The sequence below is a fragment of the Carex rostrata genome, chromosome 33 (genome assembly GCF_964058835.1).
Source record: "Carex rostrata chromosome 33, lpCarRost1.2, whole genome shotgun sequence".
Classification (NCBI taxonomy): Eukaryota; Viridiplantae; Streptophyta; class Magnoliopsida; order Poales; family Cyperaceae; genus Carex; species Carex rostrata.
Genome location: NC_135950.1, coordinates 1,012,352 through 1,146,692, shown reverse-complemented (window position 1 = coordinate 1,146,692; position 134,341 = coordinate 1,012,352). Strand labels below are relative to the sequence as shown.

General features: G+C 33.6%; 10 protein-coding genes, 5 long non-coding RNA genes and 2 pseudogenes across 19 annotated transcripts; 12 read left to right on the top strand and 5 right to left on the bottom strand.

Moving 5' to 3' along the window:
- The first annotated feature begins 8,126 nt into the window (after window positions 1–8,126).
- Window positions 8,127–9,606, top strand: LOC144548265 (uncharacterized). Its single transcript, XR_013509318.1, has 3 exons — window positions 8,127–8,365; window positions 8,828–9,070; window positions 9,542–9,606. It is a non-coding gene; the product is annotated as an uncharacterized LOC144548265 (long non-coding RNA).
- Window positions 9,607–10,832: 1,226 nt separating this feature from the next.
- LOC144548323 (putative F-box protein At3g25750) lies at window positions 10,833–11,861 on the top strand. Its single transcript, XM_078296996.1, has one exon. The coding sequence runs from the start codon at window positions 10,833–10,835 to the stop codon at window positions 11,859–11,861; it is 1,029 nt and encodes a 342-aa protein (XP_078153122.1).
- Window positions 11,862–20,322: 8,461 nt separating this feature from the next.
- Window positions 20,323–23,560, top strand: LOC144548749 (glyoxylate/hydroxypyruvate reductase HPR3-like). The gene is made up of 2 exons (XM_078297466.1): window positions 20,323–20,790; window positions 22,930–23,560. Exons 1-2 carry the CDS (start codon window positions 20,341–20,343, stop codon window positions 23,452–23,454), a joined length of 975 nt encoding a protein of 324 aa, XP_078153592.1. The 5' UTR covers window positions 20,323–20,340; the 3' UTR covers window positions 23,455–23,560.
- Window positions 23,561–27,279: 3,719 nt separating this feature from the next.
- Window positions 27,280–29,367, top strand: LOC144548508 (glyoxylate/hydroxypyruvate reductase HPR3-like). Its single transcript, XM_078297198.1, has 2 exons — window positions 27,280–27,766; window positions 28,690–29,367. The coding sequence occupies exons 1-2, from the start codon at window positions 27,317–27,319 to the stop codon at window positions 29,212–29,214; spliced, it is 975 nt and encodes a 324-aa protein (XP_078153324.1). The 5' UTR covers window positions 27,280–27,316; the 3' UTR covers window positions 29,215–29,367.
- Window positions 29,368–51,407: 22,040 nt separating this feature from the next.
- On the bottom strand, window positions 51,408–54,660 carry LOC144548606 (uncharacterized). The gene is made up of 4 exons (XR_013509396.1): window positions 53,603–54,660; window positions 52,745–52,783; window positions 52,142–52,233; window positions 51,408–51,891 (listed from the first exon to the last, which is right to left on the bottom strand). It is a non-coding gene; the product is annotated as an uncharacterized LOC144548606 (long non-coding RNA).
- Window positions 54,661–55,043: 383 nt separating this feature from the next.
- On the top strand, window positions 55,044–56,378 carry LOC144548543 (leucine-rich repeat receptor-like serine/threonine/tyrosine-protein kinase SOBIR1 pseudogene; annotated as a pseudogene).
- A 9,121-nt stretch (window positions 56,379–65,499) lies between these two features.
- Window positions 65,500–67,170, top strand: LOC144548569 (leucine-rich repeat receptor-like serine/threonine/tyrosine-protein kinase SOBIR1 pseudogene; annotated as a pseudogene).
- An 11,389-nt stretch (window positions 67,171–78,559) lies between these two features.
- LOC144548515 (heavy metal-associated isoprenylated plant protein 22-like) lies at window positions 78,560–80,705 on the top strand. Its single transcript, XM_078297206.1, has 3 exons — window positions 78,560–78,734; window positions 78,840–78,915; window positions 80,262–80,705. The coding sequence occupies exons 1-3, from the start codon at window positions 78,648–78,650 to the stop codon at window positions 80,552–80,554; spliced, it is 456 nt and encodes a 151-aa protein (XP_078153332.1). The 5' UTR covers window positions 78,560–78,647; the 3' UTR covers window positions 80,555–80,705.
- Window positions 80,706–81,103: 398 nt separating this feature from the next.
- LOC144548514 (peroxisome biogenesis protein 3-1-like) lies at window positions 81,104–86,615 on the bottom strand. Its single transcript, XM_078297205.1, has 7 exons — window positions 86,437–86,615; window positions 85,990–86,151; window positions 85,433–85,632; window positions 83,982–84,103; window positions 82,936–83,063; window positions 82,118–82,354; window positions 81,104–81,781 (listed from the first exon to the last, which is right to left on the bottom strand). Exons 1-7 carry the CDS (start codon window positions 86,448–86,450, stop codon window positions 81,532–81,534), a joined length of 1,113 nt encoding a protein of 370 aa, XP_078153331.1. The 5' UTR covers window positions 86,451–86,615; the 3' UTR covers window positions 81,104–81,531.
- Window positions 86,616–93,146: 6,531 nt separating this feature from the next.
- Window positions 93,147–96,877, top strand: LOC144548748 (receptor-like protein 6). The gene has a single exon (XM_078297465.1). It carries the CDS (start codon window positions 93,405–93,407, stop codon window positions 96,537–96,539), a length of 3,135 nt encoding a protein of 1,044 aa, XP_078153591.1. The 5' UTR covers window positions 93,147–93,404; the 3' UTR covers window positions 96,540–96,877.
- A 2,810-nt stretch (window positions 96,878–99,687) lies between these two features.
- On the bottom strand, window positions 99,688–102,064 carry LOC144548754 (uncharacterized). Its single transcript, XM_078297471.1, has 4 exons — window positions 101,904–102,064; window positions 101,190–101,563; window positions 100,706–100,748; window positions 99,688–100,275 (listed from the first exon to the last, which is right to left on the bottom strand). Exons 1-4 carry the CDS (start codon window positions 102,043–102,045, stop codon window positions 100,019–100,021), a joined length of 816 nt encoding a protein of 271 aa, XP_078153597.1. The 5' UTR covers window positions 102,046–102,064; the 3' UTR covers window positions 99,688–100,018.
- Window positions 102,065–102,200: 136 nt separating this feature from the next.
- On the top strand, window positions 102,201–103,202 carry LOC144548755 (uncharacterized). Its single transcript, XR_013509456.1, has 2 exons — window positions 102,201–102,431; window positions 102,879–103,202. It is a non-coding gene; the product is annotated as an uncharacterized LOC144548755 (long non-coding RNA).
- A 360-nt stretch (window positions 103,203–103,562) lies between these two features.
- On the bottom strand, window positions 103,563–106,136 carry LOC144548753 (uncharacterized). Its single transcript, XM_078297470.1, has 4 exons — window positions 105,875–106,136; window positions 105,145–105,509; window positions 104,698–104,740; window positions 103,563–104,329 (listed from the first exon to the last, which is right to left on the bottom strand). The coding sequence occupies exons 1-4, from the start codon at window positions 105,990–105,992 to the stop codon at window positions 103,797–103,799; spliced, it is 1,059 nt and encodes a 352-aa protein (XP_078153596.1). The 5' UTR covers window positions 105,993–106,136; the 3' UTR covers window positions 103,563–103,796.
- Window positions 106,137–108,505: 2,369 nt separating this feature from the next.
- Window positions 108,506–109,545, top strand: LOC144548280 (uncharacterized). The gene is made up of 3 exons (XM_078296965.1): window positions 108,506–108,863; window positions 108,940–109,130; window positions 109,434–109,545. The coding sequence occupies exons 1-3, from the start codon at window positions 108,561–108,563 to the stop codon at window positions 109,543–109,545; spliced, it is 606 nt and encodes a 201-aa protein (XP_078153091.1). The 5' UTR covers window positions 108,506–108,560.
- A 1,025-nt stretch (window positions 109,546–110,570) lies between these two features.
- On the bottom strand, window positions 110,571–111,300 carry LOC144548274 (uncharacterized). Its single transcript, XR_013509331.1, has 3 exons — window positions 111,247–111,300; window positions 110,909–110,991; window positions 110,571–110,700 (listed from the first exon to the last, which is right to left on the bottom strand). It is a non-coding gene; the product is annotated as an uncharacterized LOC144548274 (long non-coding RNA).
- Window positions 111,301–113,548: 2,248 nt separating this feature from the next.
- Window positions 113,549–115,467, top strand: LOC144548550 (uncharacterized). 4 transcript variants are annotated; one of them, XM_078297245.1, is made up of 2 exons: window positions 113,549–113,987; window positions 115,148–115,467. In XM_078297245.1, the coding sequence occupies exon 1, from the start codon at window positions 113,624–113,626 to the stop codon at window positions 113,984–113,986; it is 363 nt and encodes a 120-aa protein (XP_078153371.1). In that variant the 5' UTR covers window positions 113,549–113,623; the 3' UTR covers window position 113,987; window positions 115,148–115,467. The 4 variants fall into 4 exon arrangements, with proteins under 4 accessions (XP_078153371.1, XP_078153372.1, XP_078153373.1 ...); XM_078297246.1 differs by having other exon boundaries at window positions 115,131–115,467; XM_078297247.1 differs by lacking the exon at window positions 115,148–115,467 and adding an exon at window positions 114,825–114,972.
- A 2,556-nt stretch (window positions 115,468–118,023) lies between these two features.
- LOC144548570 (uncharacterized) lies at window positions 118,024–121,961 on the top strand. Of its 2 annotated transcripts, XR_013509390.1 has the most exons (6): window positions 118,024–118,162; window positions 118,900–119,018; window positions 119,887–120,067; window positions 120,833–121,045; window positions 121,085–121,506; window positions 121,613–121,961. It is a non-coding gene; the product is annotated as an uncharacterized LOC144548570 (long non-coding RNA). The 2 variants fall into 2 exon arrangements; XR_013509389.1 differs by having other exon boundaries at window positions 120,833–121,506.
- The last annotated feature ends 12,380 nt before the right edge of the window (window positions 121,962–134,341 follow it).

Sequence of the window (134,341 nt, the reverse complement as noted above, 5' to 3'; positions counted from 1 at the left end):
TAAATACTAACTGTACAGTAATCAACGACTAATTAGAAAATAATTAGAAAATATTTAAAAAATAATTGACATAAATATTTTAAAAATAATTAAAAGAAATATTTAAAAAATAATTACAAAAAATATTTACAAAATAATTAAAAAAATATTTAAATTACCTGTAGCTGTAGTCGCCCAGAAAATCGCCCGAAATCGCCTTGAGCGCTTTCTCCCTTCTCTCTGCCTTTAAGGTGGGAGGTTGACTGATATTGGAGTGAGAAGAGAGAGAGAAAAAATGAATAAATAGACATCCCTAGTGGACTGCCCGTGGCCCAGGCGGTCAGGACCCTAGCAAACCGCCCCTGTCACAGGCGGTCTGCTAGGAGTGTGGGTCGCAAATAGTGAAGAAATTGTAATTACTTGAATATAATTTTTTAGTTTGAATGTAATTACTTGAAGTATACTGTTAAGCTTTTAATTATATTGTTGAACTTTAATTGTATTGTTGAACTTTAATTGTATTGTTAAACTGTGTTATAATAAAGAAATGTAAAGTGCAAACAACATAATACCAACATGAACATAAAGTAAAAAACCGTAATGTCAACATAATACAGCAGTCCCATAGTCAAAATACTACAGTCAGAAATATATCACAATAAACAAAAACTCTACAATGATCATCTTCGTCTCCTTCCGGATAGAGACAACCTAGGAGCCGCTATGCCCTTGCCATGCCTGTGCGGCTGCACGCGCCTCTGCGGACTCACATCTCGTAATACATCCTCTCCCAAATCCTCCTCATCGTCTCCCATATCCTCATCCTCGTCCCCCGTATACATGTGCTGCGTACCTGTCATGGCTGCCCATGGATCAAATCCAACAGCTGACTCTGCATTGGCGGGCTGTGTACGCAGCTCCCATTGATCTTGCTCCCAACTTGCAGGATACGTGGAAGGAGGCGGTGCGCCAAATAATGCAGAGACAAAGCCATCTGCAGTCTGAGATGAACTCCCACCAGCCTCAAAGTCATGCTCCATCTCCACTCCATATCGTGGTCTGTGGGAGCCATACGCCTCTGCATCTGTATCTGCCGGGTCCAGCTCATTTATGCTAAATATGGGATCGGCATTCCAACGAGGTGCTCCATCCTAGATTAAAATAATGTTAGTTTTGCTACATACAAAGAACTCTGCAACAAATAATGGTATAATTGGCGACTGACCGTGCCAAGCTCTACTGCAACTCCGTATTTATTTTTATAAGCATCCCATCCTTGGGTATTCAACACCCAGTCGTGGAACGCCCAACCTGAGTCATCACCTGCATAATTGGAAGTTAACTGAGTTAGAACGAACAATTCAACGAAAATAAGAATATTGTGTGTGTCGTACTTTTAATATTAACTTGTAATTACCTACAGGAGCTTGCGGCATCTCATCGCCGTAGACAGGGACTCGTTGATAATCTGGATTTCGCGGTGCAGACTTTATCTCCCGCCAATTGATGTTCTCCCCAGCATCGCGCAGCATGCCAACGAGGCGGCTGTTACGTTACGAAATTTTTACAATTAAATTCAAATGAATTAAAAGCAATAATCAAGTTAATTGTGCTAACAAAATGGAAGTTAAAACCTTAATTTAGGTTCCTCTAATTAAGTAAGTTAAGTGTGAATCGAAACCACGTCGAAATTTCGAGAATTTGAGACTTTACAGGCTCACTGCGTCAGCACTGGTGGTGACTGCGGGTGACTGACCCGCACTGACTTCTGTTTTCCTTAAATTGCTTTTGAAATTTCTGTGAGTGCGGGTGAGGCCACCCGCACTGCGGGTGGGTGCGGCCGCACTCATGATTTTCTGTGTTGAACTGAAATTGGCTAAGTATTGAGTGCGGGTGAGGCCACCCGCACTGCGCGTCAGTGCGTCCGCATTACGCTCGGACTTTTTCTGAAATTCTGCCAAAAATCTACTAAGTTCTGAGTGCGGGTGAAGTGACCCGCACTGCGGGTGATTTCTGTGTTAAAATTCATTCCAAAAATCTACTAAGTTCTGACTGCGAGTGAAGCCACCCGCACTGCGGGTGATTTCCGTGTTAAAATTCATTCCAAAAATCTACTAAGTTCTGACTGCGGGTTATTTCCGTGTTAAAATTCATTCCAAAAATCTACTAAGTTCTGACTGCGGGTGAAGCCACCCGCACTGTGGGTGATTTCTGTGTTAAAATTCATGCTGGAAACTGACTAAGTGCTGAGTGCGGGTGAAGTGACCCGCACTGCGGGTGGAGGACCCGCACCGACACCGATTTTTGCACTGGAAAGTGCTGGAAGGACCTACAAACTGCCGAGTGCGTCCGCACTGAAATCCAGTGCGGGTGAGTGATCCGCACTGGGTGATTCCAAGGGCATATTTGCATAATTCCTGCTCTCTCTCTCTCTCCCACTTCATTCCTTTATCATTTTAAGTGAAATTTCTGCCAAGAGAGAAGAAAAAGAGCGAGAGAGTTTCCCGTCTAGCTCAAACCCCCGATTGTTACGAGAAATCGAAACTGGAACCGAGTAAGCGCCCGTGAATCTCTCCCAACTCCCTGATTCGGTATTCTTTTCTCTCCTTTTCTCTTTCTAAACCTCGAATTTTCTCGATTTCTCATATTTTTGTTTTAAACTCGAGATTTGTGTTCGAATTGCTCGAGGACTAGTTCCTCTACACTCCTTGTTTGTTTATTTATCAATCTTTTTCCCGATTTCTTCCGATTTGTGAATTCTGATTTCTAGGGTTTCGTGCCAAAACTGAAAGTTGACATAATTGTGATTTGATTTGTTTAACCCAACCAATTAGACTTGTAATCGGTAGGGTTGCTTCCTGATCTTGAATTTTTAGAACGTTTAACGGTTAATTTGAGGTTTTGACCAAATTAGGGTTTAACCAATTGGTAAATTGAATTGATCCGAGAACCAAAGTAGTGAAACGGTGATTGATTGTTACCAAAGTGAAATGGTATATGGCTAGAGGGCCTAGATGCAATTGTGCACCGTTATATGAGATTTTTAATAAGAAAGAAGGAACCGAAAAGAATTGAATTAGGACTGTATGAACCATTGGTAAACTAAAGTAAACGTATAGACCACTGAACCCGAATTAAACCAAGTATACGTATAATATAGGTGTAGGCTCGGTCGAGCAAGAATTAGCGAGGCAATTCGAGACGCCTGATCCGTAACTAAGTGGTACGCTCGTCATAATAAGGTGCAGGATTCTTGGACTTGTTTGATACTTTATTTTCAGGAATTAAACTGTGTTTTCTTTTTGTCATGTTGAATATCATTGATTGCATTATTGAATTGTGTAAAGCATTTGCATAGCTAAAATCAAATTAAACTCGAATTGATGTGACTTGAGTGATTTGCATGCTGGTATGGTTGTAGGTTGTGTCGATCTATTATGATCTGATTTGATTGAAAGTCACCACGATTTGATTGAATATGTTTGTGAATGGATTTACGAAGTTAAGCACTTGGATCCAATGAATTTGCCAAGTCGGGCTGTATGCTGGCTTGGATTCCCAGGATCCTAAATGGCCTTAGGTGAACGACCCTCGATATTCCCAGTACCGGTTGGGACGAGGGAGGGTGATTATGTTATGAGATGTGTGTTTGGAAATCGTGGGTGACTAGTGTGTAACGTCTATGGCTCGGTGGCATTCTCCTACGTGTTAATGCATTTGGAAGGTCAATTGAATATTACGACTATTGGAATGATTCCAAAGAGGATTTTATTTATATGATTCGAACCAGACCTTAATAAACTGTTAAGCCAAGCGATTGCAGATGGGTGTCAGATAAAGGGTCCAGCGGTTGGCCATCTGTAGGTGTCAGTAACCCTACAGATGTGGGTTTGATAATGGTTCAGCTCGAAAGAACATCTGTAATTGCTACAAGCCCTATTGAATTGAGTTAAGCCAAAATATATGTTGTGTTTGAAATTCATCTTGGAAATTCCGTAAACTGTGTTTCAGGTTGATCAAATTGTTGTCGAGCATTGGCATTCTGTTATTTATGTTTGTATATATCTGTTTGAACTGTTATTGTTTGGGTTTCATTTTTGAATATAGAGTCTGATTGCAAGTCCAATAATCTGAACTGTGGCAAATTTCGCACTGAGAATTTATTCTCACCCCCACCCTCCCAGTTATTTTACAGGTACTGGTGCGACTGATTCCGGAGAGGCACGCGAGTAGTAGGCCATAGTAGCTTACCATCTCATGACCCTAGATATATTTTGAGTGTATAGTTTTAGGGTAGGCCTCATGGTTGGTATCCGGATGAGATACTTATGTTATATTATATTCTGACCAGACTGTGTACTCTGATTTGTGTATATATAAACTTAGTTTATATTATTATCTGTTGAATTGTTGAGTAAAATTTGAATACCCTTGTAAGTATACACGGCGTTGTATGCTTACGGCGGGGGACTGTCGCATCCCGTGGCCGCGGGGTGTGACAACGGCCTTCAAAACTGCCTGTCTCCACTATTGGTGCAGTGTGCTCGAGCATCTGGCATCCTATATATCTCCAAGCATCCTTCGCCATGCACGCCAAGCTGTGTCCAACTCCTCTCATAGCGGTAAGCATGACATCATCCTTCGCCATGCCTCACCGTAAGCATGACATCATCCTGTATTTATTATCAATTTGTCATACTCAAATCGTGCCATTTTTTTAGTAACTCAACAGAATGTCATTTTTTTTAAGTATAAAAATCACGTACCTCAAGAGATGCCAATGAGACGCGGTGCTTAACATGATGGGTCCATAGAAGAGGACTAAATGTGTCAGGATCATGCACACCATCTGGAAAATCGGCCTGAGATGACGGATCCGCTCCAGTCGGATCCTCAAAACCCCTGCCAGTCGTATCATCATACGACGATGGGCCCTCTCCAGTCGGATCCACCGAGGACGTGCCAGCTCCACTCGGATCTACCGAGGACGTGCCAGCTCCACTCGGATCCACAGCATCTGCACCCTCTCCAGGCTCAGCTCGTACTCCCCACCGTCTAACTCTAGGCATACTACATTTGCCAAAAAATATTAATCAAAACATACAATTTATATAAATTTTTTTTAATAAGAATTGAATGTATATAATCCCAAAATAAATGCATGTAAATAAATTGCATGTATATGATTTTCAATAAATCTAAAAAAAGTAAACCCATAATTGTAAGTAAATTGCATGTATATGCATTTTTTTTATTTACAAAAATTAATTTTGTTGAAAATAAATAAACTTTACAAAAAAAAAAACATATACAATTCTGGATTTACTTTTTGGGTGTATATACAATTTGTTTAAAAAATTAATTTTGCATGTACATGCATTTTTTTTGTAAACAAATAAACTTTACAAAAAAACAAAATTAATTTTTAAACAAAAAAATGCATATGCATGCAATTTACATACAATTCTGGATTTACTTTTTGTAGATTTATTGAAAATCATATACATGCAAACATACAATTTATATAATTTTTTTAATAAGAATTGCATGTTTTTAAACAAATATTGATATACTTCAAAATAATTAGTTTTACTTCAAATCTTTTGTATTCAATTAGAGGTTCTGCAAAAATCAAAAGCAATATAATAATACTTGACTTGGCTCTGGTCAATAAAGCTTGGCTGACAATGACATATTGTTTTAACTTGAGATTAAAAAGCGAGCTTAAGTTCATAATACAGTTATTCAATTTTATGCATATTAATTAATTCAATGTTTGAATTTGATCCACGTTACTAAATATAACAAAATGACTAATAGAAAATATTCGATATAATTAGTTCAAAATTAATTTTGGTAGCAGACAATTTTAAAATTCAGTTATGTTCATGCATGTGAAACCTTACTGCTTGTCGTATAGATATGCGGATTTTAAAATTAACTGTTGTTGGATCCCAAATAATTTGAGATCTAAGGAATTAACTAATACTAATTTCTTGAAAATTTGACGAGAATAATACCATAAAATTCATGAAAGTTTACTATATTAATTTCTTGAAAGTCTCTAATAATAGATAGTGGTGTATCATGAAATAAAATTCATGATAAAATTTACATAATAAATCATGAATTTTAATATAAGGAAACTCAAAAGGAGCGAATCTATATGAATTTTTGAATTTTACATAATAAAGAAATTGAGATGTAATTTTAAATGAATTCTTTCAATTTATATGAATTTTACATAATAAATCATGGATTGTCCACTATATATTAGTTTTATGAAATTCCAACCTACACTTCAATCATAATATAATAGCATAAAAATAAAAGTCTATGGGTCCAATCGGACTATAGCATTTGAATCAGATCAAACTTGCCAGAATGAAAGAGGTTTTTTTTTTTTTCCTAACTAGCAATTATTTTTAATAATTCTGTTAAATTCCGAACTTTTATATGATTTTTAACTATCTAGGAAACAATTTTTTTGACAAATTGATTTTTTTTTTATCTAAAGATAAATTAAGATGTAAATTTGAATTAAAACAACTCTCTTCTGAGACTAAAAACTTTAAAGACTCGCAACCATAAGTTCAATTGGAATTGAAACGTTTATTTATAAAGAAATGAAATTGTTAAAGAATAATATTATCTGACACACAAACGGCCACACAACCCCAGCCTTACCCTCTCCATCTCTCTCTTTCTATTTCTACGACAGATGAAAATATCAAATCCACCTCTCACTTGAACTCTCGACTACCCACTGATCAGCGGACCCCACCTAAATGAAGGAACCGCCCTCTCCATTCTCATTTCAAATCCCGCTCTCCTTTCCTTCTCTTCGTTAGATAAATTTACCATCTGTCCACCTCGGATTCCCAGTGACCAGCCCAAAGACATAAAAAATTAAAATCAGTTGTTTTTCTACTTCCAAAATCCCACGCAACGCAAGAACCTAAAAACCTCATTGCATACCATCTCCTATTCTCTTCTCTCCGATTCATTCTTGCTCAATAAACACCTATCCATTTGCACGCACATGGCGTTCGGCTTTCTCCGTCGCTTGTTCATACAATGCTTTCTCCGTTTGATACGGTTCGGCTTTCTCCGTCGCTTCAAGGTTTTCTCCATCGCTTCTTGAAACCGAACCTGGAGACGTCGATTGTAAGTTTTAATGGAACCGCTGACGAGCGTTATTACACTTGGCAGAAGGCGCTGGCCCGTCACATGTATGGCCAATTTTCAATGGCCGCAGTGCAAGGTAACGTACCCAACGGGGATCGCTGCCAGCTGGTGTCTGGGCTTCTGGCAAATTCGGTTAATGGGCCCCGCGGGGTGTTCATCGGCGTCTATGACGGCCATCGTGGAGACGCGTGCTCTCAGTTCGTCCTTGAGCATTTCTTTCACAATTTCAAGGGTGAGTAGCTAGCTAGCTTTTCAAGTAAAATTTGGTTCTGTTCTGCTTTAATTACAGTTTACTCCTCTGTTGGAAACTTGGAATCTTGTATTTAATTTGTCCAATTTAATTTGTTGTAACAAAATTCTTGGCAGCCATGTACGGTTCTTGGAATATCATTATCGATCATCTAATCTGTTTTCTTTAATGTTAAGTTGTCAGGTAATTAGCAAAAACACTTTCCCAAGAACTCCACATCTGATTTAATTTGTTCTACTTCTACTTAGTGAGACCTCAGTTACGTTCATTTTGACTTCTTGTGTTTCTTGAACAAACAAGTTGCCCATGTTGAAAAGATTGATTGGTTATTTTATCTTTGATCTGCTGTGCAATGGTGAATAATTAAACATGTGATAGAATTTAATTTTTATTTTGACAGTATACATCCTTAAAATATGACTTTGAACTCTGTTCTGTTTCTGTTTCTGTTTCTGTTTCTTTCTGGCAGCTTTAACACTTTTCTCAAAGGAAATGGAAAAAGAATAGTACAAAAAAACCTTGATCTTTCAATTTGCTAACATGCATGGGCTAATTTATCATTTCTTTTTAACTGCAGATGCTATTGCAAATCACTCTGACGATGGCGTGAATCAAACAGTAATTAAGGAGGCGTATCAGAAAACCGAGGAAACATTCCTGGATCATGTGAGATGTAATTGGCACCAAGAACCATGTCTGGCGGCAATGGGGTCGTGTTGTTTGGTTGGGGTCGTGCACAATAATGTTCTCTATGTTGCGAATGCTGGTGACTCTCGTGCAGTTCTGGCGAGATGGCCGACTGGGGGTAATATCGAGGTGATTCCGCTGTCAGTTGATCACAGTACTAGAGATAGAGAAAGAAGGAAGGAGGTTCATCTGGAGCATCCTCCCCATACTAGACTCTTCAAACGTGACAATGGATCTTTATGTCTCAGAGGGTTACTAAAGGTAATTAGTTTCTATATTTATATTCATTGAATTTTTTTTTTAGTTTCTCTTTTTCTAGTGTTAATTTTCTGTGACCAGTGACTGATGTGTAACTAAGTCAGTACTGACAGCCCGTTTCTCTTGACAGGCAATCAATTGTTCAGTACCAGTGATTCGCATAGCTTGTATTTGTACAGGATCCAACTAGTAGGTTACTGGACTGGTTTGTTTTGCACAATTGTGGTACTTGAATTGTGATTGTGGTTTAAAGTGGCACTGTTGATGGTTGTCAAACTATCTTCTATTTCAACATGACTGCGCTTTGTTTTGCACTCTTCCTAAAAAAGGCAAAAGCCTGTAATAAAAATTGTTACTCTTACCACTTTAGTCTAAACCCCAATTAAGCATGTTTTTACAAAAATACAGGCCAGCATCAACCATGATTTTATAAAAGTTCTCGTTTATCATTAAAAAAAAATTCAGGTGACTAGGGCAATTGGAGATGTGTATCTGAAACATAATGAATTCAACAAGGCGCCGCTACCTGATAAGTACAGACAATCCGACCTGATTGTCCAGCCTTTTTTGAAGGCTGAACCAACGATTGAAACATACCCACTTGGTCCTAACGACAGATTTGTCATTTTTGCCTCACACGGGTTCTGGGATCACATAAGCAATGAAGATGCTGCTAATATTGTGAATGACCTCTGGAACAATCGCAATGTAAGTGCCAGCAGTCCTTACTTCCTCGCTCTTAATTTTTTTTTTTTTTAATTTATTGTTTTTGGTTTTCTGTACTTTCGGGGTATATACCAGTAGAGAAAAGAACTACTTTTAATATATATGACTTGAGATTGGTAAGAAATGTTAAGCTTTAATGGGCTTTATAAGTTTATATACTAGAGTTAGAATTGAGTTGTCTATCCTGGTATGTTATGTATTGTGTTGGAATTTTCGTATTGCACCGGTAAAATTCTGGTCCAGTTATACTTATCACTGCTTGCCGCCATCTGGATATGAACCGAGCTAGGTTTCCAACTACAGCCTGCTTAATTTCATGAAAAGCGAAGTAATTATTTTATTTATTCTTTCAGATTATCAAAGTCCAATTTAAGCAAAGTAATTATTTTAATTATTTAACCATATTTAGCTCATTTATCACCTAACCTATTGATGAATATTTATTTTATAAAGTCTGCAGCTAAGAGGCTACTGTGTAGGGTGTTGGAACACAAATTACAGACACAATACGGAGAAACGAGGCATGTTGAACTTGTTCAGCTTTATGATACGGCACTCTATGTTGATGACACCAGTGTCGTCATTCTTTTCTTGGACAAGTTGCAGGAAAGCCGCATCATCAGTTAGAACCCAACCTGAGATGAATGAAGGCTAAATTCTGGAAATATATCCAATTTTGGAATTGAAATAAAGGCAGATTGAACAATTGTCAATAATTTCTTTCTTTAAACTTTAGCTTTAGATTTTTCTTTTAGCTCCTCAGTAAATATATCCAATTAATTTTGGAATTGCTAATGTAGAGACGTCAGTTGAATTGTTGAAATATATATAGTATATGCTCAAGTTTTATCCTTCATGCAATCGATTTTTCCTTGTTTATTTCAACAGTTCTCATTTGGTGACCAGGTAAGGGTTCGTAATGACAGCAATATACCCTTTTTTTTTTACCTTAATTATCTCTTTCTCCTTCACCCTTTCATTTCTTGCTTGTCAGACGTCTCAAATTTATCACAAAATTTCTTCAAGTATTTGTGTTTTGGATTAAGTGAATGATTTTCTGTTAATATTTATATTTCTACATGATATTAATTACATTACAGTGTCAGATTGAGATATAAGTGATAGTTCGTTTGCTTATGGCACTTTTTAGTTGATATTAGAGTAAATTAATTAAGAACTAGAATTTAAAATAAAATGTACATTTCTACAGGATTGACATTAAGAGTGTAATATTGAGAGGCAAGTAATAGTTTATCCCAAAATTTCATGAACTACAAGTTTTTTTTTTCTTGGATCAAGTGCATGATTTTGTGTTATTATTTATATTTGTACAGGATATTACAATAGGGTATATATATGATTGACACTTTTTGACTGACAATATATAGGAGCAAGTGAATTGAGAATAAGAATTTAAAATAGAAGTTTATATATGCGTTTTGTTTTGTTGGTACGTAGTTAAAGTTATTAAAATGCAATGTTAAATAAAGAGTATTGTTAGATTTCACATATAATTTTAGAACAAAAAATAAACAATTACTAAGAAAAATAAGCAGCTAATCCGAGATTTCCAACAAAAATAGCAGATTCACGTCGCTATCTTTAGTACATTTTTTTTCTTTAGCCATAAAAATAATTAATCCGGTATTATTAATAGCAAACATTATTTTCTTTAGTACCTTTAAGTGGAGAAAAAAGTAATAGAATTTTTGGTAAACCATTATTTACTTGGAGAGAAGAAATAATGTGTGACGAAAGAAATTGGTCCGATCTTCCTCAGGAACTCATCAATCTCGTCTCTAAGAAGTTTTACAAACTCTCTGATTTTGTTAAATTTCGTGTCGTTTGCAAACCATGGTTCTCATCTGCACCTCTCTCTGACCGTCCCCCGCAATTCCCCTGGCTCATCGAAGATGAAAGGGCCAATGGTCCCATACAAAAATCACTTCATAGGTCAAGTTTCTATTCTCTTTTTTCTGGCGAAATTGGTACTATATTCAGAAAACAAGCTTACCATAGAAAAAACATCATGGGAATAGGTCATGGTTGTATTTTTATAAGAGAGCACAACTCTTATTTACTATTCAATCCACTCACCAATGAAGAAATCCGCTTACCTTCCTCGTATTTTTTGTGGCCTTACCTAGTTTGGACCGGTACCAATCCAACTCGCAATCGAAATGTTATTGTTATTGATCAAAACATTAAAATGGAGAATGGTTCATGGGCATTCTATGATCGAGACAACAATGATTGGATTGTATCAAAGGAAGGACCTATCTATGATTCTGTCTGTTATTTTAAAGGGATGTTATTTTCATCCGATGGAGGTATTTCTACACATGTGTTTGATGCTTCCACAAAAAAGGAATTACATAAGATACCACCTCCTGAAGATGAGATACCACCATGTTTGCCCACTATCTACTTAGTTGAGTCCGCTGGAGAAATTTTGAGAGTGTCTTTATCATTTGAGTGGAATGATTTTGAGAAAACGATCTTTCGAATATACAAACTTGAATTTGATGGAATAAATTGTCCTATTTGTTGGGTCAAGATAAGTAATATTGGAGACCAAATGCTATTCTTGGATGACACAAATGGATTCTCCATCAGTTCTAAATCTTTTTCAGGACAAAGAGGCAATTGCATTTATTTCCTAGATCCAGAAGACAATATTCCTTATAGATATAACATTGAGGATGGCAAAACAGAAAAGTTATGGTGTCCTTTCATGCTTCCTTCTACTTGGTTTGTTCCTGATCTAGAATAGTGTTTTTCTTCTACCACAAGCAACTACTGCTTTTTCAATTAAAGGCTTCACGCGCTCAGGGTTACAAAAGCTAATAATGTCTGATGTACTATATTTTCAAAATATTTTATTTGTTGAAAGTTATTTTCTGAGAAATTTTATCTTGATGTTTTTAATAGTTTATCTTAATTAGGAGAGTTTTTTTTTCTCTTAAGTTGTCTTATTTAAGAAGTCCATATTTTATATAGAGTATGGCTAAATTGTTACCGGTAGCACTTTGACTTAAGTGGTTACGGGGTTAAATTTTAGTATTTGATGTTCAAACAACAAATCCAAATTGTTAGTTGTTCAATCTATATTAAAATGTGCTTGGAGACCAAATTTTACATTTTTTGGAATTTTTGTACTATTTATTAAGCTGGTTTGAAAACCGTTGTTTTTCAATGCTGCAGAAATTTAATAAAAACAGCGGTTTTCAAACCAACTTAATAAATAGTAAAAAAATTTCAAAAAATGTATAATTTGGTCTCCAAGCACATTTTAATATAGATTGAACATCTAATGGTTTGAATTTGTTGTTTGAACATCAAATACTAAAATTTGACTCCGTAAGTACTTAGGTCGAAGTGCTATCGATAGCAAATTAGCCAAACTTATATATATATAATTATATTGAATATTTTCTATTAGTCATTTTGTTATATTTAGTAACATCGATCAACCATTGAATAATGATATTATGAACTTAAAGCTCACTTTTTAATCTCAAGTTAAAGCAATTTGAGATGAAATAATGAATTTAAAAAATTGAGTCTAATCCATCTGTCAGCCAAGCTTTATTGACCAGAGTCAAGTCAAGTATTGCCGCTTCTTATTTTTGTATAGATCGTGGTTGCTATATTGACCAGAGTCAAATCCGCAACATCCATATATGATATATCAGACTAACTTTGGAAAATTGACATCTCTTCTGATTTCGGTTAGTACTAGAGTTATTAAAACGGACCGATAATTCTTATTAAAAGGTGTAAAAAGTTAATAAGGTGTAAAAAGTGAGACGGGAGTCCTAGGGCTGCAAACGAATCTAACCGAATCAAATTTTAGTTTGAGTTTGAGTTTGAATAAGATTCAAACCGAATTAATTTGATTTGTTTAAGGACAAACTAATTTCGAATCGAAGTCAATTGAATTACGAACTACAATTTTTTGGCAGCTTTAGTTACACCGGTAGTTTATGCATTAGTTTTATTCGCGCGGAATAAAATTCACACAGTTTCATTTTACCTTTCACGAATAATTCACACTGATGGATTATGAGTCGGCTCAAGATTCTCTTGCCTTGTACACTGCTGGATTGATTAAAATCACGGTATGGACCTAGTCACATAAAACTTATTTCATTGTTAATTTGTTGTGCTGCTGAAACATTTTTATATTATAAGTTATCATTATATTAACAATTTTAAGCTCTGATATAAGTTCGTTTCCTGCATTATTAAAGATTAATGATTGAATCTATTAGTTGCATTATTTGAAATTTGAACTTAAATAGTTTGCGAATCAATTTCAAACGAATTATATCCAGTTTGAATTTGATTTGAATAAGATTTTGAACTAATTTCGAATCAAATTAATTGCAAACTTTTTTCGAATCGAACTCAAATCGAATCACAAACCACAAATTTTTGTACAGCCCTAGACGGGACGATTAAGATGCTACAATCTAGATTTAATGTTTGTCGACTTTTTCCAGTGCACCGACTAACATAAGCTTACCATAAACTTATGTTAGTCGGTGCACTAGAAAAAGTCTACAAACCAGGCCAGGGGTTTAGCATGAGCATGATACCATGTCTTATCTTCAATTCTTCCAAGTACATTAGTTCTGTTACCGGCATTGAGTGATTCAATGTCGATATACATTTAAATTGCAACTGTGTATGAAACTTGAATTCTGAATTGTTGAGGACTGGTACCAGACCGATAACATAAAGATTGATATAATTGCTCCAGGCTGGTGCTCTTGTGCAAGTATATATATACTCATGGTGGAGTAGAGAGATGGGTCTAGGTCTCCACACAAAATTAGCTCAAATTGCAGCCTCTTGCTTCAACATCCCTCTTAACACTGTTTTTATATCGAAGACAAGTACCGATAAGGTAAATATAGATCTTATTTTTCAGAGATCCATACAATTATGGGCATTTCAGCTTATATTGGTTTTTGCTAGTCTGCTAGTGCTGCCTACCAGATCAGTACCAGTTTGTCTAAGTACCATTTTTGGCCATTTAGATACAATGCAAAATATAGTGTCCTCTATTTTTAATTTATTAAGAAAATAATTATATTAATGTAATATTTTAATTTGCTTTAGGTACCCGATTCATTCCCAACAGGAGCATCAGCAAGTTCAGAGACAGGTATGGGGCTGCCGTTTTAGATTCTTGTGAGCAAATAGTTGCACGAATGCATAACCTGTTGGTAGTAGAAACAAGCATGGTTCTTTTGTTGAGGTAATTTATTTTCATGTTTTATTCATTGTTCCAGCATTATGATTATGGGGGTGAGCAGTGCCACTTTGATATATACTCTCTTTATTTTGGTGATGGTAAAGGAAAACCTTGTTGGGTGAAAATCACTGATATCGATCGGTGACCAAATGTTGTTTCTACATTTTCTCTGATATGGGTGACCAAATTACTATTATGTTACTGTTTGTGTATATATTTGTACGCCAAGCACGAATGATTCGCGAATGTATACAAGGCAGGTTGTTCTTCCACTACTGGGAATTTGAACATCAAAAACTTGTGGTTGTAAAATTTAAGTTCTACATAATTTGGTAGCACCAAAATCTTAGTAAAACAAAAAAAAATTATGCTAAATATAATAATTGACTGAATATTCCAATAAGAAAATTATACGTTAAACTTGAATATCATGAATAGTTAAATGGGAGTTTCTTATCCACGCTGGATCTGCATGGGAGATCGAAAATTCAGATTGGAGGCCTCATGTTTATAAGAGGTTTAAGTTTTAGATAAAAATTCAAATGATATGGGCAAATAAAAGGTATATGATTGAAATTAATGTTATGAAAAGATTAAGTACATATTAGAGATGGTAACTGAAACAAGTACCAGGTCTGTACCAGATCTTTTAGGCTACTGGTACTGTATATCAGAGGGTCTCAGGATGAGAGCGGATGGAAGACTGGAGGCCTCATATATATGAAATGCAGATATTTATTGGCCTTTCATAGAAATTTTTGAGTTTTTGTGTTTTTCTTTTACTGTAGATTATGTCTTGACTTGATCAGTACCTGGAATGTTTGTGGGTCTCAAGGTCCAAGCATGCAGATTGTGGTAAAAAAACAAAGTGTAAGTTCTAAGATGTTGAGGTTTTAATAATCAAATACAGTACTTGCTGGTAGCAGTAAAATCTGATTCAAACCAGAAACCCACATATAATTGTCCAATTCTGAACCTGAACCCAACTGATCTAATCTAAAAACTGGATTTACCATCAATTATAGGTTGTGGTGCATCATGGTTAACTACAAGATCAAAAGTTTATATAATTAAATAACGAGCACCCGAAAATACATAGCCTTAACAGAGTGTTTCTAACAAGAAATGTTCTATGTAATTTAAAAAATTGCAGCGTTAACCTGGGTTGGTATAACAAGGATTTGCACGAAACATGAATTGGTCAATCTCTCAAGACTCAGAAATTACCAAAGGAGAAACAACGGTCGAAATAGAATTAAAAGATGATTCTTATAGCCACGCCATGTGGGACTTTAGCTTTCATGCTCTTTACAAGGTCAAATTTTACAACCTTAAATTTTTCCATTTCAATAACTTGTCTTCTCTCTTCTCTTTTGTTAGAAAAGAACGGAGGTTATCGAGTGTTCAGTGGGGCCGTATACTCTGAGATAACTAAAACTTTCAGTTTATCTAAAACCGGGCCATATTCAATTTGATGCCTAGAACTTTTGTCATTTATTTTCAGCAGCTCCTAATTTCTCTCCCAACCCCAGTATTACTAAATGAGTGATGCTTTTATGGACATAAGGATCTATTTGTAAAATGAACATATTTTTATTTTTATAGTTCAAACAGTCGATCCGAACCGTTCATCTTGTTCTCTATATTAATATGTGCTTGGATACCAAAGCTTACATTTTTCTGAATTGTTTTACTATTTATTAAGATGGGTACAAAATTCAATGGTCTGAATTTGATATTTTTTGTATCCATCTTAATAAATAGTAAAAAAAATTCAAAAAAATGTAAAATTTGGTCTCCAAGCACATATTAATATGGAAAACAAGATGAACGGTTCGGATTGACTGTTTGAAATAAAAATATATTCATTTTACAAATAAGTCCTTATGTCTGTAGAAGCCTTATTTCTACTCATCAACTTGGGAATCCCACAACCAAAGGGCATTGGGCATTTGGGCCTGTGAAAGCATCTCAAATGGAGAGTGGATTGAGTGATCTTGCTATTATACTCAGCGACTCACCTCAATTTACTTTTATAGAAATTCAGATCTAGTGACGAATTTGAATCGAAAGGTCCTGATCTAAAACTCAAAAATTAGATTACTTTATTCGGACCCCTTTTGTAGAGAAACTCAATATAAGTTTGGAATTAGTATAATGGCTTGATTTTAATATATAAAATAATTTTGAAATTTAATATACTTGGGTTAAATTGAAAAAATGTTTCACACGTGCTCATGTTATTAAATGATATGATTAATGCAATATGTGGATTTTTTTTTTCAATAAGTACTGTCATATATAAACGCACTGAATGCATGTATGATTCATACAAAACAAAAATGCTAAATTATTCATTCGATTCTTGTGAATGTCATGCCATGCACGTGATGTTAATATTTGATATTATAATATTATAATATGTTTCATAATTGTTGTTAAAACTTAACAGTCATCATGTTTTCTATGACTTTGTTCACATTTATTTTCTAAACTTTTAAACATGGTCAATAACAAGATTTGGTTGTTATGATATTTTTACAAAACTTTGGAACTTAGTTTTTACAAATTAAAAAAAATAAGATAGTGGTGGAAATTGATAAATGATATATGTAATAATCAAATAATTTCAACAAGAATTGCATATCTAGTTTAGGATTTGAGAAACACAGTATTATTTTTATTCTCTCAAATTACACCAGTTTCATTACTGATTTAGAATTTATGGTTGATGATTTAACGGTTTAAAATTTAGGAATATTAATTGAGTAGAGAAGGGTGCGTGACATGTTTATTTTGTGATTAATATAGTAGAGAATGAAACAAAGTCAATGGATTTTATTAAGGTACGTATAAACTTAAATCGGACCATTGAAATCGACTTTTAATAGCATGTCCTGATAGCCGTATTTTATTTTAGATGTCTTCTCCATTTTATAAAGAAGCACACAATTTCCACATTGCTATTGCAGAACATGTGTCTAGAGAAATAAATCTAAAAAAAATATGTTGATTGTAATGCATTATTAGAATCCTATTCTTTTTATATAATTAACGTGTCAAAATTCATGAATTTTCCTTTCAAAAAAAGATTTTTGAATTTGTATATAAAAGCATGATTAAGTAAAATTTTAGTTGTATACTATGTAGTGTAACATTTGAAATGTGAGGTTTTATTATTCTTAAAAAAAAAATTGAACATAAGCTCGTGTGAAAAACAATGAATACTGGTTGCAAAATAGCAATTGAAAATGCCTACTATTGACATTTTTAATTAAATTACAAATAAAGTTACAAATGCAGGAATTTAAAGGAATAAGAAAAAAGAACTTGACATAAAAATTCAAAAACTTGCAAGTTACTTGTACTTTTTGAGTATCTAATTTTTTTCTATTCTTTCTTCTCGTTTTTTATGATTGGATGACTCAATTTTTTTTTTCATTGTATCCTTGTTTATTTAAAAAAAAAATGTTATTCGGTAGAATTTTTCACGTAATTTTTATTATACAAACTTTAGAGTTTTGAAAAATTATTTATTTATGTCTTTATTTGACTTAATTGTAAGAAGTTTCCATATGTAAAATTTTAATTTATTTTAAATATATTTCTTGAAGCGAAATTCAACAAACAATTCTATTATTCTAATGCTTGTTAGTTAACAATCATAAATTCTTCATGTGATAGTATCACTTCTCTCTGTCTTTTTTTTTTTTTTTTTTTTGAAAAATAACTTAGTAATTCCTAGCCGATCACCTCTCTCTATCTCTCTCAGTTAATTACCGTACTGTTTGTTTTTCTAATTATTTTTGTAATTTTCTTAGACTTGAAATTGAGTAGAGTAAATTGATGAGAATACATTTTAGTTAGGGAAACAGAAATGAAACTTTTGGAAACAAAATAAAAAAAATCCATTTTCCTTTTTTTTTTTATAATAATTCATCTTCCTTCTGGAAAACAAAAATGAACAGAAACATAGAAATAGAACGCATATTTTCTGCATAAATCTTTTGAGTCTAATGCATGTTGATCGCTCTGATAAGGATTAGAGCCAATCCGGTCTCTGCCTATGACGGTGCTGTAATTTTTAAAAGTATCATTTTTTCAAAAATGATAAATCAAAAGATCACGATTCTGTGAAATTTCGAAAAATAGCATGGCCGCATCCCCTAGGTGCGGCCACCTTTTTTTTTCTTCTTCAAGTTGAACTGCCGTACGAGAAGGAAAGAAAAAAAAAAAAAAAAGTGGCCGCATCCCCTAGATGCGGCCATGCTATTTTTCGAAATTTCAGTGGTTTATTATTTTTGGAAAATAGTATTTTTAAAAATTTCGGCACACGGTGTGCTAATGCAAAGGATACAAATTCAAAAATTTATGTCGAATGCACCGCTTATTAGTTTTTATTTTGTTTTTTCTTTCTCCTTTTCTGATTCACCTTACACCTAACATGGGTCAGTGTTGTAACAAATGGCCGTTAAGGCCGTTTAATCGGCTATTTAATTGTTAACGGTAATCAAACCGTTACGAATACACTTAAAGGACAACTGTTTGGGGATGAAAATGATTAATTGACCGTTTTACTGTTTAATTGTTCGTTTATTCACGTTTATTCCAGTTTATTTCTGTTTATTTCAATTTATTTTAATAAATATTTTTTTCACATTAACTTTTTTTTATGTGATAGTGTGTGATAATAAGTTTTATAAATAATGTATTGCAGTTTTATTTGTGCTTGGAAATACATTCAATACTTTAAAATTGATTAATTCTTCTTCTATTTATTTATCATATATTTTTCTTATTAATTACTGAGATAATTTTTTCAATTAGTAAGACATATTAATTTATGAAACTAAGTTGTTATTATAAACTAAATTTAGTGATTTTATGTTATAATGTTTCATTTCTTTCACATAATATATTATTAGTATTTAAAAAAATTTAACTCTTAAATTTATTTTTTCATTAAATAAATGTGTTACTGACACATGGAAAGTGGTTATGTGTTAAGAAAAAATAAGTGTTGTGTCATGTTATAATAATGAAATTAAGTTAAATTAAGTTTATTTGATAAGTTTAATGAGTTAAATAAATTATTTTTAATAAATTTATGATATATATACATAAATTTAATAAAAACGTTAAATTGTCCACATAATTTCGATTAATTGGCCGCATACCGATTAATCGCTTGACGGTACTCCATCGGTCTGACAACCGCATACCGTTATTTACAACACTGACATAGATAGTAGTTGGGCACAAGTAGCAAAGTAACCATACTAATTTAGTAGAACAGTGCAATATACAACAAATCATGAAAGAAATTAAGGTGCCTTCATTCTGCAATTTCAACAACCGATCCGAACAATAGTCAAAATCTGGACCGGTCCGGACTAAGAATAAAGAGGATTTTAGCACTGATTTTAGCGGATTTTTTTTTCATTAGATTTGAATTAAACCGAGCGGTTCTAAACCAAACCGTGCCCAAGGCCGGACCACAATTGGACTAAATCTAGACTGTGCCCCAACCATGATAAACCAGACTAAACTCGTGACAACCTGTACATAAACCGTGATAACCTGAACCGGACCGTGATAACCTGTGCTTAAACCGTGATAACCCATGATAATCCTTAGTAACCTGAACCAGACCGTACCTAAATCATGATAACCTGTATCTAAACCGTAATAAACTGAAACAACACCGGATCAGACCGTTCCTAAACTGCTGGTCTTTTAAAATTTTTTTTAACAATTTAACCTTTTTTTTTTTAACAATACACTAGCTATGATAGTAAGATATCTGATATCTCCAATAATTTCTAAACTGGAGGGAGACATTTTGATGAACAAAAGCATATCCAGTTTGATTTGCACAGGAGACAGGACTCTAGTCGTGATGGGAAAAAAATCTGCTGAAATCCCCTGGGATTTCAGGAACCTGAATTTCTCATTTCAACGGTCTATATGTTTCAATATATATTCCGTCATGACGAACTCTTCTCCCTCTGTGACCGCCTCCGACGAAAGTCAACCGTTGGATCGCCCTCCCCTCCTTGTCCTCAGTTCGATCTCTGATGCCTGGTCATCGGCTCTCTCCGCCAAATTCAATATTATCCCATCTTCGTCCCCACTCTCCACCTCCACTTGCGCTGTGCTCGTCTCAGGCACTGTAAATCGGGTGAACTCGAATCTCCTTGACCAATACCCCTCCGTCAGGTGCGTTGTGACGTCGGATGCAGGGGTGAACCATATAGACTTGGAAGAGTGTCGGAGAAGAGGTGTGCTAGTGGCCAATGTGGGGGAGGCATTTTCCAAGGATGTGGCTGATTATGCGGTGGGTTTGTTGATTGATGCTTTGAGGAGGATAACCATGTCGGATCGCTACTTGCGAAACGGGTTGTGGGTTACACAGGGTGCCTACCCGCTTGGATCAAAGGTATATGGCTTAATTGAAGTCTTCTAACTTTTATTGTTCGTATTTAAAAAAAAAAAATTATTCGGGAACTAATTGAAATTTTTTTTACACAAAAAAAACGCAAGTATATATGGAATGAAACATTTGGTAACCAATTTTTAATTTTAGAAATTTAGATATATACCCATCATAACTTTGTTAATTAGATATTTTTCAATCAAAACTTAAAAATTAGTTATTTCCCCATCTCAACTTATATAATTTAGAAATATCCCCATTACTTGCCTTAATCAGCTAAAACACAAATTGATATATATATTTTTTGCTTTGAAATGCCCGTAGGCTTGATGTATTCCATACCAAATAAAAACAGTACATTGTTTGTAGCTTACAGCAAATTCTCAATGATCATACAAAATAGAAAAAAAATGGATAAGTAAACCCAACATGTCGGAATCTACTTGACCTAGCTAAATTTGTTATGTTGTGAGCCTGAGCTACCCCTTCTCTTTCTATAAACATGATCTGAAAACCCTATTCTTGTGTTAAAATCATGAACACATCCTGCAATTCCATAAATGCGTGCCAGTCTTCTCCTGCCAGTGTTGATATACCATGCTGCCCCCTTTTCTCATTTAGGAGGAATACCAGTTGTTGACAATCAGAAAGAAAAGTGCAATCCTTGATTCCTAGCTGTTGGACTGCCTTTAACCCGATTAGTAGTGCCCCCACTTCCGCATGGTACGCCCCAAATTAATATCAATAAAGAAAAGAAAATATCACTTTTATGCTGTGGTTCCTGTCCTGGTTGTGGCTTCTCCTCAAGTGCTGGTATTCAATTAATTTTGATGGCGTTGTGCGTTTTATTCAAGATTTTTCTTCAGGATTTGCAATTGGGTCATGATTTCCTCCACGAGTACTTGAGGTTCTTTCTTGGCATCTCTAAAAGACCTAGCATACCGCTCCCTCCATACCACAGACTGCATGAACATCATAATGGCCTTTTGTTGCTTAATTTGTCTGCACAACTGACCGGTCAGTAGCTGTGACATCCAGTACCGGTCTTACTGACCAGTTTTGATTATGCTCCGATGTCATTACAGTGGTTTGGCTGCATTTCTTATTTCTATGACCAAAAAAAGGGTAAAGTTCTTCACAGCAGGAGACATTCAATCGAATTGCTAATATCATGCATGTGCCGCCAAAACAAAACTGTTGACTATATATGCATGCTTCTATTTTATTCTTACCTTATCTCATGTTTTCCCATGCTCTTAAATTATTAGATGACTATTCCAAAATGGATATTTTCATGCAAAAGTTATGCACCAATGTAATGCATTGAATATTAGAATTTGGAAAACTACTGTTTGTATCTGTTTTTGTAAATAAATTAATGAAATACGCAGCAACAAAAACAATAGAGATGCAATAATAACCAAGATATTATGTATTATTTGATATATCGGACTAATATAGGGGGGACTGGGTGCGACGAGATGTGAAGGGAGAAGAGGATAAGGGAAGGGGAAAGCACACACAAGGCTAAAAGTGACATTTTAATTTTTTTATTAATATTAATTTGTGTTTTTAGTTGATTAAAACAAGTAATGGGGATATTTATAAATAATGTAAGTTTAGATGTGGAAATAACTAATTTTTAAGTTTTGATGGGGATATCTAATTAACAAAGTTATGATGGGTATGTGTCTAAATTTCTCTATTTATTTTAATATTTCCTGGTATAGTACAGAATTTTTTTTAAAAAAAGTGATGCATCGAAATTGAATCAAAGTTTGATACTCATACTTAAACTTTGCTTCAGTATATCATTTTTTTACTTTTTTTTTTTTCCAAACTGTGTAACCTTGTATGTAGAGGAGTGAAAGAAGATGTACTGAATGAAAGATTGGCTAGGGTATGATCATCAAGTACTAGATTATTTTTCTCTTCTACTAACATTTGATTCTTCTTTGAATAGCAATTTAATTCAAATTGTGTATTTGTTGAAATTGAGTTTTACCTCGTTTTTTCTTTTTTATTGAGAAATTCGGCTTGTTCTGATTGGATATTTTCCTGTCTATATATTTATATATAAAAGCTTGCCTAAATGGTTGAAATGCATGATTATATAATTAATTGTTGTTTTAAACTTTCCAGGTAGGAGGTAAACGGGTTGGAATTGTGGGGCTGGGCAGCATTGGGTCTGCGATTGCCAAGAGACTCGAGGCATTTGGTTGCAAAATATCCTATTTATCGAGAAAACCAAAACCAACTGCCAATTACAGGTATATATCCAATATCATTGACCTGGCCACTGAATCTGAAATCCTAGTTGTGTCGTGCTCGCTAACTAAAGAAACTCACCACATCATAAACAAACAAGTTCTTCAAGCCCTCGGCAAGGAGGGCATTATCGTAAATATCGGGCGTGGGGCCCATGTTGATGAACCTGAGTTGATTCGATCATTGGTACAGGGAGAGATTAAAGGGGTTGGGCTTGATGTGTATGAGAATGAACCGAATGTGCCGAAGGAGATGTTCGAAATGGAGAATGTTGTGCTATCGCCACACCGGGCTGTGTTTACTACTGAGGCCCTTTCAGATGCTCTCCAAATCTGTATTGCAAATTTTGAAGCATTTTTTGCTGGTAAGCCATTGCTTACACAAGTGCTGGCTGATTGATTTGATTTCAGTAATCTAGTTATGCATGAGATAATGTGATTTGTTATAAATTAAAGCCTCATAAAAGATGTTAGTTTTATATCCCATGAAATGATGTATACGGTTGTATATCAATTATGGTGGGTAATTTCACAGAAAACATAATTAGTTACCTTTATCACCTTTACATAAAATACCTGAAATATTTTATGAAACAAACAGTAATTTCATCAAAAATGCAAGAAAGAAAAAAAGAATTACCCAAGGATGATTTGATGGATCAATGGTAAACCTTGTCAAGTAAAAGCTACAACAACTGAAGGTAAAAATTAACCAGTGTTGTAAAAACGTCTATTTAAGCCAATTAATTAGCTGATTAGTCATTGGCGGTAATCAAACTGTCGCGGATTTTCCCGATTAATCAGCCGATTATTTATGATTATAAATGATTATTTCTAATTATTTCTAATTAATTGTTTAGTGATACCCTGTCTGTCTGATAACTGCATACCGTTATTTACAACATTGGTAAAAAAAAGTTGATACAACCATAATCAACAAGACTCAATTCAGCTAGGTAATATGTCAAGAACTTGAATATACCAAATCCAAGCTCTACAATATACTTCAGTTTATGGGAAACCAAATTGGACAAGACAAAACTACCTCGTCATCTCGGAAGGAAGGGACACGTCCAGACACATCACGTATATTGTGTTATGCCGTATCCTTAGCCGTGCATGCGTCATGTTTTTAGAATACGCTTTGAAATTTTTGGGTAGCAGAAGTTCTAAATTTGCCAATCAAATCTCTGGACCTTTCTAATATGCATGTATACTAGATATTAACGTACCAGTATTGTTCATATAAACAATTTATTTAACATGCCACAAAATAACAACATAAACCATAATATCGATTACTAGAATAATACAATATGGCCAACCATCTTGATCATTAATCAAAAGCGAAGGTTATCGAGAAACATTTAGGATATATTTTGTTTTTCTCTAATTAGGAGAAGATGGTCATGTGAAGGCTAGAAATTACGATACATGTATTTAGATTAAATTAAACCCCTCTTCACATCGCATCCAGGGGCGGAACCCTGCTTCTTTTTTGTTATATTAACTATCTGTCTTTTCACCTCATTTTTGCCATTTATCATATTTTGTGGGCCATTTGATAAAATTAATACATGGTACATAATCCGGTTTCAATTCCTCCCTTTGGATATCATTTTGGTCTTTTTATAAAATTGTCTCTTTGGCAGTATACCAAGTCAATGTATAATTATCAATGTGCTTTCAGTTTTTACCAGTGTAACAATGTGTTTTCTATGGAGTACACCCACTTTTATTAAAAATTATTAAATAAGAATACTTGGAGAGATGTAATTCATTACTTTTTAGTTTGTTTTACTAGTGTACCAATGTGTACCAGTGTATCTCTGTCCCAATGTAATTCTTGGATTACACACACTTTTTGCCAGTGTACCAATGTGTTTCAATTCCTCTCTTTGGCTGTGATGTAATTGATTACTTTTTTTTTTTTTTGAGTAAAGATGTAATTGATTACTTTCTAGTTTGTTTTCTTAATCTAGATATATATGGTTAGTGGGTTGGTAAACATGTATGAGGTTTGGTGACGTAAAAGTTATGAATATATCAATTATTGGTGTGAGTCCAACCGAATTGATTCCGAACTAAGTTAGGAGTAACTTGGATTCTACTCGTAAATCAACTGAGTCAGTAAACTCAAGTCAGTTTCAACTCGAGTTATTTGCAAATTGAATCTGAATTAATTCCTAACTAAGTTTCGAATCGTAAGCTTTTTGGACATCCCTAAAAGTAACCATACTATTTTAGTAGTACAGTACAATATACAACAAATCATGGGAGAAATTAAGGTGCCTTCATTGTGTTCAGTTGCTTAATCCATTTCATCCAATTAATTTTGCAACTTTAAAACAATTTCAACAACCGATCTGGTCTTCGGACCGAGGATAAAGAGGATCTTAGTATGGTTATTGGTAGATTGTTTCTGCTAGAACCGAATTAATCCGGGTGGTTCTAAACTCATGGACCGGACCATAACCGGACTAAACTTGGACTAGACCGTGCATAAACAGTGATAAACTAAACTAAACCCGTGATAACCCGTGTCTAAACCGTGATAAGTCGTGCCCAAATCGTGATAACTCGTGATAATCCTTGATAACTCGGACCGTACCTAAACCGCTGGTTTTCTTATTTTTTTTTTAACAATTTAACCTGTTTTTTTAACATTACACTAGCTAAGATAGTAAGATGGGAAATTTTATAAATTGGCCTACCTACCAAAATTTTTAAACAAAATACTCCTTTAAGATTATTAACAAAATGTCCTTATAAGTTCCAATATTCTCCTCTCTCCTATTTACCCTCTTCTCCTCCTCTCCCCTACTCCTTCCTCTATCATTTTTTTTTTAATGAAAATCGATCTCCTCTATACAAAGTATTATGAATTATATTTTAAGCACATTTGCAAAATATATATTGAAGTACATTAATGTACGTATGTAGTTAATACAATTCAAGTACATTAATTTACGAACGTCTCGTTAGTGTACATATATATTGAGACAAAATATAATTAAAAATCATACAACAATGTACATATATAGTGGTCAGCGCAAAATATTCAGTGAAGTTCCTTCACTAAGTTTGATTGAATCAATTTTAATTAACACGAATTAGATTTTCGGCACATCATCAATTGTATGTATTAGATATCTACATAAATAAGAACTAAATAAAAGCTTCTATATACTTCGATTGCTGTGAATTCAGTTCATCAATCATTTTGCACATAATCCAACCAAGTATATATTCATCAAGTTAATCAACACATAGACAACGTGATGATATTAATTTTTCTCAATTTTGAAATTATCAACAAATTAACGTCAATGTACGATCAATTTGTATACGAATAACCTGGCAGTCACTGCCCGGTATTTCAAAAAAAAAAAACTTCACAACGAAAACATATTGCTTGAATATTTTGAAGATTTAAATTAAGAACAAAAGTGGCACTTTAAGGGCTATTTGCTAAATTATTTTTATGTCAAAATGACACGACATTTTGTAATAGTATATCGTTAGTTTTACTCCTTACAACAAAAAATATTTGTTGCTTTATTTATTATGCTACACTGTTGTGTTTGTCCTGTTTTACTTTACTTAATTACACGCTTCAAGTCTTCAATCAGCTCGAAATTGTTTTGAGACAACATACCTTTTTCTGTGAGAATTGACATTATTTTATTTAGATTTTTACCAATTGGAAAAAACATTTAAGTTCTTTTTGTTCTCTCTTTTGACCCATGTTAACAATGTAGATTACGACTATGACTGAGTTACCAGTGTGAGCTGGAACTGAGCTTGGTAATGCATCATTGCATTCTTCAAAATTGACTTTTGAGGCTTGCAGGCTTTCATTTTATTAGCTAAGTTATGTGGATTTATTAATTATATACACAATTTGTTACTTAGGTTAATTTGGTGAAAAAACATTACTCAGCTAAATTTGTAGCATGTCACAATTTCACAAATGTGCTCGAAACATAATTCATAATAATTTCTATAGAGGAGATTTTTTTTAGCAAAAATATGGTTAAGGAGAAGAAGAAAGGAGGGGAAGAGAGTAAATTGGAGGGCACCAAGGGTATTTTATTAATAATTTTAGAAGAGAGGTATTTTGTTGGAAAATTTTGAAAGCCAGGGCAATTTATAAAATTTCCCAGCTAAGATAGTAAGATATCTCCAATAATTTCTAAACTGGAGGGAGACATTTTCCATAAGGACGGTTTGCTTGCACAGGAGATTCTCCTTCTCGAGTCATGATGAACGCTTCTCCCTCTGTGACCGCCTCCGACGAAATTCAACCGTTGGATCGGCCTCCAGTCCTTGTCCTCCGTTCGCTCTCTGACGCCTGGTCGTCGGCTCTCTCCGCCAAATTCACTATTATCCCATCTTCGTCCCCACTCTCCACCTCCACTCGCGCCGTGCTCGTCTCAGGCGCTGTAAATCGGGTGAACTCGGTTCTCCTGGACCAATACCCCTCCGTGAGGTGCGTTGTGACGACGGGTGCAGGGGTGAACCATATAGACTTGGAAGAGTGCCGGAGAAGAGGTGTGCTAGTGGCAAATGTGGGGGAGACATTTTCCAAGGATGTGGCTGATTATGCTGTGGGTTTGTTGATTGATGTTTTGAGGAGGATCACCATGTCGGATCGCTACTTGCGAAACGGGTTGTGGGTTACACGGGGTGCCTACCCGCTTGGATCAAAGGTAAATTTATTTTACAAACTGTGTAACTTTGTATCTAGAGGAGTGAAAGACGATGTACTGAATGAAAGATTCGGTATTGCAAGAAAAAAATAATCAACCTCTTTTTCTATAATTAACTTTTTAAATACGAAAATAAAAGAAAATCAATTATTCTAGTCCTGAGTCCTGACAGAATACTCCATAAAAACCACCTAATTTTATAATAATAGAATAATCTAAACACATTCACTCAAACAAGATTTTTACATCAGCAGTGCCCCAACAAAACTTTGAATTTAATTCTCACCCTCCCAAAAATCGTGAATTCTCCTCTCCCCTAATTAGTCTCCACCGTTTGATTAGTCACTTGTCCTTATGCTACTGCCGTGCTTCTTTAGCTCAGTGCCCCAGTAACCCAGTTCAATTGCGTGGACGCTCGTCAGAAACCTGTCACAGAGGTAATATATATGCACATCAGCACATGCTTCAGTAAATCAGAATTGCATCAACCCTGTTAGGTGTGTGGTGTGTGGTGCGTGGTCTTTGCAAATGCTGGGCCGGGTGAATCATATATATATATAGATTGACTTGGAGGATTGTAGGAGAAGAGGAGTACAAGTGGCCAATGCAGGACCGATCTACTGATCTACTGATATTACTGATCATGTGGTCGGATTGTTCATTGACGTTTGGTGAAAAAAAAAATACTATATCTATCCGATCGGTATATGAGAAAGGGGCTGTAGCCACTTGGATCTATGGTATAAAGATCAAGTAGTAGATTCTTTTTCTCTTCTACTAACAATCAATTTTTCTTTTTATTGAGAAAGCCGGCTTGTTCTGATTGGATATTTCCATGTCTCTATATATATAAAAGCTTGCATAAATGGTTGAAATGCATTATGCATGATTATTTATGTAAATTGTTGTTTTAAACTTTCCAGGTTGGAGGTAAACGTGTTGGAATTGTAGGACTGGGCAGCATTGGGTCTGCGATTGCCAAGAGACTCGAGGCATTTGGTTGCAAAATATCCTATTTATCGAGAAAACCAAAACCAACTGCCAATTACAGGTATATATCCAATATCATTGACCTGGCCACTGAATCTGAAATCCTAGTTGTGTCATGCTCGCTAACTAAAGAAACTCACCACATCATAAACAAGCAAGTTCTTCAATCCCTCGGCAAGGAGGGCATTATCGTAAATATCGGGCGTGGGGCCCATATTGATGAACCTGAGTTGATCCGGTCATTGGTACAGGGAGAGATTAAAGGGGTTGGGCTTGATGTGTATGAGAATGAACCGAATGTGCCGAAGGAGATGTTCGAAATGGAGAATGTTGTGCTAACGCCACACCGGGCTGTGTTTACTACTGAGTCCATTTCAGATGCTATGCAAATCTGTATTGCAAATTTTGAAGCATTTTTTGCTGGTAAGCCATTGCTTACACAAGTGCTGGCTGATTGATTTGATTTCAGTAATCTAGTTATGCATGAGATAATGTGATTTGTTATAAATTAAAGCATCATAAAAGATGTTATTTTTATATCCCTAGAAATGATGTATAAGGTTGTATAACAATTATGGTGGGTAATTTCACAGAAAACATAATTAGTTACCTTTATCATCTTTACATAAAATACTTGAAATATTTTCTGAAACAAACAGTAATTTCATCAAAAATGCAAGAATACAAAAATTACCCAAGGATGATTTTATGGATCAATGGTAAACCTTGTTTCAGAAAAAGCTACAACAACTAAAGGTAAAAACCATTGTTGTAAAAAATGTCTATTTAAGCCGATTAATCAGCCGATTAGTCGTTGACTGTAATCGTGGCGGATTTTCCCGATTAATCAACCGATTGTTTCCGATTATGGCTGATTATTCCTAATTAATGGTTTAGTGGTACCCTGCCCGTCCAATATCTGCATACCGTTATTTACAACACGGGGAAAAACTTGATACAACCATAATCCTCAATTCAGCTAGGTAATATGCCAATCAATATACCAAATCCAAGCTCTACAATATGCTTTAGTTTATGAGAAACCAAATTAGACAAGACAAAACTACCTTGTCATCTCCGAAGGAAAATCTAGATTGTAGAATACGGAACGGACACGTCCAGACACATCACGTATATTATGTTATGCCGTATCCTTGGCCGTGCGTGCGTCATGTTTTTAGAATACGCTAATTAAGTTTTTTTCCGTACAGAAGACAAAAAAAAAACTTAATTAGTGTTTCTCATTTTATAAAATTTTATAACTCGAGGTAAAAGAAGTTTTATAGATTGTTTTAAAGTATGTGAAAAGTTGTTCATACTCATATTGCTCATTTAAATATTTATTATGCGTTAGAGGATTTTTTTTTTTTTTTGCATTTTCTATTACTATGGGGAACGTGCATAATCTAACCAAAAAAATGTTACAAATTAAATATATTTAACAGTTGTATGACATTAATTACTAATCTGTCCGGTTCGAATTCAGATTGGAGTATAATTGTTTGGAAATTCCGGAGGAACATATTTATAATTCATATTAAATTAAATTTTCTTGTGTGTATCAGCAACAGAAATAAGTGATTTTACACGGAAACAGACTTGCATTATTACTACCTCAACATATATTAAGCACCTGACATTGATCCGACTCTTCCCGGTTAAAATTGTCAAGCTGGCACATATATCTGAATCCGTATCACCCAGATAACTGAGGTGCAAGTGGTGAATCTGGACTGTTCATTTCACTTGGCAAGAATCTCAAAGCAGACCCCTACAACCTCAATAGCTACCGATTGAGTTTGACCTGGATGGGATTAATCTGGGCTGTCTATTTTTCTCAATTGCACCTCAGGTACCTGGGGGACACGGACTCCATATATCTACCATGCACACTACGTCACTACGGCATCCAGAGGTCAGGGGGTGTGAATGGCATGATTATAGTGAGAGTATCAGAAGGATTCAAAGAACTGTTCACATACGACAGTGCGAATTCAATACTGTTAAACGACTGGTGACACAGTAGCACATACGAACAAGCTGCCGGTTTGGCTCTGCCAGGAAAACAATTCACCTGGGTTGAACAACCTCATCCATATATATGTATGTTTCAAAATTTTAAGTTTTGATGTTCATTTTTAAAATTAATTACTTGCAATTACTCTACGAGTTTTTAGATTGTTAACTGATTGATTTTATCTATGTAGTCTCTCTTGATTAAGTCCCCTGACCGGACCACTTTGTGACGATACATAGCCCACACTTGCACACCCATTAGAGACAAAAGGAGCGGATGTGCATTTCATATCCGTGAAAATTACTGTTAACAACTTGCTTAATTTAGCAAATCCGTATCACCCCAGGTACCTGAGGTGCAACCGAAAAATCCAGACCATTCTTGGCACAAATTTTAAAGCAGACCCTTCTAAATTAGAAACTGTCGCAACGGCTATAAAATGTAAAAAGTATAATTTGCACTATAGCAATGGAATAAATTATTCAGTTTATTCCTCAGAATTGTTCATGCTTTCAGAGCTATAGGTACTTAATTACGGTACCAGGGTCATACCAGACCAACCAATGTGCGACCATATGGTCATGTCTTGGCTTTTAAATTTCATGGAACCCAGATTGGCTGAATTAAAGTTTCATGTTATCTAACTCTGCCCTTCAGTCGAGTGAGGAGTAAAAGAACATATGGGCAAGAAATGAGTTGTGCCCATATATTCAAATTAAATACGGAAAAGGAGCAAGACAAGATTCATCAGTTTCTTTATGGTCTTGCTTCCTCCTTTGAAACCGTGAACTTGATACCTAGCTAAAATTATAGAGAAAAGATTTCTGTCCACTGAGTTTTGTCCACCATCTGTCCACAGCTTATCCGTTTCGTCTTCTAACTCAGTTTCTAACGAATTCTCAACCGTACACTTTATTCCCTTTATAAACTTCCGATCTTATTTCTTTCCATTTAACATAAGATCCAATCTCTTTTCTCTCTACGAAAACCACATCTCTCTCTCTCCACATCCTCAATCTGTCACTCAATTAAGAATCCATGGCCATGATGCTCCGATCTCTCTCTTCCTCCGTACGGAGACTCCCTCTCTGACAGCAATCGTTTTGTCGGATGCGATGCACAGCGACGGCCGCGACAGCAGAGACGACAACATGACACAGCGACGGCTGCAACGGCAGTGTCACCGTCGACGGCAGCAACGGCCGCGACAGGTGACAGATCTGTTTCCCAACGTGACAGATCTAATTCTCATTGCTCTTTTTTGACATGGATTGACGGATCGGACCTATTATTCGAGGTTCAATTTTGTGTTCCAAGCAGCGCAACCTGCTTCATGTTTTCCCTATTTTATTTTTCCGTTCATAATGCATCAAGCTTTTGTGAATTAGGAGATATATGTCACATTTTACATGATATCGCAAGTTTGTTCGACATTTACCTTTTCTCATTCAATTTTCTTTTGCAATGTCGAATTTATTTAAGATTACTGTCTCGATCTCGTTTTTTATACATGATCGCAATGGAACGTTCAGAATTCTAGATGTTTGAAAATTTGAATTACGTTTTTTATAAGATTTATTATTTAAGTTGCAGCATTGAATGATGAATTTCACAAGATTAATGGTAGTCAAATGACACTTTTTATTTATGTTTGAAAATTGTAATTATTTTTTATTAGATTTTGTACATAAGTTACAGCTTTGATTATGAATTTTACAGTATTGGCACAAGTCAGTTTTACATTATTGTTGATGTACTTTTTCAAATGTTATGTTGTAATTTCATCTGATTTTGTATTATCCGTATTTTACAGTATATATATATATATATGTGAATTAGGTGATATATGTCACATTTAACAGGATATCGCACGTTTGTTCGACATTTACCTTCACTCATTCAGTTTTCTTTTGCAATGTGGAATTTATTTGAGATTACTGACTCGATCTCGTTTTTTATACATGATGGCAATGGAACGTTCAGCCTTCTGGATGTTTGAAAATTTGAATTACGTTTTTTATAAGTTTTCTTATTCAAGTGACAGTATTAAATGATGAATTTTACATAATTGGAGCAAGTCAAATGACACTTTATTTTTGTTTGAAAACTGTAATTAGTTTTTATTAGGTTTTGTACATAATTTACAGCTTTGAATCATGAATTTTACAGTATCGGCGCAAATCAATTTTACAATATATGACAGATTGAAATATTTTCATATTGTACTGTTAGTTTTGTGATGTTATGCATGTTGCAAACTGTTTTGAAAGTTTCTGGTTGTTTGAAAATTTAAATTACGTTTTTTATAAGATTTGTTACGTAAGTTATAGCATTAAATGATGAATTTCACAGGATTGGTGCTAGTCAAATGACACTTATGAACAATTATATGGTTTTGAATAGATAAGATTATTCTTTTATTTGTTGGTGAACAAATGTTGTTGCTTGTGAATAGTTAATCTGGTTGGTGAACAAGATTGTTTGTTTATGTTTTGGTGAACAGTGTGGTTGTGAATGTTTTATATATGGTGATGTTTAATGATGTATGTTGAATATTGCTATGTTTTATGTGTGTTTTATTGGTTTCATATTATAATTTTGCAGTATTGAAATTTGTAGTGACATATGTTTATTTGACTGTTTAAAACTTTTAATTTTGCAGTATTGAAATTTGTAGTGACATATGTTTATTTCACTGTTTGAAACTTTTAATTTTGCAGTATTCAATTTTGCAGTGGACATATGATTTGACTTTTTACATCTTCTAATTTTGCAGTGTTGAAATTTATAGTGACATATGTTTATTTAACTGTTTACAACTTCTAATTTTACAGTATTGGAATTACAGTGCACATTTGAAGCAAAAAATTATAAAATATAAAAAAAAAATTATAATTTTGCAGGAAAAAAATATTTTTGAATATTTTCAAGGTTTATTTTGAAAAAAAATGCCAGTTGTAGATGCTGTTCCGGTTTTGAATGTTCTAGAAGTTTTTCTAAAATTGACATTAACCGCAAATAACTGCCATTAACTGTTAGTAAGTAAAGTAATTGTCAAGTGGTCCCACATGAAGTACAGTTAGTTTGCCAAGTTGGCCAAATTGTAAACGGTTCATCAAAACTACAGTTAGTTTTTTATAAGATGTGTTGTACAAGTTACAGCATTGAATTAGTAATTTTACAGGATTGGCGCAGGTCAAATGACAGTTTTTCTGTGGACAAATGGTGGACAAATGGCTGTGGACAATTAGACACTTCCAAAATTATATATGTCATCCATCTTGTGCTGGCGTCTATAGACGACTATTAGGCCCAAATATAATATTGTGCTAAAAGTTCAGCACAATATACGCAAATAATTAGTCCGAGTTAAGGGCAATTGTCTAATCCCGTTGTAAAACAGGAAATAAATCAGCTGTTAAGTCCATTAAAATGATCACTTCTGTAGATATCTAAGATAGTTAATTAAGCCCATTTAAGGAGAGGTGTTTGTCATTTTCACAACCAAAACTTTTGGGCCCAAAAGTATTTTCAGGTGCGCGTTGTGACCCAAAAGACTATAATAATGTTAGTACCACTTTTAGATATCCCAAGTTATTTAAGAGATTCCTCGATTCTATTTTGTAACATCCAATTATTTTGAAATTAAAAAATCGGAGACGATAAAGGAACTTGAACGAGTTGTCCTCCTCGCCGGTGCACAAAAATAATTGAATGATCTAAAAAATAGATTTTATCTTTTTTTCAATTTTTTGTATTTATGTATGATTTTAATATAATTTAGAGGAACATTTTATGGTACTGTAAGAGTTTCATTCTCCGCGAGAATATTTTTTATTATTAATTTTCATGTGTTTAACTTTCATAGTTCGAAAATTCAACTCTACTCTTTCATTATTAATTTTCATGTATTTAACTTTTATAGTTCGAAAGTTCAACTCTACTCTTTTATTATTAATTCTCATGTATTTAACTTTCATAGTTCGAAAATTCAGCTCTACTCTTTTATTATTAATTTTTATGTGTTTAATTTTCATAGTTCAAAAAGTTCATGTGTTTAACTTTTTCATATGATGTGAGAAAATTATTTGTTTTCGTGCAACAAGAATGAGAAGAAACTATTTATTTTTATTTCTATTTTTGTTTGAGTCTTCATGGCTGGGAAAAAGCAATAAATATATAAAACATAACACTATTTCTCACATATACAACATGAAGAAGCATTTGAACCCTCATGCAACATAGCACTGCTTTCACACATAGACTCACAAAAAAAATGACACATAGTAAAGTAGAAATTGGAGATACGTGCAGTAATCTGACCTGAGGTTCGCCAGGTGTGACAGTCACACAATCGGTGCACCCATCGAGAAGCTATGATGGGATCAGCGGTTGAACATTTACAGCAACTTTCATGGAATCATCTGAGCCATCCATAGCACCAATGTCTTATTTTAACTCCTTGAATCTACCAAAACGAATCCAGATCAAAGTAGTTTGAGGCGGAGCCGAGAGGGGGAATTTCATGTATACCCCTCAAAAACATAGATTACGTATTTCCCCTCTAAAATTCATAATATCATGAAATACAGGTACTGCTTTTTTTCTTACTACTTAGCACTCAGTTTCCCATATAATTAGGAGTGCAAACGAATCGAGTGTTAGCTAGATTGAAGAAGTAGAACCTTGATTTGAGGATTGAACTAGAGGAGTATTTCTATTATAAAGAAACATTATTTCTCTAATTGAATCTTAGGTGGATACTAGTGGAGGCATCATCGTCCTTTGATGCTTTGGAGGCTTGGAGCTCAAGAAGTAAAAAAAAAGCTAGAAGCTAAGACCTAGGGGTGCAAACGGATCGGATACGGATCGGATAGTGCTCAACCCATATCCGTATCCGTATTTTTTTTCGGATACGGATCGGATATTAATCGGATACGGATACGGATCGGATATTAATCGGATACGGATACGGATCGGATATTTTCGAATACAAATACGGATACGGATATAATTCGGATTTCTAATTTAAAATATATGTCTAATTAACTTGTTACGCTATTACAAAATATATATCTAGTTAACTAATTGAAAATATATGTCTAATTGAAAATATCTGCTTTTGGTAACAGAACATTGACGATCATTGACAGCAAAATTCACATCGCTTATTAAAGAGAACCATAGTTCTAGGCTTCTGGCACAATCGCATTATTAAAATGCATGGAATTTCATACCTGTTTGTTGCTTGAGACTTCTCCGTGAGAGAAATGAAGAAATCGCTGCTTGACAGCTTGAGATAAGTCAAAGAATTAGGGTTTGGGAAACACGAAATTAGGTGAACTCCGTGAGTTGTGTGAGAGAAGTCAGAAGTCAGAAGTCGAACGGGTGCGACGTGCGAAACAGGAAATGAAATTAGAAGAGAAAGATGTCAGATCCGAGAGGTGGGATTATTATCGGATATCCGAAAAATTTAAATATCCGGATACGGATAATTATCCGTATCCGTATCCGTATCCGATTCCGAAACTCAACCCGTATCCGTATCCGTATCCGTATCCGAATCTGCATAAAAAAATCCATATCCGTATCCGAATCCGCATAAAAAAATCCATATCCGTATCCGAATCCGCAACTATCCGTATCCGAATATCCGAATCTGCAAAAATTCGAATACGGATCCGGATTCGGACGGGTAATATCCGACCCATTTGCACCACTACTAAGACCCCTTCATCTTTGAATTGTCAAGAGAGGTAAAATCTATTTACTAGATTAAAGGTCAAATTTTGCAGCAGATCACTAAACTTTGTTCCTTGTTACAAATTGATCACTTAAGTTTGATTTGTCCTTTTATTGTCATTGAACTTTTTATTTGTTTTATTCAAGTTACTCTATAACTTTTTCATTTGAAAATACTAACATAATATGCTCATCCATCTCATGTCACTTTACATTTATTAGTTTTTTGGACGGAAAAAATAACAGATGAGCATATTTCGTTAGTGTTTCACTGTTTTTGATGAAAAAGTTATAGAGTGACTTGATTGAAACAAATAAAAAATTCAATAACTATAGAGGGACAAATAAAAATTGAGCAATCAATTTGTGACAATGGACAAAGTTTAGTGACTTTGACAAAATTGACCCTAGATCTAAATTATAAATTACAATAATCAGCTTGATAGATCCTCCATGATTTTTGTAGCAAAATTTTAAAATTATATCTACCAACCATACCCTGAACTCTTTCAATTGAATGGTCTGCTTTATTTGGGTCAGGTTCTTCAACAACTCGAGACTCATTTTCCCACCAAACAGAGCTTCCTTCATTTTTCAGATGCACAACTGGCGATGTCGGTTTGTTCTTGAAGCTGTCGGTCCTGTTTTAATGATACATCAGCATCACGTACTCTAAAAATACTTGAACAATTTTAGATTTATCTAGATGGTGTATAGTTATTTCAGCTTCCAAGATTAAGGTCTGGAGCTATGTTTTACTGTATGTTGTTTTATGATATTGTGTTAACATTTTTTACATTTATGTAATCAAACATGACCCATTGGTTTCTCTATTTTATGTTCCAATTCAACTCTTGCTGAACACAACCATCAAAAATATTACTCATTAGGATGCAAAAATGACATTGACAATGGCCCAGAAAAATAATAAGACATAAAATGTTATAACAAATTAAGGACAATACCATTATTTGTTTCCAGCCTTTATGATTGCCATTGTCAATAATTGATTTTGTCTTCCCACTCTTGTGCTACCTAAGTAGATAATGAAATTTGCCTTTCAAAAATACAATGCAAATAAATTTAAACATCTAAGTTTTTTTTTTTTTTTTTCCTATGAGTGCAAGTGTTAAGAGAATTTGACAGATAATAACATTAAATTGGAGAAGGAGAACCTGGTTCAGATAGAAATATATTATATTAAGAACACCATATTAAAACCAGCTTTCATATATTAGCTTAAGCTTTTAGAGAAACTATTGTGCAACTCACATAACATTCTCAATAGAGATGTTCCTGCTGTTCTCAGTGTTGATCTTTCGGCACTTGTGGGGTCCACTGGCATACGCATTAATGATCTTATGAAAAAAATTAGTACAGTTTCCATCCTTCTTGATGCCTCGTAACAAAAGAAAAAGAGTCAAATGCAGATTTTATTAAGTTAACAAAGGCACAAAACAAGCATATTATGGATCATTACCTGGGAGATTTTTGGGGTGCGTGTAGCAAATACCTTGCTCTTCCTCAAGGGTATGAATGAACTGATCGATGAACATATGGGGCTTCTGCACTCAGTTCAATTATTTGTTTGCTTGAAAATTGAGTTTCATTCTAACATTGGAAACTCAATTTTCAAGCAAACAAATAATTGAACTGTCAGCCCCTGACAGGAGTTTCAAGTCTCTCTGTAACAAGCACCTCAGACAAGCCTCCTTCATTGCATTAGTGGAGAATCAACAATCAGTATCAGTCATAAAACAGACATCAATATCGGACCTGCGTGCGATTCTGACCCAGACATTACTAATAGTATCACTAATCAGTATCGGACGAACAGCCGATTGTGATTCTATAATCAAGATCGGACTTCAATATGTAGCCGATCTGAGAATAACAGCACCTATTCCTTTGGGTGATGTTTGGTTGTGGACTAAAACTAAAGAGGCTAAAGTTGGTTATTCTAACTTAGACCGGACTAAATTATTCGTGTTTGGTTCAAATTTACAGTTATACCATGACTTAAGTTATTATATCTTTGGTAGAATTTGATGACTTAAGGCATGTATAACCTAATTTATATTTGTTTCCTTTTACCATTAATTCACTGGAACACACTGTACCAATTGGCACTGCACCAGAGGAGATGATTCACATTTTTTCTCAAACTAATATGTAAATATTATTAACAATGAACAAAATCTGATTAAAATAAGCGAAAAAAGACACAATAACCAGCTGAATCTAAAAAGTCTTACAAGACTAAGCATGAATATATAAGGTTATACATTAGCATCTTACAAAAGTCTTACAGTAGAATAATTTCATACATAATGAGGAACATATGATCATACATAATTAAAGTAACAAACAAAATATTAAGGAAAATAACTAAATAAGCTCATAGGTGATAACATATAAAAAAAACACCACATTCACATTGCAAGAAATATAATTTCTAATTTCTAATTTCCAGATTTCCAGATTTTTCTTTGACGTGATCAGAAATAAAAAAAAATGAAAGTAAAATAAATAGGCATGAAAAAGACAAAAAAAATGGAACATATTATGAAAGCAGGGAAGATTTTTTTTTTTTTTATTTGTACAAGAAAGGTAATTACTGAAGAGAGAAGAGGCAAAGTTGGGTTTAGATTGCGCCACAAAGTTAAGGAAGCTGTAGAGATGGGTTAATTTAGGCTCGTTTAGGCCGGACTAAATATCGACGTATTCCAATATCTTAGTCCACCTCAATTAAATTACGTTTGACAGAATAATTGAAGACTTAATTAAGCCCTTATTCTACTCTCTAATCCACCACCAAACATGACCTTTTCTCTCTATCGAATTATTTCTTCAAATAGGAGTGAGAGACAGAGTTAGGAGAGATAGATATATCGGATAGGGTTTGGAGCGGCGGAAAAGAATATAGGGTTGTAAGCTGTCATCGTCTCCATTTATATCTTAATTCCTTAAAACTATTATGTCTCCTTACCCTAAATGGAGATAACATTTGGTAAGCGGTGGCCCCTTGTGGGGAAACGTGACGGCCAATTTCACACTATTGGTAAATTTTTCCAAGCACTCATACTATTAACGGTTAACGGCTAGATATTAAAACATTCATATAGATACTGTAAAATGAGTATGGCGAGGCTTCTTCCTGAGTAGATTTCTTCAGCCGTCCAAATGATTTAAGATTCGTGCTACCGTAAGATGATTAAGTGCGCTGAGCGATTGGGAAAAAAAAAAAATAGTGCCGTCCCTCTCTAGTCTCTATTTGGCTGTCCGGTGCCTATTCGGATGTGATGTAGGGGTCAGTATTATATGTGCTTTGAGATTTGTGCAGAGCGTATTTAAACGGTTGGGATTTTCCATAAAGTCACGCAAAGTTTGAGATATCTCAGAGGAAACGAATTCTCCCGACTTTGCCCCTTCCCCGCTAGGGTTTATGCCCCTCGCCTCCCCGCGTTTCACCCCTGTGAGCTCCAGGTTCAGAACCCGATCACCTTAACACCTCTTTGAATCTAGGTTTGTCGGATCCCTGTTCATTTCGCCCCCGTCGCTCGTCGCTCCACTACTTGAGACTCCGGTCTGGCCCATCCCCAACCCCTGTCGTTAAGCGTGATTTTCTAGAAGAAATAACTTCTAATACTCTTTTCTAGAACCATTTGAGGTTTTTGCTGTGTTCTGAGTAGAACTAGGGTGTTCTTAAGCTCACCAAAGTGTTTGGTGAGCTTGACTCTAAAACCCATCAAATCGATTTCAAATGACGAATCCGAACCGTTAGAATCCGCCTACCTTACATGTGATGCGTCTACATGTAAAATTTTTAAACATTTGAATTAGTTTAGTATAAAGTCAATCGGTCAAAATTAGAAGGTTAATAAATTAATTTTAGTGCATTCATTTTTTGAACGTTTTTTGACCGCTTGACTTTATACTAAATTAATTCAAATGTTTAAAAATTTCACATGTAGACGCATCACACATAAGGTAGGCGGGTTTCAACGGTTCGGATTCATCATTTGAAATTGATTTGATGGGTTTTAGAGTCAAGCTCACCAAACACTTTGGTGAGCTTAAGAGCACCCTAGTTCTACTCCTGTGTTCTTTCTTCTTCAGATTTTTAAATGTTTGATAAAAATATTTCTGATTTTCTTTTTAACTCTAGCAACACTAATTTGATCTCTTATTACATATTGAACAGGTAGCAGAAGTCAAGTTTTCTGGTACGCTTGATTATTTGAAAATAGGATTATATTGTAAGTACATAATAATTAGTGAAGATGAGCCAAGTTTAATTTCAGTACATAATAATTAAACAGAGGTTTCGACCCTCTGGGTTCTGCATTTAGAGAGAAGGGAGCATGGAATATTAGGTTGCATATACCATTCAGTTATTATATGGTTCATAGCAGGTACTAGGATCCTAGTTTTATTAAATTGTCAGTATAATATCTCTTATCTCGTTTTTCTTTTTCGGTGAAAATTAATGTAGGTTAACAGATTTCATTTATATTTTTGGAGGGGATGTGTTAGTTTAGAATTGAATAGTTGTATGGACCCAAAAGACAGTTATTATATCCATCAGCAAAATAAGGTTTCCACCTAATTGAATTTTGAGATGGATGTCCACCTTATTTTGAATCTGTTGAATTTTGCATGTGTGCTAATCTGACAATTAATACTGTACCAGCAGACTATCCACATTTAGCGTACTATCCTCTATTAATTGTCAGATTAGCACACATGCAAAATTCAACATATGCAAAATAAGGTGGACATCCATCTCAAAATTCAACAGATACAAAACAGACACAAAAAATGGACACCACAGCTCAAGTGTCATCATCTTCATTTAAAAAAAGTCAATTTCAGCATACTGGTATACACTGAAAGCTTACATGCCTCAATTGGCAATATCATAAAATTAGGAGAAGATAAATAAATATCAGTTAATTGTGGCTTAATTAGATGCTTCAGCAAATCCAGTGAGCAATTAAAAAACGAAAATAAATAATACATAAATGAGAAAATTAATTTTAATTGTAAACAAGAAAAAAAATCAACTTCCTAAAAAGTGCTTCAAGTATCATAACCGATTTCTAAAACAACATTTCACATATATCAAAATATTGTTTTTAAAACCTCTATACATGGTGCTTCCCGGAGATTGCGAGTACTTTTAAGCAGCGAAAATTAGACTGCAATTTAATCTGATACATTGATTTAAGTTCATTTAGCAGTCTCAACTAGAAAAGAAATATAAAACAACAATTTAGTCTACAAGAGAAAAACAAAACAATAAGATTAATTATTTAAACAACTATTTAATTACTTTCCCCTGATTCTTCAAATTATTTACAATCACTTGAAGCAAATCTTTGAAGATTGTGACTTGATAAAATATTACTTTAAACTTTAAATATTCAAACATTCATATTGTATTTAAATATTGCTTAAAACCTTTACAAAATATAACCCTACAATTTTCCTAAATATGACTACACATATATTTCACTTCTACCAAGTATTATCAAAGATGTGTTTTTCTGATTATTATAAAACAATATTTGTTTAAAACAACTTCATGCATTTAATTACTGTTAAAGATTTTTTTTTTGATAAAATCTGTTAAAGGAAATAAATCATAGTAATTTATAATAATAGCTGTAATTAGTTAATAGTTGTTCTTTTCTATTTTAGATTTTCCTTTTGTTAGAGGTAAGTTCACCCCTTAGCAGAGCACTTACCTAGGGATAGTTTTGGATGGACCATAACTCATATTTATAGTAAACACTCCTACACTGAGCCTATAGGGAGTTCATAGCATTCTGAAAAATAGTACTTCATATCCAAAGTGACTTTCAGGTTTTCTCCACAATACTTCCTCATAAATCTTATACCAGTGGAAAGACATCACAGGGTAAGCTCTCAATCAGTATTAAATAAAATTAGCGGAAAGACACCACATGGTAAGCTCTTAATGCCAGCGGAAAGACTTTCAGATTTTTCTCCACAATACTTCCTCAAACTTACTAAATAAAATTAGTCTATGACCTTCTCTCTCACTCTGTTTTTTTTTTACTAGTAAAGAGTATGCACATCATAAGCACAAATGTATAACTGAAAAAAAAAAAAAGGAATTCTAATTACTAGCATGTTTGTACTATCATCTCCTTGTTATTTTTTGGTACTTGAGACCATATTTCAACTCCTATAAGTGATTCATGGTGCCACATTTGAACTACAATGTCATCAATGAAAGATGGCCTATTAGCACTAATGGCGCCACCAAGTGTTGTAGAGAACTGAATTGAGAGTTTATTTTAGTTATTTGCATGCCATTTTTTTTGTTTCCTTGTATCCCTTAACTGTTCCTCATTCATTTCTACCTATAAAAGAAAATACCTGGGAGTTCACTTCTACCTCATATATATGATGCCTTGTAACAAAAGAAAAGGAGTCAATTAATGCAGATTTTATATATTTAAGTTAACAAAGGCACAAAACCAACATTATGCATCATTACCTCGGAGATTTTCGGGGTGCGTGTAGCAAATACCTTTCTCTTCCTCAAGAGTATGAATGAACTGATCGATGAACATATGGGGTTTCTGCATTCAGTTCAATTATCTGTTTGCTTGAAAATTGAGTTATATACTAACAATGAAAACTCAATTTTCAAGCAAACAAATAATTGAACTGTCAGCCCCGGAGTTTCTAAAATTTAAAAAAAAAAAGATTCATCATCTTTGCATTAAGCCAAATTCTGCAATAGAAGGGGAAAAAAGTATCAAGTCCCTCTGTAACAAACCTCAGGTATATATTATTAGTAATAGATAATTAATAAACCATATATATAGGTCATAATGCAAATATTTGAGGTACGATATTCAAAACATAACAAGTTTTGGGCCGTAATGAAAATATTTGCAATAAAATTGTTACATTAAAAAGGTATGTCTGGTGATACAATTGATAAATTCCAATTCCATAAGAGTTCAGTTAAAATCATAAACCCATAAACTGGTACATAATAAACATCTTCTAGCAGAATTAACTTTGTTTAAACCCTACTAGCTAGTAAACAGGAATAGTTGATCAAAACACAAAGTATTAAATTTCCTTAAGTAGGGTTAAAATGACACATTATTTTTGTGTCCGAATTATATCTCACATCTTTCGATTAATTGCTCCCGAGCCTCTTTAGAATATATATTTGATTGAAACTTGAGAATATATATTTATTTGGCATCTGTATCGCCCTGATCAGGATTGGTTGTATTCCGATACTAATATGCGTATATAATTGATCATGATTCTATTTTTTCCACTGGTGACACAAGTATTTTTATGATTCATTTATAATTCATGAAATAAGAATTTTTTATTTTTTTTCTTCGACTGGTTCAACCGCTGAATTTTTTTTAAATCATTATAATATATAATCCGAAAGTCTCACTTATTATTTATTTTTGTGTCTAAGTTTAAACAAAGTCAAAGTAGTATTAAAAAATAACCTGTGCACAAGCCACAAACATATTATTATTTTATCTAACATGTATCGACTTGCATTTGTGTCAATAATAATACATGCATTTCATTTACAATTTTCAACTATATGTAACAAAGAAGATCATGCTTATTCATGGCAAGCATTATCCTAATTTGCGCAAATGATTTATTTAATTTATTCGGTGGAATCAATCAGAATATGGTACTCAATATAATCAAGAGCTTTAACTATTGTAGCTCATATGACCTTCAAAAAAAACTATTGTAGCTCATATGTAATTAAGAAATTTACTAATACTTTTAATGTCACTGGACACTGGTACTGTGGTACATTAAGGATGAAAGAAAAGAAATGAAACACACACGCTCCCTGATTCTTATCACTATTCTCTGCGTATCAGTAAAACTAATTACTAGATTTCAATATTTTTTGTAAGAAAAACTATCTTTAATTCTCTTTGATTCTCAAATCTCATCTAATCAAACTGCCATTGACCATAAAATTCTCCAAACTCACCACAATTCTTACCTTGAAAGCCCATCAAACCCTCTTTTCTCCTCCTCCTTTATCTCTTCACAAAAGAAGCACTGTATCCAATCAAAACATCACCACAATCTCTCCGATCGGACATTTTACAACCATTGATACCTGGAGCAGGGGCATTAGCGTCCTTTTGCCCGGAAGGTTGAGGTAGGTGGTAGGATAGGAGCAGTAGCAGAGGTCGGGAAGAAGAGGGTTGAGGTGGGTGACAGTTGAGACGGTGGCGATAGAACCAGACAAGCAGTAGGAGAGGTCGATCGATCGGGAAGGGTTTGTTCGGAGCAGCGTATGAAAGAGAAGGATACAAAAATCTTTGGTGATTAATTATTATTGAACCGGTTTTCTGTTGGTCTTGTTGTTGGTTTTATAATGAAACCGACCGGTTAATCGAATTTGACCGGTCCAACAACAGTCGATACTTTAAGAAAATCAAACCGGACAGTTGACCGGTTCGGTCCGGTTCTGATAACTGGGCGATAATCGGAGGATAGCTTCTCAGACAAGTCTCTTTCATTTTCTCCATACTAAAATAATTTATAGGCGGGAAAGAGTATAGGGTTCAGAGCCGTCATCGTCTCCATTTTTCACTGTTATAGTATCTTAATTCCTTAAAACTAAATGGAGAAAACATTTGGTAAGCGGTGTCTTGAATTTGTCCTTTCTGGGCCCCTTATGGGGAAACGTCACGTTCTACGGTACTATTGCTAAAATATTCAATATTAATTTGATGCAAAAAAAAAAAAAAATACTATTAACGGCTAGACAGCTAGGTCAAAATGTTCGTTTTATTTTTACAAATAAAATTAGTTTAATATTGAATATATTTTTTTTTTGACATAGGCCATATTTTCCAATTTTGGTTTTTAGAATCACTCAGATGATTTGTATCTGTCATAATTTGATTCATGTAAAAAATAATAATAATTAAATTAGATAAAATATTCTTCTAAACATAAAACAGATGATGTAATTTTCCTCTGTGATTTTTTTTTTCTTCAGGAAATAGTTTTATCCATTTGACTCAAACCAATGCAATTTAACCATTTTTTAAAAATCTGCTATCAAACATGTGACTCAAATTAATGCAAGCTTATAACACTAAAAATGCACTTGTTGATTTTAACCCATATATGTAACCTGCTCCTAGGTAGGTTAGGCTCTTAATTAAATCAACGATATATTATCAGTCCATACAATTAACAATTAATCGGATTATTTTATTAGTAAATAGGAAAAAATAGTTTTGATTTGTTGTAAAATAAAGATAAAGAAAAGAAACAAGATATAGAGAACATATAAAGGATAATAATTTCTTTATTTATATATTTCTCATATGTACAATACAAGATTACAAGTTTCTATTTATAGATCACAAATTGTAAATGAATAGTTATCTAATGAATTTCAATATAAATGAAAAAAAAATTCCAATTATAAATGAGAAAATGAATAGAGGTGATCAATATTAAAAATTACTAATGAACATCTATAATTTTAATTTCATAACGTGTGTTTCTTTTCTGGTATTATTAATTAATAATAAAAGTTCGAACTGACCCGTTCAATCCAAACTATTCCAATTTGGGCCAAGCTGGGCTCAGATATTGCCTGTGTGTGTATAAAATAAGTTAGAAATTAAATATACCTGGTTGATTTTTATATATTAAATAATTTTGAAATATAATTTGAACGTGCTTGTGTCATTCCGATGAAAATATTTCTGTTGATTCAATTTAATGTATATTGTTTGATTTCTACAAAAAAAAAATGCTAGATTAATCATTTGGTTTATGTGAATGTAATGTAATTAATTAGTATTTCCTATTATAATATGTTTGGTGGCTTTTTGTGTGATGTTTCCTATAATTTTCTTCGCATCTATTATTTGGACTTAATTATAAAACGAGCGACAAATAACAAGATTTTATTGTTATGAAAAAATTATGGAAGTTTGTTTTTACGGAATATAAGATAGTGGTGGAAATTGATGAGCAACGCATTCTTTCTTTTGAAGAAGCGAATTTGTACTATATTTACTTACATCTCTTATATATGAAATTAAGAGTAATATATTTGTTTGTTAAATGCATAACATAAAACCTAATTTTGTTGTTGTTAATTTTGAACTTGGAATAAACATAAATCTGGACCATAAAAAATAGCGATATTCAATAAATTTAAAAAAATAGTAAATTTTTTTCAAAAAATATAAAATTTGGTCTCCAAACACATATTAATATGGAGAACAAGATGAACGGTTCGGATCGACCATTAGGATTTTAAAAAGTTGAATATTGAGCCGTAGCACGGGAGACCTCTATGCAACCCATAGCATATTAGCCAAATCCTATATATATATATATATATATATATATATATATATATATATATATATATATATATATAATTCCCATTTATCTTGGTTTTAGAGAAAATTCGGCTTGTTTTTTTTTTGTATTGTGGTGTGAAATTTGATGCCTTAAAATAAGTTAGTCTTGTATAAATTTTTAATGCGTTCAAAAAATCAAAAAATTGAACTCCGTACAAATTTAAAAAAATGATTAATAAAAAAATCTGTACGCACCGCGCACGAATTCTCAATTTTCATGTGATTGCTCAGATGGGACCTTTTCGAATTTAGTATGGCCAGATCTAAAAAATGTGTAAATTGTAAAAGTATGTTAGAAATGTACTAACTTGATATTTTTCAAATGTAGTATGATCAGATATAGACGAAGACATTCAGGTGATACGATAGAGACATAAGAGAGTTCACATGCTTCAGATGTTGAAGCTCTGGAGCAGAGGCCTCTGCTGCAGTTGCTCATGCTACAGACACATTTAGGTTTTTTATTATTGGATTGTTATATTTTATGTAGTATTTTATATTTGAATTGTTTATTTCATATTTAGATTGTTAAATTTTATGTTCTAGACTTAACATTTTATCCTTCTTGTCTTGTCATTTTTCTATTTGAAAAAAAAAACAATTTATAACATTACAACAAATAAAATTATAGCCCTAAATTATAAAATATTATAGTAAAACATTACACAACAAATTTATAACAAGAATTTACAAAACAACATAACATATAGAGTAAGGCTTGGGTGCTATGGATAGCAAAAATTAGCAAAAATTAGTATTCCACAAGTTTATTATATAACCAATTTATTGAGCTACTTAATTAAATCGAAATTTGAAATTTATACGATAGATTTTTGAGACTGTAGCACGGATGATCTTATGCTATTCATAGCTTCCAAGCCTTACTCAAAAGATATTACAGTAGAAATTTATAAAAGCAAATTTTTTAAAAACACAAAAAGACATGATTTATTAACCACCTTAATTAGCCCGTCTTTTTTATTTTCTCCAACATCGATCATATACCAATAACAACAAAATATAAGAATTTTTCTATTAATAAACAGAACCTAGATATCATATTCAACCAAATGAAAAACCCAAACAGATTCGAAGGTCCACGTCAACAAAAGAGCAACATTTAATTCATTTAAAACACAAGTTCTTCGCCTATATATTCTCCAAATTAAAAAGCCTGAACAGTGTAGAGGGTCTCATCAACTCAATACTGGTTCTTACCCTATCAAAATAGTAATCATACGGGGTAGTGCTATAGCTAATATAATAATTATTTTTATTATTTACTAAATACAAAATATTATACACATTCATTTCACAAATAGCAATCATACAGGTAGTGCTAATATAATTTAAGCTTCATTGAAATTTGCTAAAATTTATTTACGTATTTTAATGATTAATTAAGTGTGACACAAATACAAATAATAGTTTGGAAAATAGATATTTATTACTCATTAATATATATATTTATAATTACTCAATTGAATAAAATAGATTTTATTCCGTATCTTTACTCGTTAAATAAGGAAAATAATATTTACCGGGTAAACGAATAAAATGGTACCATTAACACCCCCAGAGTACAGTTTAGTGACGCTGACTGATTCGACTACAACAGTGTATTAGTAGAATCTATAATTACAATTTTACAGTTAAGCCCAACTTCAGAGATATAATATTTTTATTTTCTTTGGTCCCGCTGATTGATTTTGAAGGGCATTTTCGGTACCAGTGGGTGTCCCCAGATTTGGAAGCAGCTAACAGTCCTCCAACTCCAGTCCTCCAAAAATCCCCGTATATTATCAACTAATTTTGTAAACATAAATACTAAATCCTGTAAACTAATTCAATAAATCATGTTAACATAAAACTTTTAATTTGTGTGGTCCCCAATAACTTCCACTTTAACTACCACTTTAACCACCACTTTAACCATTTTAACTACTTTGACTGGGACCACTTTTAAACCTTTGACCAGGACCACATTTAGAAGATCTCTAACAGCTTTTCAAAACTAAAAACTAACCATGACTACATTAAAACTTTGTAAACAAAAATATGTAAAAAATATTCAAGTTTTTTTTTCAAATTTTTTTTTTCAAAACTTTATTTTCGAACTTTTTATTCGGAAATTTTTATTTTCCAAAATTTATTTTCGAAATTTTTATTCGGATTTTTTTGTCTCCTTCTAGATACTACTTTTAATTATTTTGAATTCTGTAAACCTTACTACATAACTCTGTAAATAGTTTCGTTTAATCCTATAAACCGGTAAAAAAAAAATTCAATTTTTAAATTTTTTCAATATTTTATTTTATTTTTCAAATTTTATTTTTTAAAAATGTAAAAAAGAATTCGAATTTTTTTTCAAATTTTTTTTTTCAAATCTCCTTCTAGATACACATATTATCCTATAAACATACACATAGTATCCTGTGAACATACACATATTATCCTGTGAACATACGCATATTACCCTGTAAACATACACATATTATCCTGTAAACATACACATATTATCCTGTGAACATACATATTGTACTTGAAATTATGACAGTTGAAAGCGCGTCAGAACTAAGCTAAAAAGGGAAAACTTTTATACACAGGGATTTTCGGAGGACTGTAGCCCGAGGGACGTTACCTTTCAAAGATCCTGTAAACTAATGGAGCAAATTCGGTAAACTTCAATACTAAATCCTGTAAACTAATTCAAATAATTGAAAACTAAATCCTATAATGATTTGACTGAGACCACTTTTAGACCTTTAACCAAGACCACATCTAGAAGATCTCTAACAACTTTTCAAAACTAAAAACTAACCATGACTACTTTGAAATTTTGTAAACAGAAATATGTAAAAAAATTCGAGTTTACAGGATAATATGTGTATGCTTACAGGATAATATGTGTATGTTTACATGATACTATGTGTATGTTTACAGTAAAGAAAATTCAATTATATATTTTTTGAATTCTACAAACCTTATCACATGACTCTGTAGACAGTTTCATTGAATACTATAAACTGGTAAAAAAAAAATTCAATTTTTTTTACAACTTTTTTATTTTACATCTAGATGCTACTTCCTATTGTTTTGAATTCTTTAAATCTTATTACATAACACTGTAAACTGTTTATTTAAACACTGTAAATCTAATACATGAATTCAAGTACAAGCATGAAATGTATACAAACTATAAATCATTCACTCAGCCTATACATCGATTCTGGCATCAACCATGATTAAGCATCTCCTTGTAATTTAAAATTGTGTAAATAGATATATGTAAAAAAAAATTCAAAATTTTTTTTTCAAATATTATTCTATATGTTACTTTCAATTATTTTAAATTCTGTAAACCTTATCATATAACTCTGTAAATAGATTTGTTGAATCATGTAAACGGTAAAAAAAATTCAAATTTTAATTTTTTTTTAAAATCTGCATCTAGATGCTACTTCCAAATGTTTTGAATTCTGTAAAACTTATCACATGAGTCTGTAGACAGTTTCGTTGAATACTGTAAACCAGTAAAAAAAATTCAAATTTTAATTTTTCCAATTTTTTTTATTAAATTTGCATCTAGATACTACTTCTAATTGTTTTGAAGTATGCACACCTTATCATATCACTATGTAGAAAGTGTTGTTAAATACTGGAAACATAATAACTAATCTCAAAACACACATACTATTACGTCTACCAATGAGACATAATTTTTATCATTAAACAAAATAAATTGTTTTGAATTTTGTAAATCTAATCACATAACTATGTATATAATTTCGTTGAATATTGTAAATCAGTAAACAAATTTCAAATTTTATTTTTTTTTCAAACTTTTATTTTTAAAAATTTTCAAATTTTGTAAACATATATATGTAAAAATAAATTCGAATTTTTTTTTCAAATTTTTTTTCAAAGTTTTTTTCCAATTTTTTTTTCAAATCTTCTTCTAGATGCGAGTTTCAATTATTTTGAATTCTGTAAACCTTATCACATAACTCTATAAATAGTTTCATTGAATCCTGTAAACTTGTAAAAAAAAATTCAAATTTCAATTTTTTTTCAAAATTTTATTTTATTTTTCAAATTTTATTTTTTTAAATTTGCATCTAAATGCTACTTTCAATTGTTTTGAATTCTGTAAATCTGATCACAGTACTCTGTAGACAATTTCGTTGTATACTGTAAAAAAAAAGTTTCAATTTTTTTTAAAAATTGCATCTAGATGCTACTTTCAATTATTTTGAATAATGTAAACCTTATCACATGACTCTGTAGACAGTTTTGTTGAATACTATAAACCGGTAAAAAAAAATTCAAATTTTAATTTTTTTTCAATTTTTTATTTTTATTTTGCATCTAGATACTACTTTACTAATTGTTTTGAATTCTATAATGTGATACTCTATATACGGTAAACATAACAACTAACCTCATAACAACATAAAAAAAATGAATTGCAAATAAAAAATATACATATTTTCCACCAAACATAACATTTATTACAAATCAAAGCAAACATAAAAAAGTCTAACATAACACTACTTATCATTTAGCATTGCTTCCACTAACAACCGGCAATCCGAAAACACCGTATACTTTTTCTCTTTCCCCATTGATTTTATAAAATCCCATGGTTCCCATAATGCATCTCATTTCAGCGCTCTAAAAACGGAGAAGAGAAAAATATAGTACATGAAAACTTGAATCTCTAAACCTCAACTAAAAAGGTTTGAAATACCAAAAAAAAAAAAAATCAGCATTTATAGCATCTCAACTAAGCCTCAATAAAATTTGACATTTTTTTTCCTTTCCCTTATTTTCTTGAGAGAAATGTGTATATATGGCCTTGTTAAAAGCACACCATTGTACTTCACGTGCAGAAGATAAAGCAGGAGGTAGAGTTCATTCTCGTCTAGGACCTGAGTCACAGAAACAAAAAATAAAATAAAGATGTGGATGTGTGTATATAGTTCATCTAAGACATGATATTTTTCCAATAAATAAGTTAGCACACCTTCTAAAGTTCAATTATTTTTTTGTCCTTTTCTATCTGGTTGTTGAAAGTTCTCAAGTGCTCTCATGGTAAACAAAAAAAAAATGATAAGACTTGTACCCTTATTCCTTTACTTTTATCTCTACCAAAAAAATCCCTAATGAATACATACATACCTTTGGGACAGGTAGGAAGAGAACATTTGTGAATAGTTCCAAATGTTATTAGTTCTTGAAAATTTTGTATCTTTTAGTCCCTCTCTAAGTTGCTTCAATGGCAAGCATAGGAAAAAATAAATATCAGTCAAGATATATAAGCATAATCAAATAAGAGGAGGGTTCAAATGCCTCCATGTTTTTGTGCCTCCATCATGCCTCCATCTCCCTCCATCATTTTCAAAGTTCAAACAGTCGATCCGAACCGCTCAATCTAAACTACATACTAAAATATGTTTGGAGACCAAATTTTATATTTTTAGGAATTTTTTTACTATTTTTTTAGATAGGTAGAAAAATACTGTTTTTAGATGGTTCAGATTTACTGATTTTGTACCTATCTAAAAAAATAGTAAAAAAATTTTTAAAAATATAAAATTTGGTCTCCAAACATATTTTAGTATGGAGGTTAAGTTGAGCGGTTCGGATCGACTGTTTGAACTTTGAAAATAATAGAGAGAGATGGAGGCATGATGGAGACACAAAAACATGGAGGCATTTGAACCCTCCTCATCAAATAATATGTTATTTTATTTTACTCTTTTAAGAAGCAAAAGGGAATACCAGAGGAGAAATCCGGCCAAGTTGAGGAAGCACCATTGTCTAAAAAGTCAAAATCACACAAGTAAAAAACAAAATATTTTTAGAAATTTTACAGAGTTGGTAAAACAATGCAATCCCTGAGATACTGAGAAGCAAAAATACCACCGTATACCCATACAGTGTCTTACATTAAACCAACTGTATTAGCACTCAGTTCTTTTGATGCCCTTTACAATTTACATCTCTACCCTGGAGTTCAGCACAGCCTTGAAATTCAAACTATGATAACTCCCTCTAACATAAAAAATAAGCTTACACTTACAGTACATCATCTTGAAGCTACCTTAAACATGATACATACATATAAATACCACAAGAGACACATCCTACATACAGGACCCAAAGAAAAAGCAACAACTGTAGCACTACCAGTATATTAAGAAATTACAAATATGCCCAGCATACTTACATATTAACTACCACCCATAAAACCCCAAGGAAAAATGAAAAAAGTGAAAAACAGAATAGCCAAAATAGAATGAGACAATATCAGTTTCAGTAGCAGTAGATAATACACATACAATACCAAGCGCAATTCAGCTTCAGTCAGAGGAAAAACCACTACCCATACCGGTTATTGTAAAAAACATTATCCAGTAGCCGTACCAGAGACATTGTGAACAAAAACAGTACCAGTGGATGTATGATAGCTGTACCAGAGACCCACTGAACACAGTACCAGTTTTGAAAAGGGGCAAAATGGGAAAAACCCAACCATAAATCAACTGAAACCAGTACCAGTTTTGAAAGGGCAAAACTGGAAATTGTGTAGGCTATATAAAAAGGGAAATTGAAACAGTTTATTTAAATGGTAGTTACCTTGGCAAACAAACCCATGTATTCGTGCAGCCTTTGCCAATTCATCTGCCTTCACATTCAGATCCCGGGGTGTATAGAATATAGACGCATCTGAAATTGGGATTGAGTGCCAAACGAGCCCAAATATGCATTATTTCGGTGTAACCATATCCATATTTTTGTTTCTGCTTAGATTCAACAAATTTGGAAACAGGTCAAATTGAAAGATTTATTAGTTCAAATAATAGGGCTGCCCCGCCTGCTCCAGTGGATCAAATTAAGGAAACGGGTCAAATTGATTCAGTAATGTTACGATACTTCCTTTTAGTTTTCTTGATGAAAAGAACCAAGGATTTTTGTTGCCGTTAAACTACAGCCAGGCTTGTACCTGCTAAAAAATAATTCAACGTGGAGGAAAGAAAGGTGATCCACTGATGCTTCGACCGGATTTGGTACTCAGCTGCTCAGACAAGTTCGATCGCATTCATCACGTGCCTTAGAGCGTTGGTCCTGCTGGTATGAGGCAGCGTCCTCCATTGAGAAGGGTTTCCAGAGAAGAATAGAGAGGAGAGGTGAGAGAGAGAGAGAGGAGGGGTAAGGAGCTGGGGTTTAGGCTTGACTGGAGGGGTTATACTCTCACCGGTGCAAGTCTAATCGGAGAATCAAAGGTGAAACTGTTGGCACAGCAGAGAGAAGAAGCGGAGGAGGAGAAGAGCGGAGAAGAGGGTGAAACTGTTAGCACAGTACCAAATTTAATTTTATAATTTTTGTCGAATTGAATAAGAGAGTCGGATTTCCATTAGAAGCAGTTAAAACCGCGTAAAAAAAAGTCGGCGGGGATTTTCCGGGGACTAGACTCAGGGGGATGATACCTTTTCTCCCCAGATTTTACGCTCCACTAATGAACAGCGTCGGCGTAGGTTCAGTGCTTGACTTCATATTCAAAGTCTTCCCCTCCAATAATTACATTATTAACCATTCTTAACCGATCGTTATCAACACCGGATCTTCTTCTTCGTACGTACCAGCCCGACTGACACAAACGATTACCCAACATATAATAAGGAGCATTTGCATTAGTCTCTCTATCCCATTTAGCATTCTTATACTATTCATCTGCCGCATAATTCAATTCCATGTCACATCAGTCTCCTTTCCTAGCTTGTCAGTCTTCGCTCCACCGGAGACCAATAATCTCCCTCCAATGAAAATAACAGAAACCTGTTGCTCCGATCCCAGCCATTGATTTTTGTTAATTTTTGTTAAGATTCATGCGTGGAAAACTTCATTAAATTAAATTTGCACATGAAAAAAAAGCTTGAACGGTTGAGATAGGAAATAATAACAGCAGATTTATTCTCCCCTCCGTCATTTCCCCAAAACATCCAAACCGTCATCTCCCAACTTCTATTTTCTCCAAACACCGTCTTATTTGCGGCACCTTCGAAGTTTAAAATTCCACACCGGTGAGCCTTCTTCACACTTCCCCTCACCTAACCAATCCATGGCGCTTTCTTCTATCTCAATTCCTTTTTCTATCCTCCTGCTGTTTGCTTGCTCTCTCCTCTTTGCTCAATTATCTATCTTGGATGCCTTCCACCCGGTCCGCAATAATCGGGAAGATCCATACCGCAGAGACCAAATCACGTTGCGGCGTCCGACCAGTCATGTTGCCCGAAGACCCACTTCGGCTGGATATTACTCCTTCATAGCCGGTTGTTTGGGTGGCTTCATCTCAGTCTTGATTTTACTTGTGTTTTTCAGATTTTTGTGGAATTGTTTCCGTCGACGGTATAGAAGTTCATTGAGGCCAACCATTTTCATGCCAAAAGTAATACTTGTCGGAGACCTCGCTTTCTTGGAAAAAGAAGATGGGCTTGCTTCCCTTGAGGTAATTGGCCAAGGTGGCAGTGGCAAGGTGTATAAATTCCAATTTCCAGGAAACCCTTCAAACACAGTTGCTATAAAGCAAATCATGAAACAGGCGGGTGGTGGTGGTGACCCAACCAAAGAGGAGACAAACCGCCTTGACAAGTGGATGCGACAGATTAAATCAGAGATCAAGACAGTTGGCTACATCCAGCACAAGAACCTGTTACCATTGGTTGCCCATGTTTCGCGTCCAGATAGTCATTTCTTGATCTATCAGTTCATGAAAAACGGTAGCCTGCTTGATGTCTTGATGCAAGTAAAGACGGGGCAGCGAGAGCTTGGCTGGCCTGCTAGGCTCAGAATAGCTGAAGGCATCGCAGCCGGGTTAGAGTACTTACACATGCACCACAGGCCTCAAATAATCCATCGCGATTTGAAACCCGCAAACATATTACTTGACGACAACATGGAAGCACGGATCGCCGACTTTGGCCTGGCAAAAGAAATGCTTGATGCGCACTCACACATGACATCATCCCATGTGGTCGGTACTATCGGATACATAGCACCGGAGTATTACCAAACATTAAAATTCACAGCAAAGAGCGACATTTATAGCTTCGGAGTAATCCTTGCGGTGCTGGTGATGGGGAAGCAGCCAACAGACGAGTTCTTTCAAAGCACAGAAGAGATGAGTCTGGTGAAGTGGTTGCGTAACACGATGCATGCAGACAATGCAGCAGCCGCGATCGACCCTGTTTTGGCTGGGGGAGATTTCGACGAGCAGATAAAGCAAGTGCTGAGGATCGCGTGCTTTTGCACGGTTGACAATCCCAAGGAGCGGCCGACCAGCCAGGATGTGAAGCGCATCCTAACCCTCATATCCAATTACATATTTCTAAGATCTTAATTTTGACCGGCAAGGAATAGTCAATGCCTGTTTTTTATTTAAATTCTAATATTTATGTTCTGATAGGACTCGGAGCTACTTCAATTTGGGCCTCATTTTCCCCTTTGTTACGAACTATTCGGTTATGGATGGATAAATCCCAAATGAATTTAAACATTGTCGTTAATATTGATATATTCAAAAATAATAATTTTTATGGGTGTATCTTTAGAAATAAGATGTAATTTTTTGTGTCCTTTGACTCTTTCTTATTTTTTTGCTTATCAAAACTTCAATATAGGTCTGCTAATGGGCTGACCGTTTGTTCAAACCATGACCTGTCCGAACTAAATGGGAGGAGGAGATGTCCAGGTCCGGACCAAACCAAATTAATTTTAATAAGTCCGGACCTTGTCCGTTTCTTCAAAAGCTTGTCCGTTTCAACAAATAGCCCGGGCCCTGTTCAATTATGTCCGAACAAAATGTTCAGTCAGTGTCAAAGACCAATGAAACGGTTGAGAAATTACCAAAGCAATATTCCTTGACTTTGACCCTTTCCCCCTTCATTCACACCTTTTACCTTTGACTTTATAAGTATTATTATATTAAAAAATCAAACATGCGAACTTGTATTAAAAATCAAGCATGGGCAACTTCTATTAAAAATTACCAATTTAACAATCAAATTTACCAATTTTATAATTTAACAACTAAATTTAACAGCCAAATTTATAAAATTCAAGCATGAGCAACTCGTTATAAATCAAGCAGTAAGCAACTTGTTCAAAAATTACCAATTTAACAACCAAATTTATATTAAAAATCAAGCATGAGCAACTTGTTATAAAGCATCTAAAATGCTATGTTTAACAGCATAGTTTACAAAATTCAATAGTCAGATATAACAAATCATCAAAATGCAATTGTGCATTTCCCCAAATTTCAAAACCTTGAGAATTGAGTACAAGCTCCATCTAAACATCTTCATACCAGTCCCAGCTCCAGCTCCAGCCCAGTATGTAGCTCCAACTCCAGCTTCAATAAATTTTAGAATTAAACTCTATTTAATTAACAAAAGACCATCCATCTAATAACACTCAGATTCCCATGGTCCAAAAAAATATATATATATATAAAACAAAAATCCTCATTTGAGAAAATTAATTCAATGATGTCTTTCCTTAAATCAAGGACTATTGAGAATATTGTAGCTAGTGTTATAGCTTAGTGCCTTTCATATATATGTGCATAATGTTGTACCTAATTTGCCTTATTTAATGTTGCCAAAAGTTGCTAATAATAAATATTTTTATATACATGCATTGTTATTCCAAATGTAAAACTTTGCCCCAGTAAAAAATGAAAGGGAAAAAAAAAACAAAAATAGGTGAGCAACTTCGGTCAAAGCAAAATGCAAGGATAAAAATGGAAAATTTATAGTTTCATTTTGTTAAAATGCATAACTCGTGAGATAAAAAGTGTGCACCATGTCTATGTGGTAATATTAATCTTATGTATTAACCTTTTAAGCTAAAGCTCCAAAATTGCTAATTTAATATTAAAATACATGCAAATTAAGAAGGCAAGAGTATAGAAGAAACTAACTTCTTTCAAGATTTAAACTGCTCTCAAGCTGAAGAGACAGAGCTTGATAAAGTTTCTCTGCAAAATTCAAGACAGAAAATAAGTTGTACAGTACACCAGTAAGAAAAGGCCCTCAATTATTGCACAATATATATCTTGAATTTGTCTTACTCAATCAATAATATTTACCTCTAAAATCAAGGACGTCGCATGAATGGGCGAAAATCATCCAAGTTGAAGCTATCATCAAAAGAGGCAAATCAATCCTTTGTGCAAACGAGAGCTTCAAATGTATCCGAATTCATCGAACTCCGCAGATTATCCGCCAATCGACCCGCTGCACTAAAAGTGGATTCTGATGCAACGGTTGATACCGGAACGGCCAAAAAGTCTCTTGCCATTCTTGCTAAAGTCGTCCACTTCTCCGAGTTTCTTTTCCAATATTGCAAAACATCGAAATCTTCTTCATCGGACACCACCAAGACGGGTTCTTCAAGATAAGTATCCAACTCGATTTTGTTTCGTTGCACGGCACGGTTTTTATTATAAAATCGAGAGAATTTCTCATCTAACTTCCATTTGACAAGTATTCTACTTTTCACTTGTGGAGACCCACTAATTGACACCCGTTCCATATTTCCATTTATTCTTTTATACTCGTCATAAAATTTTCTAAGTAAAGATTCCACATCTCTCATTCTTTCATTGTACTCGACGAAATTTTCTCCATAAGCATCTTCGAAACAAAACTCCACAAAACATAACTTTCTCCGAGGATCAAAAACACATGCTAGTGTTAGAATTGGATTTGGATTTTTTCAATATTTGTCAAATTTCTTTTGCATTTCCTTCGATAAGTTTTGCATAGTCGTATTGGAACTCGCAAGTTCGTCCAACAATGCACTCCGAATAGAAAACACCTGCTTCATATATTGATTTGACGATGGTCGCCCCATGATTGAGAAAAGTTTTGTTGTGTCTAAAAATAACTCCAAAAACCTCGCCATCTCTTCTGTCTCCTCCCACTTTTCCGGAGTACGAACAACCTCTCTGTAATCATTGCCAAACCTTGATAAATCCTCTTTACAGTTCAACGCTTGATTAACCATCTCATAAGTTGAGTTCCACCTTGTTGGACAATCTAGAATCATACTCCTTTTGGATGACAAGTTAAGATCTTCTAGGATTTCATTAAACATTTGGAGTTTTCTACCACTCGCACAAATATTTCGTATTAAACCTCTAATTGTAACCAAATACGACTCAATAATCTTCATCCCATCTTGCACCATGATATTTAAGATATGTGCCGCACATCTCATATGCATGTGCTTCTCTTCAACAATGCTCATATCCATAAATTTCCTCTCTATATCTCCAATTGCATTATCGTTCACCCTATAATTGTCTAGTGTAATCGTGAAGATTTTACCGTCCAATTTTCACTCCATTAAAATATCCTTCATTAAACTCGCAACATTTGCACCCGAATGCGGATACGAAATTTGCTTGAAGGAGATAATCTTCTTTCGAAAATTAAAATCCTTATCTTTGTAATGCGTCATTAGGCACAAATAACCCAGATGCACGCTCGACGTTCATATGTCACTCGTGAAACACACACGGGAATTCAATCCTTCAAACTCCTGCAATGCTAACTCCATTCCCATCTAAAATACTCTCACGCAATCGTTTCTCAACGTTTGTCGCCCAATAGATCTATATTCCAGTCTCAAAGACCTCATAGACGGTTCCCAAAACCAACTTTCAATAACATTAAATGGAATCTCTACGTCGATGAAAAGTAAAGTCATCAAATTTCGGATTAATTCGGAATTAAAACTATAACTAGGTCCAAATAAATGACCGTCTTTGCCCAATTACCTCTCCCTTTCTTCTTCATCAATTTTGAACATCCACCCTTGATATGTTGATGCAAGTGAGTTGTTCCATTATTGCCACCAGTAGCAAACTTCTTGGAACAGTGCCTACACACAGCCGATTTAACTCCTTCTTCTTCATCATCTACTATCTCAAAATCTAACCACACTAGTGATTTTTTTCATGAAGCGGTCGATTCGGTCTCGGACTCGCCACCAATACTTGTCTGAAATTGTGACATACCTATACAAGTATTTAATTAGTCAGAATAAAATTTACAAATTAACATTAATAAATTACAAATCAACGAAAACCAGAAAGGTCTTATATAATGCCCATGCTAGCTGCCACTAAATAAGTAAAGAGTGCAGCTACCAAATAAGTGTATAAAAGCTTAAATCTTTTCTATACAAGATTTGAAATTTAGGAAATATAAAATAATCTTTTTCTAGTAATAGAAACAGAGCCAGTAAAAACTAAAAAAACCAATAAAAAATTTGTGTCTTTAATATACATAGCATTGAAAAAATAACCAATGACCAAAACACCCATCATTATTCCAAATCTGTAGCTAAACTTGTGTTTTAGTTTGAGTTTAGTCAAGGATAAAATGCCAACTGACATACCTACCTTAAAATATGATTTGCAAAAGAAATTTTTTGTTCCTTAAACCATCATACTGAACAGTAGAACTTATAAAACTGACCTAGGGGCAAAATGGACCAAAACACTAAAAAAATTACTAAATAAAAATGACTCGGAATCTGGACTTGAAACTTATACAGCAGGTAAAGGACATCTCAAACACTTAATTATGAATTTGACGCAATTTTAGAACTAAAAGATTAATTAGAAATTGCAAAACAAATCAAGGTCTGTAAAATAAAATAAAACAGTAAAAAAATCAAATCATCTTAAGAGCTTACAAATAGCATTGATATATGCTTCTGGTACAAGCAGGCATGATACATTCCAATTGATGTGACTATATGCTATAAATCAGAAATTATAAAGGCTTACTTCATGTGTGCTTTGACAATAAACTCAGCAATTTTGAAAGGTACCTTGCAAGGATCCGATCAAGCAGTTGACCTCCTTTGCACAACCTGTATTAACAGAAAGTCATTAATCACCTCCAAATATCCACACTGAAATTTGGAAATGACTAAGCATTTCACGCAATATACAGCCCACTGGTTATTGATTCATCATTATTATAATGAAATAAGGCCTACTATTGGTTTACCTCTAATATATAATCACTTAATTTCGCAAAAAACGAATACGATTCAACATCTATCAGTTGCTTCGGCTGCTCCTCCCCGTCACCTCTTGTTTCGCATTGGTCAGGATCGACTACTAAAATAGAAGAATACAAGTCATTAGTATCAGGCACAATATGTACTAGATAACTTTGACATGATAATTATAACCCAACAAAAATACCAACCTAGAGATTTAAGCATAAATATGTCAATTCCATGCAAACATGCAAAATTAAAAGTATTTATGCCTATATTATATAAGAAACCATTCACATTCGTCATGCATATGCAATTTGAAATTCACATTTGTGGTCAAGCAAACCCAGTAAGACTTCAATCGGAGTATTAGTAGCAACTAGATTTACGGTCAAATGAATTAGCAAATTAAGACAGGAAAGATAAAGTACCTAAAATTGAGGAAAGGAAACGAGCGCCTTTTCTCTATCTCTCAGTTCTAAACAAGGACGAAGTGGAGATGAAGGGAGATGAAGAGGAGAGAGGCGGAGAGGGAAGAGATCGCGGGCTAGGCGACGCGACGGAGAGGGAGAGAGGCGGGTCCGTGAGGCTGTGCGGCGTGAGGCGTGAGAGAGGGGAAGAGACTAAGAGTCAGTCTTAGGTCGAATGACTTGTTCAATTGTTCGTGTTCGAACAGGAACCGAGTGAATCTGAGTTCGAACGACTAAATGGGTTACCAAAGGCCTATCAAGCTCGGCCCGGTTCAACTAATCCGAACTGAACTTCGGGCCTTATTGATTTCATCCGATTAGCAGGCGATTATACTATTCAAATAATATACTGTTCAACTATTTTTCAATTTTGTTCGGCCCGTTTGTCTATGGACAAATCTGTCTAATTAGAAGGCCTACTTCAATATATTCTATTTACCTCTCAACTTTTCTCATTATTTCTTATTTACCCTTACAATTAGTTCACAAACTTTAGGTTTAATATTTTCTATTATACCCCTCCTTTATTTCATCTCCGTCAATTCAAACAAAAACTTACCACTATGTTGTGCCAGATACCGGCACAGTATATATTTAATGAATTCGGCCATACTTTTGCTGCTGCAAGGTCTCTTTCTCTCTCTCTCTCACTAGTGCTCACAAATGCACTGACATGCTTTTATGTAATTACGTATATACAATTGTTGCCATAAACTGGCATTTTGGTACAGTTTAACAGCCATGGTCAATTTCTTTTTGTGTTTACTCAGTCTATACCAAAATCCATAATAACAACCAGATGTAGTAAATCAAATTTTTTTTTTTGATCAAGTAGAGGTTTATAATTTATATGTCACAGTGATTTCCTACTAATTAATTATTAAATTTTTAACCGCAGTGAAGGCCTGCAAATATAGTACATTGCAAGCTACTAAAATATGTTCAAACCTCAAATTAGATCTCTGTCCATGCACAAAGCACCCTAGACTGACCTCTAATATGGTACCAAGTCCAAACTCAGCAGCCAAGTACTAAGCAAATACCACTGGTATAGTGCAATGCACTAAAAAATATCAAATTTGACCTCTGCTGGTAAATCAACAAGTCTGGACTGATACAAGGACCAAACTGCAAAAGTGATTACACCAACATGTAGAGCATTCAAAAATACATAGAATTGACATAAATTTCAATTTATTTGAATTTTTCTACAATTAGTTATAAATTTCCAAAATTCAGCTTTTGAAAAAACTTTAAACAGCCATAACTTTGGCTAGGAAAATCGGATTTGCATGTATGACCACTTTTCAGAAAGGGGGGATAAGACGTATCCGGATTTTGCCCGTAATCAAATAATTAGTTAAAAACCTAAGAGATTATTCAAGAATTATCTGGAGCGGAGGCCCCCGCTGCAGAGGCTCATGCTACAAACACATTTAGGTTTTTTATTATTGGATTGTTATATTTTATGTTGTATTTTATGTTTGGATTGTTATTTGTTATGTTTAGTTTGTTAGATTTTATGTTTGAATTGTTTATTTCATGTTTCGATTGTTAAATTTTATGTTCTAGACTTAACATTTTGTCTTTCTTGTTTTGTTATTTATCTATTGAAATAAAAAAACAATTTATCACATTACAACAAATAAAATTATAATAAAATTATAACCCTAAATTATAAAATATTATAGTAAAACATTACACAACAAATTTATAACAAAAATTTACGAAACAATAACATATAGAGTAAGGCTGGGATGCTATGGATAGCATAAGGTCATCCGTACTACAGTCTCAAAAATCTATCGTATAAACTTCAAACTTCGATTTAAGTAGCTCAATAAATTAGTTATATAATAAACTTGTAGTATACTAATTTTTGCTATTTTTAGATTTTTTTTTACTATTTTTTATGATTTATAAAAGATGGACAAAAATGACTAAATAATAAAAGAAAATTGTCAATATTTTAAACTAGTTTTTGTCATCTTTCAGGAATGCAAAAAAATTTCAAAAATAGTAAAAATTAGTATTCCACAAGTTTATTATATAACCAATTTATTGAGCTACTTAAAACGAAATTTGTTACAGTAGAAATTTATAAAGCAAAGTTTTTTTAAAACACAAAAAGACGTGATTTATTAACCACCTTAATTAGCCCGTCTTTTTAATTTTCTCCAACATCGATCATATACCAATAACAACAAAATATAAGAATGTTTCTATTAATAATGTGTAATGTCTAAACAGAACCTAGATATCATATTCAACCAAATGAAAAACCCAAACAGATTCGAAGGTCCTCGTCAACAAAAGAGCAACATTTAATTCATTTAAAACACAAGTTCTTCCCCTGTTCTCCAAATTAAAAAGCCTGAACAGTGTAGAGGGTCTCATCAACTCAATACTGGTTCTTACCCTATCAAAATAGTAATCATACGGGGGTAGTGCTATAGCTAATATAATAATTATTTTTATTATTTACTAAATACAAAATATTATACACATTCATTTCACAAATAACAATCATACAGGTAGTGCTAATATAATTTAAGCTTCATTGGAATTTATTTACCTATTTTAATGATTAATTAAGTGTGACATAACTACAAATAATAGTTTGGAGAATGGATATTCATTAGAGATGAACTAGGGTGTTCTTAAGTACATCAAGCCCTTTGGTGAACTCAAGTCTAAAACCTGTCAAATCGATTTCAAATTATGAATCCGAACCGTTGAGACCCGCCTATTTTACGAGCGATGCGTCTACATGTGAAAAATTTAAACATTCGAATTAATTTAGTATAAAGTCAAGCTGTCAAAATTAGAAGCTTAATAAATTAATTTTGATACATTCGTTTTTTGAACTCTTTTGACAGCTTGACTTTATACTAAATTAATTCAAATGTTTAAAATTTTCACATGCAGACACATTACTCGAAGTGATACATTCGTTTTTTAAACTCTTTTGACAGCTTGACTTTATACTAAATTAATTCAAATGTTTAAAATTTTCACATGCAGACACATTACTCGAAAGATAGACATGTTTCAACTGTTCGAATTCATCATTTGAATCCGATTTGATAGGTTTTAGACTTTTGAGAAACTTAATGAACTTAAGAACACCCTAGTTCTACTCTATTCATTACTCATTAATATATATATTTATAATTACTCAATTGAATAAAATAGATTTTATTCCGTATCTTTACTCGTTAAATAAGGAAAATAATATTTACCGGGTAAACAAATAAAATGGTACCATTAACACCCCAGAGTACAGTTTAGTGACGCTGACTGATTCGACTACAACAGTGTATTATTAGAATCTATAATTACAAATTTACAGTTAAGCCCAACTTCAGAGATATAATATTTTTATTTTCTTTGGTCCCGCTGATTGATTCTGAAGGGCATTTTCGGTACCAGTGGGTGTCCCCAGATTTTACGCTCCACTAATGAACAGCGTCGGCGTAGGTTCAGTGCTTGACTTCATATTCAAAGTCTTCCCCTCCAATAATTACATTATTAACCATTCTTAACCGATCGTTATCAACACCGGATCTTCTTCTTCGTACGTACCAGACCGACTGACACAAACGATTACCCAACATATAATAAGGAGCATTTGCATTAGTCTCTCCTATTTAGCATTCTCTATACTATTCATCTGCCGCATAAATTCCATGTCACATCAGTCTCCTTTCCTAGCTTGTCAGTCTTCGCTCCACCGGAGACCAATAATCTCCCTCCATTGAAAATAACAGAAACCTGTTGTTCCGATCCCAACCATTGATTTTTGTTATTTTTTGTTAAGATTCACGCATGAAAAACTTCATTAAAATAAATTTGCACATGAAAAAGTTTGAACGGTTGAGATAGGAGGAATAACAGCAGATTTATTTGCCCCTCCGTCATTTCCCCAAAACATCCAAACCGTCATCTCCCAACTTCTATTTTTCTCCAAACAGCGTCTTATACTCTTATCTGCGGCACCTTCGAAGTTTTAAATTCCACAGCGGTGAGCCTTCTTCCCCTCACCTAACCAATCCATGGCGCTTTCTTCTATCTCAATTCCTTTTTCTATCCTCCTGCTGTTTGCTTGCTCTCTCCTCTTTGCTCAATTATCTATTTTGGATGCCTTCCACCCGGTCCGCAATGATCAGGAAGATCCATACCGCAGAGACCAAATCACGTTGCGGCGTCCGACCCGTCATGTTGCCCGAAGACCCACTTCGGTTGGATATTACTCCCATAAGAGAACATCCTCCTTGCCTCACCAGTGGATCCTAGCCGAGAAGAGTAACAGCACGGCCAATTTGACCTCCAATTTCACTTCTCAAACCAACAGGAGATACAAACACAAGGTCCGCAACAGGATACTCGGCTTCATAGCCGGTTGTTTGGGTGGCCTCATCTCAGCCTTGATTTTACCTGTGTTTTTCAGATTTTTGTGGAATTGTTTCCGTGGACGGTATAGAAGTTCATTGAGGCCAACCATTTTCATGCCAAAAGTAATACACGTCGGAGACCTCGCTTTCTTGGAAAAAGAAGATGAGCTTGCTTCCCTTGAGGTAATTGGCCAAGGTGGCAGTGGCAAGGTGTATAAATCCCAATTACCAGGAAACCCTTCAAACACAGTTGCTATAAAGCAAATCATGAAACGGGCGGGTGGTGGTGACCCAACCAAAGAGGAGACAAACCGCCTTGACAAGTGGATGCGACAGATTAAATCAGAGATCACGACAGTTGGCTACATCCAGCACAAGAACCTGTTACCATTGGTTGCCCATGTTTCGCGTCCAGATAGTCATTTCTTGATCTATGAGTTCATGAAAAACGGTAGCCTGCTTGATGTCTTGATGCAAGTAAAGACGGGGCAGCGACAGCTTCACTGGCTTGCTAGGCTCAGAATAGCTGAAGGCATCGCAGCTGGGTTAGAGTACTTACACATGCACCACAAGCCTCAAATAATCCATCGCGATTTGAAACCCGCAAACATATTACTTGACGACAACATGGAAGCACGGATCGCCGACTTCGGCCTGGCAAAAGAAATGCTTGATGCACACACACACATCACGTCATCCCATGTGGCCGGTACTGTCGGATACATAGCACCGGAGTATTACCAAACATTAAAATTCACAGAAAAGTCCGACATTTATAGCTTCGGAGTAATCATTGCGGTGCTGGCGATGGGGAAGCAGCCAACAGACGAGTTCTTTCAAAACACAGAAGAGATGAGTCTGGTGATGTGGTTGCGTAACACGATGCATGCAGACAATGCAGCAGCCGCGATCGACCCTGTTTTGGCTAGTGGAGATTTCGACGAGCAGATAAAGCAAGTGCTGAGGATCGCGTGCTTTTGCACGGTTGACAATCCCAAGGAGCGGCCGACCAGCCAGGATGTGAAGCGCATCCTAACCCTCATATCCAATTACATATTTCTAAGATCTTAATTTTGACACTTAGGCAGATTCTCCCCGCCCAGATTATATTATTATTATAAATCTCATAAGGTGTAAGTGGTGTCGATTTAGATTTATCTTTGTCCATCGAAGTTGGATGAACAGAGTTTGAATAGTAGGGTTGTAAAAAACAACATATATATATACAGGGATTCCCATATATTGTACCATACATATATCAATCATAGATTCATAGTTATCATTTTACTAGATAACAACTTATAACAAAGGTGTTATATAAAATTGACTGGCAAGGAACAGTCAATGCCTGTTTTTTATTTAAATTCTAATATTTATGTTCTGATAGAAAAGTAAAAAAATGTACAAATTTAATGTACATATAGGAGTATATGTCGCCGAGGGTGAAGGTAATTCCACAAGAGATCTGAAAATGTCCAATTTGGTACAAGGCAGAGATTGTTTCCAGGGTGGAACTATCTCTTCATATTTCCTATATAAATTAAATATGCTAAAAGAAAGCCTCATCAGTAAGACAAGTCACACAAAAATAACATAGGCTTAATTTCAAACAATTGATCCCATATGCATGATTTCAAAGAAATTCTGAAAAATTACATTTTGCTCAACAGTGGACAAATAGTTCTCCGGCCAGTTGCATCCTCTCTGATCTTCTCGCACACATTTTCATGAGCAATAAACTTTCATGTTTGTAAAAATGCATTACATATTATGTTGACAATTTAAAGAATCAAATTTTAACTAAAAAACAAATAGAATGTATAATTTAGGTACTTACATATAATTCTCTGGACGCAAAATCCAACCATTTTCCGTTCCTGTTATGGGTCAGCAACCATAAATCTAAGTCATCGATCTCCTCATTTGTTTCCTGTCACGCTGTCATTAAGAGATTTATTTAAGTTCAAACACAATTAATGGCTATAAACCAAAAGAAGAATAAAAATAGTACATACATTTTCATAACTTATTAAATTTGTGAAAAGGACTTGCTCCCACATCATGATTATTGAACTTCGTTTTTCCTTGATTTGCTGAATTTGTGTCACTCCTCTTCTATAATAGATAAATATGAACATATTAATTAGTTTGTTACGATTAGTTAAAAGTTAAAAATTAATATTATCAAAGACGTGTTTTTCTGATTATTCTAAAACAATGTTTAAAACAACTTCAAGCATTTAATTACTGTTAAAGAGAATTCTTTTTTTTTTATAAAATCTGTTAAAGGAAATAAATCATAGTAATTATAATAATAACTGTAATTAGGTAATAATTGTTCTTTTCTATTTTATATTTTCTTTTTGTCTATATATTTGTACAGTATTAATAACATTTATATCAAACCCTAATAACAGAGGCAAGTTCACCCTGTGGCAGAGCACTATACCCAGGGATAGTTTTGGATGGATCATAACTCATATTTATAGTAAACACTCCTACAGTACACAGAGCCTATAGGGAGTTCATCGCATTCCGAAAAGAGTAGTACTTCATAACCAGAGTGACTTTCAAGTTTTATCCACAATACTTCCTCATAAATCTTATGCCAGTGGAAAGACATCACATGGTAAGCTATCAATCAGGTGGTACCGACAACTCCTTGGCTACTCTAGCAAGTGCGTTGGCTACAACAAAGTAGACACTTTTTGCGAGAAAAAAAACGTATTTATGACGGTACTCCCTCGCAAAAAGAAAAAATTGAACAATGAAAGTAGTCTGTTGCAAAAAGTCATTTTTTTATCCTCGCAAAAAGTGTCTCATTCTTGTTGTGGCGCTTTTCTAGTAAGTTTGCGCTTTCAACCTTTTCGAACATTTCCTTCTTCTTTAGATAGAAGATGAAACATGAAAAAAATAGAGTATCCAAGTCCCCTTCTAGAAAATATTTCAACCTAGCCCTTTGTTGCCAATAAGACTCATCTTCACAAAATATCTTTTGTAAATAAGTTTGACACGTACTCATGCCACCTACTAAAATAAGACTCCTCTAAATTGTCTGACTCATTCCTAATTAAGTTCAAAATCTTCAATTTCATGCAACAACTGTTTTTTTTAATCCTCTTTTGTTCATCCCTTAACTTACAACTCCATCCCCTCAACTTCTGTCTTAAGTACTGTAGCTTAGCCCCTATATTATCCAAAATAATAAAACCAGACCACCAAACTTCAAACAACTCCTTAAAATCCGGACAGCCATGTTTTTTCAAACTTATAATTATAAGTTTTAGGACTCAAAGAATTATCTACCTTAAGAATTGAAGGGGAATGATCTGAAAATACCCTAGGTAAAGAATAAATATAATCCTTTGTTGCTCAAATTGGTAGAAATGCTGCTCTTCGCAATACCGAACATATAGAGGTTTGAGTCCCTCCTCCCCCAAAGCCTAAAATGGAATGCCCTTGACTTTTCCTATGGGGGTAAAAAAGTCATGATCAGGATATATATCGAACACGGAGTAAAAATTTCCACTTTTAATTACTACTACATTAGTGCTTTATAATTATCAATCGTACCTAAAATTTATTTGTATCCAAAAGAGGTAAATGAGGTGCTTCCACACATCCATATTGAGCTCTTCAGGCTTGTTTTTAAGATGCTTCTCATCAGTTGCATATCCTCTTTGATGTTTTCATCATCTTTCAATTCTCAATAATCATGTAAAACAATATATTATACAAACAACTTGCACAAACTTACCTTGTACTAAATAAAATTAGTCTATGACCTTCTCTTTCTTTTTCTTTTTTACTAGTAAAGAGTATGCACATCATAAGCACAAATGTATAACTGTAAAAAAAAAAAAGGGAATTCTAATTACTAGCATGTACTATTATCTGATTCATCTCCTTGTTATTTTTTGGTACTTGAGACCATATTTCAGCTCCTATATGTGGAGCATAGTGCCACATTTGAACTACAATGTCGTCAATGAAAGATGGCCTATTAGCAGTTTAGCACCAATGGCGCCACCAAGTGTTGTAGAGAACTGAATTTGAAGTTTATTTTGATTATTTGCATGCCATTTTTTTTTGTTTCCTTGTATCCCTTAACTGTTCCTCATTCATTTCTACCTATAAAAGAAAATACCTAGTAAGTTCATTTCTATCTCATATGATGCCTTGTAACAAAAGAAAAAGAGCCAAATCAATGCAGATTTTATATATTAAGTTAATTAACAAAGGCACAAAACAAACATTATGCATCATTACCTGGGAGATTTTCGGGTTGCGTATAGCAAATACCTTGCTCTTCTTCAAGAGAATGAATGAACTGATGGATGAACATATGGGGCTTCTGCACTCAGTTCAATTAATTGTTTGCTTGAAAATTGAGTTATATACTAACAATGAAAACTCAATTTTCAAGCAAACAAATAAGTGAACTGTCAGCCCCTGACAGGAGTTTCAAAAAAATTTAAAAAATAAGTTTCATCATCTTTGCATTAAGTGAAATCCTGCAATAGAAGGGATAAAAAAATCAATGAGTTATTGTTTATTATAATCAAAATCAACTTGGAGGTACCACTGTACTTTGAGCCCTAAAGAAAATTACTCCTTCGGTTTTACATTGCACCAGTCTGATCAAGTCCCTCTGTAGTAATCATATGAAAATATACTTGAAGACCAAATTATATATTTCCGTATATATGGGTCATAATGCAAATAAATAATGACCATATTCATATCCGAAATTATAACGTGCAAGCTATGGTACTTTGCAATTCGCGGATTGTTTCGTGCATTGAATTCATATCTCTGTCTTCAAAATTCAAATAGCCAATAGGAACTGCTCAACATTATTATCATATGAAAATATACTTGAAAACAAAATTTATATTTTTTTGGAAACTTTTTACTATATTTTTTTGATAGGTAGAAATCACTAGTTTCGGCTCGTCCAGAGTTTTTAGATCAAGTGATTTTCTAATTGTCTCAAAAAATATAAAATTTGGTCTATCATCGATCTGGCATCCAGCAATGTCAATCCATCTCTGAACAAACAGACTACCCTCAACACACTTGTAGCATTAATTCAGTAACTAATTATACAGTCCGGCAGTAAATTAGTCTCATATAGTTACTAGTTAGAAATTGATTTTAAAAAAAAAAAAATACTACCTGAGATGGATCCACATTCCAATCGAAAAGAATGTGGGCCCTCTTCTCCCTCACCACTCTGCCACTCACCGATCGACCCTTCTTTCTCATCTCCACACAAACGCAAACCCTAGAGGTTCCTACTTAAGCTTTCTCCCCGAAATCCTCAAATTTCAGATCCTTCACCAGTTTACCTAGCTTGAAACAGTCATGGCGAAGAGGGGGAAAGTGCAGCTGAGGCGGATCGAGGATAGGATGAGTCGATCGGCAGCTGAGGATAGGATAAGTAATTTATAGGCAGGAAGAGTATAGGGTTCGGAGCCGTCATCTCCATTTTCAACCTCTCCATTTTTACTGTTAGAGTGTCTTAAAAGTTAAAACTATTATGACTCCTTGACCTAAATGGAGAAAACATTTGGTAAGCGGTGTCTTCAATTTGTCCTTTCTAGGCCCCTTGTGTGGAAACGTGACCGCCAATTTATATAACGGCTACTGCGTTCAGATACTTGAAACAACAATAATATTACTCAACACCTTAAGTAATATCATAATTTGATTCAGATCATGTCAAAAATAATATTAATTGAATTAGATAAAATATTCTTCTAAACATAAAACATAAAACAGATTATGTAATTTGTCTCTGTGATTTTCTTTTTCTCGGAAATATATAGTTTTAATCCATGTGACTCAAACCAATGCAATCTATCCATTTTTTAAAATCTGCTATCAAACATGTGACTCAAATTAATGCAAGCTTAAAACACAGAAAATGCACTTGTTAATTTTAACTCAACGATATATTATCAGTCCATACAATTAATTAATCGGATTGTTTATTTAGTAATAGGAAAAATTGGTTTTGGTTTGTTGTAAAATCAAGATAAAGAAAAGAAACAAGATATAGAGTATATAAAAAATGACAATTACTTTATTTATATATTTTTCATATATACAATACAAGATTATAATATAAGATTACAAGCTTCTATTTATAGATCACAAATTGTAATGAATAATTATCTCAGTGTTGTCTAAATAAATTTACAACACCGAGTTATCTAAATAAATTTCAATATAAATGGGAAAATAAATTTCAATTATTAATGAGAAAACAAATAGAGGTGATCAATATTAAGAATTCTTTTCTGGTATTATTTATTAATAATAGAAGTTCGAACTGACCCATTCAATCCAAACTTCCAATTTGGGCCAAGCTGGGCTCAGATATTGTCTGTGTGTGTATAAAATAAGTTCGGAATTAAATATACCTGGTTTATATTTATATATGAAATAAGATTAAAATTTAATTTGAAAAAATGTTTCATCACACGAGCTTTTGTTATTCCGATGAATTTGATTCATTTCAATGTATATTGTAATAAAACGCACAGCTGAATGGATTAATCATTCGGTTTATGTGAGATCAATTAATCATTTGGTTTATGTGAATGTCATGCAATTAGTATTTGGTATGATAATGCGTTTAATTAGGTGGTTATTGTTCAAAGTGTGATGTTTCCTCTAGTTTTCTTCGCATCTATTTTTTGGACTTAATTATAAAACGAGGCAGAAATAACAAGATTCTATTGTTATGATATTTTTATGAAATTTTGGAACTTTGTTTTTATAAAATATAAGATAGTGGTGGAAATTGATAAGCCATGCATTCTTTCTTTTGAAGAAGCGAATTTGTACTATATTTAACATCTCTTATATATGAAATTAGGACTAACGTATATTTGTTAATTTCTTATATATAAAACATCGATCTCATCTAGTTCTTCGTATTGACTGAACCGAATTTTGAACTTGGAATAAACAACAGAAATTGCTTTGCTTAGGGACTCATTTGTGTTTCTTTTCTTTTTTTCAAATCAAACTAGCATCTAATTTTTGTAGTTAGAGAGGGAGAATTTTTTGTGCAGTTGTCTCTGTATATAAACTCTTTTTTTTTAATTAATATATCTGTCAGTGGTATTTCGCCACCGACCATCAATAAAAAAAAACTAGTATCTAATTAACACAGTGTGCATTTTTCACTATAGGAATCTATCTATTGCCTATTGAGGTGTGAGATGTAAAGATGAGAAATGTTGTTCCTATATTTTAAAGTTTTTGAAAGAACCACAAATGATTACTAATTTAGTTTTTTGTTTAGGGAACACCACAAGATAAGATGACTGGTGGTAAAGAAGAACATAATGCATTTTTCTATTCTCTCGTATCCACTGACACTCAGGTGTGACCCCCTTTTATTTTAATATCTTTCATATTTTGGTTGTTTTGCGAGTAACACTGGTTCATGGTTCTGGTATCTGTTAGGTGCAAAGTAGCACATACTGGCGTACCAGTTTGCACAACATTGACAGAACTGTTTATTTACTATATAAATTTTTAAAGCTGGTTTTCTATTATTAGCAGGAAATGTACAATTCTGCTAAAAAATGGCAATTTCTTATTGACTAATTATGTTTCTCAAGTTGGAATTGGAATTGATTAATCATGTTTCTTAAGTTTTAAGTTTTGCTTATATTTTAAGGTTTTGGGTTATTTCGGAAATATGTTCTTCATCTTGAGGGTTGTTGGAAACATCAAATGATGCTAGGTATTAATTTCAAAGAAGTATCAGTTTTATATTTTTGTACTTGATTAATTTAAGTATAGATTGACAGTGATATATGTTTAAAGTCTAATCTCTATTTAATTAAGTTGCCCTGTTTGAAGGTCATGCTAGACTTTTCTCTATTATCTATCCAGGTTTTATAAATACTAATAACAACAGATTTTTGTTAATTATCATTTGAAAGGGTGAACTGTGTATAAAATTGCATATGATTTATCATTTTGGATGCATTAAAATTTTATATATGATTAACAGTACTTATCTTAATTTTTTTTTTAAAAACGTTAAACAATTAGGCGTGCTTTTTGCACTACAACAATGTAGATACTTTTTGCGAGAGAAAAAACAAATTTATGACGGTACTCCCTCGCGAAAAGTACCGTCGCAAAAAGAAAAAGCTGAAGAATGAGAGTAGTTCGTCGCAAAAAGTCACTTTTTTATCCTCGCGAAAGGTGTCTCATTCTTGTTGTGTTGATATTGTGCGTATGAATTTTGATGCATTAATTTAGAAAGGTTAATCTTGTATAAATTTTTAATGCGTTTGAAAAAAGTAAAAAAAAAAAAATGTACAAATTTAATGTACATATAGGAGGGTTTATTCTTTTTATTAATAATTTTTTTTGTACGCATAAATTCTCAATTTTCATGTGATAATTAATTGACGGGACTGGGATGATAATTGCTGGGCAGCGAAATCTTTTTTCCTAGCAATATTGTTTTTTTTTTTTCTGGAATTCTTGAGAATCGGATAGACATACAAAATTAATATTGGAAATTTTTATTTATAGAAATTATTATTAAATAATAAATGAAAGCATAAAGAGTGCCTTTATATTTTGATGCTATAGATAGATCCGGAAAAAAAAATTAAGATATTGCAGTACTCTTTTCTATTTCATAAATTATTTCAGCCACTCTTTCTATTTCAAATAATCTCTTCTATTATTTCAGAAGAAATCTCAGCACTCTTTCTGTTCAAAAAAATACTCAGCTACTATTTCAGAAAAAAAATACTTCTATAACATTAAAAAATAAAGGTACTCTTTATGTTTCTATATATTATTTTATAATAATAATTTCTATAAATAAAAAATTCCCAAAAATATTTGTGAGGCTGAGGGTTTGAAAGATCAGAGATATGTCGCCGAGTGTGAAGGTAATCTCAATTATTGTAGCCCTTGATTAGACTGAAATTAATGCGTTGCTAATTGAAAAGTAAAGGGATATCTTTGCATCAAGCCACATTGAATAATATTCTATCTACAATTAATAATAGTTGCTGTTCCGTCTCCCTGAAAATGAAGAAATATCAAATTTGACCCTGAATTATGAAAATATATAAATTTTTCAACAAAAGACCTTATAGTTAGTTTATTAACAACATAGATAAGATCGTTTCATTTCATCTGGGCCAATACATGATTCTCACTACATTTTGACAGCATATATGTTACTGAGTGTGGCTAGTATGATATAGGTGTCAGTATGATATAGGTGTCATATGACACCAACTATAAAACTTATTGGATATATTTCAAATGACTAATCAAAACTGTTCAAACCGGTTTACTTTATGAGTGATACATTTACATTTTTTTTCTAGTTATTTTAGTATCAAATCAAGTGGTCAAAAATGTTAAAAATGAATACATTAGAATTAACTTAAAAACTCCCACATTTGACCGCTTTACTTGATACTAAATAAATTCAGAAAAATATAAATTTTGCATGTAAACGTACAATTAATGAAGTAGATCGGTTTGGACGGTTTGAATTCACTGTTCGCAGTCGATTCAATAGATTTTGGAGTAGGTGTTATATAGGGTAAAATGACACTGATGTCATACTAGTCAGACTCTATGTTACTAGCTAATTATACAGAGGTTGATACTTCATGTTTATGGTGCCTTCATTTAAACCTGATTAATATTGTTTTACAGAATTCTATTTTTTTTCTTTTACTCAAGTTGTTAAATTTTAGGACAAACAAAGAAAATATATACTATGATAGCGAAATACTTTTTTTTTTTAAATAAAGAAGTTAAATCTCTAAGTGCATGAACATAGTAATACACACTCTGTATGCAACTTTTAAGCATAAATTGGACCTAATAATTAATAGAGCTCTATCTCAAATTCAACCATGATTCCAAAGGCATCAATCTCCACCAGTTGTAATATATCTGGTATTAGTAGTGCCATGTCATGCAACCCTAATTAATATCAGATCTCATATGGCATTGATACACAGTGACAATGTTCGTGAATTATTTGTGAATTATTCGCGAATAATTCGGATTTGAACCGGTCCCAAGCAATCTCTATATTATTCAGTTTCCCGAATTATTCACGAATTTTATGATTTTTTCCCGAATTTTCCAAAATGTTTGCGAACTTTTTAATTATTTTATTTTATTTTATTTTATTTGGCTCTCTAGACTACAAATAAGTATACAAATCTATCTGAATTTTTTCAGAACTTTTTTAAATTATATCTGAATTATTTTTGGATCATGAATTTTTGACCCCGCCAAATCTTTCCCAAATTATTATATTGTCACTGTGCATTGATATAATGTTTTGGACTATGGTACTGTTCAAGTCAATGCCACAAAAGATCCGAAAATATCAAATTTGGTATAAGGCAGAGATTGTTTCCAAGCCAACTGCCTTTTATGATTGGTCATAGCATTTAATTTTTGAAAGCTCCTTGATTTGAGAGTTTATATTGATTGGAAACATATTTATTAGTTGTCTTTCAAGTTTGAACTTCAACCCCATATTTTAGTTGTTTGTATGTACTATGTTCTTCTAGATTAATTGCCAATTAATAGTGGGATATATTATATTAATTAACAACAAATTTAGTTGACAATTAATCATATTGGCATATGATTGAAGTATTAACAAAATTTTAAATAATAAAATTAGACATCTTCTCTATAATTTATAATTTGGATGGATTTTGTATTAAATTTGGTATAATTTAAAATTTATGTGGTTAATAATCATGTGTTGATAAAATTCGATATAAAATAAATAGATTGTGTATTAAAGTTGATATAATTTTAAATATTGAATGACTCAGAAATTGATACTAATAATGAATTGTAAGGATGAAAATTGCTTGATATTATTTGAATAACAATTGCTCAAATTGCTGACATAGCACACACAACAATATATTGGAATTCATATTGTAAGTGGTCATGCACACTGATCAGGGACGGACTAACATGGTGCAGGAGCAGTTGTTTTTTCTTCTGAATTTTGAGTTTTAGTGGAGATCGGGATGTTTCAATCGACTTTGCTTCTATTTACAAAAAAAAATGTCCTCCTCTAAATGTTTAATTTGTAATTGGGGTTAAATTTAGAGTTAAAATTAAAATAAATTTCTTAAATTATGATTGGTAATTATAATTATAAGTTAAAGAATAAAAAATAACAAGTTAGGGTGTTATAAAGTATAAGTTAAAGCATTGTTTTTTATCGAGTACCTAATTAGTTAATGAGTTTAAATTCAATTAGCTATTTAAACCTTATTTGATATTTTTTTTGCCCTTTCCCCTTGACAAAAGTTCTGGATCCGTCGCTGTACACGCTCTTGATTTAATGCACAAACAAGGATAATTTTTTTTACGAATTATTCATAAATTTTATATTTTATTTTATTTGGCTCCCTAGACTACAGATAAGTATACAAATTTATTTGAATTATGTCTGAATTATTTCTGAATTATGAATTTTTGATCCCATCAAACCTTTCCCAAATTATTAAATTGTCACTGTGAATCAATATAATGTTTTGGAGTATGGTACTGTTCAAGTCAAGAGATCTGAAAATGTCCAATTTAGTATGAGGCAGAGAATGTTTCCAGGCCAACTGGCTTTTTATGATTGGTCTTAGCATTTAATTGTTGAAAGCTCCTTGATTTGAGAGTTTATATTGATTGGAAACATATTTATTAGTTGTCTTTCAAGTTTGAACTTCAACCCCATGTTTTAATTGTTTTGTATGTTCTTCTTGACTAATTACAAATATTGAGATGGATTATATTAACAACAAAGTTATTTCACTATTAAACATATTGACATATGATTGAAGTATTAACAAATTTTAAAATAATAAAATTAGCCATCTTCTCTATAATTTATAATTTAGATAGATTTTGTATTAAATTTGGTATAATTTAAAAATTATGTGGCCACTAATCACATGTTGATAAATTTGATGTAATTAAATTTGGTATTACAAATATTTTCAAATTCCAAATGATATTGAGCCTGTATGAATGGGAAAAAAAATTGTAGCGGATTATTCATTACTTTGAAGCTTATTGTTTAAAATGAATAGTTGGAATTTGGAAGGACTAAGCATATAAAAAATAATTTTTGCATTGAAATAGGCTCATTAAACTGTCTATAGACACAAGTTTATAACAAATATATTCTTATAATGTTAATTCTATTTTAGTTTTTACTTCTTATGGTTGGTTGATGAAGACAAAATAAAAATCTTTAGAGAATGCACATCTCAATAACAAGTTAATTGTAAATATTTGTGTGACAACTGTAAAATTGGTTGTAAAAATGTAGAATAATTGTTAATTGTCATATCAACATTTATAATTGTCAATTGCATGAATGTAAAATAAAAAATATTAAAATATTGAAGGACTCACAAATTGTTATCAACAATGAATTGTTGGGGTGAAAATTGCTTGATAATAACAATTGCTAAAATCTTCATTAATTTCAAGCAACCCCTCCTATTAATAAAGAACAAGTTCAAGGACCTAATTAGAAAGTTCCATAAAATGTTCATAAATTATTTCCAATCAACCTCCCTATAAATACATTTCCTAGGAGCTATTTGCCATCATATCTCTGAACTCTGATCTCTCTCTGCCTTTCCAAACCAAAACCAAGCTCAGAGGCAATTAATTACAACAATGGGTGCACTGGACCATCTCTCTGACATGTGTAGTACAACCGAAACAAGAAGAGCTCTTCAGATTAAGAAAAGAAAACCCTTGCAGGTGAGATTTTTTTTGTTTTTTCCTGGATTTCATGAGACATATCTTTTATCATTTTTTTTTAATTGGTCTATGTTAAACAAACATGTTCTGTTATTCTTTTGCTAGACCGTGGATGTAAAGGTGAAAATGGATTGTGATGGATGTGAAAGAAGAGTAAAACATGCTGTGAGCAATATAAGAGGTACTTATTTGACGGATTTGGCTAATATGCTATGGGTTGCATAGAGGCCTCCCGTGCTACAGCTCAATATTTGAGTTTTCAAAATTCTAACGGTCGATCCGAACCGTTTATCTTGTTCTTCATATTAATATGTGCTTGGAGACCAAATTTTACATTTTTTGGAAATTTGTTACTATTTTTTTAGAATTATTGAATATCGCTATTTTTTATGGTCCAGATTTGTCTGAAAATCAACGATTTTCAATAAATCTAAAAAAATAGTAAAAAATTTCCAAAAATGTAAAATTTGGTCTCCAAACACATATTAATATGGAGAACAAGATGAACGGTTCGGATCGACCGTTAGAATTTTGAAAACTCAAATATTGAGCCATAGCACGGGAGGCCTCTATGCAACCCATAGCACCGTAGCCAAGTCCCTTATTTGACATCATTTATCTCTCTTGTTTAGGTGCTTTCCATTCAATGCATTAGGAAATTAGCCATATATATTTTGCTTAATTAGACCCAATCTAACATACTTTTAGTACATCCAGAGCAATTATTACATTGTTTACCTCAAAACAAATAAGAAAATAAGAACTTATTTTATAATAAAGTTAAGTTAGCATGAACTTAATTAAACTAATTACTATATATGGTGGTAAAACATATTAAATCGGCTTCAAACAACATATCTAAATTGTTGAAACTAATCTACTTTATGGGTGATTCCTCAATTTATTTTTTAAATTCATTATTCGTCATTTTTTTTTATTGTTTGACTTTATACTAAATATAACTAAAAATTAACAAATTTGGCACAAAAACACATCTCTTATGAATAGATCAATCCGAACGATTTAGATTCGTTGTTTGAAGCTAATTCAATAAATTTTAAAATTATGCTACCTTAGTTAGTTTATACTAGCCTTAATTTACTCTGTATAATAATATTATATGGTACCAGATATTTAATATGGTAAATAATTTTTTTCCCTTGGCCTGTCTAAAAATTTAATTTGTTTTGGTTTGTTCTTTTTTAATTCCCTAATCAAATTCAGCACCTCAAAATTTTGCCGTCTTAAGGTCTTGGCATAATTAAGCATCTTTCTCTAATTTCCAATACAATTGAAACAAAAATATGAAAATTGTAAAATAAAAATAAAAAAGGAAATGGTTGACAACTAAAAAAAAAATTTACTTGTCACATTCCATTACTCTCTATGGGAGTAATACATCCTAACTACCTTGACAGTTATTAATTTTAAGTGAAACCAACTCATCAGATATTACAAAGTATATAATGCATATAAGCCCACAATTTCTTCTATATTTACTAAATGCATGTTTCTTTTCTTTGATAGGGGTTACATCAGTTAATCTAAATCGGAAAATAAGCCGGGTGACGGTGACCGGCCATATAGACCCGAAACGGGTCTTCGAGAGAATTGCTAGCATCGGCAAGAAAGCAGAGCCCTGGCCCTACGTGTCATACAGCTTGGTGGCATATCCTTATGTCGGCGGGGTCTACGACAAGAAGGCCCCGGCAAATTTCGTCCGGAGTGCACCACAGGCGATGCCGAGCCCGAATGCAATAGATATCAAGTACATGGCAATGTTTAGTGATGAAAACCCTAATGCTTGCTCTGTTATGTAAATAAATATAGCGTGTTAAATGTAAGGTGTCGAGTGTAGATGCATTTTTGTAGTGTGCTTCTACTTCTGGTGACTTGTAGCTTTCTTCTTTTTTTTGCTTGTTTTGTATGTATTAGTATCTATCAAATATATAGTCAGTATTAATTAGTTTGGTCATTTACATTTTTGCAAAGTGGGTGCTGAATTATTACTATTTTTTTCTTTTGAGGTCGCTACAGATGGTCAAAAGATATTTCAGAGCTAAATGAAATGCAGAGGCTATTTACATCTATATATATTAGACAAGGAGTTCAATTATATCAAATTTATACTTCAATACACTTTCTCGACTGAGTGCACAATTGATTCTCTTTATCTTGTCTTATTTATTTATTTATTTTTCTTCTTTCTTTTTTCCTCTTTTCTTTTATTTTGGCTTTGAGAGAAAGAGAGATCCATTAGACCACTACCTTTTTCTTTAAACACAAAAAAAAAAAAAAATAGTAGAGAGAGAGAGAGAGAGTATATTTGATTTCTCACTAGTTAAGTCCAATATAAATTGTAAAAATGGTTCTTCAATAAACTAATAATAAATTATTAATGCTGTAAATAACCAACCCAATCAAAATTGGAACAATGTTTACAAACAAATACAAACATATACTGCGTATTCTAAGGACAAAATTGATATCCCAAAAACAAAAATGTGCACATATATTGAAAGTTTATAGCACATATCTTCAACTCATCATCTCTCTTTCTTTCAGACCTCTCTCTCTCCTTTAACATTTTCCTTGTAAATTCTACGCATGTAGTGTCAAACCTTTCAAAACAATACCATGTCATGGGCACCCCTTGGCAAGTTAATTTCCATTTTACAATGAAAAAGGCATTAATTTTTACATGCTAACAACTTCTTGATGATACATCAATTTCACCTTGAACATTGGTGTTGGTAACCAAAAAAAAATCAAGCTGAATTTTTAATTTCCCTAATTTTCAAGATTCTAGGGTCAAATCAGCATAAACAAGTGTGTAAAAAACTTCAATCTCAGGTACACGAAGTAGAGTGGATATAAGTTTATTGTTTTCGGGCTCTGCTAGAAGGGGTATACTCATCTGAGATACACGTGGCAAGAGTTTCGCTAGGGCTAGGGGGGCGGTCCCGCTAATTTCTTCCCCCATTTCATCAATCAGCAATTCTACTGCTTTTTTCATTGCTATATCCATGATCCTACCAAAATCAGGTCTGAAAAATAAAATAAAAGGAAAATTTATCAAAAAGAAAGGACTAAACTGGGAATTCTATTGATTTTTATAATAAGATCCATGGTAGCAGTATTGGACTTTTCAATGGTTTTACCTGTTTTAGCAATTGCATTTATATTTATATATTTATCAATTCTACAGCTTTGTTTAAATGATGTAAGACAACCTAGTGATAACTATTGCAAATTTTGTGTTGATTCTACATTTATAACTCTATTGTTCATTGAAAAAATAAAAGATAAGCCCAAAAAAATAAAAATAAAAATGACTAAAAAATGTAGATTTTTCTAAAGCATGATAATAAAAAACAAAATACCTTAATAATATGGTACGGGTCTCAGACATGAGTTGTTCGAGCTTGCTCATGTCTATAAGGTGGGTCAACTCGTCAGAGCCATTTGAGGAACCCATTAGCTTTCTGTAAGTGGAGACATCTTCAGGTACTAAATAGCTGACCCAGAATGTGGGCCCCTCAATTTTCACAAATAAATCCAATATTTGTGTGATTGTCTCTTGCAGCTGGTCAATGCTGAATGTGTCCTTTAGCTGTTTCCTGCATTTCAAATTGGATTATAAATTCCATCCTATTTGTAGATTTGTAGAGGATGGTGTTTCTCGAAATTTCAAGATAATAAGAGGCACTATTTGCAAAATTCTTACAGTATTCTGAATATAATCATATGTGTGAAGTAGATAGTCAATGTTAATAAGATACTTATAAATTAAACCAAATACTTCATTATATAAGCAAAAATCGTCCACATTAAATATTTGGAGATGCAACTAACTGTCATGTAAGTACAAGGGAAAAGTGTGTGTCATTATAATTGCCAAGTTTCTGATTCTATGCATATAGTCATGTATCGAGTTAATATTGGGGGGTGGGGGGTGGGGGGTGTGTGTGGTTAAGAGCAAAGGGTAGTTCAGTACTATTCACTTGATTTCCCTGATTTCAATTGTTCTATCCTCTGTTTTTAGAAGATGGGGGTAATTTGTGAAAATTCTAGTACAGTTGTAACACCAATTTTGTTATGTATTTCACCAGTAGTTTAATTTTTCACTTTTATCAAAACAAAATTCTCACCTCAAAATTGAAATTTCAAAAAGAGTTAAATTCAGAAAAGAAAATCATACTCTTTAAGCACCTCCATGACAGCGCTTTGCATGTTAACTAATAATGTATTAATCCCATGTGTGCATAGATAATCAGCTGTTGCAAGGAACTCTTCCCGACCATGACTTCTCAATGAATCAGAATCACCCTATAAACAAATTATCAATGATTCTGTTATAATGGGGCAAAATTTTAGATTTAGATCAATGCTGGTAATTTAGCAGTTATAGTGGGGCAAAATTTTAGTGTAAACATAAATTACAATTACCTTGAATCGCAAGCTTATTTTTCTAATTTTTTTTTTTGAAAAATAAATAAATAAGGATACTGCACCACACCATTGCTAATTTTTGGTGGTAACAAGTAGCACCAGCTTATCACATAATATACTCCATTAACATGACGATTTCAGACTGTTCTGTTAATATCAGTTCAAGACATTAAATACTCCTATGTAAAAATCTCATTTATTTATTTTTTTTAATCCTTCAAAAGAAGTGGCATCTAGTGCCACTGACTACAGCTGAAATAATTAAGGCATTACTGGGTTCAAGATAAAAATAGTAAAAGAAACAGCGATGCCAGTCGGTACCAAGTATTTTCATGACATCAGCCTCTTGTACCGACCCCAAAGCTAATCTAGATCACAGTACTTCTATTCACAGCCCACCTAAAGTGCCAACAACACCTCTTCTATTCTCTCCTCTACTGATGTGCCATATTTGCAAATAACACCAAACATTTATCACTTTCGCAACTAACATTAAACAACTTTAGGGGTTTTAACATATAGCAGCCAGCCACTAGATTAGGTAGATGGAAATGTTATTATGTTCCTAGTTGATGCATTATTCAATGTAAAGAACAAACTAAAATGAATCCAAACAAACTTAAGTCTCAGTTCCAAAGTTTGTGTAATTAATTTAACTAGTGTGAAAAGGTCATTGCCTCGATGAAAAATATTTACATACTGTTACTTGTAAAGGTCAAATGCACCTTGCATATATTATTACTTGGTTGCATTTCCAAACATATTATTACTAATTAAAGAAACATAATTTTGTACCTGTTCTTCAGCAGTTCTTGCAATATCAAGGTAGAGATGTCTCCCTAAAACATTTACTTGAATTCTAACATAAAGGCTTAATATTGTTACGGCCCACAGAGCAGCAACAGTTCGTGTAAAACCTATATAAAAACAAAAAAAGTCAAATGGAAATTAAAATGAGGTCCAATAAATAATTATCTAGCACTCCACAGCTGTGTGGCGTATTTATTTTGCATATAGGTCCAATATTACCATATTTGCAAATATACAATCAAGGTAAATTCAAAGCAAAAGGCTATGGCATTCATACACAAAGGAAATAACTTGACAATCCTGACAAATAATAAATAATTTAGAAATCTGGCAGTTGGAATGTAATATACACGTTATGCACATCATACACATAAAAAATGATGAGATTTTTATGTAAGTTCCAAGTTGATCAAATGACTAGAATTTTTGCAACAATCCATATTTAACAACATTCGATAAACTATCAAATGACATTTAAATTGCATAAAGATTAATCCAACTAATAAGATTAACAACCTGTTTATAAATTTATTTTAATTTTATAAACTTTTCTGACTTAATTTAAGAAATGTTGCAAATGTGGTCAAGTTAAGCTGATTCGCATCCTCTGAGATATCTCATATTTTGCTTGACTTTTTGGAAAATCTCAACCGTTCAAATATGTTCTGCACGAATCTCAAAGCTCAAATAATACTGCCCCCCTGCGCTATCCCTGAATAGGCACCGGACAAGTCAGTCACGCAAAATATGAGATATCTCAGAGGATACGCACTCATCGATGGATCCCAACCCAACCAAAAAGTTATTTTTATTTTAATTTATAAACTCAACTAGAACTGTATTGGAAGCAAGGGTAAAGGTGTCAACATTTAACAAAATGTAATATTTTCAAAATGTTAGTTTGCAATATGCCCATTTTCAAAATGTTAGTTTGCAATATGCCCATTTTCAAAATGTTAGTTTGAAAAATACTAATATCTGCTTGCAAATGCCTCAAATAATGTTGCATCTAGGTGCAAACAGAAAAAATTAGTTTGCAATATGCAATTATGTCAAAACACTTGCATATTTTTTGCAATAAAGAAAAATAAATTAAATTTATGAACACATCAGATATTAGTATTTTACCCTGAAATCATGCATAAACGAAATTCATGCAATTAAAATCTAGAAATCAATTTACTATTAAAATGACAGTCTGAATATTGGTTTGCTTTGTAAGACTATGAATGAATTATGACACATTAGGGGTGATTTGTTAATCTTCCATGACTCAGCATTTCTGAAACTAACTACAAAAATAGGCAAAATGGAATGCAAATATCAAGAGTACTTTATTCTTACTTGCAGTCATAGTATTATAGTAGAAGTTTGGTCATAAACTCATGATCACAATTTGCAAATAACAACAAAACAAAAAAAAGTCAAGGGCTTACTCAAAATCTTGAGACGGCCCCACAGCTCGATCCTATCCTGAGGGCTGAGCACGCCAGGCTGTCCCTTCCCTTGCATAAGCCGGTCCCGCAACTCTGAAAGATCCAGCTGCTCCAAAATCCGTGCACGCAACTCATGCATAGCATATGGCAATGTAGTTGTGTCTGATATCTTTTGTATGCTCTCGAAGTGGTTCTTTAATCTGATTATTCACAAAATCAAATTTCCATAATTCACATTTAAAAAAAAAAAAAACTTTTTACACCACCACATAAACTACACTTGCAAATGATAGTCTACATTTAAGGGAAGGTCAAGTCAAACAGTTACTCATTACAAATCTATCTTACATTCGAACACACCAATCTAAATTTGTTTGGTCAGTTGTTATTCAATATAAGCTTAGAAAAAGTATATAGCCAAAGTGCTTCATTCATAGAACTAATCTTAAGTCTTAACTAATGGCTGTTGTATGCAAATTCAGAAAAATCCTACTATTAATTTGGATACAAATTCAGTAACAATGGCAAGAATGGAAACATTTAATTGTTGTGCTTACTGAATTTTCATGAGCTCCTCATCCTGTCTCTCCCTCTCTTTCTGACGATTTAACTCGAGCATCCTTCTCTGGTGAGAATCCCATAGCCTATAAATCACATAACCTCCTCCGGCTGCCCCCAATCCGATCAATATCTTTCTCTTATGCCGACCCCAGAATCCCCTAATTTCAATATTTAACAATAAACAACTTCATTAGAAAATAGAATCCAACCAATTAACTTTGCATAAGCTCTAATTATGGCTAATAGTGGCCTTAAGTATATTATCACTTCTAATCCAACTATTTCTATAGTACCAACAATTTCATTTAGTAGCTCAAATTGGGTCAATTTCTGTAAGAAAAGTGGAAATTCCATAATTAATAGTAACAATTTCAGAGGAATAAGTATTCCCGACCAAAGAGAGATAGAGAGAGAGAGAGAGAGAGAGAGAGAGAGAGAGAGACCTTGAATAGAACATGACTGCGCCAACTCCTTAACGGACCCAAAACCCAAAACGCAAGTCCAATAATGGAGCCCTAGTCAAAAACAAAAAGGGTGAGTTGCGGCACAGAGAAGTTCCAGTCTTTTGCTCGCTGGGGAGGGAGAGGAGAGAGATCGTTTAGAGTTGGAATTGGGGAAGCGTGCATAGAGGTGGGCTAAAGAGAAGGGATATGATATGGACCTGTTCTACCCGTATAACCTTCAATGACAGTGGGTCCCATTTTATTCTCGCTGTTTCCTTGAGATTTTTGCTACCGTCAGATGGAAATAGCCGCTAGGTTATTACAACCGTTTTTTTTTTTTTTCATACCACTCTCAAAAATCAGAATTAAATGAATACCACCTGAATAATCAGATTTCAAATTTCGCCACGTTCACAGTGTGAATCTGCGGACAGATTGCCAACCCGTTCGCGAAATGGATCTACGGACTGACCCGCTCGCGCCCTGACCCGCTCGCGTGACCCGTTCGCACCCGTGGATCTGCGCACCAACCCGTGGATCTGTGCACTGACACGCTCGCGTCATGACCCGCTCGAGTGACCCGTTCGCACTGTGGATCTGCGCACCGACCCGTTCGCACCGTGAATCTGCAGACGGGTCAACCCGTTCGCAGATCCACGGTGCGAACGTGGCGGAATCTGAATTTCAATTTTTCGGATGGTATTCATTTAATTCTGATTTTTGAGGGTGGTAGAAAAAAAACAAACGGTTATTACAAACACACAAAGTTTGGGGTAAATATTTTAGCAGAGTACTTTTTACTTCATCCAGCTCACTGACTATAAAATTAAAAAAGGACTATACATGGTTTGTATGCTGCATGAAGCCAAAACTACTCTGTTAAAATCTTTACCCAAGTTGTTGAGTACTTTATTTGTGTGAGGAAAGTGGTTTTAATTGCTTGATTTTTCTAATTTTAAAGTTCTCAAAAAGTATATCTAATATTAAACTCATTTTTGAAAGTAAAAAAAAAAACTCAAAGTGATATGTGCATAATGCATTGAGGGAGAGATTTATAAAGGGCGGTGCTATTTAAAAACAAATAATAAATTATTGAGCGTTCTATCTTCGTACTTATTTTATACTTATAAAAAAAATCTCCCCATAAAGTAGTATTTAATAAGAACTTGTATCAAATATGTAAAAAGAAACTATTAAATGCTATTGAAAAAGAATACAATAATGGCTTTAATGATACTGCTATTTTGAGAGGTAAATCCTCAACTCAATTTTTTTTCTATTTTGACATCAAATTTAGTAGTCACCACATGCACATTTTTAACATTTATTTTTCATAAAAATATAGAAAAAATATTTCTACATATTCAAATCTCTCCATTAATGTCGCAATGAAGAGAATATATTATTTCATAAACCATATTTTATCTCTTTTTTTTTTTACAATGCATTGAGACACAAACTTATATAAATAGAAAAATGTCTAACTAGTATTAAAACACAAGTTCTTTTTGGAGGAGGGTTCAAATGTCTCTATTTTTTGTGCCTCCACTATGTCTCTATTTTTAAAACGTTAATAACTCAAAATTTAAATTATGAATGTCAAAATAAAACCATTAGATGTGATCTATGTTATTCTCTCTATGTGCTCATGAAAAATTATCATATTTCGGTTTTGTTTATATGTGAATCAATAAGTTGAAAAATCAACGTCTAGAAATTATCCACATTAGTACGTTTTTACAAGTTCTTGATGAAAATCAAAACAAAGTTGAAATGTCATAATTTTTTACACATGGATAAATAAAATGACATAGATCATATCCAACTGTTTTATTTTGACTTTTAAGTTTTAAGTTTTGAGTTATTAAAGTTTTTAAAAATGAAGGTACGATGGAGACAAAAAATTTGAACCCTCCTCATTTATAATATAAGATACCGATAAAATTTATTATGTGAGGCTAAACTTTGACGTCTAAATTTCATATATAAAGTCATAAAAATTGACAATTTTTTTACTACTGCACCAAAATTTATTTAATTTATTTTTGCCTTAAAGTTACTTATTAATTTGTTTTCCAATTCATTTATGATTTTTCCTTTGCATAATTTTAAAATTCATTCAGCAAAATACATTAGGTTAATTTTTTTAATTGATTCATATGCTCAAAATAAAAGGCTAAGGAAACAGAATGAAAAATTTCTCTGTTAATATAAAAAAAAGATTATAATACTGCTTTATTTCATATACTATATTGTATCTTCTTCTTCTTTTTTGCTAACAATGTACTAACGCAAAAAAAAAAAAAAATTTGTCCTTATAGAAAAATATAAACTAAGGATAATTTTGATATAAAAATATAAAGAAATGTGGAGTATTCAGCTCTGAAAATACTAGTGTCACTATAAAAAATAGAGAAAAGGTTTTTGTCCACAGCCTTCTGTCCACCATTTGTCCACAGCGCTATCTATCTCGTGTTTAACTAAATTTAACGGACACCGGTCCCCACTTCTAACCACTTACTCCGCCTATTTAACCTTCCTTCCGTGCCTCTATTCTCATTTTCAAAATATTTCTTCTCCGATCAACTTGTTTCCTTTCTGAGGCGATTTCTTCCCGATTTCTGAAGCGATTTCTTTCCTACGGAGATAAAATTTTCTGAATCTAAAAATCGATCGATATCTGAAAAAGGATTTCTTCTCCGATATCTTAAATTTCTGAGGCGATTTCTTCTCCGTAAAGCGGCTAAAAATTTCTGAGGCGATTTCCTTGTTTTCGTTGTTTCTCCGATTTCCTTGTTTTCATTTGAAAATTTCTGAGGATTGGACCGATTGATATCTTCCGATATCTTAAATCGATCGAAAAAGGATTGGACCGATTTCCTTGTTTTCATTTGAAAATTTCTTCCGATATCTTCCGATTTCCTTGTTTTCATTTGAAAATTTCTGAGGCGATTTCCTTGTTTTCGTTGTTTCTCTGATTTCCTTATTCTTCCGATATCTTAAATCTTTCTGAAAGTCAGTAAGTTATATCTGAAAAAGGATTGGACCGATTGATCGTGGAGCGCGATCGAATAGAAGTTGTTTTTGTTGAAGAGCACGGCAAAATTCAAATCTAGTAAGTTATTTCTGTTGAATTTGTTGTTTTCGTTATATGCAGTAACAGATCTAGCATTTCAAATAAAATCTGGAGGAAAGAGATGATAGAGATGAGATATGGAGTATTGATCTGTTAATTTTACTGTATTGCCCCGTTAATTTTACAGTATTCATCTGTCATTTTACAGTATTCATCTTGTGGAAATCTGGAGGAAATAGATGATAGAGAGGCAATATGGAGTATTAATCTGTTAATTTTACAGTATTTCCTTGTTAATTTTACAGTATTCATCTTGTCATTTTACAGTATTCATCTTGTGGAAATCTGGAAGAAAGAGATGATAGAGAGGCGATATGGAGTATTGATCTGTTAATTTTATAGTATTGCCCCGTTAATTTTACAGTATTCATCTTGTCATTTTATAGTATTCATCTTGTGAAAATCTGGAGGAAAGAGATGATAGAAAGGCGATATGGAGTATTGATTTGTTAATTTTACAGTATTTATCTTGTAATTTTACAGTATTCATCTTGTAATTTTACAGTATTCATCTTGTGAAAATCTGGGAAGAAAAAGATGATAGAAAGGCTTCTTACTCATCCGAACAATATTCAATTGAAAATTCTACTGTATACAAGGTTCAATTTTACAGTATACAAGATTCAATTGTAAATTTTACTGTGTAGAAGATTCAATTTTACAGTATACAAGATTCAATTGAAAATTTTACAGTATACAAGATTCAATTTTACAGTATACAATATTCAATTTTACAGTATAGAATATTCAATTTTACAGTATACAAGATTCAACCCAGTGTTAATAACCGCTAATAACTAACTCTAACTGCCTATAACTTCCTATAACTGTAATTTCCGAAAGTACAGTTTGAAAGTACATTTATTTTGTCATGTTGTGCAAGTTGCAATCTTTTTCTAACTATCATGGGACCACTTCACATAGTTGCTGGATGTTTTGTGATTAAGTGATATATTTTATGTGATATATTATATAATTATACAGCATGTAGAAGTAATTTTACAGTATTCGCGTAAGTCAAAGCTGTGGACAAATGGTGAACAAAAAGCTGTGGACAATTAGACACCTCCTAAAAAATATTAAACAATACAATAACTTAAGCTAGTCTTGTATTCTCTTTCAATAACATTTAATAGTTTCCACTTATATGTTATGAAATAACTTTTTATCAAAATTAGAAGACTTTTACAGAAAGAGTAAATTAATTTCTCCATACGCTCAATATTATAATTATTATTCTAAAAATAGCGCCGTCGATGTATAAGTAAATATTAATTTTGACATAAAATTTGCAATCTATATAGTTTCGGAGCCTCAACGACAAATTCGGTTACCTTTATCTTTCTTAGACAATGCATATGTATATGCAACGCACTCTTTTTTCTGTATTGCAAATGAAAAATAAACTAATATTGAGCTTTAACACGGAATAACACACGAACTTGGACACATTTGATCAGAGAGAACAAACAAAACTGGTTATTACATATTTGTATTCTGCTACAGAGATGCCGTTGTCTACAATGTGAAGTTGTGAACTAAAAAGGGTAAATATTTTAACAGAGTAGTTTCAGCTTCATGCAGCGCACGGACTTTATAACCAAAAAAGCGCTGATATGATTTGTTCACTGCAGGAATCCAAAACAGCTCTGTTAAAATCTTTACCCTAAAAAAAGAAAAAGAAAGTTCGCCTCTTGAGTCTTGAGTCTTGACATTATAATAAGTTCGCCTACTTGCTCTTTTTTAACCGCCTCAATCTACCTATGAGGATCATTTAATGCTTGCATTTTTTTTAAGTATGATCAAATTTGTTGCTAACGGACTTATATATTATCAAGCATCTTTTTAGCACTACCTAACAACTCGGCGAACAATTGAATAATAATGCATGGGATAGTTGGTGGAAACCGGAATTATATTCCTTATACTTGTTTTATATTGCACATCAGTGACATCACAGAACCAACAGTTTCCATGTTAAGTTAACTTTTTCATAAATTATTTTACTGGAAATAAGATATAATGTATTACGTTCTTCTACAGTGTATTCAGAGCCCATTGTATATCTAGCATTATATTTATACATCAACATTATGAATTTTTTTTTTTTAATAACAATGGAAAAATCTACCGACTTTTATTACAAGCCAGTATTACTAAATGTCGGTACAAGTGACATCTGCATCTAGCACAATACATAATAGTAGCAGCAACATAAGCTGCAATATTACATCAATATATATATATATACGCAAACAGACTTAAAGCTAATTAATAACAGATGTCAAACTAAGCAACAACGTAACTATCAAAATAAAAAACATAACATCACATAGTACTTATCAATTTAACCCTAACAACAAAACAACTAGGTACAACATAAGCACAAGTAATTAAGCTCAAAACAGTCAAAACACAACCAGAAAAGTAGCACTATCATAATAAACAGGACGTACTGATATGGTCACTCAGAATCATTAATTCTCATTGGGTGGGGCTCTTTTTGTAGACATTAATTAGACTAAGATTATTGCTCCCATCCTCCAGTCCCATAATGATTTCCATAAAATCTCCAATGAAATCGTCCGACTATGCCATATATAGCTAAGAGGAGACCTAGCATTATGAAATTTTGTTATAATTAATTTAAAGTCTATTTGTGCATATTTGTTGAGTGAGGCTATGGCTTATGGTACTGTGCATAGCACAAATTGGTCCGTACTATGAATCAATAGTTTGATTTTCAAAGTCTAAACTGTCGAACAAATCAATATGATTTTCATATAAAAATGTATTTGTAGACTACATTTTATATTTTACAGAATTTTTTTAACTATTTTTTAAGATAAATAAAAAATCATTATTTTTAAATAATCTAGAATCTTTAGATCAAATAATTTTTTACCTATCTAAAAAAGTATTAAAGAGGTCTTAAAATATAAAATTTTAATTTACAAAACCATTTTCATACGAAAGTTGTATTAAAAGATTCAAATCCATCGTTTACACTTTAAAAATATAATATTAATTCGTAAATCGGACTGTCATGCGTTATGTATGGTAATGGTATCATAGCATTACTCATTTTGTTTAAATACGTTATGTATAGTATTATGATCCAAAAATAATAAAATATATTATTTGTAATCAGTATATATGAACTACGAGTCACAGCCCGGGCTTATCTCGAAAACATGCTAGCGATGCGGTTGTCATCAAAGCTCCCCCAATCCTTACGAATTCAGTCTGAGTTCCGCATCGAATGCGTCTCAGCCTCAGCCGTCTGATCAGGATCAGAGCCAATTCAGCCTATGCCTATAATGTCCGGATCCCTTTAATGTAGTGCGGATCTCAATCGGACGGTCTAGATTTATTAACGCACGGTTCTTTAATGCAAGAGTATACGAATTCAGTCCATAGGATAATAAACCTGTTCATTAAAATTTTAAATTAATGCCATACCAAATCTTTCTCCAAAAAAGTCGTTAATTATTACATAGGGCCACAAGCCCACACGGGCATGTGGCCTAAAGTCTCGAATTCGCATTCTCTAAGTTAACTCAAATTTTGAGTTGAGATCCGTACCGTCCGATTTAATTCCACACTAATATTAAAGGGCCTCTCATGGGCCGGATTGGCCTGATTTCTGATCACACGGCCGAAAAAGTTAACCCAAATGGTACGTTAATGCAGAGCTTATGGATTCAAAAGTCTCCCCATGGTCTACGTTCCCAAAGTCTTTTTCTATACACTTCCAAAGTCTTTTCCTATTCTTTTTATCTCACTCTTCAGTCTTTTACTGGCTATTCTTTCTCCTCTCTATTAGCCCATAATGATGGCTCTCCATCTCTCTCTTCCCTTAACCCTTCTTATCTTCTTCTCCTTCTCCAGTGAATTTGCCTCTTTAGCACAAAGGCATTGCCTTCCTGCCCAGAGACAAGCATTACTCCGGCTCAAGAATGGATTCAGTACATCAGAACTCCAGTCTTGGAATTCAACCGCGGATTGTTGCACATGGGAAGGCGTCACATGTGATCCAGCCTCTGGCCATGTCACTGCACTGGAGCTGAGCAACCGGTCCATTTCAGGTCTGATCGACCCAGCCTTATTCAATCTCAGTTCGCTTCAGAATCTTAGCCTCGCCTACAACCTGTTCAACAATGTTACTCTACCGGAAACCGGGTTCGAGCGGCTCTCTAATCTGATTCATCTCAATTTATCCAATGCTGGTTTTGTTGGTCAAATCCCAACTGGTATATCTCAGCTTACAAATCTTGCACTGCTCGACCTTTCTACTTTTTACCTTAATGTAGGACGCAGTTCTCTGTATCTCAGAGAGCCAAGCATCAAAACCTTACTAAGCAATCTTACAAAACTCCAAATTCTTTACCTGGATGGGGTTGACATTTCATGGAATGGATCAGAGTGGGGCCTGGCAGTCTCTCAGTTAGGCCCCACACTTCGAAGCCTGAGCATGTCAGGTTGTTCTCTGATGGGTCCTTTTGACCAGTCTCTCAGTCAGTTGAGTCAAATTTCATACCTGAGACTAGATCATAATAAATTGAGTTCTCCCGTGCCAGAATTCTTTGCAAATTTCTCATATTTATCAGTTCTTCAGTTGAGTTCATGTTTGATTAATGGAAAATTCCCAGAGAGAATATTCCAGCTGAAATATCTAAAAGAGATTGATTTGTCAAATAATCCAGTGCTGTCAGGTCAATTGCCAGAGTTTGAAAAGGATAGCTCTTTGCAAACGTTGATCCTTTCAGAAACAAACTTCTCTGGTCAAATACCAGATTCGATCGGCAACCTTCAAAATCTGTCAACCTTCCTGATTTATGACTGCAACTTCCATGGAGAAATCACCACTAATTTGCAAAAGCTTATGAGGCTCTCTTATTTAGACATTTCATCGAACAGGTTCACTGGCGAGATACCTAAATTTCACAATTGGCTAAGAATTTCAGAATATGTGCTGAATAATAATAATTTTTCTGGATCAATACCAGATAGCAGTAGTTACGCTGGTCTATATTATCTTTCAAAAATTGATTTGAGGAACAACTCCCTCTCTGGTACAATACCGGTATCTCTGTTCTCTCTCCCTTCTCTTCAAATCTTGCTTCTCTCACAAAATCAATTATCGGGGAATCTCCCAGAGTTCTCTAAAGGGTTACCTGTTTTACAAACTATTGATATAAGTTCAAACAACCTTCAAGGACCATTACCAAGTTCCATTTTCAAGCTTTCTCAGCTAAATGTGTTAAACCTTGCATCAAACAACTTCACCGGTATGCTAGATTTAGGTTCTCTCTGGTACCTAAAGAATCTGGCTTCTATTGATCTGTCCCACAACATGCTCTCAGTGACTGACGGTATCATTGGCAACAAATCTTGGTATACCTCATTTCCCGTCATCAGGACAGTAAAGCTAGTATCCTGCAATCTGACAAAGTTTCCTTCTTTTATGAGGTACCAGTCTGGGATAGGCAATTTAGACCTTTCAATTAACAAAATTGGTGGTACTATACCCAACTGGGTACAGAAAACTGGCAAGGGAACTTATCTCTTTTTCAATCTCTCTCATAATCTCTTTACTGGGTTAGAAGCCGATACTCTTTTTCTCCCTCTAGATACTTTAACAATTATTGATCTCCATTCTAACATGCTTAACGGGACAGTACCACTTCCTCCTCCGGCCATCACAGTATTTGATTTGTCTCACAACCTTTTCTCTCTTCTTCCTCCTAATCTGACCTCTTTCCTGGGGAACCTATTGTACCTTTCTCTCTCCAACAATAAGCTAGCAGGGTTCATACCTAATTCAATCTGCAATGCAAGCTATCTGCAAGTTCTGGATCATTCTTATAACAATTTCATGGGTGAGTTACCACATTGCCTTCTGGAAAATACCAGTACTCTAGCTGTACTTAACGTGAAAAATAACAAATTGACTGGTTTGTTTCCTCAAGCTATAAGTGAAGATTGCGGATTTAGAACTATAAATCTAAATGGGAATAATATAAATGGAACATTGCCTCGGTCTCTGATGAATTGCGCTTCTCTGGAGGTTTTAGACCTTGGAAATAATGAAATAGATTGTGTATTTCCCTACTGGCTTGGGGAGATGAAAGACTTGAAAATTCTTGTCTTGAGATCAAATAAATTTTACGGGCCAGTTTCAAAACCAATATCACAATCAGGAATAAATGATTCTGCTGCCTTTCCAATGCTGCAAATTCTCGACCTCTCTTCGAATTCTTTCAATGGGACTTTGCCAAAGGAATTCTTCAGAACCTTGAATTCAATGATGGTTAATTCAAAAATCAGTACCAGTCTGACAGTTGGTTTCAAATTCTTGGAATTCGGAAGCTATTACCAAAACTCGGTGACAGTGACTTACAAGGGCTTGGAGGTAACTCTTGTTAGCTCACTCGCGATATTCACCTCCCTCGATTTTTCAGGAAATTGTTTTGGAGGCAAAATAACACAAGAAATTGGAGAACTCAAGATGCTTGATTTGCTTAACATGTCTCATAACACACTTACAGGGACAATCCCTCCTCAAATAGGTGACTTGAAGCAGCTTGAGTCACTTGATCTAAGTTCCAATGAACTCACTGGTAACATACCTGAAGAGCTTACCTTGCTCACCTTCCTCTCTTCACTAAATCTCTCTCACAACAATTTGGTGGGGAAAATACCGCAAGATAATCAGTTTTTAACATTTTCAAACAATTCTTACCTGTACAATCCCAGTCTGTGCGGTTACCCTTTGACAGCACAGTGTGGGGCCCCTCTGTCAGAGATTCCAGTTTGGGGTACCAAATTTTCAATCAATCTCAACTGGCAGTTCATTTTTAGCAGATTAGGGTTTGTTGTGGGTTTTGTTGGTGTTATTGGGCCTTTAATGGTATGGAATGAATGGAGAGAGCAGTTCAACAAGTGTGTGGATTGTTTGCTTTAAACTGTTTTGCCATTGTGGATTTGCAGTAGTTGTATTTATATACAGGTTGGATCAGAGGATGAAGAGAATAGACCTGTTAAATTGGATGAAGTGTACCAAATTAGAGATTATAGGAGAAAATGTAATTTATAGACTTTGTTTAGTCTTGAGATTTTGTCTGTAATAGTATATAGTGGGGAATAATATAATGTTTTGTCAATTTGTAAGTAAAATGTCCTCTAGGTTGATTTCTTGAATAGTACCTTAAAATTTACTTTGCACAGAATTTCTTATACCAAAGTTCACGGACTGAGAGTTCAAGTTTTATCTGTTGTCTTTCTGGCTCACTTGACTTTACAAGTTTTTTTATGCGCAGGTAAACTTTGTTTATTTTGTTAAACCTTTTATAAACTTTTTCATTTTATTTTATCAAACGTCACCTTTGAAATGTTAATTGCAGGGACAATTGCTACTACAAATCACAGTGCAAATGCCACAATTACAATTGCAGATCCTGTACCAAACAATTCTTACACGTACCACTTTGATGGGTCCTGGAAAGAACAATGGAAGGACGGTATCAGGTTCATTCTGACAAAAGGATCCGTTCTGGTAGCATACCACTTTGCTGGTACAGAGGCAAGCAGTCTAATTCAAGCTGAGGCTGAGGTGGTCAGGACCGCGATAGACTATGTACTCAGGCACAACCTCTCCCCATGCAAATTTCTTACAGATTCTAAGATTATTGCTCACCACTGGACAGAGCTATAGCCACCGGTACAGGCAGACTGGAAATCCTATGAGGAAAATTTTCAAATCTTGTAGCTGCTCAAGGAAAATTCAATGTTGGAATGTTGTGGTTATGATAGGACTCAAGAATGTTGTGCTGATATTCTGGCAAAAAAAGGGAGATCAGGGGGTTTTTGCTGGAATTGCACAGGCTTCACATATCCAATCTTTAGAGAGGGTTTTTGAATTTTTGGTTGGTTTTGAGATTTTCTAAGAAATCAATTGTAAGGGAGATTCTGAGTAATATACTGGCATATGGGCGTTATTCATGCAAAAAAAAGAAAAATAAGGAAACCAACCTGATATTATTTTTCGGGAGCAAAAAATTCCTGAGCACCTTGTTTCTTTCCTTCAATGAGTAGGAGGCTGATATGATCAGCATGCTTTGTGCATCAATTCTATGAAGGCAAAGGTTTCGTTATTTTTTTCTTATTTCAACAATTGAGCCTTTTTCTTATTTTCGTATTCAATGCAGCATGATATATATATATAGAGAGAGAAGTAGAACTAGGGTGTTTTTAAATTCACTAAGTCTCTTTGTAAACTCAACTCTAAAATCTATCAAATTATTTTAAACGACGAATTCAAACCGTTGAAATTAATCTACTTATAAGTGATGTGTTTACATACAAAAAATTTAAACTTCCAAATTGTAAAATCAAGCGGTTAAAATTAAAAAAGTTTATAAATTAATTTTAATGCATTCATTTCTTGATTCTCTACAAAATCAATTCAAAATTTAAAATTTCTACACATAGACACATCACTTGTTTATAATAAGTTCGCATATGTTGCTAACGGACTTAATTATCAAGTATCTTTTTTAGCACAACCTAACAACTAGGTGAACACCAGTCAAAATCTAAGATATTAACTGGTGCAATCTTATCTGAAACCTGGCATTGTCATAAATAGCAATAAAATAAACACTTTTACCTTCGCAAATGAAATAAATTCTTGTTGTACAAGTCATGGGTCTTATCTAGTAAACAACAGCAATAAATGAAGTATTTAGGTAGAACTCTTAAAATCCAATTTATCAATGATTGGGACATAGTTAAATTGATACAAAATTAGATTGGAAAAGCTTGGCGTTCAGGTAGTAATGAACACATTTTAGTTCCGAAATTTTTATTAATAGGAAATATATTAAATAAATATCGAGATTAGAGAACGCTTTTGCATTTTATCCAGATATAGGAAAACCGTTATGGTTTATCACGGCCTCTGGCCGTTATGGCTTATCACGGCCAGAGTTAGCACCTAATTAACAAGCTTAACCATTCTAATTGAACCATAAAAAAAATGGAAAAAAAAAAAACCTGTCCGTGATAGATTGGAACGGCCAGAGAAAAAAATCTCTGTCCATGATGAACAGTAACGGCCGGGTCCGAAAAAAAAAAAAAATTGTTTAACCTATGGCTGTGATGGGTTATCACGGCCATCCCTTTTTCTTTTTCTTTTTTTCTTTCTTTCTTCCTCTGGCCGTGATAGATAGTAACGGCCATGGTTTTTTTTCCGGTTTTTTTCTTGTGCGGTTCAATTAGAATGGGTAATGATTAATTAAGTGTTAATGCTGGCCGTGATAAGCCATAACGGCCAGAGGCCGTAATAAACCATAACGGTTTCCCTATATTTCGATAAAACACAAAAGCGTTATCTAATCTCGATATTTATTCAATATATTTCCTATTAATAAAAATTTCGGCATTTTAGTTAGTGAGGTGTTCAGGTAGTACAGCTAGTATTTATTATTATTATTTTTAGTAAAGATCGGATGTCAAGTCACTATTGTTCACTATTGTCCAATTGCACATGAAATTTCCTAAAAATTATAAATAGAAGTCACCAGCGGTACTGGTGAGCAATCTTGGTTGCTATGGGATAACTTAGTATTCATAGATCACCATTGTTCACTATTGTCCAATTGTGCATGAAATTTGGTGCAGAATTTCTAATTATAACAATTTCAGTATTTCTGGCATTACAGTAGAGGATATATGGGATTTAAATTAATAGGTGTATTTTATTACAAAACATTTGGATTTAATGGAGTTATGGAAATCATTAGAGGTGCAGGTTTGAGGGAATTTGAGGACGTAATAGGATTTGTTTCTAGGAACCAAATAGGAAAAGTTGCAAATTTATAAGTGCTTTAGTTATATCTCCAACTGTCCAACCTAATACTGGTAGCAATACTACTTTTGGAAAGGTACTGGTACCAAAGTATGGTACAGTTGGCTGTGGTGTAGGTTTTAGTTATTACACTTTCTTGTAATAGGCATTTGATTTGTTTAATCAAATTGGTGGCCTTTCCACTTTTCTCCAATAAAATAAATTAAGAAAACCATTGTTTATGAAATATGAATACATTTCATTAAACTCCAACACAAATCAGACATATAAAGTTGATGCACTTGTTCAACATTTCAATCACATAATTGTCACCAAAACATTATATACAGATAATAAACTATTTCAATTTCTCAATAGAAATCAAATAATAATGTTAAATCTAAACAACTTTAAAAAAATGGTACCAAGTATGAAAACCATAGTTTTTTATCCCACAGCTAATCCCAAAGCACACCCAGTAGGCATCATATATCAATATAATTAGCAAAAGTGTTGCATTTGCATCCAAGCCATAATCATTAAGCAGTCAAACAGTAATAAGAATGCACTAGGAACTGATGCCTTAATTTCAAAAGTCAAAAGATATAAATATCACCAGGGGAACATGCTGAGTCAGCACTGCCACCATCAGCATCACTCCCTTCGCTTTCGCTACTACTGCTACTTCCGCTCCCACTCCCACTAGCACTGCTACTGCCGCTTGAACTACTCTCCCCACCAGAACTGGACGTCTCCTGTCCTTGAGCCCCCTGCTGGAATTGGACATCTCCAATTCCAGATCCATTCACCTGGGCCCGAAGTGTTTCGGCTGCACTCAGCCCGTCATTCTCAGCTGGCATGTCATAAAAAAAAAAGGTCAGGTGTCTTTTATTTTTAAAGAATGTCAGGTGATATTAATAGTAGTTACAGAAGTAGTTATTAAACAAAGATGGTGTGAATATTTTCTTTTTTGCCACTAAAAAACATTGCTAAGGACATATGCTTACAATTTACTATATACTTATAGAATAAACTCTCATGCCTCTTAAGGGTTGAGTGCACCTTTTGTGAACTGTTCAGAGATTCAGTGATGACTATGCAAATTATCTTAACCCATTATAGGTTATAGGGCCCAGCAAGAGTTATTTACCAACTCACACAATACTAAGCCTGACCAAAAATGCAAATGTTATTTGATTTCTGTAAATTTCTTTTATCGTTCTTTTGCAACTTCTTTTTATTGTGTGCTTGTGTATGGGTGCCTATGTGAGAGAGAAAATTACCATTATTTTCAGGTTCAACGATATCAATCTTCTCAACCTCAACCTGCATTGTGATACACAAAAAAATTACTATAAATAGATGAAATGGAGGTACCCAAAAGGAATCAACATCTTACTGGCTTATAGTAGGCTTTTCCTTTTTAACAAAACATTAACTACTGACATATGTTCATACTGGTATCAGTCTGTTCATAGAAGTACTGGTTAGTATGTTCATACTGGTATCAGCCTGTTCATAGAAGTACGGGACCTAACCAGTATGTGTGTTATCACGCTAATCCAGTACAAAAAATAAAGAAAACATCTTATAGTTGCTCATCCAGAAAAAAAACCTTAGTACATACTCATACCTAACTCAACCAATTCAAAACTTTGTCAAGTACAAGTAAATAGCACCAAACTTTATACCTAATCACATGCTAAGCTGACCAGCAATTTACAAATTTACTCTATAATTTTAAACAGATTAGAATCAAATACTTACTGGGATGGCATGAGTAGAAGGCCTGTTCACAGCCTGAGTACGTGCCACTTTTGGTAGCGGAGGATAATGGGCCTCCGCACTGGACCAACCTCCATTTGCACATGCACTGCTCAACCCGGTTAAACCATTTGATTCTCCCGAGACCCGCTTGTGCTTCAGGGAATTATAGGCGCAATGTAATTTCTCAAGCTTAAACGCGCCTCCATCAAAGAACAAAACAGCATCTGTTTCTTTGTAGTCTTCACGGATTCCTTCAAAGGCCACCTTTGGCTTACCGGGTTGGTTGTTGTGAAACTCAACCGAAACCCGGTTTTTCTTGTTCTTGTGCAGCGTACCTGGTTGGGTCTTGTCGATTGATGCTGGCTTAAATTCATCTATTATTGTTGAGAAGGAAGAAGTTATAATGCAAGAAACAACTAGATCGTTCAACTAGGTTGTTTTCTCTCTTCAGATAATTAAATAAAATAAAAGTTAACAAGATTTTGAGTGATTATAATCAATTCAGAATCTATGTTCCCAATAAGACCTCTACTATTATAGAATATCAACATACGTCCTTCAATTCATAATTTCAGTAAACAATTAGAATCAACTACTGTTGTCGTTAAGCATTACTAAAATTTCTACTTTTATTCTTACAATGTAAATTCCAACACTTTTTGAGTAAAATCATATCTTAGATCTTAAAACAAAGACAAGAAAGGGAAAGCTAACATCGAAGCGTGCAAAGCTTGGTTGAAGGCGAACTCTCGATGAAAGAAGACCCGAGTCTGAGTGGGTACCATGTATTCGGTTGAGGCTCGGTGCCCATCTCTCCATTCTCATTTATATTTGCCATCTCTCTTCCCCCTCCCATTCTCTCTCTCTCTCTCTCTCTCTCTTTTTGAAATCCTGGCAGAGGCTGCCTAGGGGGTCTCTCTCTCTCTCTCTCTCCCTTTTTTTTTTCTCTTTTGATTTTAGAATAAATTTTGTTTTAAGACTTTGAGAATAGGTTAGGTCTTGGGCTATATATCAAAAAAAGAGAAGAGATTAAGCTAGATATAGATATAACTATTTTAGAAATTATTCTATATAGAAGTAACTATTTTAGAAATTATTCTATATAGAAGTAACTATTTTAGAATAAATCTTAAATCAGATCAGTGATCTCAATAAATACCTATTTTAGAATAAATCTAGGGGAGCGCTATTTTGAGCATATACCTGAAATAGTTGTTGTTGTTTGCATATACCTCAAATAATGTTGCATCCTAGATGCAAACAGAAAACATTTGTTTGCAATATGCAAATATGTCAAAACACTTGCTTATTGTTTGCAATAAAGATGAATAAATTAAACTGATGCACACGTCAGATATTAGTATTTTTCCCTGACATCATGCGTAAACAAAATCCATGCATATTAAAACAACAGGTTGTATATTGGTTTGCTTTTAAGTCAACAATAACCCAAATGAACTGAACTGAAATGAAATGAAATTGGTCTTCCTTCTTTGTAAGACAATGATTAGGGACGATTCATTTATCTTCCATGACTCAGCATTTCTCAAGCTAACTACAAAAAGTCAAAAACTAGGATTTAGGGACAATTTATTTATCTTGCAAATATCAAGAGTTTTGCACTTATACTAGAAGGTTGGCCACAATCACAATTTGCAAATAACAAGAAAAAGAAAAGAAAAGGTCAAGGGCTTATTCAAAAATTGAGACAGCCCCACAGCTCGATCCTCTCCTGAGGGCTCAGCACGCCAGGCTATCCCTTCCCTTGCATAAGCCGGTCCCGCAGCTCTAAAAGATCCAGCTGCTCCAAAATCCCTGCACGCAACTCATGCATAGCATGTGGCAACGTAGTTGTCTGATATCCTCTGTATGCTCTCTTAGTGGTTCTTTAATCTGATTACTCACAAAATCAAATTTCCACAATTCACAATTTAAAGAAAAAACAAACTTTTTACACCACAATAACTCTTTTTACACTTGTAAATGGCATTGATTCCAAAATAATATTGTAAGGGAAAAAAAAAAAAAAAAGGAATCCCCTATTGCCATATATATTTGTGAATTTTATCAAAAACATTTACATTTAATGGAAATCATTAGAGGTGCAGGTTTGAGGGCATTTGAGGAGAACGTAATAGGATTTGTTTCTAGGGGCCAAATAAGTAAAGTTGCAAATCTACAAGTTCTTTAGTTATGTCTCCAACGGTCCAACCCAATACTGGTAGTAGTACTACTTTTGGAAAGGTACTGGTACCAAGGTATGGTACCATTGGCTGTGGTGTAGGTTTTAGTTATTACACTTTCTTGTAATAGGCATTTGATTCTTTAATCAAATTGGTGGCCTTCCCACTTTTCTCCAATAAAATAAATTAAGAAAACCAGTGTTTATGAATATATTTCATTATACTCCAACACAAATCAGACATATAAAGTTGATGCACTTATTCAACATTTCAATCACATAATTGTCACCAAAACATTATATACAGCTAATAAACTATTTCAATTTCTCAATAGGAACGTAATAATAATGTTAAATCAAAACAACTTCAAAAAACAATAACCCCATTTAGAATGCACCAGGAACTGATGCCGTCAGTTCAAAAATCAAAAGATATCAATATCACCAGCTGAACTTGCTGAGTCAGCACCGCCACCATCAGCATCACTCCCTTCGCTTTCACTACTACTGCTACTTCCACTCCCACTCCCACTAGCACTGCTACTGCCACTTGAACTACTCTCTCCACCAGAACTGGACGTCTCCTGTACTTGAGCCCCCTGTTCAAACTGGACATCTCCTGTTCCAGATCCATTCACCTGGGCCCGAAGTGCTTGGGCTGCACTCAGCCCGTCATTCTCAGCTGGTATGTCATCAAACAGATCAATGTCATCGTCAGATTCGGCATTATGACTTGGGACATTGATGTCAAATCCCACAGCTGCATTTGTGTGGTGAGAAGAAGGGAGAGGGTTAGGGGTCCCCGGTTCGTCGTCCCCAAGGATGTCTAGATGCTCATCATGGTCTTGGTCTTCGTCTTGGTCATAGGGTTTAGTATCATGGTACGACGGGGAGAAGGGGTTTGGATTGGAGGGTTGGTGTGCTGTGTTCGATTTGTTGTTTACCGGCCTTGTTGCAACTGTCAAAAGAAGGTCAGGTGATATTAAACAAAGATGATGTGAATCTTTTCTTTTCTGCCACTATAAAATTTTGCCAAGGACATATGCTTAGAATTTAGTATATACTTATAGAATAAACACTCATGCTTCTTAAGGGTTGAGTGCGCCTTTTGTGAACTGTTCAGAATTTCAGTGATGACTATGCAAATTATCTTAACCCATTATAGGGTATAGGGCCCAGCAACAGTTATTCACCAACTGACACAATACTAAGCCTAAACAAAAATGCAAATGTTATTTGATTACTGTAAATATACTTCATCTTTCTTTTGCAACTACTTTTATTATGTGCTTATGTATGGGTGCTTGTGTAAGACAGAAATATTACCAGCATTATCAGGTCCACAGATATCAATCTTCTCAACCTCAACCTGCATTACCAACAAGGAATCAACATCTTACTGGTATATAGTGAGTTTTTACTTTTTTAACAAAACATTACAGGATGTGATAATTACCACACTAAATCCAATACTGCAAAGGAACTCCTTTGTTTTTTTTTCCCAACCTATAAAAGGTTTAAAGCATTGCAATTTTGCCCAGGCAAAAAGAACTTGCCTCGAAGCCACGCACACAAAAAAAGTATCTTATAGGTACTTATCCAGAAAAAAACTTAATACATACTCATACCAAATAACTCAACCAACTGAGAACTTCATCAAGTACAAGTAAAAAGCACCAAACTTTATACCTGTCACATGCTAAGCTGAGCAGCAATTTTATGTTATACAAATTCACTCTATAATTTTAAACAGATTAGAATCATATAACTTACTGGCATCGAAGGCCTGTTCACAGCCTGAGTACGTGCCACTTTTGGTAGAGGAGGAGAATGGGCCTCAGTACTGGGCCCAGCTCCATTTGCACACGTACCACTCAACCCGGTTAAACCATTTGACTCTCCCGGGACCCGCTTGTGTTTCAGGGATTTAAAGGCACGATGTAACTTCTCAAGCTTAAACTCGTCTCCATCAAAGAACAAAACAGCATCGGTTTCCTTGTAGTCTTCACTGCTCCCTTCAAAGGCCACCTTTGGCTTACCGGGTTGGTTGTTGTGAAACTCAACCGAAACCCGGTTTTCCTTGTTCTTGTGCAGTATGCCTGGTTGGGTCTTGTCAATTGATGCTGGCTTAAATTCATCTATTTTTTTGTTGAAAAAGACAAGTTATAAGAGTAATTTATGATGTTTTAATGTAAGAAACAACTAGATTGTTCAATTAAATTTTTCTCTCTTCAGATAATTGAATACAAAGATAAAGATATGTTGATTCTTAAGTGGTTGATGATGAATTCAGAATATATGTTCCCAATCAGAACTCTACTAAATCTAATGGGTAAATATTTTAAAAGAGCAGTTTTCACTTCATGCAGCGCACTGACTACAGAATTAAAGCACAAATGTACATGTCCATGTGCTGCTTGAAGCAAAAACCGCTCTGTTAAAATCAGATCTTATATCTTAAAACAAAGACAGAGAAAGAGAGAGAGAGAAAGGGAAAGCTAACATCGAAGCGTGCAAAACTTGGTTGAAGGCGAACTCTCGACGAAAGAAGAACCAAGTCTGAGTGGGTACCATGTATTTGGTTGAGGCCCGGAGCTCGTCTCACCATTTCCGTTTGCCATCTCTCTTCCCCCTCCCGCTCTCTCTCTCTCTCTCTAGAAGGGAAAGGAATAATCGAGAACGAGAGAGAAGATAAATGTTATTGTTAGGTTTCTATTTCAGGGGTAAATATTTTAACAGAGTAATTCTGACTTCATGCAGCGCACTTACTGTAGAGTTAAAGAAGAAATGTCCATGTCCATGTGCTGCTTGAAGCAAAAACCTCACTGTTAAAATCTTTACTCAGGGAGAGTTTTTTTATTTATAGAATATATTATAAAATAAGAAACAGAAACATAAATAGTATCTCAGTTTTTCTATATCATAGTATCGGATTCAAAAAAAAAAAAATCTCAACTTCCTAAAATAGAATCTGTGCACGGAAACCAAGCAAATATCTTTATATTATTTTTTGCCATTTTATAAACCTTCAATAAATCTTTCGATTGGTGGAATATTTACAATCCAATATTAATCGGTAAATTTTTTACTGATTCTTCTATACATTAAAAATCTAAAATACTCTTTTTTTTCACACTTAAAAATCTAAAATACTCTTTTTTACTGATTCCTATCTGGGTGCATTTGAGATTTTGAGTACACATCTACTGCCACAAAAAGCAAATGTGTTGTAATTTTAGACCGTCCGATCTATGTTAAATAATTCAGGACTTGGCTACAGTGCTATGGGTAGCTAAGAGGCCTCCGTGCTACGGCTCAATATTCGACTTTTCAAAATCCTAACGGTCGATCCGAACCGTTCATCTTGTTCTCCATATTAATATGTGTTTGGAAACCAAATTTTACATTTTTTGAAAAAATTTTACTATTTTTTTAGATTTATTGAAAATCGCTGTTTTTCAGACAAATCTTGACCATAAAAAACAGCGATATTCAATAAATCTAAAAAAATAGTAAAAAATTTCCAAAAAATGTAAAATTTGGTCTCCAAACACATATTAATATGGAGAACAAGATGAACGGTTCGGATCGACCGTTAGGATTTTGAAAAGTCAAGTATTGAGCCGTAGGACGGAAGGCCTCTTAGCTACCCATAGCATATTAGCCAAATTCAATAATTCATCATTATCTTTAAGTTCTAAGGAGTTGTTTTTGTCTAATATCCACCAAATTATAAAATTTGAATCAAATTGACATTAACTTGTTTTTTTTTTCTTAATTAAATCAATCCAACTCGCTACAATCAATGAGTTTTTTTTTTCCTAACAGGACAGTACGGTTCACGAGTTCCCCAATTTGACTCCTATAACTTGAATTTATTTTCAATAGTTCATTAAAATCATGTTTCTTTAAAAGGGGAAAAAAAAAGTTGCAATGGTTAAGTCTTGGCATCTCTTATTTATACAGTTTTCTGCAAATAAGCATTCGTGATTGAAGTTTTTGAGTGTTTCATTACAATTTTTTTTTTATTATTCTTCCTTTTTATAGTATGCATTGTCAATGCTATTTGTAATCTAATATCAACTGATTTCTACACAGTACACAACAAAAAATTCTTAATAAATCATGCTTTTATACACAAATTCAGAAAGTTATTTTTGGGAGGCTGATTCATTAATTTTGACATATATTAATGTTAATTAACGGATAGATCTTACAAATTACTTCGTTAATCTTCGTGCGGAAGCAAAAACGAAATCTTACAAGCGTAGTGGTATCACTAGTTATGCAAGAAATCACAGGCGAAACCCGGAAACCTTGCGTTTTTCACGACTTAAAACTTTCAAGTCTTAACAGAGTGCTTCTTGGTGTTCTTTATCTTTTTCTTGTATTTCAAAACAGTGACTGTTAACTCTGTTAAAAGAGAGAGAGAGGAATTGGATTTAACGGATCAGCACCTTTTTATAATGAATCAGCATCTTTTCGTCAGATTTTGAATTCGGATTTTTCAAAATGGACGTATCAATTGATTAATCCAACAATTAATTATATAGACAAATAGGACCCTTGATTAAACAGTGGACCAACTTCACAAACAAAGTAGCAAATTGGAGGAGCCCACTCCATCCGACGTGGTAACCCAACGCAGAGCTCCACCACCTCTTCCCTACCATGGTCACGTGGGTTGCGTATCCACTGAGATATCTCAACTTTGCGTGACCGATGTGTCCGGTGCCTATTCGGGGTGATGTGGGTGGTCAGTATTATGTGTGCTTTGAGATTCGTGCAGAACGTATTTAAACGGTTGGGATTTTCCATAAAGTCGCGCAAAGTTTTTTTTTTTAGGGAAAAGCCCGTAGGCATAGTCACGCAAAGTTTGAGATATCTCAGAGGATACGAATTCGGTCACGTGGGTACTCTCCTACGTGTCGCTACTCCATTGTACTTGTACACATGGTTTATTTTTTATTTTTTTTTCTGGCCTTTTCCGCTTGTTAAAAAATGTTGAATAAAAAAAAATGAAAAAGTTATCTGGTGGTGGTGGACCCCACGTCACATAGTCACTAGTCAGAAGAAAAATCACGCTGCCTATATAAATATAAACATAAACAGCACCTCACCATCCAGAGCAATGTCATGATTTCTCTCGCTTCTTCCCCACCACCTCTCCAGTAATCCAGTACAACGAAATGGAAACCAAATCTCTTATCCGATCCAGTTCTCTCCAGTACCCGACAAGAGGCGCTCGAATCAGTTTCTCTCAGAGGAGGTGCATCAGCATGGCGGTTCATGTCGGGTCGGGTGAGAGGGATCGGGTTCGAAACAGGCCCGGTATTGTTCTAAGAAGAACGAAGTCTGACACAGAGATGGTGGTACCAGAGAAGAAGATCGAGGGAGAGAAGCAGCGGATGAGAGAGTATTACAGAGAGATGCTAAGATTGGACCCGGAAAACTCGCTTCTACTGACAAACTATGGCAAATTCTTGCACGAGGTACGTACCTACGTGCTAGCTATATATACAAAATTAACTAATTATAATTAAGTTGCGTTTATATATATATTTACAGGTGGAAGGGGATGTGGAAGGGGCAAAGGAGTGCTATGAGAGAGCCATAGTGGCAGGCGGTGGTACTGCCACTGCAGATGAAAATGGAGAGGTGATGGCTCTTTACGGGACGCTAATTTGGGAAAAGGAGAGGGAGAAGGAGAGAGCAGAGGTGTACATGGAAAGAGCAGCTCACGCCTCTCCTAATGACTGGTTTGCTAACTATTTTCATCAGCTAAAGAATTGAGCACATGCACATAGATCAGTGGTTACTGGAAAATTGCGGGTAATTAAAGTTGTCTTAATGAGCACATACACAGTAGAAATAGTTGACAACGTACAAGTGATGAAATTTTGGATGATGACGAAGCATAATTTTCACAATATGATTAATTAATATTATCAGATATATAGTGGGACAAACAAATTTAGTAAGAGCCCAATTTCAGCTAAACATGACAATGACATGACATCATTTTTGGTGAAGTCTAATGCTGGAGAAAAACATGCATGCAGCTATGTGCTGGGTTCATACGCACACTTCCTGTGGGAAACAGAGGAGGAATCGGACAGCACAACCCCAACCTCTACCCCTGATTCAAGTCCACCATTAGATAACAAATCCTGATATACAACGAAGCAAGCAAGCAGATATGTTATGTTAGATCAGTGTTTCCTTTTCAGAGTATTTTGGTTGAGAGCAACAAGCCTTCTAAGTCTTTGACAGAAAGATACATGCCACCTTGATGAGAGAGAGAGAGGTGTGAGATATGTGTGATGTCAGATTGGTTAATTTGCACCATTGATGGCTGTGCGCTGGCGTCAGGATTGGTGGTACTTTGACTGGAGGTGCATGCTCATTTTGTCTTGTTTGTTAATTGCTCCTTTCAATGGGAATCAAATTAGTAAAACAAACAATAGAAAATTATGGAGTAGGTTATCCAACAAAAAATTAATAATATCTTCCGGGTGAGTTTGAATTAGTTTATGTTTGAAAATAATAATAATAATAATAATAATATTAGTAAGTGACAGAGAGGTTAACTGTAGGGGTGTCAATGGGTACGGTATGAGTAGGATGAAATTATTTTTATATCCATACCTACTAAGAATTGATCTTATCCATACCTGTTAAAAAATTTTCTTACCATATTCTACCCATAACCGTTAAAATTTGCGGATAACGAAACGGTAGTAGGCAAGTAACGAATAATACAATTATAATAGTTTTATTATTTTTACAAATAAATCATCAAAATTTATAATTTCATACATATACATATGCAATCACAATTACTAATATAAAATTAAAATATAAATATGCAATTAATTATAAGTAATAGTTTTTTATTAAATAAAAAAAATCACAAATATCTCTTCTAACAAATTCAATTCCTTAAATAAATAATAAATTAACATTCAAATAAAAAGGTAAAATGTTTAGCATAATATTCTTCTTATGATATAATTTATTTTATATAATTATCCGTTACTCAACGGGTACGAAATAACTTTTACCCATACCTATATCTGTTTATTTAACGAAAAAAAATCCTTATTCATACTCAATAAGCTAGTGAAAAAAAAATCTGATCCATACTCATCTTATTGAATACGATACGGGTAGAGTAAACGGGTGTTATTGACATCCCTAGACCCTTGTAATGCATAATATACATTAATACATCATCAGAATCATCCTTGAAATCTCTTCTTGAAGAGATCGTGTCGCTTCGCGGGATCCTTGTGTTTACCCTTCCCTTGCATTTTGCCTCTGCCAGTGCTGCAAAAGTAAATGGAGAAAATTTAGTGTTTGAACAACAAAAACTGGAACCAGAGGTAATTGTATAAGGATTGATTTGGACATAGAAACCAGACAGCTACGTAATTCAATTTTTTACAAAGAGCAATTGAAAATGAACCAGTAAAATTAATTAATCGGAGGAACAGTGAATTATGATTGAAATTGAATCTGAAAAACAAAGAAGTACCCGTATTCCTTCGAGAGGACCTTCCCGTCAGAATCCTCTTCCAACTGCTCCAATCCCACCATGTCATCTCTAGCATTTAGTACCTCTTTTTTTTCTTTCTTTTTTTCTCAAGTGTAATTATTTAGCATCGAAATACTGACAAACCTATTTGGACCTCCTACTGTTATGACTAGCCCTCAAGCTGTTACTATTTTGTTGAAAATTAGATTTAACTTGAACCTGCTTAGCCTTAGAGGTTCTTCTAGCACTCTAAATATGAACAAGTTTATGATATTGTCCATTTTGTTTTTGTTTTGTATTTTTGATGTAAAAATGCTAGATAGAGAAATTAAGCAGACTTGGCTAAGGAGGTCTTGTTGCTCCTCAAGAGTATGATAGGTAAGCTCCGGCCCCGGACTCGAATGAGTCCGTGTCCCTCCAGGTACCTGAGGTGAAATTGAAAAAAAGGGACGGTCCAGATTAATTCTATTCAGGCCAAACTCAATCCAATGACTGTTGAGGTTGTAGGGGGCCTGCTTTGAGATTCGTGTCAAGTGAAATGAACGGTTCAGATTCACCACTTGCACCTCAGGTACCTGGGGCGATACGGATTCGCCTCGAATAAGGTGGTGGCAGACTTGTAATTATCTAGAAACATAAAACACGTTATGTTATCTTAATTTGTTCCGGGAATATTTTGCTTTAGTATGGGGTTCAGGTTCCCTTTCCATAGTGTTTATAATAGAAGTGACGCTGGTATAAGCTTAAGCTCAAATAATGGATTCAAAAAGTTCATCTTCATCTACTTGACTTGCCCAGCAATTAGCCAATTACATTCTAAATTTTCATTTTTTTTTTGTCAAAAATTATTTAAAAATTAATGAACCAAAAACATTTGATATCTAGACCTCTCCTCATCTTATACACAAACTTGAAAAATGAAAAAGTTGGAATGTAGACACTTAACTCGTGAAATTTGTCATTCAAAACCAATGCAATGATATATATTGAAATTATGTTCACCAAGCTTTAGTGAGTTTAAGAAATGATTTTGTTATAATTCAAATACAATTCACACATACTATAAAAATGCTCGAAATATAATCAATTACATGTTCAAATTAAAGGTTCCGTATAATTATTTATTGCAGGGCAACAATTGCAACAATTTATGGGCATCATTTAAAAAAATGAAAACTATTAAAAAAAAATGTTTCTATGAGTCTCTTTGTAAGCAAAAGTGAACAAATCACTTGAAATTCAATATTTGAAATAATTAATTCAAACAATACAAAAATCAGAGAGTTCAAATGCCTCTTTATTTTGTATGTCTCAAATTTACATAACTTTAATAACTAAAAATTTAAAACTTACAAGTTAAAATAAAACCGTTAGATATGATCTACATCATTTTCATACAAGTATAAAAAATTATGACATTTTAATTTTGTTTTGTTTGTTAACAAGAGCTTGTAAAAATATACTAATGTAAATAATTAATTGACTTTGAACTTATTGATTCACATAAAAATAAAATCAAAATGTGATGATTTTTTATAAACACATTTTTAAAATAACATATATCATATTGGACGGTTTTATTTTAACATTTATAATTTAAATTTTAAGTTATTAATATTTTAAAAATAAAGACACGATAAATATTAAACCTCCTAGAAGAATATGTTAATTTAAACATGAGGAGTGTTAAAATGCACCCTCTTTTGTGCTTCTAACGTGCACCCTCCCTTCATATCTTCATTTTCAAAATTCAAATAGTCAATTCCAATATTTTCAATGTGTTTTTCATATTAAAATGTAATCGGAAACCAAATTTTACAATTTTTGGAAATTTTTTACTATTTTTCAAAATTTTTGATTAAAACTAAACAATAATAAAAAAATTCAGCAAAGTGATGATTTTCAAAAATTCTGAAAAAATAGTAAAAATTTTTCAAAAAATGTAAAATTTGGTCTCCAAGCACATTTTAATATTAAGAACACGTTGGAAGGTTCGAATCGTCTATTTAAACTTTGAAAATGAAAACATAAAAGAAAAGTACATATTAGAAACACAAAATGAGGGTGCATTTTAACTCTCATCTTTAAACATATGTAGATCAAGTTTGATAGGAATGTTTGCTAATTGCTATCGAAACGCTTGTACAGTGTATTACACAGCGTAACAATTTCGGTCTGTGTAGGTTAATTTTCAAATACGGAGAGGGCTACGCTGCAAAATTTTTCAAAAGACAGAGCGGTTTCGGTCCGATAGCCTTTTGAATCAAATTTAGATCTAATGGGATTACTGTCCGTCCAATGCGCTTCACGATTCGTATATGGTGCTTTGATTCGTGCATACTTTGCTCTTATAGTCGTTAGAACGAATCCTACGGAAAATCGGAGGGATACCAATCCCGCAAGACCCAAATTTGATTTTAATAGCCATCAGACCCAAGTTTTTCCCTTCCAAAGTAAACGGACTCGTATCCTCTGAGATACCTCATATTTTTCGTTACCGACGTGTCCGGTGCCTATTCGGGTAAAGCGCGGGAGCCAGCATTATTTCGCTTTGAGATTCGGGCATAGCGTGTCTGAACGATTGAGATATTATAAAAGGTCACGCAAAATATGAGATATCTGAGAGGATGCGAATTCAGGTTAACCAGGATTTGATTTTCTTCCGATCAAACCCCAAGATTTCCATAAATCCCTCCATCTAAGCTCTATATTCCCATGGCAGGTGATGACGTGGCGAAGATGATCGGAGTGGGTCTCATCTGGGGCGCCACCAATGCCTTCATGCGACGCGGTGCCGCCATCAGTAGTAGCTCGGCCTCGTCAAGGCGTGGCTGGCTGGGCCCACTGCTGACGTGGCAGTACACCATCCCCTTTCTGATAAACCTCTCCGCCTCCGCCTTATTCTTCTACCTGCTAGGCGGAGCGCCGATCTCTCTGGCCGTGCCTGTGACTAACGCCACGACCTTCGCCGCCACGGCTGTTACCGCTCTTCTACTTGGCGAGGAGATGCCTGTGGGACCCACATTCGTTGGTACGGCTATTATCATCCTCGGCGTTTGGATCTGCGTCTCTTCTTGAGGTTAGAATTTTAGCAATTATGCACTTGTATTGTAGTCTATTGCTACTGATTTATATAGGAATATTGGTTAGAAAGATATGGCTTCAATCTGTGTAAATCTGGATCCCTGGTATTACTTTAACAATGTTATATGGAGTCAGGCTCTGGTACAATGTTCAACATGATCTCCATATTAAAAATTACCTGTAGGCAGTAAATCAAAATTTACACTTTTTACAAATTTTTATTATTTTTTTTAGATAGGTAGAAAGTTACTTGATCTAAAAAAATAGTAAAAGAATTCTAAAAAATGTAAAATTTAGTGTGCAAGTACATTTACATATGGAGATCATGTTGAACGGTTCATATTGACTATTTAAACTTTGAAAATGAAGATCATGTTGAATCCATTTCCTCTGCATTAACGCAACTTTTGAGTTTAAGGGTCTCCACCGTCTGATTGAATCTATGGTCCCTGCCTGAAGACCTCGTCAATGTTCTTGGACTCTTTACATTTTCAACCTTGAAACTTGTATAATACTTCAATACTTAAGCATCTTACTTAGAATTTTCTTTATTTCACAATGCAAATGGTACCATGATGCCCTCTTGGTTTGATATTCATGAGATACATATTTCCTCAGTATGTTTAATTACTCTCTCTCTTTCCCCAACTGCATAGTAATGGTTTAAATGGTTGTTATGTGAACTTTAGAAATTAGAGAAATGGTTTTCATTTTTCAATCTCTGATTCTGGTAGTGGGTTCCCTTTGGTATACAACACATGGAGTAATCCTGAACCAAGTTATTTGATATAATAATAGAATATTCCATTTTGGTAATGTACCTCTTAAGCAGTTGGGTTCAGCTTTTAAAGGACTAAGCTTAAACTCTGCACATGGAATTAAAAAAGATGGCCAGCTTCGTATGATTTTATTGCCAGAAGGAGAATTTAACATTTTGGGGAGATTATTTTATAGGGTATGCTGGATTTTTTTATAGTTACAGTACACGGCAATTCCTTTTTTTTTTTCTAATTTACAGAGAAGCAAAAATAATATTTGAAACTTGAATCATGTTACTATAGTAGAATTTGAGCAAATATACATATTGGAATCCAATTTGACTTGTGTTTTTATTAGAAGTGAGCTAATCAATATACAGATGATTAAAATTTGCAGGTGGGGCGTTATCCTCAGCATGTGATAAGTCTTTTCTATAGGAACACATGGAGGGTGCAGTCCTAAGCTAGCAATTATATTCTGGAACCAAAGATTACTTCCATGTTATGAGCTGATAAGATGTGATTGAAAATGAGTCGGTGTTTGTAACAAGTTCGCATATGATCATTTTTTTTGTTTGTAGGGAGGTTTTGTAAAGTTTTCCATGTGTACATTTTTTATTTTCATTATGCACTGTTACTTAGTTTAGGTTTATTATAAATGTAATGTTCTATGCAAAACTTTGTTTCATCAATGAAAACATATTGTGCTTTTCTGATAATTGTGCACAATAAGTGCTTTTCTGAAAACATGTTCTACTTTATACTTGATTAACTTAGGACATTCTAATTCTGATAGTCTTATTTCTGGTAAAATCTGAATTATGGTACAATCTGAATATGTTTTCTTACAATAAGGTATGGCTGAAGTAAATCCACTTCTGTTGGAATCATTAGGCCATTTTTGTCAATTGTTCATAGAATTTTAATCTGCCCTTTCAATAATGATTGTGTGAATTCATGATTGTGTGATTTGTGTGAATACATGATTCTGACACTCTTTTGCACCATTTTCAAATCATTAGAGGGACAATGGCTTTTGCCAAGGGGCACAGTAGGTATTCTATATACTGAGGCAAAATGTTTGATTAAATTTTACATCAGAGAACCCGGATGGTGTGTAAGCAAGCATTACTCCAGACTTATTTTTTAGCCTGATGTATTGATATGTGGTAAAATTAACACAATAACAACTCATGAGAAAAGTTACAAGTCAAGCTGATACTTGTATACACTCTATCAATACTGAAAGCTGGTAATGTAATCCTTGGTTCAAATATCTTTCTTTTGTTTTAGTTTTTACATCATGCTTCTACTTTGCTCTACTGTTTTTACCAGCTGGTACTGCAAGAGCTGCATATTATTTCCCCTGATTACTGCTTTTGTGTTTCATGCTATTTTACATAATAAATTAGAACATGCTATTGCTCTTCTCTAACTGGTACAATGTGCTCCACCTCTGATGTTCAGATTGCCTTTTATTCTGTTTCAAGACTGAACAAATCTCTAGCTAGATGTATAAATTTACACTGTTCAGATTCCTAAATTAATAAATGTTGTTGATTTATGATAAAATTTACCTTGCCAGCCCTACCATTATAACAGAATCCAAGAAGAACCAAAATTGGGTCTATGTATGATAAGTGATAACTGTTACACATCCAAAATACAGCAAAGTGCAAAGTATGATTAAAATAACCGTGAACTCGTTTATCAAATGGAGAATAGCAACGAAAGCACACCAAGTAATATATCTCCAAATTGAAGTTCTTACAAAATTCGTAGCGCATGCCAACAAAATTAATCATATAACAATAAATATATCCCGAAATAGATAACTTACTAGTACAAAAATATATATAAATTTAATTAAGCCTAGTCTCATTCACCCTTATGGCAACAAATGCATCGTAGTTAATTCGTTTATTCTGTCGAAAAAGAAAACTGTTATAAATAAATAAATGAAAAATAGTACATAACATGTAAGAGTATTGATTAAGTTATGTACATTCATATCCCTTGTACATGACCAATGCTAATAAAAGTCACCAAATAACCTTGACAAAACCTGTGTAAGTGTGCAGACTAATCAATAACCTTATTAGTTAGGAGGAGAAATTGAGAAGGGGGAATAAAATTTACTCACCTGTGGTTCATCAAGTGGCTGCAATAATATGAGTGAACATATGAAGTCTCTCTGCAATACTGTCTTTTGTGTTGATTGTGCAGTCCTTCTCCTCTTCTTTTATTTTCTTGCGACCTGCTGCAGTGCTGCTAGTACCTGTGCTGGTACAAGCCTTGTGATTGTTTCCTCTCAGCGTCTTATGCACAGAAAAATTGACAACAAAAGATTTTTTTTTAAATGAAACAATAAATTAACTTTAACTAAAATTTAACGTAATAAAAATTGATACTCTGATTGAGGAATTTAAAAATTAAATTGTGAATTAAGATCTAGAAAAAGAAATGACTATTTATGAAAAACAGAAATTAAAAAGAAGATACTTTTCAACTAAGAGATTGTGCATGTAATCTACAAATCATCTGATAATTTTCTTTCAACATCTTAAGATTTTCTCCATTCAATTTTTCGAGAGATTGAGGTGCGTGTAGCCCACTAATTTGAAATTTTTAATTAAAAAAAAATCTAAGAAATTAAGTTGTATAGATATCTAAATTTCTCCAAAATTACAAGTCTCATTCTTCTCCTGATATTTGTTCTCGAAATATTTAATATAATTTTGCTGCGAGTCCGAATTTATTGCAAGTTATCCTCCCTACTAATAGCACGTTGGAATTTTTGGGACCCAAGCCTCTATTTGTCCAGAGAGAATCTGAGCCGTTGATTCCATAAATCTCAGCCACTCATCAAAACAGATCTCAATCTCAGCCTTTAATTACTAATATCGATTTTATGCATCTATTTAATAGTATCAAACGTGTAAAAGTCTAAATTTAGTTCGAAATTTACCCGCTACATAAATAGTCACATTGAAATTCTTTCATTTAAGATAAACAGAAGACGCGTTTTTCCTGACGCGCGTCTCTCGAGATGTTTCTCCTTCCCGATGCAAACGACGCATTTTTTAAATCGATCTTCTCCTTCCTCTGTCGCTCACTCAAAGAAGGAAAGGCAAGTAATACAGTCTACTTACGCATTTTTTAGTCTCTCTCTTTCTCTACGTTCGCTCAAGGAAGAAAACCCTAAACCTCGCCTACCACAAAAGAGACTTGCGAAAACCCTAAACCTCGCCTACAACGCGTTTTCTCCTTTCCGACGACGCCACAAAAAAAAACACTAACCCTAGCTTGATCGGCGCGCGGCCTGACGACGGCGACGCTACCACCGCTCCCGTACGAGTACGACGTGCTGGATCCGGTGATCAGTGGCGAGATCAACTATGAGCTTCTCGAGGTAGTTAATCTCAATAATTAACAATCCAATTTTTTTCCTCCTTTGCCTTTGTTTGTGTGTGACGTATCTGTAGTCATTGCGCTTGTTAGTTCAAGCTTGTGAATGAATTTAATTGTTGAGGCATCTCCTAAATTAGGCTTCTATTCTGCAATAACATATTTGATTTAGTTGTTGAGGCATAAATTGGTTATGCTTTAAATGTACACATTCATATATGTATCTAATAAATAGTTGTGAACTGTCATTGCGATGATGATTTCAAATTCAACGGCCGAGGTCTCCAATTAGCAGTTATTTCTATCATTGCGATGATGATTTCATATATATATATAGGATGCTGTTTAAAAGAAAATTCAATTTTGATTCCGTACCATTTGATGTTTCCATCTCTCTTTCACTGTCCTCAAATTTACTTAGAACCTCAAGATTCAGAATGCATTCTCCAGTGGCTACTTGAGGATTTTAATTGTAAATGGGAATCTTTGGGAATATAATGGCTATTTTTTCTTATCTACGATTCTTGATCTGTAGTCTTTTATTTATTTCTCCTTTGAGAAATAAATGATCTGCAGTTGTTTCTTTTTCTTCAAGAAATCTATAATTGCGACTCTTAGTTTTAGAGGAAGATCCCTCAGCAAAGTAATGTTATTACGGTAAAACTGGTTTGTCTTGGTCCTTTTATTATCTTTAACAAATATCTAATGAAGATATTTTTCTTCATATCTCATAATTATCAGGTTGAGTGTACTATATACCAAATGATGATGGTACATTGGCATCCTATATGTAGGATTTCGGGTGCAACATGACAACGACAAAGGTTCAATGAAAGGGGGGTATCAGATACCATCCTGAGGTGATCTTCTTGAATTTGAATCTGTCCTTGTGCTTTTACAATAGCAGATATGAGGCTCTGTAGTTTAAATAAAAGAAGAAAAATAAAACGTCACTGCTGCAATATGTTTGTATATGCAAAATTTTAGGGGCCTATTCGTAAATTTTAGCTTTCTCCATTCTGAAATGCAAGTGTTGTAACTGACATGATCATTGCGATGATGATTTCATATATATATATTGGATGCTGTTTAAAAGAAAATTCAATTTTGATTCCGTACCATTTGATGTTTCCATCTCTCTTTCACTGTCCTCAAATTTACTTAGAACCTCAAGATTCAGAATGCATTCTCCAGTGGCTACTTGAGGATTTTAATTGTAAATGGGAATCTTTGGGAATATAATGGCTATTTTTTCTTATCTACGATTCCTGATCAGCATCCTTTATAACCGGACTTCTTTTTAGAAAGCAGTTATTGTTGAAAGTTCCATGCCAATTCTTTTAGATCTACTTGTCGATTTGAGTCTATTTTGTGCCATCATGCAAAATTTTGATTTGTATGCTATAATAAGATAGTATGAAAAGAAGAACTTTCTAATTAGGCCCTCACCATTTCTCATTGGTTAAAATAAGAGTATATGAGCACTAGAATTAATATGCTGGTATAATGCACCTTTTTATGCACGCTTAAATTAATCAGATTCTTAAAGGCCAAGTTGAATACCAAAAGAGGAGTACAAATCAGAATCAACAAAGATATCATTGCCCAACTTTAAAAAAAATCAATGAGCACATAACTTGGTAAAGTTAATTAAATATAATATTTCTTTTGAATCTCCCAGGTTGACCTTGATTGTTTAGTTGTTCATTGTTAATTTATATTTTGTAGGTCCGGTCTCTGGCTCCTGAGTCATTTTGTTGAGCATACCAAAGGGGCCCACAGGAACCCACATTCTATAAGGAGGCATCATTTGTTGAATCAGACTGGTTGGAGGAACTTAGGTTACCAAAACAGTACAACCGAATGTTGGATTGGTTTGACAATGTGTGACAATGTTATCAGCCTCCAGGTTCCTCTATTTCTTTCTCTGTTTGTTAAGGGCATATGAAGGCTGAATTTAATTTTAATGTACAGTTAAAATTAAATAAAACGACTTAATTTAACATTGAAGCATAGTCAAGGTAAGTATACTTGCTGAAATTATAGAATCCCATGTAGGATACTAGCTGAAATTACAACATCTTATTCTTATTATTTTTGTTGTTGAGTGAGTCTATGGTACTATGCATAGCACAGATTGGTCTGTACTATGGATCAATATTTTGGTTTTCAAATTACAAGATGACTCACCTAGATAAAACTTTTAAAGAGTAAATGTAAAAAAAAAATTTAATACATATTGGGGAAGTGTATATATGTGATATTTTGTGCTCAACTTCCATGAACTTAGTATAGGTTTTGTCATTATTTTTTAAAAAGAAGTAATAAATACGAGATTGCTACTGTTATCTAGAGAAATATTTTGATAGAGGCACCGATCGCTACATATTTTGAAGGTATAATAGTTAAGACTGTTGTTTGAATTTTACTGGTATTTTTTCTGATCATTGTATGAACTTGAGTTTTTCTAGCTTTTTGTTTAAGTAATACTTTTCTGATCACTAATTGTATTTTTCCATTCGTTTATACCATTATCATTAAAATGAGTTTCGGAGAGTAATTTTGGTGAATTTTGAAAATTTCCTTTTTAATCTGATTTACTGGTACACGAATTCGTTTATACCATATTATCTATCTAACTCTTTGATGACATAAATAATATTTTCAATCGAAGGAGATTCTATGAAAAAGAGCAAGTCAAAATCAGCAAAAGCAATAGGGGCTGTTGCAAGTGCGCTTGCTCCACCTAAGGATGTCGAGGACTTGCGCCAGGTTGCTGGGTACGGTCGTGTCAACATCTTCATTTACAGTGAGTTACGTACAGCTACAAAGAACTTCAGGCCTGAGGTGTTTCATTATATAATGTTACTTTAATTATGTTTATGCGGTGTTTCATTCTATAATGTTTTTATCATGTCAAAACCAGGTGTTTCATTCTATAATGTTTTTAATTATATGTTTAAGGACCTCTACAATTTCTGAAACTCACTAAACTTCAAGCTTATAGCTTTATGGTAATTTAGATGCCTAGAATTTTGTTACCAAAATGATATAATATAATTTTCATCATCATCATCAAAACATGACTTGTGTAAAGAACTGAGACAAAAATGGCCTCAAATGCCCCTCTGCAAAAATAATAATAGTAAAGATAGGGACCTAACTGTAAAAAACCATGCCATGGCCACTGATTGTGATTTTGGTTCATGTATAAATCAAATTTGTCAATCACGTTCATCGGAAAAAAAGTCAAGAAGGTTTGGTGTAATTTTATATATTGGAACTGTAGTTGTGATGAGACTAGACGGGAGATTAGCAGTTGGTCGATTGGGTTCTTTATTTGAGCAGGTAATACTAAACTGGTCAAAAGATACAAATGCAGCTTATTGAACTATGTATGCAAATGCATGCAACTTATTAAACTATGTTTTAATTTAATTTCATACAAATGCAGCTTTGAGAACTAAACTCTGAGGGGTATGAGGTTATTTTGGTAAGTTCAGGTGCTATTGGTGTGGGCCGCCAACGCTTGCGGTATAGAAAACTTCTCGATAGCAGGTGCTTTTTCTCAAATTAACTCTCTCATTGTTTCTAATTTCTAGGTTTTGACAATAGAAGGAAATCTTTTTTTTCTTCTATTGTGAAAAGTTTAATAGAACTTCAATCAATATAAATTGAGATTTATATATTCCCTATATATTTTCATAAATTTTTTATATAGAGTTATAAACTTTTACCATACAATTAAAATGATAGAAAATTGCATTTATTTTCTCATTCTGCTAAGATAATAAATAATTAAAAATACTAAATTATTTTTTCTTGTAGTGAGGATGAAGAAAGTTTTTTTTTTTTTATTCTTATCATTCTTGATGTAGAAAATAAGATAAATACGGAAAAATATAAAATGGACCATATTGGTAATCTTTCTTTGATTTATTCTCTTCCCCTTCAGTTTTTTCTGATCTCCAAAAACCACAAGTTGAGCTTGATGGGAAAAGCATGTGCAGCAGTTGAGCAGAGTGGCCTAATGGCTCTTTATCACTTTTACTGAGGTTTTATTTTTTTATCTTATTTATTTTTTATTTTTTGTTCATCCATTTTAGTTTGATAATGGAGACGATGTGTTTGATAAGGTGAGAAAGAAGAGGCCGGGTGTGGCGCCTTTTGACAGGTCGGGTGGTAAGAACAAGGGTAAGGGTAGTAGTAAGGGTAGAGAGAGAGAGAGAGATTTGATTGGATGTTGTGATTGTATGCATTTTTGTTATCTGTTATTTATCATGGATTAAGTTTTTACTGGACCAGTTTATTTTGGTGAAAATGAGGTTATACTGGTTCTATGATATTGTCTGTCGTGTGAAGGGCATTATTCAGGTACTATTGGTGTATCACCGGTTGTTTGGTACTTGCTGTTTTTTTCCTGTTCAATATTAGTATAATTGCACTTTTACATCATTTTTTCGACAACTCCGTATCGGTAAAGGTTAGTGGCGGGTATTCATATACTTGCATTTTTATCTATCGATCTTGATTTTCATTCACAATTTTGTCTATACTGTTTCCTTGGTTCATTGCAAATCTGATTCAAATGCCTTTTTTTTTCTCTGTACAATGTAATTATTCTAAAGCCTGATTGTGTGGTTAAATCCCCTTTTTTTTACTTCATTGCAAAATAGCAATTAATGTTTACTACATTTATATTAATGAAGGAATGTAATTGTGAAATGTGTGCAATTTTACTAGCAAGGAAAAGTCAATGTGGTTCACATTTAATTACTGTAAAGAAATACTATATTAACAATCCAAATATTCAATTACATCAACCATATTGAAAAGAACAATAAAATCTAATTTTAATGTTCGTTCAAGTGATATCGATTTGTTGTCAAACATAAAAGAACAATAAAATCTTAATAGACATTTCATCAGGTGATATCAATTTGTTGTCAATTTCCGTTGCAACGCACGGGTACTTGACTAGTTATATGCAATGTATCCATAGCTCCAAATATTTCTTATTGGAAAAATAAATATTATTAATCGAAGTCTATTATTTTTCTTTTTTTGGATTGGGGAATATGGTCCGATATTTGATCCAACGTATAGAAGGAAAAATCAGAATCAAAATCGGAATCAGTCACTTGATTGGTGATTCGGAATCAGAAACTCTGATATTTTTGACAAAAGCTTTGTTTTGTACTATGTTTAATTTGGAATTTGAATTTATATTTTATTTGATTTTATTTAAGACTATAAGCACTTGTTTGTGATTTTAGAAAACTGCCAAATGGTTTAATGGGTTATAAAACAAAGGAAAATATGATACATAAAGATAATAGTAATAATATTAAGATTAAAAAAAAAAGATTTAAAGATCTCTTTATTGTGTGCATCAATAGATATCTTTAATGGCCCAAGCCCAATTGAAAAAATATTCCCCAAGTCTCCTCTACTAAAACTTACGCAAACCTCTGCCAGTGGACCCCACCTTATCTTTAACCCTTTGACTGACGAGTTCGTATCCTCTGAGATATCTCATATTTTGCGTGACCGACGTGTCCGGTTCCTATTCGGAAGTGACGTAAGGGGCAGTATTGTTTGAGCTTTGAGATTCGCGCAGAACGTATTGCAACGATTGAGATTTCCCAAAAAGTCACGCAAAATATGAGATATCTCAGAGGATGCGAATCACTAGGCCCCAATCAAGATTCAAGAGCACTTCGTTCTCCCTTGTTAAACCAGACAGGTGGGTCATCCCCTTCTGACCATGGGTCCTTCACGATTGGACCTTCTTCTCCAATTAGCATTTTGACCCAGTCAAAATTGCAGATTTCGCCCCTAAATCCGATTTGAGGTCGTCGCATCTCTTGACTCGGCCAATTTTTTTTTTTGAAACCTTGACAGTGGCTGTTAAGTATAATTTTTATTAATTAAAACGTAAAATACATCCACTTGACTCGGCCAATTTGAATCAGTTTTTCGCTGAAAATCGAACACCGTGGAACTCGGTCCAAAATCAGATCGCCCACGACCGATCCCGATCCAACTCGGCCGATTCCGGTCTGACTCGGCCGATTTTTCCTTCTATATTCCAACGTACGTTTCGTATTATGATTCTTGATTCGTACAAATAACTTCAAAATTCGTGTTTATAAAATGCACAAGAATCTTAATACATAATTAAAGAACATCTCATTACAAACATAGCAGAATATTAATATATAACATTCAGAATCTGAGATAATCTTGTCTAAGTAATTTCTCAAGCACAATCCAAACATTACCAACAACAGGGTGTCATTTTTATAATCTAGTAGGTGTCTTGATTAAGACAACTTAGAGCTGCTCCAGTTGAAAATGAAGACAGCAAGTAACCATAAACGATTAACACTCGACTCGTTACCGTCATTTTGATAGTTGTCGATATGATCCCATTCATGACCTCCTGATGTAAACATATTGCAATTAGCTTTTAATTGTGAGTATCTGGGTTGGAAGGTACAGAGTGAAACTGAAAGAGGAACTGATTGATTTTACAAGGAACTCAGATGCTCTGTTGGATATTTATAGCTGAAATTTAAAGCTGGTTAGAAGAATCAACTGTAATTAAAATGACTAGGCATGTTTAAAATGTGTGGAAAATGTGTGGAAAATGTGTGGAATAGTACAGTAGATAGGTACAGCAAATGTAATGTCTGGGAACCTCTGGGCAACATTTCAACATTTCGATAAATCATGAGTTAGCTTGGATGGCTAGAAGCCCTCATCATTTGCATCCACAGATGGAGTAATCCAGCGAGCCTACCAATTCGGGTCATTAAAACAAAAAATAAGCTTTACAATTTGTTGAGATTCGCGCATGAAAAACTTTCTTTGAAATTCATGCACAGAGAAATTTCAACGGTTGGAATCAGAATAAGAGGTTCCTGTTATTTCCCGGAATTTACGGGGTATAGCCGTATAGGTGTTGGGTAATAAACGGGGAAAAGTATCATCTGCGGAGTTTTTCCGTGCGGTGCTTTTAATCTGATCCGTTCATTTTGAATCGGACGGACCAGATCAGATCTTGCCCGAATTTTAAAAAAACTCAAAATTTGGTGCACCCTTAATCCAGTCCGTTTGATCCGAAATGAACGGATCAGATTAAAAGCGCTGCACAGCACTGTACGGAAAAACTCTGCAAAGGATAGCGTTTCAATAAACGGTGCCTTTTGATGTGTACTATTTATTTTTTGTATTTATCGATCATTAGTCGTATGTGTCCCTCCGTGAAAACGAAATAAGCAAAATGAGTTCTGCGCGGTGAGATCAACGTGTTCAATAAAATGGCAAATTGTCTTTTTCTTTTTCTTTTTTTTTTCTTTTTTTTGTTTTGTTTTTTCTTCTAAAGCAGCCTGACGGCGGCTATCATAAAATGGCGACTTTTCAATGTAAGAAAACGATATTTTCCACAATTCACATACATTGTATTAGAATATTGAGCCCTCCAATCTCAATTTTTTAATTAAATTGATTCCTGAAATTAAGCATATAATATTGAATAATAATTATTATTTAAGCCAAGGCGGTATAGATCAATGTCATCAGAACCGAAACTGACCTCGAACCACGGTTCGAGGTCAACAGTTCACTGGTTTGATTGACGGGTTAACCGGTTCAACTTTGATATTTTAAAATTTTATATATGTGAAATATATGTGTACTCTTTTAAATTAATCATGTTTTTATACAATGAAATTCTCACATACATAATATACTATAAAAATAAATTTATAGATTAATCATTAAAAATCACTCAAATATAATAAAACTACTTTTTTTATCAAGATGACAAAATATTTGCTTAGGAAAGAAAAATATAGCATCCCAACATTTTAAATTTCGGTATGATAAATTTACTATAACTATCAATGAATATGAATTGAGAGCTTCCAGAGTAAACAATCCGATAACAAGTATATATAGATAAGTTTAAGTTCATAAAAAGTCCAAATCGATGCAAGTTCTTTAATAAAAACAATCCGATAACAAATTTCATCAAAATATAAATAATAAAATAATAATTGTTGTTTCAAAATATGTGTATCCATAATTTTTTATCTATATAAATAGATAAATAGTTATGGTGTATATACTATATTTACTGACTATCTTATAATATCTAAAATATCAAGGTCATCCATAAAAATTAAATGAGATTAAACTGTAACTCCATATCTCTTGACATGTTTTTTTTTTGAAGTTCAAAACTGTAGGCATAGTTTATTGATCAAAGAAAATATTACATTAGTGAGATACAAATAATCATGAGTGAGTCTATGGTACTATGCATATTACGATTTGTTACCGTGTTACGGCTCTATATTCGAGTTTTCAAATCCTAACGGTCGATCCGAACCGTTCATTTTGTTCTCCATATTAATATGTGTTTGGATACCAAATTTTACATTTTTTGAAATTTTTTTACTATTTTTTTAGATTTATTGAAAATCACTGTTTTTGGATGGTGCAGAATTTTTAGATCAAGTGATTTTCTAAATATCTAAAAAAATAGTAAATTTTTTTAAAAAAAATGTAAAATTTGGTTTCCAAACACATATTAATATGGAGAACAAGATGAACGGTTCGAATCGACCGTTAGGATTTGAAAACTCGAATATAGAGCCATAGCACGGTAACAACCCGTGATATGCATAGTACCATAGACTCACTCAATAATAATTGTTGTTTCAAAATATGTGTATCCATAATTTTTTATCTATATAAATAGATAAATAGTTATGGTGTATATACTATATTTAGTTATTTACTGACTATCTTATAATATCTAAAATATCAAGGTCATCCATAAAAATTAAATGAGATTAAACTGTAACTCCATATCTGTTGACATGTTTTTTTTTTTTTTTTTTTTTTTTTTTGAAGTTCAAACGTGTAGGCATAGTTAATTGATCAAAGAAAATATTACATTAGTGAGATACAAATAATCATTCCTTGTACATAATAATCTCTTTCTTACTAATAAACTAATGTGTTCACCCTATGATGCAAAGTCCGTAGAGGGTAGGATCTTCACATGTGATCTAAAGAGTTATTAATTTCTCTGAGACCTAAGGCCGTAGGAAATAAATCAGCTGAAATTATGAGATCGGTTACTGTTCACTCTGAAATTCCTGCAATTCGAAATCCATTCATCGAATTTTTTCGAGAACGCATCTCGAAACAGCTAGTTTTTCCTTGTACGTCTTTCGAAACAGTTCGACAGCTGGATTTGGATTGCAGAGATTTCAGGGTGAACAGTACCGACCTCGGATTTCAGCAGATTCGGATCCAAGGCCGTAAGTACTAGACTTGAGATTGACATGTGACTTACTTTTTTATTTTTATGGACGAGTAAAAAGAGAAACTATGGTTAAACCGGGTTTTTTTGTCTAGAAAATAATTTATGGTTTTTCAGTAAATCCGGTTAATAGAGTGGTTTCTTTTTCGGTTTAATTGTAAAGATGATCCTTCAAGCAAACCGAACTGGTCAGGAGACCGGTTCCGATTTTTTCCGGTCTGGTTCTAATAACACTGGTGTATATGATAGAAATTATAGGGGAATAATTAATATTTTATAGGGAAATAATTAACGAATAAATCATATATACATGAGATTAATTATTGGGAGTTGTAAGTAATACATAGAAAGTGAACGCTTAATGGCCCGACTGAATTTTATGGGCCTAAGCCCAAAAAAAGAGAAACACCTATTTCGTGTTGTGTCGGGTAGGGTACGGGTACCTCGGGTACGGGTAGGGCGGGTAGTCGGGTAGGGCGGGTACGGGTAGGGCGGGTAGTCGGGTAGGGCGGGTACGGGTAGGGCGGGTAGTCGGGTAGGCAAGTACGGGTAGGTCGGGTAGGGTTTTAAAAAAGTGTACCCTACCCGTTTCAAACCCGTGCCCGTCCCGGGTAACGGGTACGGGTACCTCGGGTACGGGTAGTCGGGTGGGGCGGGTAGGGTACGGATATTTTTTTTTTTTTTCTGTTTTTTCCTTCTGTTTTTTTTTTGTTTTTTTTTTTGTTTTGTTTTTCCGTTTTTTTTTTCTGTTTTTGTTTAATTTTTTTTTTCTGTTGTTTTAGTTTTTTTTCTGTTTTGTTTTTCTGTTTTTTTTATTTTTTTTTCTGTTTTGTTTAATTTTTTTTTTCTGTTTTTTTTTTGTTTTCTGTTTTTTTTTTCTGTTTTTTTTCTGTTTTTTTTTGTTTTTTGTTTTATTTTACAGTGTCGTACGAATATTATTACATGTTTATAATTCGATTTTTATAATATGAATAGTTCGATATCAAATAGAGTATATATAAACATGAAATTATCAAGTCGCAACTTTATAATTTATAAATGAATAAAATATGTACCTTATATATAAAAATTATTCGTGCGAAAATTTGTATATTTATATGGCTAAGTACAAATCTATTTATTTATTTCTTTAAGCAAGTCATTTTATTTTATTTTCAAATTCTCATTCTAATTAAAACAATAAAATATAAATAAAAATATCTTAAATTAATTTATTACATTAAAAATAATTGTGAATAATTTAAAAACAATAGATTAAAAAATAAAAGTTACCCTCCTTTATTCCGGGCTTGGGACCGGCTATGTAAAATAACATAGGCGGAGTTCTAACTTTTTTTTTATTAGTAATTGTTCTTTAAAATGAATAATTTAAAAACTAATTGAAATGTTTAGAAATTATAATTTTAAAAATAACCATAAATATTAAAAGAGGTTAGAAAATTATACCGACACTACCTATCTAGTAGTTTGGATTCATATACCATTGTTCGCTTTCTTCCGCACCGTCTGAATCTGAATTAGCTTGGGGCTGCGGCTCGGTAACACTTTCTTCAGTATCAGCTGCGGATGATGATTCTTGATCTCGATGTTGGTTGCGCTCGTCAGCATTAATCCAATCTTTCAAGCACACAAGTCTCTCAAAAACATGTGGACCCAATTTACTGCGTCTGTCGGAGAGGATCCTGTTCGCCGAACTAAAACAACTTTCTGAAGGGACGGTTGACATGGGTACGGCAAAGACGTCGCGGGCCATCATCGCCAGTGTTGGATAAGACCTTTGATTCCTCTTCCACCACGTCATGATGTCAACGTTTTCATTTTCGTTGCGCATATTTAAATAGCTCACTAACTCGTTTGTGGATGCGTGCGGTTCGCTATCTGACTGAAAATCTGCTAACAATCCACTACTGCTAGTGCTCCTGAAAGTGGAACTATTAAAAAAAAAATTAGTGGACAAATAATGCAGATATTATAAATAATAAAGATTAAAAGCATAATGTATATTTATTCATACCTAGGACCAGCCCGGGACGAAGAGGGGTTCTGGTTGGCACTAATTCTTGAGTTGTATATGTTAAACATCTCAGTGAACTTCGCATCCACGTATGCCTCGACCCCGGTTGCGTCTAAATGTAGATTATCTTTGTACGCTTCAACCATTTTGATCGTGTAATATTTCTTGTATGCCGGGTTGAGGCAGCTTGCGATAATGGCCAGGAGGGGTACATTTTTCCAATATTTTAGAAATTTTAGTTTCATGGCCTCTACGATCGGTGTGAGAGATTTATCGTGTATTTCTGCTTGTTCCAAATTACGATACACCTTGGAAATTTGGTAGATTTGCCGCAACAACTCAAATGCCGTCGGTGAATACGAGTAGGATAGTTTGACGGTTGTTTCAAAAAAGGTTCCTAGGAATGTTGAAAGCCTTTCTAGTTGGTCCCATTCTCCGCCGGTGGGTTCCAATTGCATTCCCTTAGGGGTGGATCCCCTCAAAAACTCCCCTATGACAGCTTTGTAAGGAAGGCATCGGTTCAACATCCTATAGGTTGAGTTCCAACGGGTATCTATATCCCAAGGTACTTTCAACTTGCTTAGTCGATAGGTTACGCACAACTTCGCAAACTCTTGTCTTCTTTCATGGTTTGAAACAATGTGGTTGAGGGCATCCTTAAATTTAACTATCAATAATTTTATGGCTTCTGTTTTAAGTCCCGCCTTCACGACGAGGTTAAGTATATGACAAGCACACTTTTGGTGAAACATTTCACCATTCATAATCGGGTTTAGTGACCGTTTAAAAATTTCAATGGAAACAATGTTGTTGCTAGCATTATCGAAAGATATAGAAAAAACCTTGTTAGCCATATCCCTCTTAAGGTTATACTCTTGTAAAACCTCAATAATAGATTTGAAAATTACATTTGTGGTGTGCGGGGAATCTAACACTCGAAAACTTAATATCCTCTTTTGTAATACCCACTGATCATCGATCCAATGCCCAGTAACACAAGAGTACCCAAGGCCATGTTTACCAGCAGTCCATATATCTGAGGTAATTGAGACCTTATTGGATTGATATGCAAATGTACCTTTGAGGTCATCTTTTATGGTTGTAAACTGTTTTTTTATTTCACCAACCGACTTTCTATGATGCATCCTCTTGTACATTGGTTGAGCACACCCCCGAATGACCAACCGGGCAAAGGCTGTGCAACCACCCATACTGATTGGTTGTTCTTTGTGGGTTATGTACCGGGCCAAATCACTAAACATTTTTTTTCATCAAATTTTGGGTTGGTTCTGGTACCATCCGCATTAATAAGGGTTTGGATTTGTCTCGATGGTACATTTGCACTTGGTTCCTCACCCTTTTTTTCATGCGTTTCGGCATGTCTTTTAAAGCTACTCATACCACTACTTTGCTTATACACAAAAAAAGGTTTCTTGCAATTAGGTACCTTACATTCAAGGGTTTCCATAAAGCCATCATCATCTTTTTTAATCTCATAAAATCTGGCCCACGGCTGATTGTATTCCGGAGCTCTTCTAGCCTTCTTTACCACTGGTTGTTGCGGGGGGGCACTTGTCGAAGGAGGGATAGCTTCTTCCTGAATTTCAGGGGCACTTCTCGAAGGAGTACCTTCTATAGAGGGAGTAAATTGACTCGATGGTACAGAAGAAGTGCCTCCATATGCATACGATGGTGTCGGTTGAAATGTTTCTTGTGGAATGTAGGCGTTTGGATCGTTTGAAGTATAATACGGTGCATGCATTTGTGGGGGTTGTTGATAATTTAAATCTAGGATTTGATCCCTTATTTGATAATTGTGTGGATAGTTAGGTGGATAATTAGGTGGTGGCATTTGGGAGGAACTATCAAGATAATTATGTGGATAATTAGGTGGTGGCATATCGGGGCCAAAAATAGAAGCCGACATTCTCGCTTCAAATGTTTCTTCCACCGATTCGTGATGAGGAGATATCATTTTTCAACCTATTAAAAACAGAAATTAAAAAAAAAACAGAAATTAAAAAACAGAAATTAAAAACAGAAATTAAAAAACAGAAATTAAAAACAGAAATTAAAAAACAGAAATTTAAAAACAGAAATTAAAAAACAGAAATTAAAAACAGAAATTAAAAAACAGAAATTAAAAACAGAAATTAAAAAACAGAAATTAAAAACAGAAATTAAAAAAAATCTAACATGTTTTCTAACCTATTAAAAATAAATCCGAACTTCAAAAAAAAATCTAACATATTCAAAAAACAAATCTAATTACTTCACAAATTTAAAAAAAAAATCTAACATCTTTTCTAACCTATTAAAAATAAATCCGAATTTCAAAAAAAAATCTAACATATTCAAAAAACAAATCTAATTACTTCACAAATTTAAAAAAAAATCTAACATCTTTTCTAACCTATTAAAAATAAATCCGAATTTCAAAAAAAAAATCTAACATATTCAAAAAACAAATCTAATTACTTCACAAATTTTAAAAAAAATCTAACATCTTTTCTAACCTATTAAAAATAAATCCGAATTTCAAAAAAAAAATCTAACATATTCAAAAAACAAATCTAATTACTTCACAAATTAAAAAAAAAATCTAACATCTTTTCTAACCTATTAAAAATAAATTCGAATTTCAAAAAAAAAATCTAACATATTCAAAAAACAAATCTAATTACTTCACAAATTAAAAAAAAAATCTAACATCTTTTCTAACCTATTAAAAATAAATCCGAATTTCAAAAAAAAAAATCTAACATATTCAAAAAACAAATCTAATTACTTCACAAATTTTAAAAAAAAATCTAACATCTTTTCTAACCTATTAAAAATAAATCCGTATTTGAAAAAAAAAATCTAACATATTAAAAAAACAAATCTAATTACTTCACAAATTTAAAAAAAAAATCTAACATCTTTTCTAACCTATTAAAAATAAATCCGAATTTCAAAAAAAAATCTAACATATTAAAAAAACAAATCTAATTACTTCACAAATTTTAAAAAAAAATCTAACATCTTTTCTAACCTATTAAAAATAAATCCGAATTTCAAAAAAAAAATCTAACATATTCAAAAAACAAATCTAATTACTTCACAAATTAAAAAAAAAAATCTAACATCTTTCCTAACCTATTAAAAATAAATCCGAATTTAAAAAAAAAACTAACATATTCAAAACAAATATTACTTCACATCTAACAAATCTAACATAAACTAAATAAATCTAACATATTCAATAAATCTATCAATCCTAACATAAAATAAATCTAAGAAATGTAATTATTTAACAAATTTAACAAATCTAATTACTTAACAAATTTAACAAATCTAATACAAAATAAATCTAACAAATCTAATTACTTAACAAATTTAACAAATCTAATACAAAATAAATCTAACAAATCTAATTACTTAACAAATTTAACAAATCTAACAAATCTAATTACTTAACTTTCAATAAATCTAACTTAAACTAAATTTACTCTACAAAAATAAATTAATCTAACATAAAATAAATCTAACCTTTAAATCTCGCGGAAAAATCTTGCGGGAGGTGCCGAACTTTGTAATTTCGATACCTTCGTAATTCCGTTTGCGTATTTGTAGAATGAATTAAATTACAACTATATAATTTTTTTTTAAAATAAATAGAGAAATTGAGAATAATGAAAATTGAGAGAATGAGAGTTTGAGATAGAATGTGGAGAGAAAGAGAGTTAGAGGGGGTGTATTTAAAGAAAAAAATGGAGGGGGGAATTAAATTCGAAATTTAAAAAAAAAAAAAAAAAAAACCGGGATTTGACCCGGGTGGGTCCGGCCGGGTTTGATTTGACCGGTCCGGGCCCGGTTTGTCTGAACCTGATATCTCCATATTATATCTAAATTACGGCCCTGATTTACACTGAAACCTGTGCTTTAAAGCCTATAAATGTGGACTTTTTACTTATATTTCGATGAAATGTGGTACTGCTATGCTTTGTTTGGTATTTTGCAGGAAAAAGGGCGAAAAACTGGATCTGACAATTTTTCATACGGCCCGTATGACATTCCCTACGAGCCGTACAAGATCTGCCCAACCACACAGAAGGTTCCACAACAGAAGCACAAAGTCTCCAAGACAAAGCACAGGCATACGGCCCGTACGAGGTCCCATACAGCCCGTACGGAGTCCCATACGGCCCGTACGACGCTAAATTGGAAAATCCAGCTGGAATCTGAAATCAGCTTAATTTAAGGAGGCCGGAAAGGAAGCCTCTGCAGACGCAATCTGGGTCATTAAAGGAGATATTACACACCAGAAAAAGGGGGATTAGGTCATGGAATAAATAGAATCCTTCTTGGAGACATCATGGGGCATGAGAGAGAGATCATTCCTCATCATGGGGGGATCAACCTAGGGTTTGGGAGCGACGGCTCGGCTTGGAGAGCAAGTAGAGAGGAGGAAAACGAGAGTTTTGCGACGGATCTTCTTCGTTCCTCGAGCTTTGCCATGAGCTCCCTTATCATTATCTTTACTTATTTTATTTGCTTTCTTTTCTTTTAGTTTCTAGGACTAAGATGTAGTTTCTATTTTGGTTTTGTTTGCATGCTACTTGGATTTTGTGTTGAATGCTTTGTTTTTACCTTGTTGTGTAGTATTTTGATTGCTTTATTTGTGGTTGCTTGAATTGATTAGTCATCCCGTTAGATGAATGCGCACATCTAAGTGTTAGGAGCCAAGTCTATGACATTTAATCCAACCGAATAAAGTATATGAAGTAGGGTGAAACCAATGAGTACCCGAAAGGTGAAACTTTCCTTGAGGCGAAAGTCCTTGGATA

Excerpts from the sequence above, each read along its gene's own strand:
- LOC144548754 (XM_078297471.1), bottom strand. The coding sequence starts at position 102,045 with ATGGGAGGGGGAAGAGAGATGGCAAATATAAATGAGAATGGAGAGATG. Across the intron at positions 101,564-101,903 it reads CAAGCTTTGCACGCTTCGAT|ATGAATTTAAGCCAGCATCA; the intron begins GTTAGCTTTCCC and ends CAACAATAATAG. Across the intron at positions 100,749-101,189 it reads CTTCTACTCATGCCATCCCA|GTTGAGGTTGAGAAGATTGA; the intron begins GTAAGTATTTGA and ends ATCACAATGCAG.
- LOC144548323 (XM_078296996.1), top strand. The coding sequence starts at position 10,833 with ATGTGTGACGAAAGAAATTGGTCCGATCTTCCTCAGGAACTCATCAAT.
- LOC144548508 (XM_078297198.1), top strand. The coding sequence starts at position 27,317 with ATGATGAACGCTTCTCCCTCTGTGACCGCCTCCGACGAAATTCAACCG. Across the intron at positions 27,767-28,689 it reads CCTACCCGCTTGGATCAAAG|GTTGGAGGTAAACGTGTTGG; the intron begins GTAAATTTATTT and ends TAAACTTTCCAG.
- LOC144548748 (XM_078297465.1), top strand. The coding sequence starts at position 93,405 with ATGATGGCTCTCCATCTCTCTCTTCCCTTAACCCTTCTTATCTTCTTC.
- LOC144548753 (XM_078297470.1), bottom strand. The coding sequence starts at position 105,992 with ATGGCAAACGGAAATGGTGAGACGAGCTCCGGGCCTCAACCAAATACA. Across the intron at positions 104,741-105,144 it reads TGAACAGGCCTTCGATGCCA|GTTGAGGTTGAGAAGATTGA; the intron begins GTAAGTTATATG and ends TTGGTAATGCAG. Across the intron at positions 104,330-104,697 it reads CTGTGGACCTGATAATGCTG|TTGCAACAAGGCCGGTAAAC; the intron begins GTAATATTTCTG and ends TTCTTTTGACAG.
- LOC144548514 (XM_078297205.1), bottom strand. Across the intron at positions 85,633-85,989 it reads GAGGAGCTCATGAAAATTCA|ATTAAAGAACCACTTCGAGA; the intron begins GTAAGCACAACA and ends GTGAATAATCAG. Across the intron at positions 82,355-82,935 it reads GTCATGGAGGTGCTTAAAGA|GAAACAGCTAAAGGACACAT; the intron begins GTATGATTTTCT and ends TTTGAAATGCAG.
- LOC144548515 (XM_078297206.1), top strand. The coding sequence starts at position 78,648 with ATGGGTGCACTGGACCATCTCTCTGACATGTGTAGTACAACCGAAACA. Across the intron at positions 78,735-78,839 it reads AGAAAAGAAAACCCTTGCAG|ACCGTGGATGTAAAGGTGAA; the intron begins GTGAGATTTTTT and ends TTCTTTTGCTAG. Across the intron at positions 78,916-80,261 it reads TGCTGTGAGCAATATAAGAG|GGGTTACATCAGTTAATCTA; the intron begins GTACTTATTTGA and ends TTTCTTTGATAG.
- LOC144548280 (XM_078296965.1), top strand. The coding sequence starts at position 108,561 with ATGGAAACCAAATCTCTTATCCGATCCAGTTCTCTCCAGTACCCGACA. Across the intron at positions 108,864-108,939 it reads ATGGCAAATTCTTGCACGAG|GTGGAAGGGGATGTGGAAGG; the intron begins GTACGTACCTAC and ends ATATATTTACAG. Across the intron at positions 109,131-109,433 it reads CACGCCTCTCCTAATGACTG|CTATGTGCTGGGTTCATACG; the intron begins GTTTGCTAACTA and ends ACATGCATGCAG.
- LOC144548749 (XM_078297466.1), top strand. The coding sequence starts at position 20,341 with ATGACGAACTCTTCTCCCTCTGTGACCGCCTCCGACGAAAGTCAACCG. Across the intron at positions 20,791-22,929 it reads CCTACCCGCTTGGATCAAAG|GTAGGAGGTAAACGGGTTGG; the intron begins GTATATGGCTTA and ends TAAACTTTCCAG.
- LOC144548550 (XM_078297245.1), top strand. The coding sequence starts at position 113,624 with ATGGCAGGTGATGACGTGGCGAAGATGATCGGAGTGGGTCTCATCTGG.